This window comes from Peromyscus leucopus, chromosome 2 (genome assembly GCF_004664715.2).
Source record: "Peromyscus leucopus breed LL Stock chromosome 2, UCI_PerLeu_2.1, whole genome shotgun sequence".
NCBI classification, from domain to species: Eukaryota; Metazoa; Chordata; class Mammalia; order Rodentia; family Cricetidae; genus Peromyscus; species Peromyscus leucopus.
Window position 1 is genome coordinate 9,967,303 of NC_051064.1, and position 135,698 is coordinate 10,103,000.

Genomic DNA, 135,698 nt, shown 5'->3' on the forward strand with positions numbered 1-135,698 from the left:
AGACATTGAAAAATTATGGACAGAAAGTGAACCTTGGCAAAGAGCTTGCAGTAATTTTTTGGGAGAAATTAACAGCAAATATCCCAAAAGCAATAGAATTGATCTTATAAAGAGAGCTGATTGGATCTTGCCTCGAATTGTACAGCAAAAACCCATATCTGGAGTTCGTACATTTTATACAGATGCCAACAAAGAAGGAAAGGCAAGTTACAAATCAGAAAATTTAACTAGAGTGGTTCAAAGTCCATATAATTCAGTTCAAAAATCAGAATTGTATGCTATTCTGTTGGTATTAATGGATTTTTCAGAACTTCTCAACATAGTAACTGACTCTCAGTATGCTGAAAGAGTGGTGTTACATATTGAGACTGCAGAATTTATCCCTGATCCTTCAGAATTAACTTCACTATTTATTCAATTACAAGATACAATCAGGAAAAGGAATCATCCTTTATATATAACTCACATTCGATCCCATACTGGTCTGCCAGGCCCTCTAGCATAAGGCAATGATGAGATTGATAAATTATTGATAGGAAATGTGCTGGAGGCCTCAGAATTTCATAAAAAACATTATGTCAATAGTAAAAGTTTAAAAAAGGATTTTTCCATAACCTGGCAACAAGCCAAAGAAATAGTAAAGAAATGTCCTACTTCTTCCTTCTACAATCAAACGCCATTACCAGCAGGATGTAACCCAAAGGGTACTCAGAGAAATGAAATCTGGCAGATGGATGTGTTTCACTTTGCAGAATTTGGAAAATTGAAATATGTACACCACACTATCGATACTTATTCAGGATTTCAATGGGCAACTGCTTTGAGTTCTGAAAAAGCTGATTCTGTAATCACTCATTTGCTAGAAGTTATGGCCATCATGGGTATACCTGCACAAATCAAAACTGACAATGCTCCATCATATGTCTCTGTTAAAATGAAACACTTATTTGCTTATTACAATATAAAGCATATTACAGGCATACCACATAATCCTACAGGTCAAGCAGTTATAGAAAGATCAAACAGAACTCTAAAGGAAATGCTAAATAAACAGAAATGGGTAACAAAAACCCCCAGAAATAGACTGCATAATGCTCTTCTAACTTTGAATTTTCTGAATGCCAATGAGAAAGGAACAACAGCTGCAGAGAGACATTGGATAATAGAAAAAACTACAGAATTAAATCAGCCTATATACTTTAAGGATGTGCTGACCTCAGAATGGAAACTAGGGTATGTATTACATTGGGGACGAGGTTTTGCTTTTGTTTCTACAGGAGAAGATAAGCTGTGGGTACCATCAAAATTGATAAAGATTCGATTTGAACCTGAGAGACCTCTTAATTAGAGGAGGTGATAGTTCATCAACCAGCATGAACATCCAATTTAAACTAACTGGTATCAATAACACATGCCTTTTCATTTAATCAGATAATAACTTGTCAAAAGGAAACATCCCCAAAATTATTCTTGGGGAAAGGTTTTTGTTTTTGTCTTTTAGGAGAATGAAGGTTAAGGAATTTGAAGAACACTGGACAAATGAGACAACTGAAGAAAAGGGACAAATAATCTATCCCAAGAAACAGAATGAAACGATGTATGGTATATATTATCTAAAAAATTTTATGTCTTCCTAAATGTTTGTTTCTGCTTTTCTCTAAAGATTTAACACTATTGGTCTTCTAATAGTCCCAGTTCAATTAAAATTTAAAGCTGACTTTGGAGTTGGAGAATGGCTCTCTCCTTCTTTAAACTCAAGCATGTTGTTAAAAGGAAAATGCAAACTCCCTGTATCATGCCAGAATAAAAGAGCCATCTTCTGCTATGGTACAGGACAAAGGCAAAATTAATTAAGGGACTATTCTATTACTAATCTCAACTCTTTTGATTCTATTCTTATTCTTTAAACTTTTCTTAAAGTATAAATTTTATATCAAAATTTACAAGATTAATATATATATATACATTTTAAACTTTGTTAAGATATGAATAGTCATATAGAGTACTAACTAATTCTAGAAAAAAGGCTAGCTGCATATATATGTCTTTGTGTTCGAGTCTCTTATCAGTTTTCTGCAGGAAATCAAGGCCAGGCCTAACATCAACTGAAGTCTCCAGAAAGAAGATGGGGCCCCATAACAACAACAATTCCATGTGGACAATAATAATATCATTAAGCTGACAAACATCATCTACAGATCAGCTTTGAACTACAATGTGCTCAGAGCAATTTTGAGATGACTAGCTGAGATGATCCAGTCTCAAAGACTACTTGAATAAGGACTTGAGATAAACCCTGAACTTGGGCATTATACACAGGCTGGATAATGAAGGATATAGTTACCTCTCCTAGAATTTGACAATTAACCTAAAATTTTTCTTTCAGGATAAAAAAAACTTTGCCCATACCCAGCAGGAATCAAGTTTAAGAATATGACGCCCACATTCCCAAAGAGGTGGTGTGGGGTGGGTGGTTTTTTGGTCCTTTTAATGGGTTTTGGTTCTGGGATAATTTTCAGTATTTAGGGGGGTTGGTTACAAGTTGTTGTCAAGGGTTAGGAAAAAGGCTAAGCAAAGGAGATTAGATTTAAGGTTCTTATTTAAAAAAAAAGGAAGGAAAAGAAAGAAAGAAAAGAAAAAGACAATTACTAGTTTTAAATACTTTACATTGGATTGGATTGTTTTATATTGTATACAAATTTGAAACTGATATTATTAGAAAATGCTATATGTATATTTCTAATTGTATTTATACCATTCATTTAACAATGTAATGCAAATTTCTGATCCTTGAATGTTATTATTACCAACTATTAGGATATAAAGAAATGAAAGTTAGTAGTTAGACATTACAATAGAACTTGTAGTCATATTAGATATGTTTTAAAAATTGAGCAGAGTTGTTTTAGACAGGTCATCTTCAAACCCTTCAGAGATCTACAGAATATGGCATTTAAAATGTTTTAATACCTTAGAAAATTTTTCTTTTTTGAGACATGTCGGCTCCTGGCAGTACCATTCTACTTCAGAGAAAATATGGGCATTGAAGAAACTGCATATGGAGTCAACTTTCATTGTGGCAAAAGTTAGCCACTGGACAACAAAGTATCCTCGAATCAACAGGACAAAATGGACAGACAGAACATGAAACAAGGGACTACCGATTCTTGCCAAAACAAGTGTGGTCATGGCTTTATCAAAAGGCATCTTCTGAGGTCAGGACAATATGGCCCCATCCCTGAAGTGGCCTTCGCATCCAGAAAAGGTATGGTGCCCTTTTCTTCGAAGGCAGCTTAACAGGCAGAGGGCCGATGGCTTCTGTTGTGCAATGGAACAGCAGCTGAAAGCTCACACCTCTCGATAGTAGACTGGCATTTAATAAAGGGATGTGGAGAAGAAGGGGATGCTGAGATGAAGCCATATATACACAGCCAAGAAGAATGGACAGCTGAATTAAAAAACTGTCAACAATTTCCAGAATTTAAAATCCTGAATCATGACAGGACACTAGTGGAATTCAGGTGTTTCTGGTACATGGACTGCTCTCACCCAATGTGAGGTTGAACTGTTGACCTTGTGTACATCCTACTTCACAAATGAGTCTGTCAGATACACTAAGCCTATAGGCTGAAGATGATGCCCCAACACTGCGGAGAAACCTCAGGTGACTGCCCAGCAGCTGGCTGTTTCTGTCAACTCACAAATTCTTTGGAAGTTGCTTGCATGCACTTCCTGTTTTTTATTTTTGTTAGCTAATATTATTCCCTTCTTGGGTCTCTGAGGGAGTTGAAGATTAGTTATTTATGGTTGAAGATTAGTTAGTTATAGTTGAAAATTAATTAGGATAGAAAGTGCATTAGATACATCTTGGATTTACCAAAATAGGATAGATAATGGAATTATTTTCTCTGATTTGTCAAATACCTGTTTAGGTATTTATTACTTGTATATATTGTATATAGTTATTGTACTTTTGTATATAGTTTTTCTTTTGTTAGTTATAACCTTTTGCTTTTTTTTCTTTTTATTAAAATAGAAAAGGGGAAATGTGGTGGTAATCTAATTGTACTGAAATGTGATTTTGATTGTATGTTAATAAATAAAATTGCCCGGGTGTCAGAGCTATTAGAGCCATAGCAAGAGTGTGGCTGTGGTGGCACATGCCTTTAATCCCATAGATCTCTGTGTGTTCAGGGATACAGCCAGCATTGGAGACATATGCCTTTAAGACCTAGGGGGCTGTACCTTCAGACAGTGACGAGGCAGTCACGTATTTGTGTTTACAACCAATGAGAAGGCAGAACAAAATACTATAAATAGACGAACAGACAGGAAATAGGTCTCTTTCGGAAAGCTGGGACACCGCAGGCGGAAGGGTGAGATTTTAGCTCTGAGCTCTGACCTCTCAGCTTTCTCTTTTACATTGTTTCTGTGTTTCTTATTTAATAAGACGGTTAGTTACATCAACAGTTGTTCCTTTCTCATTAGCACTGAGAAAATTCAAAGTTAATAGAGCATTATGTAATCTATTTCTGGAGATTTTTGTTATCCCTTTCTGGTTTTTTAGCATATTTTTAGAGTTTGACTTGATCTTTCTATGACTGATTGGCCTATAGGTTTGTGTGGTATACCTGTAATATGCTTTATATTGTAATAAGCAAAAAAAAACTCTTTCATTTTACTAGACACATATGTTGGTGTATTGTCAGTTTTAATTTGTACAAATATATCCATGATGACCATAACTTCTAGCAAATATGTGACTATAGAACCAGCTTTTTCAGAACACAATGGAGTTGCTCATTGAAATACTGAACAGGTATCAATGGTGCGGTGTACATATTTCAATTTTCCAAATTCTACAAAATTAAACATATCTATTGGCCAGATTTCATTCCTCCAAGTTCCCTTTCAGTTACATCCTGCTAGTAGTGGAGTTTGATTGTATGAAGAACAAGTGGAGTCTGACTTCAAAAAGAACAAGTAAGACATTTCCTTATAATTTTCTTGGCTTGTTACCAGGTTATGGAAAATTCCTTTTTTAAACCATTACTATTGACATGATGTGGTTGATATATTGTGCATGCCAATAAACTTATCTGAGGGTCAGAGAACAGATAAGTCACTATATTAAACAGAGAGGTTAGTCAGTGGTAGCACACACCTTTAATCCTAGCATTCCAGAGGCAGAGATCCATTTGGATCTCTGTGAGTTCAAGGACACACTGGAAACAGAGCCAAGCATGGTGGCACACACCTTTAATGCCAGGAAGTGACGGCAAGAAGAAAGAAAGTATATAAGCCACAAGGACCAGAAACTAGAGGTTTTTAGGCTTTTAAGTTTTTAGCACCGGATCAGCTGAGATCCATTCAGATGAGTACTCAGATGTTTCCAGTTTGAGGAAACAGTTTTGGCTGAGAAGTTGGCTAGGTGAAGTTAGTTGTGGCTTGTTCTGCTTCACTGACCTTTTAGAATTCACCCCAATATTTGACTCTCGATTTTTTTTTTATTAATAAGACCTTTTAAAATTCATCCTACAACATGATCTTTTTTATGAAACTCTAAGGCCTCTACCACATTTCCTGTCAATAGTTGATTGATCTCATCATTTCCTTATGCTAGAGGACTGGGTAGAACCATATGGAATTGGATGTGAGTTATATATAAGGTATGATTCCTATTCCTGATTATTTCTTGTAACTGAATAAATTACAAAATTAATTCTGGGATATATTCAGGAGTTTCAATATGAATACTACTCTTTTGGCCTACTGAGAGTAAGTAACTATGTTGAGAGGTTCCAAAAAAATCCATTAATTTAATCAGAATGGCATGTAATTCCAATTTTTGAACAGAATTATGAGGATGTTGAACCATTTTACTTAAATTTGATGATTTGTAACCGGCCTTAGCTTTTTTGTTTTCATCTGTATAAAATATAGGGGCTCCAGATATTGGTGTTTCCTGTGTAATGCAAGATCAGATCCAATTAGCTTTCTTTATAAGCTTACTCCTATCAATTTTGGGGTACTTTTTAATATCTCCTAATAAATTACTGCAAGATCTTTGTCAAGGTTCATTTTCTGCTCATAATTTGTCAATTTCATCATTAGCTAGAGGTACTACAATTTCTGCTGGGTCTATTGCTGCTAATTGTCAAAGTCTAAACTTTCCTTTTAAAATCAAGTCAGAGATCTTTTCCACATAAGTTTTAAATTTTTTACTCTGTTTAGTTGGTAGAAATATCCATTCTAATATAATATCTTCCTTCTGCATTAAAATTACTTAGAGGGTAATATAACCAGAGTGCAATCAAGCTTTGGATCTACATGTGCATCCTGTATTTTCTTTTCCACCAAAGCCAATTCTTTCTCAGCTCCAACTGATAATCCCCTTGGCCTATTTATGTCCTTGTCACCCTCTAAGGTTTTGAATAAATAACTCAGCTCATCACTTTTTTTTACCCCAATAGCGATCTGTAGAATGAAAATGCCTCCAATTAATCTTTGAAAGTCATTAAGAGTCTGTAATTGATGTCTCCTAATTTGTACCTTTTGGGGTCTACTTTTTGTAGACCTATTTTATATCCTAAGTAATTAATAGAATCTCCTCTTTGTATCTTTTCAGGGGCAATTATAATCCCCAACAAAGCAATGTTTTCTTTACTTCTTCAAACATTTTTTTTTCTAAAGAATCCAAATTTGAATCAGCTAGTAAAATTTCATCCATGTAATGACAAATTATAGACTTAGGAAATTATTTATGTATTACTTCCAATGGCTGTCATACAAAATATTGGCACAGGGTTTGGCTATTTAACATTCCCTGTGGGAGAACCTTTCATTGATACCTCTTGACTGGCTGGGGATTATTGTAAGTACGTACCATGAAGGCAATTTTTTCTGTTAAGGATTTCGAGAAGAAACTGTCTTTTAAATTGATAACTAGCTGGGCAGTGGTGGCACACGCCTTTAATCCCAGCACTCGGGAGGCAGAGGCAGGTGGATCTCTGTGAGTTTGAGGCCAGCCTAGTCTACAGAGTGAGATCCAGGAAAGGCTCAAAGCTACACAGAGAGACCCTGTCTCGAAAAACCAATAAATAAATATAAATAAATTGATAACTATAAGAGGCCATCCTTTAGGTAAAAGAGTACAAAGGAATTCCAGATTGTAGAGAGCCCAGCCCATTGGCTGCATTACCTTGTTACTAGCTTTTAGATCTGTTACCATTCTTCACTTACCAGGTTTCTTTTTAATAACAAAAATAGGAGAATGCTACAGACTGGTTGATTCTTCAATATGCTGAGCATTTAACTGCTCTTGTACAGGCTCTTCTAAAGCCTGAAGTTTTTTTTGTTAAAGGCCATTGCTGAACCCATACAGGTTTGTTTGTTAACCATTTTAAAGGTAGGGCTGATTGTGTGTTTGAAAGATCAGCAGCTGTTGTGCCCTGTTCTTGTACAATCTGGATGGTTGGTGACTGTTCTTTATAATACCTTCTAACATTTTTCTCAGAAACATATGTTAATTTATGATTTGTTTCTGAGATTGGAAGAATGTTAATCTGGGTATTCCATTGTTATAATAAATCACATCCCCTTAGATTCACAGCAACATTAGCCACATATGGCTTTAATTTTGCTCTCTGTCTTTCTGGCCCTATATATTCAATCCATCTTGCACTCTCTTTCACTTGAGATAAGTAAGGTTCCAATCCCTAACAGCTGAACATTTACCTCCTAAAGAGGCCAATTTGGATGCCAAGATTCTGGTGCAATTATTGTTATGTCCACACCTATGTCTACAAGACCTTCAATGAGAATGTCATTTATTGATATTTTTAATTTTGGTCTTTGTTCATTTATAGAAGTTTGCCCCAAAAATTGCTTTATGGCTTTTCCAAATTCTTTTTTCTTTCCTCTATAGCTGTTCTATCATCCTGAGCAGTATGACATGATATATATATATGCTCTGGGAAAAAAGTTTCTTCTATGATGACAGGAAAAGAATGAACTGAATTTGTTATGGGGGCCTGCAGGAAGCCCCTCAGTGAGTTTCCTGATGCCAAAGGCAAAGGATTTCCTTGTCTATTCCTTGTTGGTTTACATTCATTAGTCCAATGTTTGCCTTTACCACACTTTCTGCATAATCCAGAAGCAAGGGGCATTCTGTTGCCATTATTTCTAAGAATGCCCTGTTTACAGTCCCTTTTTAGGTGACTTGTTTACCACAATTGAAATACTATTTTTCTTCAAACCTCTGAAAATCACCTCTATCCAAGTATCATCATGGTCATGAGATTCAGTATTAATTGTATCTTGGATCCATTCCTCCAACGGTGCTGATCTTGTCTTTAAAAGCCTAATTATCCTTTCATCTGCATTAACATTTTCAAAAGCCAGAGATTCAATTATTATCTGTCTAGCTTCTGAATTTAGCATCATTCTATTTACTGGCTGAAGACAGCCTTTGTAAGAAATCCATGAAGGTTTCTTTTGAGCACTGTCTAACTTTTGTAAATGACTCAGTTTTCTTTTCTACTTCTTCATTTCTGCTCCAAGCATTCAAGGCTGCCATTCAGCATAAAATTAGAATGATGTTATCATGTAAAGATTGTCTTTGCATATCAGCGTTATTGCCTTCTCCAAGTTGATCTTGGGAAATTTTCATACCCCTACCCTGAGTTCATTTTTCAATGGATTTAGTCTCATCTTACCACCAGATCGTCCATTGTAACTGGGGACCAGCCTCTAAGATCAATGCAATCAAATCTTTCCAGTCTTGAGGGATAATTCTATTTTGTAATAGAATTACATCATAAAGTTCACCATAACTTTAATATTTGTTTCACAAGTGGAGAATTCATACCATATGACACTATAGCTTCTTTGAATCTCCTCAGATCTAACATTTTCACAGAAATCCAATCAGCTCATACACAGCCTTGAGCATTTGGAAGTTTCTGTATGGTTACTGGATAGGATAAGTTTGTTTTTTTTTTTAACCATTAGCCTGTTTCTCTGTAACTGCATAATGCAATGCTGAGATTGGTTCACCTTTAAATTCCCCCATCTGTCTGAATTTCTCTATGATCTCTTTTAACAATTTTTTTCTAAAATTTTCATCTGGGCACTCATATTAACCAACTTTTTAAATGATAAAACAGAAATGACCAAACAAATAATATTTATAATTGACATTATATCTATCCCATAAACATTAATTATCCTCTCATTTAGTTGTTCCATTTTCAGACTGCCTAATGTGTTATCAAACAAAGACCAATTACCTTCTGTTGTAAAAATGTTTCCCACTTTTTAATGTGGGAAAGACAATTCTCTTTTTAACTAATTTCTCCCTTCAAGAAAATCTTAATTGACTCACCAATACTGCCAACTGTATAGAACAGTAGAAGCCCAAGCATGTTTCAAGTCAGCTACCTAGTGTGGTAGCAGCCAGAGATTAGGATTCAGGGAACCCACAACACACCAGGAGAGAAGAAATGAAAGATCCGACTATCTGGATCCAGCTAGTTAGGGACTCAAGCCCATGTAGGGTAGAAACTCTGACCACATGCAGCTCAGGACTGAGCTGGGTCTGGCAAGTCCATAGACGAGTGGCTTTTTAGCGAACTTGTGCCATAGACATTGGGTGCCAGATGTGACACAAATCTTAAAAGGTCTTACAATAAAAAACCCAGAGCCAGATAATGGGGTGAAAGCTGAAAGATCAGAGAAGAACAATCAGCCACTAGCTTACCTGTATGAAATCCTCAGCCTCAAGAGAGTGAGTTCCTGTTCCCTCATGCTTTATATTCCTTTATGTGTCCTGCCATATTACTTCTTGGGATTAAAGGTATGTGTCACCACTGCCTGGTTCTGTTTCTATCATGTAGGCCAATGTGGTCTTGAATTCAAAGAGATCTAAATGGACATCTGCCTTCTGAGTGATAAGATTAAGTGTGTGTTGCCACCACTGCCTGACCATTATGTCTAATTTAGTGGCAGGCTCTCTCCTCTGATCCCCAGGTAAGCTTAATTGGGGTACACAATATAACACCACAAAGAGAGAAGAACTTGAGGGAAGAATCTGAGAGATTTGGAATTCAACAGCCAGATTCAGAGGAAGTCAGATATATGGTACTGAGAAGTAACAAGCCATATGGCAGAACATAGATTAATACAAGTGATTTAATTTAAGTTTTAATAGCTAGTTGGGAACAAGCCTAAGCTAAGGCCAATCTTTTATAAATAATAAAAGGTCTCCATGTCATTACTCAGGAGCTGGCTGTTCAAAAAAAAAAAATTGGCTATTATGCAGTTCCCGTTAGGTAGCAGGATCTGTCTGTTCCCTGGCTCAGGCACTTTACCTTTCAGTTGCTGTGAATATCAGCTTCCTGCTCCTGAATTCAGAGTTCTACTACTGGTCTTTCCTTACTCATAAATTGCTTTGCATTGCTACCTTTCACTTAGTGGGGATTTTACCAGGCTAACTGATTTGTTATCATTCTTCATTTTGGGCTTCCACTATATCTTAACCTTGAAAAAGAGGCACCATCTTTTTTTTTTGTTTTGTTTTTGTTTTTGTTTTTGTTTTTGTTTTTTGAGACAGGGTTTCTCTGTGTAGCTTTGCGCCTTTCCTGGGACTCACTTGGTAGCCCAGACTGGCCTCGAACTCACAGAGATCCGCCTGCCTCTGCCTCCCGAGTGCTGGGATTAAAGGCGTGCGCCACCACCGCCTGGCAGGAGGCACCATCTTAAGATGGCTCCCAAACAAAGCCATCTGAGAAATGGAGAGTGACAAGATAAACTTCTTGAACATAAGCTCACTGTGTATTAGGGTCATTATTTAATTAAACATACTACTTATAATTGAGACTTGCAAGAACTATAATATTGTTCTGTGAGCAAGATAACCATTCTCTTTTTACTATGGCTAGTTGGCTTAACTTTTGTATGAAATTCCGATTCTGTGATGATATATTGTTTCTAATCTAAGAAATGAAACTTGTCTGAAGATCAGAGGAGAGAGCTAGCCACAGAGTTAGCCATAGAGGTCAGGCAGTGGTGACACACATCTTTAATCCTAGCACTCAGGAGGCAGAGACAGAGATCCATCTGGCTTTCTGTGAGGTCAAGGCCACACTGGGCTACATGAGATCAATCCAGTCTAAAAGAACAACATAGCCAGGCAGTGGTGGCACACACCTTTAATTCCGGCTCTTGGGATCACACACCTTTAATCCCATCACTAGGAAGTTTGAGATAGGAAGTGTTATGGCTTGGCAGAGAAAGGAATACAAGGTGGGAGGAGACAGGAATTTATGCTTTCAGACTGAGGAGTTGGTGAGGTAATGAGAGGTGGTGGCCTTGCTTCCTCTGCTTCTCTCATCTTTCAGCTTTCACCTGATATCTGGCTCTGGATTTTTATTGTAAGACCATTTCGGATTTGTGCAACATGCTTCCCTGTCCTCTATTGGGTACCTGGAAATAAACCTATGTTCTGCCTAATTTTTATCTATATCTTCAGGTTTTTCATGTTTTTCTCCTCTTCCATCACCACTTTTGTGACTTCCAATACTTGTCTAATCTTTCTGTTTTTGGAACAGTTTATTTGTTATATTGACTCTTCTGATTCATAGACATTTCTTGTCTGACATTGTACTATGAAAGCCAAAGTTCATAAATTTTCACTGCATATTTTATTTAATTGTCATTATGTGTGTAATATAAATATTTGCATAGAAACTTCTAAAAAACCTCTGAGGGACTGGAGAGATGGCTTGGTGGATTAGAAAAATTCCTGAGCTTCCGGATGACCAGGGTTTGATTCCTAGAACCCACATGAATGTTCATAACAGTCTGTAACTCCAGTTACAGAGGTCAACACTCTCTGCTGGTTTCTGTGGTAACAGGCACGTATATAATGCATGCACACACATACAGGCAAAACATCCATAAACATAAATAAAAAATATTCAAAAAAATAAAAGTTTCTCTTTGAAACAAAAATGATATATCATTTTTCTCATTAAGTTGAATTCTATTAGTGTTTTGCTTTTTTTTTTCCATTCAGTATTTTCCCATCCAGTGATCCAGAAGCTGGTGTATAAGATATATTCATGAGGAAACTCCATAGTGTGTGTGTGTGTGTGTGTGTGTGTGTGTGTGTGTGTGTGTGTTTTGTGGTTATAGATTTGGTCTGCTTTTTTATTTTGCTTTGTTTTTCATAAGAAAAAGAATATGAATATCAGTAAAAGGAGAGGTACCTGGGAGGAGTTGAGGAAGATTAAGAAATATTATATATACATATATATGAATAAATTAATATACGTGAAAATTTTAAAATAAAAATTGTATTTAAATACAAGTTGAGATATGGTATAATTATATTTTAATCAAAACTTAAACCATAAATAATTAAAATAAAAATAAGTTTAGACAAATACCCTGGAAGAAATGTTATATATATATATATATATATATATATATATATATTCAATTCTGAAAACTAAAACCTGGTTCACTTTATTCAAGAGTAAGAGTAAGACTAATATATTAACACTTTTACTTTTTTTAATTAGTTTTTTTTATATTTTTCAAAATGTTTCAAATGATATATTTTGATCATATTCTTTTTCCTCCCCAAGCTCTCCCAGATCTTCCTCAACTCCCCACCCACCCTTTCCCCTTTTTCAAAACATCCTAAAAAGAAAAAAAGGTAAACAAGACAAAAATCATTAAAACAATACCAAACAAAAGGACAAAATTACCAAAATATAAGCAATAAAACAACAAAAATGTGTGTATTCTTGCTGGTCAACTACTCCTGAATGATAGATCTGCCCTGAAATGTGGTTCATAGCTAGTGTCAACCCCACTGGAGAAAACTGATTATCAGTTGCAAATTGCTTCTGGGTTCAATGTTTAGCTTTGTTTCTACTTCCCTTTCTCCATAGTGCATTTTTTGAATTTGTGCAGGTTTTGCACATACTCCTAAAGTCTCTGTGAATTTATGTTTCTCAACTCTTATATGTCAATAAGAAACTATTTGGAGTCATTTACCACCTCCAACTCTGACCATCTCCCTGTCTCCTTTTGCTCATAGATCCCTGATCATTAAAGGAAGAGTTTTGATATAGACAGTTCATTTATGACTGAGTGCTCCAAGTTCTCTCACTGTCTGCACATTGACCAATTAAGGGTATCTGGGTTATTTACTCTATAGTGCAAGAAACTTTTCTATTAGAAGTAATTTATTGCTATTTTTGCTCAGTAGAATAACAGTAGTAGGCTTCCCCCTAAGACCATGACCTATATTGCCTCAGGTTCTTTGGCCTCATTAACAGTGTCAGGTGGGTTCCATCTCATGGGCCTTAAGTCTAATATAAAAAGTGGTTGCTCCCATAGCCTTTATGCCACTATTGCATCAGAATATCTAGGAGACAGATCACTATTATAGGTCAGAGTTCATAGCTGGGCAAAAATTGATGGTTATTTTTTAGTAAAATGCATCAAAACATTAAAAAGAAAAATAAAACAAATTACAGGTGATGGATTTGTTTTTAAGATCTCTGATAAGCTGACCAGCTATCATTGTAAGGGTACCTTTTCTTCTTTTTGGAATATTTTTGCTCTAAACATATGAAAAAGTTGGCAAAACTAGTTCCTCTAGGGCAAATGTGTATATACTGTGAACACTCCATTTTCCTTACCACTTCCAGTCCCTCTGTGACCCTACCCTGAACACTACCCCAATGCATAATATCCTGGCTGTCTCTACCCTCTAGTAAAACCAGAAATTAAAGAGTAAAAATGGGGGTTAGTCCCTGACTTTGTTGGCAAGAGCAAGAAGACTTTTTTGATGTGTCAGATGGGAAGTTTTCTCTATTTCCTCATTTGGCAAAATGTCTTAGCTGTGTATTTACTTGCTCCTTCATGAAATGACTCTGTCAGGGATGTCTCTCAGAGCATCTTCGTGGACAGAGTCTTTATACTACTTTCCCTTTTCAAGGAGATGACAAAAATGGGAACACTCCTCTCCTCTCTTTAGTCACCTTTCATCTTTTAAGGCTAACACTTCTCATGGTACCAGAGATGCTATACCATTTTGTCTTTTACTGATCTTTTCTCTCTTTGAAATAATGTTTATATTTCTCTTGTGTGTTGACATTGGTGATTTCTTTTTTTTTTTTTTTTTTTTTTTTTTGGTTTTTTTTTTTTTTTTTGGTTTTTCGAGACAGGGTTTCTCTGTGTAGCTTTGCACCTTTCCTGGGACTCGCTTGGTAGCCCAGGCTGGCCTCGAACTCACAGAGATCCGCCTGCCTCTGCCTCCCGAGTGCTGGGATTAAAGGCGTGCGCCACCACCGCCCGGCGACATTGGTGATTTCTATCAAAACCTTCTAACAACCTTTGGGATGCCTCCTAAGGCTTATTTGATATTTGATCTATATGCCTGTTTTGTTTTTGTTTTTTTGTATTGCAATATGCCATGGCCTTTATACAATCTGGGCAAATAGGAAGTTTCCTTCAGTGAGAATATCCTACTACATTTTTATGGATATATCCTTCATTGTTTAGAGCATATCTTAAGGCTTCTTGAATAATAATTAATAGCAAAATAACCAATTCCTGGCACCAAGCTTTTCATTTAATGACACACAGCTTCTGGTGCAGCATTGTTCATCCATGTGGGATACAACCATCCTAATATCTTTTTTTTTTTTTTATTATTTTTATCTTCCATACTTTGGGTGTTCTTAAGGCTTCCTCATACATGCTTATTTTAGGTGAACCACTTCCAACCCCGTACTTCCCCACCCCCTTGTACAATCACTTCTTAGACCTTTAGCCCTTATTATTCTGTCACTTAATATTTTATATCATGTATTCTACAATCACTTCTTAATATGTTTTTATTGTAGTTAAAAGATCATACATTTCCATTTTTATACACAATTTATTTTGCTTAACTGTTCCCCTACTATCTTTTTCCATCATTCCAATCATTCAACTACCTGCTTGAACCTTTCTGCCCCTGTGTCCTCCAGATCTACTTCCATTTACCTCTAGTTTACTATCATGTAGCTCTTAATACATCTTCCTCCCAGTGGCCCAGTTCTAGTTTACTGGCTTCCACATGTGATCATAAAATAATTTCTCAGGAAATGTAGAGAATAGAATGAGCTCCCATCACGGTTGCTCTATATGGGATAACAAGGATAGGAGGGATTACTTTTTTGGTGGATGGGCACATTAATATTTAAGACCTTTGAAAACTACTTCATAAATATATATATACCAAAAGTATTTGGGGTGATTTTGTTATGTAAAAATCATTTTAGCCAAGTATTTGATCTTTTGGCTTTGTTTTGATGCTTTCAAAATGTCAACCATAATGGTTTTAGTCTCTAGTTACTATACTTCAATTTAATATATACAATTTAATTAATATAATTTTCAGTTAGTTATAAACAAATGACTTAGAAAAAAAAGATGATTCACTCAAAGCCATGCTAGCTCAGAAACAGGAATGAAATTCAAGCAGGGTTTATTGCCCCAATTTCCTTGATAGTTACCACCACTACTGCTGTCTCAATCTATTCAGACTACAGGATATTGTGAATCAAGTGTCTCAAAATGTATTTATGACCCTGGGAACTCAAGAAGTTTTAATGTAAAAAAATGAAGCATAAGCTGAATTCTATATTTGAAGTAATACAGTTGTTAGGAGGTGAGATTCAAGGGTTAAAGATAAGAGCTCATTTGAAGTGCCATGATAAATATAACTGGGTATATGTAACCTCTTCTACTCACAATGAAAGTGTTACCGGATGAGAAAAGATTAGAACTCATCTGAAAAGAATTTGGCATAATGCTAATGAATCCTTAAATTTAATGTGATTGCATCAGGAGAGTACTGATTTTAAAAAGGCAAAGTTGGATTTTGATGCAGCTAAAACTGCTGTAGACATCCCGAACCAATCTTAAAAGGCCATTCCTCTCTTGGTCATTCTTCACTCTTTTTATTAGGAGCTATTGTAGACATGGGGATATGTGTATTAGGAGACATTATTTGCTTGCCTAGGATTATCAAGCTACTAGTGAACTCTCAGTGGAAAGTTGACTTCAGAGCTGCATAGAATTAACCTCTGCACTTTCCCTTGAAATTCTCCCAAGGTTGGAAGTCAAAAATGAGTATGTCCTTTTCACCACCTTGCAAACTAAGACATGGCATAAATGATGGTATTCATGTGCCAAGGACAGGTAAGACTGGATGGTTGTAAAAGGCAACATACGACAGACACAGTCATCTGAGGTGTCCAGAGGACATTTAATAAATAAATATAAAAAGGGGGAATTGTAAGAGCCCACAGTGACCCCAGTTTGTGCCTTGATTACATCTTGACTCAAAGTCAGAGAGTTCAAGCTTGTCCTTGCTCTTTTAGGCTGGATAACAGGATGTTTGGCCAAAGGCATGGTTATCAGATGTCTTACTTATCAAGGTTAGATAACAGGATGTTTTGCCAAAGGCATACTTACCAGATGTCTTGCGAATTAAGGAGATATTTTATGCATGTCTGTTCTAGAGGTCGGGTGGTTACCAGATGTCTTGCGAATTAAGGAGATATTTTATGCATGTCTGTTCTAGAGGTCGGGTGGGGCCTGGCACCTACTTGAACATGGTAGGTGATTTTTTGATGTATTCTTGTTTTCAGTTTGCCAGTATTTTAGTAAGTAATTTTTCATTAATATTAATGGGAAGATTGGAGTATAATTCTCTTTCCTAGTTGTGTCTTTGTGTGGTTTTGGGTATCAAGGTAACTGTAGCCTCATAAAAAAGAGTTTGGCAATGTTCCTTCTGTTTGTATTATTTGGAACAATTTGAAGAATATTGGTATTAACTCTTCTTTGAATGTCTGGTAGAATTCTGCACTGAAACCATCTGGCCCTGGGCTTTTTTTGGTTGGGATATTGTTGATGACTGCTTCTATTTCCTTAGGAGTTAAAGGTCAGTTTAAATTGTTTACTGATTGATCTTGGTTTAATTTTGGCATGTGGTACCTATTCAGAAAATTGTCCATTTATTTTACATTTTCCAATTTTGTTGAGTATAGATTTTCACAGTATGACACAATGATTCTCTGGATTTCCTTAGAGTCTGTTATTTTGTTTCCTGTTTCATTTCTGATTTTGCTAATTTGGATATTCTCTTTCTGAATTTTGGTTAGTTTGGAATTGGGTTTGTCTATCTTGTTGATTTTTTTTTTTGATGAACCAACTCTTTCCTTCATTGATTCTTTGTATTGTTCTCTTTGTTTCTATTTCATTAATTTCAGCCCTCAATTTGATTATTTCCTGCCATCGACTCCTTTTGAGTGAGTTTGCTTTTTTGTTGTTGTTGTTTTAGAGCTTTTCAAGTGTACTGTTAAGTCACTAGAGTGAGATTTCTCCAAATTCTTTATGCAGACACCTAGTGCTATGAGCTTTCCTCTTAGCACTGCGATCATTGTGTCCCATAAGTTTGGGTATGGTGTGCTTCATTTTCATTGAATTCTAGAAATTAGTTAATTTCTTTCTTATTTCTTCCCTGACCCAGTGATGATTCAGTTGAGCATTGTTCAGTTTCCATGAGTCTGTAGATTTTCTACAACTTAAGTTGTTGCTGGATTTTGACTTTAAACCATGGTGGTCCAATAAGACACAGGGGGTTATTTTAATTTCTTTTGTATCTGTTGATATTTGCTATGCTAACAAGTATGTGGTGAGTTTTAGAGAAGGTCCTATGAGGTCCTGAGAAGAAGGTGTATTCTATTGTTTTTGGTTGAAATGTTCTATAAATGTCTGTTAGGTCCATTTGAGTCATAGCATCTGTTAATTCCCTTATTTCTCTTTTAAGTTTCTGTCTGACAGACCTGTCCTTTGATGGAAGTGGGGTGTTGAAATCTCCCACTATTAAAATGTGGGATTTGATGTGCGATTTAAGTTTTAGTAATGTTTCTTTTACATATGTGGGTGTCCTTATATTTGGGGTAAAAATGTTCAGAATTGAGATTCATCTTGGTGGATTTTTCCTGTAATGAATATATGAAACGTCCTTTTCCATCTCTTTTGATTAATTTTAGTTTGAAGTCTATTTTGTTAGCTATTAGGATAGCTACATCAGTTTGTTTCTTAGGTCCATTTGATTGGAAAATCTTTTCCCAACCTTTTACTTTGTGGTAATGTCTGCCTTTGAGGTTGGGGTGTGTTTCTTGTATGCAACAGAAGGATGGATCTTGTTTTTATACCCATTATATTCGCCTATATCTTTATATAGGTAAATTGATATTAAGAGATATTAAGGATTAGTGATCATTAATTCTTGTTATTTTTGGTTTTGTTGGTGGTGATGGTAGTGTGTGTGTGTGTGTGTGTGTGTGTGTGTGTGTGTGTGTGTTTCACTTCTTTTGGATTTGCTAATGTGAGCTTATTTATTGCCTGTGTTTTGGTGGGGGCAGCTAACTTGCTTGAGTTGGAGTTTTCCTTCTAGTATTTTCCGTAGGGCTGTATTTGTGGATGTGTATTGTTTAAATCTGTTTTTGTCATGGAATACCTTTTTTTCTCTGTTCATGGTGATTGAGAGCTTTGCTGGTTATAGTAGTCTGGGCTAGCATATGTATTCTGTATGTGTCTTTAGAACATCTGCCCAAGACCTTCTGGCTTTCAGAATTTCCATTGAGAAATCAGGTGTAATTCTTGTAGGTTTGTTTTTATATATTACTTGACCTTTTTCCTTTGCAGCTATCTTAATTTTCTTTTTTATTCTGTATGTTTGGTGTTTTGATTATTATGCAGTGAAGGTTTTTTCCAGGGGGAGGTCCAGTCTATTTGATGTTCTGTAAACTTTTTGCACCCTCATAGGCATATCTTTCTTTAGGTTGACAAAGTTTTCTTCTTGGTTTTGTTAAATATATTTTTGTGCTTTTGAGCTGGAATTCTTGTCCTTCTTCTATCCCTATTATTATTAGGTTTGTTCTTTTCATGATGTGCTGTGAGATGTTCTGTATGTCAAATGTGTTGCTCTGATTGGTTAATAAATAAAACACTGATTGGCCAGTAGCCAGGCAGGAAGTATAGGCAGGACAAGGAGAAGAGAATTCTGGGAAGTGGAAGGCTGAGTCAGAGAGACACTGCCAGCTGCCGACATGACAAGGGAGATGTGAGGTACCGGAAGGCCACAAGTCATGTGGCAACTTATAGACTAATAGACATGGGTTAATTTAAGATAAAAAACTAGATAGCAAAAAACCTGCCATGGCCATACAGTTTGTAAGCAATATAAGTCTCTGTGTGTTTACTTGGTTGGGTCTGAGTGGCTGTGGGACTGATGGGTACGAGAGATTTGTCCTGACTGTGGGTCAGGCAGTAAAAGTCTAACTACAAAGAGAAAACTCTAGCTACAATGATGTCCCATATATCCTGGATATTTTGTGTTAAAAATTTGCTGGATTTAACATTTTCTTTGGTTAATGAATCTGTTTCCTGTATTGTATCTTCAATGCCTGAGATTCTATCTCCCATCTCTTTTATTCTGGTGGTTATGCTTGCCCCTGTAGTTCCTGTTCATTTGCTCAGATTTTCTTTTTCCAGAATTCCCTCAGTTTGTTTTTTCTTTATTGCATTTATTTCAATTTTCAAATCTTAAACTATTTCCTTCATCTGTTTGATTGTTTTCCTTGCATTTTTGGCTTTCTTTAAGGGATTTATTGATTTCTTCCAATGTTTTTGTCCTTTCCTTCATTTCTTTATGAATTTTTTAATTTCGTCTTTTAAGGGCCTCTGTCATCTCCCTAAAGTTATTTTAAGGTCATTTTCCCCTGGTTCATCTGCTTTGGAATGTTCAGGTTTTGCTGTTCTAGAACCACTAGTTTTTCAATGGTACCATATTGCTCCTTATGTTGTTGACTGTATTCTTATACTGCCATCTACTCATTTCATCCTCCAATCCATAAATGTAGAGCTTGTGCCTCCATGAGTCTCTCTTACTCCAACCAGTACAGGTGGTACCTGTGGCTCCGGTACTTGTTCTTCTTCCCAAATGATACAGGAGGTGCCTGTGGGTTTGGTGGCTGGTGCCTCACAGATTGGTTAGCAAGAGGGTGGGGAGAAGGAAGCTGCTGCCTAGATTCTGGGGCTATGATGGGTGGTGAGAGGAGCAGGTTATGTGCCTCTGGGTCCTAGGGGCTAGAGATCTGGCCTGTCCAGCTGGGAGATCAGTGTCTCACCTCCTCTGTCCAATTGGTGCAGTTGGGGAGTGTATCTCCAGTGGTTCCTGGTGCCTTAGGGACTATTTACAAAACTTTTGGCTTTATCATTGCAAAAAAAGTTTCTTTGTGCCCTATTAAGGTTCCAACTAATTAGTCACCAGAAGCCTGTTGGAACTTTGCTCACTTTTCCAGCAACAATTTATGATTTTTTTGTTTACCTTTTTCTCACCTTAGAAGGCAATTGTCTGTTTAAATTCCATATACATGACTGTATGTGTTTAATGCATAAAATCTTATGTACATATACAGTACATTTTTCTGTTTCTAAAAATTCACTCATCCAATTACCTGTTAGTTGCCTTTCTTTTCCCATAACAGGTAACAGTAAATTATCCTTCATGTTAGACTCACTTCAGCTATTAACCCTTAGCAACATCTTAACAATAACTGTCCATAATAACAAAACTATTTCCTTAGAAATAATCCCAACTTAAAAACTCTGTAATATCAATCAATAGAAGTTACAGTCTCAAACTGATCAATTTTACATAAAAATGGAGGCAGTGAGATATATTTTAAAAACTATGTATACACTTGGTGAAACAGACAAAATCTAACACCAAAAACTAGGTCTTTTAATCATGGTGTTATTTTTGAAATATGGTCATATCTTCTTAAAATTACAGAAGTGTTTAACAAAATGTAGATTATTTTAACAGTATTTTATAGTAACTTGAAAAAAGTAGCTCACTGATTCATCAACTATGCTTAGGTGAAACCAAAAATGATCAGCTGGACTCAGTATTCATAGTGGTCAGTACATTCTGGGGGAAAGATGCATGATTTATGAATTGGCCATAACAGTACATCCTTCATGTTCTGTTCCAAGAGTATTTTTTAGTGACTCAAAACTCCAACTGTCAATTCACATATCTCTGTATAGAGAAAAACTATTTTATAATAAAGATATTTACACAGCAAAGTCATGAAACAATTGAACAAAAATGTGAGACAATGTTGAACAGGTACATTATGTTCCTCATGATAGTTTTATACTCTTCATGACAAACTTGTTAGAAAAACAGGTAAGAATAATAGTTGAGACATCTATTGGATTCTTTCTTCTTCTTCATTATTCTTTTCTCATAATACATCTCAACCACAGATTTCCTTTATTCTGCCTCTGTTTCCTTTTGGAAAAGAGCAGGCCCTCCAGGGATTTCCAACCATCAACCAAACATGAAATAACAAGATTTAATAATACAAGGAAAAACCCTTATTTTAAGGCTAGACAAGGCAACACAGTAGAAAAAAGGGGGTCTTATGAGCAGGCAAGTGTCAGAGAATCCCCACTCCCATAGTAGAAATCCCACAAAAATCTCAAGTCAACAAACACAGCCTCTTTGCACAGGGCCTAGCACAGCCCCTTGCTGGCTACATGATTATTGCTTTAGCCTCTGAGCTCCTATGAGCCCTGATTAGTTGATTCTGTGAGCCTTGTTACCCTGGTATCCTCAGTTTTTCTGGCTCCTACAATCATTTGTCCTCCTCTTTCATGGTGTTTCCTGAGCTCCTAATGTTTGGCTGTGGTACTCTGTATTACTCCCATTAGCTGCTGAAAGTATCCTCTTTTATGACTGTTGAGGTAGGCATCAATCTATGAGTATAGCAGAATATCATTGGGAATCATTTCATTGACTTTTTTTGCAAATCATGTTTTGTTCTACCCAAAATCTTTGAGCTATCCTGCTTCCAGATCCTTGCTGTAGAATAATGCTTTTATACATTGCTTTAATAAAATGCTGATTGGCCAGTAGCAAGGGAGGAAGTGTAGGTGGGATAAGCAGACAAGGAGAATTCTGGGAAGAGAAAGGATGAGTCAGGAGATGCTAGACAGACATCCAGGGAACAGCATGTAATGGCACACAGGTAAAGCCATGGACCACATGGCAACATATAGATTAACAAAAATGGGCTGAGTTTAAGTGTAAGAGTTAGTCAGTGGTAGGCCTGAGCTAATGGCCAAGCAGTTTTAATTAATATAAGTCTCTGTGTGTTTACTTGGGTCTGAGTAGCTGTGGACTGGGTGGGACATAGAAAAACTTCAGCTACAAAAATGGCGCCAAAATGTGGGGAAGGAGTTTCCACCTAAAACCCAAGGAAGCTTTAAAAAAGATTCTAAAACAGAGCTAAAAACAGCTTCCTAGATGTGTCTTTCAGGCAAGCCATGAGCTACAGTATGGCGGGAGGACAGTGGCATATGGGCTTGATCTGCAACATGGCAGATTCTTGCCATGGTACACAGTGGAGTCTCCAAGCTACATGGTGCACTGTGTGGCAGTTTCAACTTTTGCTAATACAAAAAAAAAAAAAAAAAGGTTTTTTGGCTATATCCTGCTGGATGGAGGCATAGACCCACTGCCTCCCAGAGTCAGTGGAGAACATGGTTTCCCTAGAGCTCGTGGTAAATGTAGTTACACCACTTTGGAAAGCTGAGATGGGTCATGCTGCAGTTTAAAGCAGTGGATTCACAAATTCAGATGAAATAAACCTCTAAATCATTTACATTGTGTTTAAAAATTTACATAGGCTTGGAGGAGAGTGGAAAAGGAGGATAGACAGTTATATAAAGAAATAGAAAGTTTTAAAAAACAAACTCTTTTAATAGAAAGTAAAAGTAATATAAAAATTAAGCTATGTAAAGATGGAAATCACACAGGGAGTCTGGATTATATTGTCTTTGGGATTTCTAATTGCAGAGAGACATTTGATTGTAAAAGTAAAAGCTGCTAAGTTAAATCAATATATATCTTTTAAAGATATGTTGATATCAAGATTTATGTCTAAAGACACATTGCTTTGGAAAAGAGGTTCTGCTTTTATTTCCACAGAAAATAAGAATCTGTGGGTTGCTTCCAGGCTAATATGGTTTGACCAGCCAAGACTCCCTGTAAGTTCTCCAATGACACCATGGGCCAGATGATCCAACATCCAAAATGGATTCAGGGCAACTGGCTAGACAATTCAGCCTCAGAGACTATTTCAGTCAGGACTTGATCATAATTCTTAATTTTCTTAGGATCCCAAAAAGATTACAGCACCCTCTATTAGCAGGAAGTAGCCTAGAAAACTATGCCCATATTCCCACAAAATGGATTATGGATGTTTGACTTTATTTAGGTTATTGGCTACAAATTGTTGTTGGTCATAGTCAATATCTTTCTAAAAGAAAAAAGGGGGATACAATATGGAAATATAGGATATATATATGATAGGATAAAAAGGTAGATTGTTGAACCTACTTTTAAAAAGCAACTTGCTTAAAATGTTTTACATTGGTATAGATTTTATTTTATTACAAATTTAAAGTTAATTTTGTTATACTGTATATGTATTCCTACTTTTATTTAAGATATTATATTTATGGAACTCTTAAATTTTAATAGATAATTAAGAAATACAGATTGATAATTAGTCTTCTCTGATAGTCAAACTTATAGTCATGTTAGTTAAGTTTTGTTGGTATACATAGATATATTTCAGTTAGGTAGGTAATCTTCAAATACTTCAAAGACCTACAGAATATGGCATTTAAAAACTTAGACTTTCTGGACAATAAGACACATGTGCTCCTGAAAGCACCAATTTACTTCAAAGAAGAATATGGGCATCATCTTCGTGGAAAAATTTTATCATCTTCTTGGCAAAAATAGCCATTTGGGCAAGAAACTCTTCTTACCTGGACTGCTTGAAAAAATGTTATATGGACTGGACATGCAGGACCCATAGTAAGGTGACCATTGAAATATGTAAGGCAAGATTGTCCTTCAGGTTCCTGCTTCACAGAGGGAACTGCCAGACATTCTACAGTACACAGAGAAAAGTGACTGAGAGACTCAAGCTCTATTGGCTGAAGATGGATGCCCTAACACTACAGATGAACTTTGGATGGCTGTCCAAGCAGTTTGCTATCTCTGTCACATCCAGAATTTTGGAAGTTTCTTACAATGCATTTCCTGTTTATTTAGGTAATATTATATCCTTTTGGGGTCTTTGATGTAGTTGAAGACTAGATAATAATAATTTTCCTTGGTTATGATAAAAGATAAGTTAGATTTGAAACAGACTCACAAATAATAGAGTATTTATTTTCTTTGAATTTGCCAAATATAAACAGACTAGATATTGTAACTGTAATTCTTGCTTGATAACTCTTTTTGTTATATATAATTTTACTATGTTAAGGTTAAAATTTTTCCTTTTTAATTAAACAGAAAAGAGGAAATACTATGGAATAATGATTCTGTATACTGGTTTAATAGAACATTGATTAGCCAGTAGCAAGGCAGGAAGAATAAGCAGACAAGGAGAATTCTGGGAAGAGGAAGGATGAGTCAGGAGACACCAGCTCACTGTGCAAGGGAGCACCATGTAATGGCACACGGGTAAAGCCAGGGAAAACATGGCAACATATAGATTGACAGAAATGGGCTGAGTTTAAGTATAAGAGCTAGTCAGCAGTTAGCTAAGTCAATGGCTGAGCAGTTTTAATTAATATAAGCCTCTGTGTGTTTACTTGGGTCTGAGCAGCTCTGGACAGGGAGGACACAGGAAAACTTCAACTACAGACAGATCCTGGTCATCCTGGCAGTGTCAGGTATGGGCTCCCTCTTGTAATGTGGGCCTGAAGTTAGACCAGTCATTGGTTGGCCACTCCCACAGGCTCTGAGCCAACATTGCCTCAGCTTATCTTGCAGGCAGGACAAGTGGGGGTCAAAACTTTTGTGGCTTGGTTGGCGTCCCAGTCCTCAGTGAGCCTAGTCTTCTTACAGAAGATGACCAGTTCAGGCTCCTTCATTACTAGGAGTCTTTGCTAGGGTCACTCTCATAAGTTCCAGGAAGTTTCCATTGCACTGGGTTTCCATATTTCCCCCTAAATGCCCACCTATTCCAGTCATCTCTTGGATCCAAACAAAGAAGTTGTGAAAGATATAAGATTAGTATTATCGAATATGGACTATACAGGTATAGAGATGGCTTGAAGGGAAAGATATTTGCCATTAAGCTTTCTGACTGTAGTTGAATCTCCAGGACTTACATGGTAGAAAGAAAAACTGACTCCCACAAAAAGAGTATCTTCCCTAACTCTAAATATATACACACATATAGTATAAATATATTCTTAATTAAACCTCTCAGCTTCAACTACTTCATCTTTAAAATCCAAAAATTCAGTTACATATTATACATGGCTTTTCAAAGCTAATAGCTGCATTTCTGTGATTTTCAACAGAAAAGTACACACACACACACACACACACACACACACACACACACCTGTTCAAGTATATTAACTCTTTTCACATTGCCAAAAATTCTGTGGCACTGCCACCTGGTGGCAGGTGTCTGGCATCAATTTTGCTTTTAGTCAAGAAATTGGAAGAAGTGCAATTTCATAAACTTCTGAAGTAATGTTTCAAGTATCAAATATATAAAATTAAAATGAATAGATTTTGGAAACAAGAAGGACCAAGTTATAGAGTAGTACCCATTTATGCTTGTCCTGTGATACTGGAGTCTTAGTTATAAAATTCTTCCATAAAACTAATTTTAAAAGCATACTCCCTACTTCTTTTAGTATTATCAGGATACCAATTCCTATGGTGAACTCCTTGATCTGTTTGCAGTCGAATTTTTTATAAGCAAAGAAATAATTGCTAACGTTTTTTTTTTTCTCTGCTTGTTGTTACCAGGTTTCCCCATACCATATATTGAAACTGCTATTTTTGTTTCAGGTAGCTATACTTGCACAGGTAGGTATTCTATTCATTGATCTATTTTTCTGTTCCTGTATCAGCATCATACATTATTTCAGAATTTTATGGCATTGCACAGAAATTATACTATTGGAAGTGAGCTATATCATTAGGCCAATTTGCTCTTTGTCTTGGGACATTTTCTCAGGATGATTTGTCCTTCTTCTTCAGATGCCTTATTTGTCCCATGGTCTTCAGATTCCTTAGCTGGAAGCTTTTATTCTCCTGGAAAGACAAAAACAAAACCCTGCTGCAACTTTAACTTTGGGGAATCCCCCTTTTTGATAGGTTGAATGGTCGCACTGTTTGATCCTAATCAAGATTTCTCTCCTTTTAGAATTTAATATATATCAACTTCAATAGTATCCATAGCTTTTCTTCTCCTGTGGGGGAAAAAAAGCAAAATCTTTTCCCTAATGTGACACATATCCTGCTTTTCATTCTGAGGTCAACACATCTTTGAGTATATGGATGGATTGCATTCAATTCAGCAGTTTTTATCCATTATTCAATATCTCTTCATAGCTGGTATTCCTTTCTCATTAGCATTTAAAATTTTAAAGTTAGGCTGGGTGGTGGTGGCGCACACCTGTAGTCCCAGCACTCAGGAGGCAGAGGCAGGTGGATCTCTGTGACTTTAAGGTCAGCCTGGGCTACGGAGCTAGTGCAGGAAAGGCACCAAAGCTACACAAAAACCCTGTCTCGAAAAACCAAAAAAAAAAAAAAAAAATTAAAGTTAATAAAGCATTGTGTAGTTGATCTCTGGGGGCCTTAATTATGCTTTTCAGTTTGTTAAGCTTCTCTTTTAAAGTGTGATTAGATCTTTCTATAACTGCTTGTCCTGTAGGATTGTGTGGTATACCTGTAATATGCCCTTATATTGTAATATGTAAAAAAAAAAAAGCTGTGTCATTTTACTAGTGACACATGTTGGACTGGACATTGTAAATGTAATTTTTACTTTATAATTTTTATTTTATATAGTTTTGCTGTATTATAGTTAAAACATTTCCTTTTTCTTTAGACAAAAAAAGAGAAGTGTTGTGGGATATCTGTACACTGTGTGAAGATGTATCAGTGTGATTGGTGTAAAAAAAGCTGAACAGTCAATAACTAGGCAGGAGGTATAGGTGGACTTCTGGCCAAAGAGAAAACTCTGGGAAGGAGAAAGGTGGGGTTGCCATCCAGATACAGAGAAAGCAGGATGTGCAAGAAGAGAGGTAACAGCCATGAGCCACATGGCAGGATGTAGATTAAATGAAATGGATTAATTTCAGTTATAAGAATTAAATAGGTCCACATCCTCTCCAGCATAAGCTGTCTTCAGTGTTTTTGACCTTAGCCATTCTGACAGGCGTAAGGTGGTATCTCAGAGTTGTTTTGATTTGCATTTCCCTGATGATTAGGGATGTTGAGCAATTCCTTAAATGTCTTTCAGCCATTTGAGTTTTCTCTGCTGAGAATTCTCTGTTTAGTTCTGTAGTCCATTTCTTAATTGGACTGTTGGTCGTTTTGATGTCTAATTTCTTGAGTTCCATATATATTCTGGATATCAGTCCTCTGTCAGCTGTAGGGTTGGTGAAGATGACTGCTGGCAATGGTTGAGAGACAGCCGGTACTGACCTACTCTGGTGATGGGATGGTCAAACACCCTAATAGTTGTGCCAGAAACTCCATCCAAGGACTGAGGAATCTGGATGCAGACATCCATGGCTCTCCCCGGAGTGTAGCGCCAGGAGTCTAATTAGCAAGAAAGAGGAGGGTTTATATGAGCTAGAATTGTTGAAACCAAGGTTGGATAAAGCACAGGAACAAAAAGCCAAATGAATGGAAACACATGAACTATGAACCAAAGGCTGAGGGGCCCCCAACTGGACCAGGCCCTCTGAATAGGTGAGACAGTTGATTGGCTTGATCGGTTTGGGAGGCATCTAGGCAGTGGTACCAGATCCTGGGCTCATTGCATGAGTTAGCTGTTTGAAACCTGGGACTTATGCAGGGACGCTTGCCTCAGCCTGGGAGGAGGGGACTGGACCTGCCTGGACTGAGTCTACCAGGTCGATCTCAGTTCTCGGGGGAGACCTTGATCTGGAGGAGGTGGGAATGGGGGTGGCCTGGGGGGAAGGGGAGGAGGCAGGAAGGGGGAGAACAAGGGAATCCGTGGCTGTTATGTAGAACTGAATGGTATTGTAAAATTAAATTAAAAAAGAATTAAATAGGAACAAGCCTAAGCTATATTTCAAGCTTCCATAATTAATAATAAGTCTCCATGCCACTATTTTGGAGGTAAATAGTAGGAGAGAAAAAGACTCATTACAAATTCCAATATATTTTTGAGGCTATTGTGGATGGGATTGTTTCTATTATTTTTCTCACCATATTTGTTCTTTGTGTATAAGAAGGCTGCTAATTTTTACACATCACTTTTGTATCTTGCTTTGCTAAATGTGTTTTTCAGCTGATTGGGTTTCTTGTGAAATGGTTTTGGGGGGGGAATCTTTTATCTACAGAACAAAATCCTCTGCAAATTAGGATACATAGACTTTTTGCTTTTCTATGTATACCCCTCCAATTTCTATCACTTCACTTACAGTTCTAGATAAGACATCAAGCATTATATAGAATAGTTATAAAGAGTTTTGCATTGTTTCTTACTTTAGTGAAAATGCTATGAAAAAAATTCCTTTTAGCAAGATTAGTGATATGCTTGCTGTATATTACCTATATTATGTTGATATATGCCCACTGTATCTCTAGATTCCCAAGGATTTTCATCAGGATGGGAAGTTGGATTTTGTCAGAGGTCTTTCTGCATCTAATGAGATGATCATGATAATTTATGTTATTCTGCAGATGCACAATGTACATAATAGACAAAATTTATTGTTTGAGCATGATGAACCATTCTTATATCTCTGGAATAAAGCTGACTTGGTTATGGTGGATAATCTCTTTGGTGTGCTCTTGAATTCGGTTTGCAATTATTATTTATAAATATTTTATAATTAATTTAATTTTACATATCAGCCACGGATTCCCCTGTCCTCCCTCCTCCCACCCCCTAGCCTACCCCCCATTCCTACCTCCTCCAAGGCAAGGTCTCCCCTGGAGAGTCAGCCCAGACTGGTAGATTCAGTTGAAGCAGGTCCAGTCCCCTCCTCCCTGCACCAAGGCTGAGCAAAGTGTCTCAGCATAGGCCCTAGGTTCCAAAAAGCCAGCTCATGCACCAAGGACAGGTCCCAGTCCCACTGACTGGGGGCCTCCTAAACAGTTCAAGTTCATCAACTGTCTCACTTATCCAGAGGGCCTGGTCCACATCTGACAGAGGGCTTATATCCAGAATATATAAAGAATTCAAAAAATTAGAAATCAAAATACCCACCTGTCTAATTAAAAAATGGGTTATAGGGATAAACAGAGAATTCTCAACAGAAGATGCTCAAATGGCTGAAAGGCATTTAAGGAATTGCTCAACATCCTTAATCATCAGGGAAATGCAAATCAAAATGACTTTGAAATACTATCTTACACCTGTCAGAATGGCTAAGATCAAAAACACTGAAGACAGCTTATGTAGGAGAGGATGTGGAGTAAGGGGACCACTCCTACACAGTTGGTGGGAATTCAAGAATGTTGAGCAATTCCTTAAATGTCTTTCAGTCTTTTGAGCTTCTTCTGTTGAGAATTCCCTTTAAGAAATCCCAATTGATTCACTATATCTGCTGACAAAGATGATTCAAATGATGGTGTGGCAGCAGTTTGAGGACAGGGGCAAGGGAAAGTCACAACCCACTGGAAGAGGGTAGAAGCCAAAAAGCCAGCCGTCTGCAGCTAACTCCTATGTCTTTGGACCCCAAAAGCCTGTTGAATCTGCTGCAAAGAGGATGCAATAAAAACTTGGCCAGCCCAGGCAGATTGGACACTCTGGCTGGTCAGTGGCTGAAAAGCCACAAGCAAGTGGCTTTTTCATGAATTCATACCCCCAAAATTGGATGCCAGGTACTTCATGAATCCTGATTAGTCTTATAAGAAAAATCCAGAGCCAAATATTGGGATAAATGCTGAAAGATCAGAGGAAATAAGGCACAGCTACTTCTCACCTCACCAACTCCTCAGCCAAAAGGGGAAAATCCTGTCTCCATGAATACTCAGACTGAATGCCCCTGAGTCCTCAGCTGAACAGTCTGGGTGGTAACTGAGCTTGTCAGTCTGGGCCACTGGGACAACCACTCCCAGGTGAGAGACAGAGCCAGATCTCCTGGGGGACAGCTCTTTTATACCCATGGTGAGGGATAAGGCCATCTCTCCTGAATTTGAAGACCAGCTCTTCCATGAGGGACAAGGCCAGCTCTCCTGCTTCAAAGTCCAGCAATGGTGAGGGCCAGCTATGCCAGTGCCAGTGAAGTATGGGAATGGCTTAGCACAGATTTCAACACATAGGGTTCCTATGGCCTCCTGTGGTAACGTGTCATGAACATCAGCACAGACCCCAGATCCAGCAGGACCATGGACCCAGACATGACAGGAGCTTGGGCCAGGAAGTCACCACAGCCCCAGTGGCAGTGAAGATCATCCAGATCAGTATGGTCCAGTAGCAGCACTACCCTTAGACACCAAGATGTACGCAAATGCCTAATTAGACCTCAACCATCCACGTAGCCATTGATGGTAACAGGAGCCATGGACATCAACTCAGATCCTGGCTACTGCAGGTCCATGGACCCAGACGTGGTCTTAGAAAGTAGTTCAGGCCATGGCAGCAAAGGCCACCTAGGTCAATATGGTCCCAGCAGTAGCACATGTGCTCCTTTCTAAACAATAATAAATAAATAAATAGCCTGCATGATACATAAAGATACAGTGAAGAGGGGAAGAAACCACAGCTGTGTTTAGAACTTAGGGAAAAGAAAGGGTGACTACTGTTGCAACCACTACAGAAATCTGGAACATCAGAAAGATGGAGGAGGAAGTCATCAAAATGAACTCTGCTTCGTGCTGTCCAGCTTTATAGTTCCTCCAGTCTCATCTGCAGCCCTGCTGCAGACTACTTACAGGGACTTGTCCTCCCACCCAAGCCCTATTCCCTGAGGACTCCACTCAACCTTGAGGAAGATTTAACTTTCCTCTCTCCCCCCATCTTTTTGTGTCAGCTGCCTATACCTAGCAATGCTTTCTCCCCAGGAGTCCAGTGGCCACACCAGACTGAAAATATTAGGTAGGTGATATTTACTCTCCTTCCTCTACACCATTACAACCACTCAGGTCTAATTCGTAGCTTTACAGGAGCCTATTTAAAGGGACCTGTGCTCCCACCCTACTTCCATTTCCTGGAGACTCTAACAGACCTTGGAAAAGATCTGGCTTTCCACTCTCCTATGGACCCTCTCAGTTCCCTCCTTCAAACTCATAACAACTCTTTTCTGTCAGCCTCACATACCTAGAAACATTTTCTATCCAGTTCCTCCAGTGGCCACGCCTGGTAAGGACTCTGGGAAATCAATCACAATATCTTCATCCCCTTCATTACATTCTTTCCATTCCATCCTTCTACCCAGTAACAACTTGCTTACAAATGCCTCTCCTTTTGTCATTACTAGATTTACTGGGCACTGCAACTCTTGGTTCAGACTCATGGTCCACCAGATCTTTAATCCATGTCTCTCAAGATAATTATTGACTTCCCTTCTGGTCCAGAGGTGAGTACCCGGGTCCAACCCGGACCCCATCCCTGGGCACCAGCCACTCCGGGAAGACCTGCCCAACTTGGCACCAGGTTCTGGCCACCGGACAGCTCCCCTTCTAGCCCCCACCGGGAGGGATCCCCTTTTCCAAGCCCCCCGGCAGCCCCTGCATCTCCGCGCCCTGCCCCCACGCCCATCTGCCCGAGACTCCAGCCACTTCCTGAGACTTAGAGACTGGCCCCTAGCTCCCAGCCTGCCCCCCGATTGCCATTCTGGACCAGAGCCTGCCCCCGACTTCCCTTCTGGACCAGAGAGTTGGACAAGAGAACTCCCTTTTGGACAAGAGAGAGAGTCTTCCTGAATCTGTCAGCTCTTTCTGAAACAAGTACACTGATAAGACGAAGAAGGAACCACAAGGAGATGGGCAGACGTCAAGGCAGAAGTACATACAGCAAAATGAAGAGCAATACAGCATCACCAGAACCTAGCCTGCCTCCAACATCTAGACCTGAACACCAAAAATTGGAAGAAGCAGAAGAAAGTAGCCTTATGAGTAACTTCATGAAGAAGGTAGAGGCTTGTGTAGAGGAAAAGACAAGAAAATTGGAAGAACGCTGTAAACAACTAGAGGAAAGGGCAAACAAATTCGAAGAAAACAATAAAGCCCTCCAAGAAAACAATAAAGTCCTGGAAGAAAACATTAAAGTCCTGGAAGAAAACAATAAAGCACTGAAAGAAAATCATGAAAAAGCAATGAAACAAACAAAGGAAACAGTCCAAGAACTGAAAAGGGAAATTGAAAAAATAAAGAAGACACAGAGGGAATGCTGGAAATAGAAAACCTGAGTAAAAGATCAGGAACTTCGGAGGCAAGTATGACCAACAGAATGCAAGAGGTGGAAGAGAGGATTTCTGGCATTGAAGATACAGTAGAAGAAATAGTTTCATCAGTCGAAGGAAACACTAAAGCCAACAAAGTCATGAACCAAAATGTCCAAGAAATCTGGGACACCATGAAAAGACCAAACCTACGAATTATAGGGATAGAAGAAGGTGAAGAATACCAACTCAAAGGCACAGAAAATATATTCAACAAAATTATAGAAGAAAACTTTCCCAACTTAAAGAAGGAAATGCCTATGAAGATACAAGAAGCCTATAGAACACCAAACAGACTAGACCCCCAAAAAAAGTCCCCTCGACACATAATAATTAAACAACTAAATGTACAGAATAAAGAAAGAATATTAAGAGCAGCCAAGGAAAAAGGCCAAGTGACCTATAAAGGTAAACCCATCAGAATAACACCCGATTTCTCAATGGAGACTTTGAAAGCCAGAAGGACCTGGACAGATGTAATGCAGACACTAAGAAACCATGGATGTCAGCCCAGACTAATATACCCAGCAAAACTTTCAATCATCATAGACGGAAGGAACAAGACATTCGAAGACAAAGCCAGATTTAAACAATACCTATCCACAAACCCAGCCCTACAGAAAGCACTAGAAGGAAAATTCCAACCGAAAGAAGTCAGATACACACTCGAAAACACAGGCAATAGATAAAGCCACAACAGTAAACCCCAAAGAAGGGAAGCACACACACACACTACCACCAAAAATAACAGGGATGAACAATCACTGGTCATTAATATCCCTTAATATCAACGGACTTAATTCACCTATAAAAAGACATAGACTTACAGAATGGATACGAAAGCAGAACCCAACTTTCTGCTGCATACAAGAAACACATCTCAAATTCAAAGACAGACACTACCTAAGAATAAAAGGCTGGGAAAAGACTTTCCAATCAAATGGTCTTAAGAAACAAGCAGGGGTAGCCATCCTGATATCCAACAAAATAGACTTCAAACTAAAATCAATCAAAAGAGATAAAGAAGGACATTACATATTCATCACAGGAAAGATCCACCAAGATGAAGTTTCAATTCTAAACATTTATGCCCCAAACACAAGGGCACCCACATATGTAAAAGAAACATTACTAAAGCTTAAACCACATATAAAACCCCACACATTAATAGTGGGAGATCTCAACACCCCACTTTCACCACTGGACAGATCTCCCAAATCGAAACTTAACAGAGAAATAAAGGACTTAACTGATGTCATGACCCAATTGGACCTAATAGATATCTACAGAACATTCCATCCTAACAAGAAAGAATATACATTCTTCTCAGCACCCCATGGAACTTTCTCTAAAATCGACCACATACTTGGCCACAAAGCAAATCTCAACAGATACAAAACAATTAGAATAACCTCCTGTGTTCTATCAGACCACCATCGGTTAAAGTTAGATCTCAACAACAACAAAAACTACAGAAAACCTACAATCTCATGGAAACTGAATAATGCTCAACTGAATCACCAATGGGTTAAGGAAGAAATAAAGAAAGAAATTAAAGACTTCCTAGAGATCAACGAAAATGAAGACACCACATACCCAAACTTACGGGACACTATGAAAGCAGTGTTAAGAGGGAAATTCATAGCACTAAATGCCCACATAAAGAAGTTGGAGAAATCTCACACTAGTGACTTAACAGCACATATGAAAGCTCTAGAACAAGAAGAAGCAAAGTCTCCCAGGAAGAATAGACACCAGGAAATTATCAAAGTGAGAGGTGAAATTAATAAATTAGAAACTAAGAGAATAATACAAAAAATTAATGAAACAAAGAGTTGGTTCTTTGAGAAAATCAACAAGATAGAGAAGCCCTTATCCAAACTAACCAAAAGACAGAGAGAGAGTATCCAAATCAACAAAATCAGAAATGAAAAGGGGGACATAACAACAGACATTGAGGAAATCCAGAGAATTATCAGGTCATATTTCAAAAACCTCTACTCCACAAAACTGGAAAACCTAAAAGAAATGGACATTTTTCTGGATAAGTACCACATACCTAAGTTAAATCAAGAGCAGATAAACTATTTAAATAGCCCAATAACCCCTAAGGAAATAGAAACAGTCATTAAAAGTCTCCCAACCAAAAAAAGCCCAGGACCAGATGGTTTCAGCGCAGAATTCTACCAGATCTTCAAAGAAGAGTTAATACCAATACTCTCTAAATTGTTCCACATAATAGAAACAGAAGGAACATTACCAAACTCCTTCTATGAGGCTACAATTACCCTGATTCCTAAACCAAACAAGGATACAACAAAGAAAGAGAACTACAGACCGATCTCCCTCATGAACATTGATGCAAAAATACTCAATAAAATATTGGCAAACAGACTCCAAGAACACATCAGAACAATTATCCACCATGATCAAGTAGGCTTCATCCCAGGGATGCAAGGGTGGTTCAACATACGAAAGTCCATCAACGTAATACACCATATAAACAAACTCAAAGAAAAAAACCACATGATCATCTCACTAGATGCAGAAAAGGCATTTGACAAAATCCAGCACCCCTTCATGATAAAAGTCTTGGAGCGATCAGGAATACGGGGAACATACCTAAACATAATAAAGGCAATATATAGCAAACCAACAGCCAACATCAAATTAAATGGAGAGAAACTCAAAGCAATTCCACTAAAGTCAGGAACGAGGCAAGGCTGTCCACTCTTCCCATACTTATTCAATATAGTACTTGAAGTTCTAGCCAGAGCAATAAGACAACATAAGGAGATTAAGGGGATACAAATTGGAAAGGAAGAAGTCAAGCTTTCCCTATTTGCAGATGACATGATAGTATACTTGAGTGACCCCAAAGATTCCACCCAGGAATTGATAAAGCTTATAAACACCTTCAGCAACATAGCAGGATACAAGATCAACTCAAAAAAATCAGTAGCCTTCCTATATACAATGGACAAAGAAGATGAGAAGGCAATTAGAGATACATCACCCTTTACAATAGCCATAAATGACATTAAATACCTTGGGATAACACTAACCAATCAAGTGAAGGACCTATATGACAAGAACTTTAAGTCCCTGAAAAAAGAAATTGAAGAAGATGTCAGAAAATGGAAAGATCTCCCATGCTCATGGATAGGCAGGGTTAACATAGTAAAAATGGCAATCTTACCAAAAGCAATCTACAGATTCAATGCAATCCCCATCAAAATACCAACACAATTCTTCACAGACCTGGAAAGAATAATACTCAACTGCATATGGAAAAACAAAAAACCCAGAATAGCTAAAAGAAACCTGTACAATAAAACAACTTCTGGAGGCATCACAATCCCTAACTTCAAGCTCTACTATAGAACTACAGTAATAAAAACAGCTTGGTATTGGCATAAAAACCGACATGTGGACCAATGGAATCGAATTGAAGACCCTGACATTAACCCACACACCTATGGACATATAATTTTTGACAAAGAAGCCAAAAGTGTACAATGGAAAAAAGAAAGCATCTTCAACAAATGGTGCTGGCATAACTGGATATCAACGTGTAGAAGGCTGCAAATAGATCCATATCTGTCACCGTGCACAAAACTTAAGTCCAAGTGGATCAAAGACCTCAACATAAATCCAGCTACTCTAAACCTGCTAGAAGAGAAAGTAGGAAGTAATCTTGAACACATTGGCATAGGAGATCACTTCCTAAATATAACACCAGTAGCGCAGACACTGAGACAAACAATCAATCAATGGGACCTCCTGAAACTGAGAAGCTTTTGTAGAGCAAAGGATACGGTCAACAAGGCAAAGCAACAGCCTACAGAATGGGAAAAGATCTTCACCAACCCCACAGGTGACAGAGGACTGATATCCAGAATATATAAGGAACTCAAGAAATTAGACATCAAAACGACCAACAGTCCAATTGAGAAATGGGCTTTAGAATTAAACAGAGAATTCTCAACAGAGGAAACCCAAATGGCTGAAAGACATTTAAGGAATTGCTCAACATCCCTAATCATCAGGGAAATGCAAATCAAAACAACTCTGAGATACCACCTTACGCCTGTCAGAATGGCTAAGATCAAAAACACTGAAGACACTTTATGCTGGAGAGTTTGTGGAACTAGAGGAACTCTCCTCCACTGCTGGTGGGAATGCAAGCTTGTACAACCACTTTGGAAATCAATATGGCACTTTCTTAGAAAATTGGGAATCAATCTCCCCCAAGATCCAGCTATACCACTTTTGGGCATATACCCAAGAAATGCTCAATCATACCACAAGAGCACTTGCTCAGCTATGTTCATATCAGCATTGTTTGTAATAGCCAAATCCTGGAAACAACCTAGATGCCCTTCAACTGAAGAATGGATAAATAAATTGTGGCACATATACACAATGGAATACTACTCAGCAGAGAAAAACAATGACATCATACGGTTTGCAGACAAATGGATTGAACTAGAAAAAATCATCCTGAGTGAGGTGACCCAGACTCAGAAAGACAAATATGGTATGTACTCACTCATAGGAAGATGCTAGATGTGGAACAAGGATGACTGGACTGCTACTCACATCACCAGTGAGGCTACCTGGAAAACAGGACCCCAAAAAAGACACGGAGAAATGGATGAGATCTACATGAACAGCCTGGTCATGAGTGGGAACAATGAAGAGCGACGGTCGAGGGAAAGAGAGTGGGAGATCCTAGCTGGATCAAGAAAAGAGAGGGAGAACAACGAATAGGAGACCATGGTAAATGAAGACCACATGAGAAGGGGAGGAAGCAGAGAGCTAGGGAGGCCCACGGAGATCCACAAAGATACCCCCACAAAAGACTGCTGGCAATGGTCGAGAGACGGCAGGAACTGACCTACTCCGGTGATGGGATGGCCAGACACCCTTTTAATTGTGCCATAAACCCCATCCAAGGAAGGTCTGAGGAATCTGGATGCAGACATCCACGGCTGGGCCCCTGGTGGAGCACTGGGAGTCTAATTAGTGAGAAAGAAGAGGGTTTATATGAACGAGAATTGTTGAAGCCAGGGTTGGATAAAGCACAGGGACAAATAACCAAATGAATGGAAGCACAGGATCTATGAACCAAAGGTTGAGGGGCTCCCAACTGGATCAGGCCCACTGAACGGGTGAGACAGTCATTTGGCTTGATCTGTTTGGGAGGCAGCCGTGTGTTGGTGCCGGGTCCTGGGCTTGTTGCATGAGTTGGCTGTTTGAATCCTGGGACCTATGCAGGGACACTTTGCTCGGTCTGGGAGGGGGGACTGGACCTGGCTGGACTGAGACTACCAGGTCGATCCCGGTCCTCGGGGGAGACCTTGATCTGGAGGAGATGGGAATGGGGGGTGGGGTGGGGGAGTGGGAGGGGGGGCGAGAGTGGGAGAACAGGGGAATCTGTGGCTATTATGTTGAACTGAATGATGTTGTAAAATACATTTACTTAAAAAAAAAAAGAATAAAAAATCTTTAATAAAAAAAAAAAAGATAATTATTTACCTTACCGGAACACATATTCAGGATTCTTTTTTCCCACCACAACTCCAATCACCTGTTCCCATCAAATCAAGATGGGAACATGATCCCTTTATCTCTTTTCTGAAGCCCTTCTCTGCCTTTTTCCCTAGCCTACCCAAAACAAAAATTTCAGAGGTAAGCCTCATCAACCGGATACAAAACATGGAAGAGAAAAATCTCAATGTTGGAGACAAGGTAAAAGAAATGGATACTTCAATCAAAAAAAAAAAAAGTTAGGTATAAACCTGCAAGGAATACAACATACTGGAAATGTGTGAAATTGTGAAAAGATCTCATCTAAAGCAATTGTTATACCCAGTTCATGGGGACCCCCAAAATCCCCCCACAGAGACAGAATCCCATATGTAAAAGCAAAGAGCCCTTATTTCAAGCTCCAGGACTTGGTTTCTCTGTCTGTATGATACAGCAGTGAGAGCAAAGAGCCCTAAGCTTGGGTAGGGAAGAGTTTATTTTTTTTTCTATCATAACAGAGGTTGGAGTGAGAGGATTTCCAAGGTTTAGGACCCTGTTAGGTTGACATTTGTCTAGGGGAATCTGTAAAACAAAAATTTGTGTGTGCTAGACTCAGGGACATCTGGACACTTTATCTACTGTTTGGGATGTTAGGTACTTTCCCAATCTTGGGTGGTGTCATCTTATAGCTTTTCCTGGATCTGGATGTTGCCTGCCAGTAAGCCTGTTACAGAAGCTGTGCCTGAGACTCTAGGCCTATCATGGCAGCTGTGTGATCAAGCTGTTTTGGCGCCCCTCCACATTACTCTCTTCACAAGTACCAATGAAAGGACTCAATCATGAGTCTTACCTGCCCAGTGGAACAAGAGTACTGGGACCTAAGAACCATTAGCTATCAGATTTTTCTAGAGCAGTGACAGTTGAATCTACTGCCATTCTTAAGGCCCTGTAGTTCTGGTCTTTGAGTACAACAAGATTATGATCAATGGGCATTATAATTGATCAATTTGCCTCTGTGCCAAGGAGTTTCCATTTGACTCAGCATTTCAGGCTTTTATGGACAGGGAACATGGGATGATGTATTCTCTTCTGGAACTGCTTTGAACAGGCATTCGAGCACCATTGTCAGAGACCCAAAAAGGCTGAAAGGCTAGTCAAAGGCTGGGCAATGGGGCATCTGTCAGGAGCATGTGTGGCTATCTGACCCTGTAGAGACAGGAAAGGATTACATTGGCTGGGTTGGTCCACGTCAGATTTATGCAAGTCAGGAGCTCATAGTTGCCTGGAACACTGTAGTCAGCAACTGAAGCTTGGAGGTGTCTGCCAACCAAGTGGAGACCTGTTGAGACAAATTTAAACTAGAAACAGAAGTTAAAATTTATGAACTTATTTGGAACCCATAGGCACACATTCTTAGTAGCTGGGAAAAGCAGGAGTCCCAAGACAAGGAGAGATTTAAAAAAAATACCATCCTTAGGAATAGACAAGTGGAGGAAATTTAAGCTGTACCTATCTGGAGTCCTTGCAACCTCTGTGAAGTGGATCCAAGTTTTATGACTCTTTTAATCCTCTGAGGCCTATAGGAACTATCTTATAACATGACATAAAAGTTTTAGAGAAATTAATATTACCAATCTGTACTGAAATTCATATCATAGACAAAGCACAGGATGGGTAACTGTAAAACAGCAGAAGTGGATTCATATCTTTGAGTCCCAACAAGAACTATAGATTTTGATTAAAAACATGTGCATTTTTCTTCTACCCAGAGAGCCAGGTATATATTAGACAGAGATTTTTAGCCTGATGAGAAGCACTTTTAAGTTTATATTTAGATTTAGATGACAACTAAAATAAATTTAAAATGTTGAGCTTGTGACTGAACACTAAGTAGTCATTGTCCTACCAGCCTATCAGAATTCTATTAAATATTAAGCTCTGAACTGTTATATCATATAACAAGAGAGAAATCTGAAACATTTCTCATAATCTAAATGATTTTCTGAGATCCTCAGAGCTTATAAGATTTCCTATCTTTAGCCTTGTGGAAGGATCTGGTTGTCTGAGTCTACCAAGCTGACAAAGTTATAGCTAGCCTAACCATCAGTACTATCAGAGATCTGAGGAGGATAAATTAAAGCAGCTTCCAATTCTATAAGTGACAGGTGCCAGTTCATACCCAGGTCTCCATAGTGTTGGGGGCACCAGAAGAACAGCATCAATCTTCTTTGGCCATCAGGACCATAAGGCAGAGTTTTTCCTATGGAAGAGGGACACAGAAGACTGATCTTACATTGTCCAGGTAAAAGGTGTGCAATCAATCCCAGTGTCTTGCTGCTTGTCCACCGTCTGAGCCAGCTACTTGTCACCATCTGAATAGCCAAACTTTGTTTCTAGTTATTTGTTTCAAGCTCAACCCTGAAAACATATGTAAGTGACTGAGTAAATCTTATCCCTAGAATAAATTACATCAATACTTAACATGATTACAATTAAAAAACTTGATTATTTCTGATTGACTACTTATGTTCTCCTAAAAACAATGATTTTAAATTGAAGTTCTTCTAGCATCAGTAAAGAAACCAAAACAAAATATCACTATAAAAACATTTATATGACTCAGTTTATCCAGATACTTTAAGCTTAACAAATTTGGCAAATGCAAAGTGGCTAGGCATACATTCTTAAGCTTCACTGGTTCTCAACTTTCTCAATGCTATTTCATAACTGCAGTTTTGCCATTGTTATGAATCTCAATGCAAACATCTGACATACAGATGGTCTTAGACTATCCCTGTAAAAAGGTTTTGTTTTTTTTTTTCAACCTGGAGAGTGTCAATACTCATGGATTCAGGAGCTGTTCCAAAGCCCTTCACTTGGCCATTGTCTTGCTGCATCACAAGAAATGAACATCCAAGTTTCTGGTTAGTATTTGGTGCTTATGGTTGTGACCCTAATTTTCAGCCTTTTATTTTAAGTCCAAATATTAACACTATAGAACATTTTATAAACTTAGAATGTCCCATAGCCTTATAAATTTAAACATTTAAAAGACTGTTCTTAAAAAGATCTCTCAAATGTCTTTCTGCAATATCAAAAATAAAATATCTCTTTTATTTTAAGAGGGAGAAAACATGGCATCACCACAATCCGTATAAAACAAAACCAAGCACCAAAGTGCAAACAATCCCAAAGTTTAGTATCTGGGATTCATTCATAATCCTTTTGGTTCTTTTACTTAGAAGATTGCACCATTTCTTTGACCCTACTCTTGGCAGGGCATATATATATATATATATATATATATATATATATATATGTATATATATATATATATACATGCCTTCTAGGCCTCAGCCTGCTCTGTTTCATTATGGCTGGCAATTCTGGCTATCATCACCTGGCACTGCACTGGCATTTTTAAAACTGCCAAGGTCCACCATTGCAACTTGACGCTCTTTGGAACTCTAGTTCTGCCATACATTTGCAAACCTAGGCTATTCCCTATGATGACTTCGTGTCTTTAAAACTATCATCATCTTATTAAGTGGGTAACTCTTAAATTACAAAGTTTAGCTGCCAGAGGAAGGTATATTCTTGTGTATAAAGCATTGAGGTGCAGCTTTAATATCTTTATTGAATACCTTATTTATCAAATATATGTTGCCATCTATTTAAATTTTCTGAAGGCTTGTTGTTAAATACTTAGCAAAGATATAAGTACTTAGGTGTAAATCTCCAAGTTAGCTTTTGTTAACCTGAATAGATCTTTATAACCTTAATAAAAGATTGCTGCCAGCAACATGCTGCCCATGAGGTCACCAGTGAAGATTGAGGAAAGCCACATGATTGCTATCTAAAACATATTTTTTTAAACAATAATTACTTGCACACATACTCACAGTTGGATCCAAGCTACATATGCATACATACAGTTAAAGCTTTCCTATGTTTATACCTATAGTTAAATCCAAGTCACATATGTGTCTGCATACACATACACATATATGTCTCCATTTTTAACATAAAAACTTTGCAAAATCATCAGCTAATTTTAAAATGGAAACCAATCAAAATTAACTTTTAAATTCAATATTTGCAGGTATAAGAAACTACAATAAACATACATTCCCTCTGACCTTCTACCATGTCCCATGTACCCTCAGTTCATTCAGACATTTCTCAGATATTTACTTCAGACAAATTCTGTTTTTCCTTTTCTTTTTTAAACAAAGAAACTCTTACCAAAGTCTTTTTTGTGATTTCCCTCAGTAGTCTAGAATATATTGTGAAGATACAATATTTTAAACAAGAACAGAAAGACATGTATATACCATAACAAGAATAACTCTAAATTTTCATCATCATTGTAAAAAAAATGAAGCACCTGAATCTAGCAGTAGTTTTTTAACAAATAATGGTTTATAACCAAGCTTTTTAAAAGAAGACAAATATTTATTATCTGTTGAATCCGAATGCTACAGTATTATAACAAAGTCTATCTTAGCTTAACAACCATAGGCAGTGATATTCCACCCTGTCCTAGGAGCCAATGCTCCCTCAGGTTTGGTGGGCAGCCACCAGGGCAAGTTATGGGTGTGCCACACATTAGAATGGGTGGGGAAGGCACACAACATAAACAGAATATTGTTATTAACCCCAGATTCTCAAGAACATGAGAGTCGCAGACTGAAAGTGACTCCATGCTCCAGCTGGGCCCCCAGACTTGTAGGCCACTCATCAGCTGTGACCCTGGAGGGGCAGTTCTCCACCAGCCCCAGCCCAGCTCAGGCATGCTCTGAGCTCCTTAAAGCCCCCTCTGGCTCTTGCCAACTCTGGATCACAAAGTCTCCATCCTGAGGCTTCCTGAGCAGGGGCTGGCCACAAACATATCAGCCAGCTTCAGGCTCTATGAGGTTGGTGGTGCCGGTGGGCTTGAGTGATCCCAGATAAACACCCAAATGTTATGCCCAGATTACAGGAACCCCTCAGAGACCACCACAGAGTCCAAATCCTGTATGTAAAAGCAAAGAGCCTTTATTTTAAGCTCTAGGGCTTGGTCTCTCTGTCTGACACAGTGGTGAGGGCAGAGAGTCCCAAACTCAGGTGGGGGTAGAGTTTTTATCATACCAGAGGTTGGGGTGAGGGAATTTCCAAGGTTCAGAACCCTGATTGGCTGATATTAGTCTAGAAGTATCTGTAAAACAAAAAAGGTGTGTGCTAGACTCAGGGACATCTGGCCACCTTATGTAATGGTTGGATTGTTTGAAATGTTAGGTACTTCCCCATCCCTGGGTAAATCTCTGGGTGGTGTCATCTTATGGCTTTTCCTGGATCTGGGTGTTGCCTGCCAGTAAGCCTGTCACAGAAATTGTGCCTGGGCCTTTAGGCCTATCATGGCAGCTGTGTGGGCAAGCTTTTTTGGGTTTCCTCTAGATAATAGGGATAGAGAAATGAGAAGAAACCTAGATCAAAGGCACAGAAACTATTTTGAATAAAATTATAGAAAAAAAAAACATTTCCCTAACTTGAAGGTATAAGGTATAAGAAAGATAGAGAACACTAAATAGACAGGAAGAACCAGAAAAGAGCATTTCTCCTTTCTCTCCGACACATGAGGATCTCCGAATGGCTGGCTGTGGATGGGTTGGTCAGTGCCTCAGACACCGGCAAGGAGGATGCTTTCTCCCAGAAAGATTGGATGTTGGAGAAAATGGATCTTAAAGAGTTTGACTTTGATGCTCTGTTTCCTTTGGATGACCTGGAAACCAGACCAGATGAGCTTTTGGCCATGTTGGATGGCACATGTGATATTTTTGCCCCTCTAGTCCAAGAGACTAATAAGGAGCTCATGACAGCGAACCCAATTGGCCATCTCCCAGAAAGTGTAACACAAATCGACCAGGTTGCCCCCTTTGCATTCTTGCCTCCTTTCCCCTGTTCCCCAGGGGTTCTGTCTTCCACTCCAGATCATTCCTTCAGTCTAGAGCTAGGCAGTGAAGTTGATATCTCTGAAGGAGATCTGAAGCCTGACTCAGCTTCTTACATTACTCTAATCCCTCAGTGTGTAAAGGATGAAGACACCCCCTCAGATAATGACAGTGGCATCTGTATGAGCCCTGAGTCCTACCTGGGTTCTCCCCAGCACAGCCCCTCCATCTCCAGGGGATCACCAAGCAGTCTGCCTTCTCCAGGTGTTCCCCGTGGGTCTCCTCGACCCAAACCTTATGACCCCCTGGAGTTATTTTGACAGCTAAGGTAAAAATTGAAAAGTTGGATAAGAAGCTGAAAAAAATGGAGCAAAACAAGACAGCAGCCACTAGATACCGTCAGAAGAAGCGGGCTGATCAGGAAGCCCTCACTGTTGAGTGTAAGGAGCTAGAAAAGAAGAACGAAGCCCTGAAAGAGAAGGCAGATTCCCTTGCCAAAGAGATTCAGTATCTAAAAGATTTGATACAAGAGGTCCGTAAGGCAAGGGGGAAGAAGAGTTCCCTAGTAGGGTAGTCGGGGGCTTTGTGCTTGTACATAGTCTTGTGATGAAGCTGTGTTTGCTGTAATAAATTATTTTGTAGTAAAGTTAAAAACAAAAAAAAGAACCAGAAAAGAAATTCACTTTTTTTTTTTGGTTTTTCGAGACAAAGTTTCTCTGTGTAGCTTTGCGCCTCTCCTGGAGCTCACTTGGTAGCTCAGGCTGGCCTGGAACTCACCAAGATCCGCCTGCCTCTGCCTCCTGAGTGCTGGGATTAAAGGCATGCACCACCAACGCCCGGCCAGAAAAGAAATTCACTATGGCACATAATAACTAAATCAGTGAACATACAGTATAAAGGAATATCAAATCCTACAAGAGAAAGAGAACAAATAAACTACATATACACACCCAATAAAATAACACCTGATTCCTCTAAAAGACAGAAAGACCTAGACAGGTGTTTTACAAATGTTAAAGATGGCAAATGCCAACTCAGACTATTATAAAGCTAACAATCACAAAAGTGGAAAAATATATTCCAAGATAAAACTAAATTTAAGCAGTATCACAAATACAACTCTAAAGAAGGCACTAGAGTAAAAATTTCCATCTATAGAGGTTAAAAAAGAAAACATAAGGGATAAATAACCCCTGACTAGAAAATCCAATGAGGGAGGAAAAAACCCACATCTTTACAACAAAATAAAAAGAATCAATAAACACTGATCATTGTAATGGTAGTTGCTGCTCCCGTGGCCTTGGGCTATAAGGCCCAAAGAAGACAGTGCTTCTTGCTGTTGTACATGACCTCTTAAAAAGAAAGGGAAAGGGGTCACATGGTCCCTTTTTTCTTTTTATTTATTTAGCTTATTTTTTATCCTTGTGTGATCAGACTCCAACAGACCTGGAAATTGAACCTGGTTCCTGTGGAACATCAGTCACTTCCACTCAGTTCCACTGAGCCACCTCTTTTTCCTTTTTTTTTTTTTGAAAGCATAGTTTTATTATTTTCTTACATAACATCTTAATGAATACACCATTTGCATTTTCTCAGCTGGCAAATAAGAAATAAAGCAAAACTTTCTTGATGCTTGGAAAATCAAGAGCAGTCAACTGTCTTTGGCAGGATTTAGTTTCTTACAACTTCTGTGATACTGCCCATGTAGGTGCCAGAGACGCTTTGTGATGAAGAACACCTTGCTCATGGGTCCTTGCTCAAGTTGTTCACTTTGCTCTTCTAATTTGGTTTTCAGCACTTGTTCATATGTTTCTTCAATGTTATGCAAAATATCTGGTTGAGGGATAGGTTTGATATGTTCATAGGAAATGTCCACAGAAGGGTGGAAGCACACTCTTGTTTTGTCATTGGATGCCACATCAACCTCTACCTTCCAGTTGTAGTCCTCTGGAAGAGAAGAATATGTAGATTTATGACAAATACTACAGAAAGCTCCATTTTGGATTGGAAACAAATTGAGTGCCATATAATTCAATAAATCCATGGGAGTTTGTTTAAGGAGTATGAGGGAAATTTATTACAGTAAATTGAGGAAATATACTCACAAATACAGAACTGAGTAAACAACTGAAGTCATTCTCTATTCTGACAGAGAACGAATCCAACTGTCAGGCAGCAGGAAGAAGTGTCACATGCCCCCCTTTTTTAAAATCTCCCTTTTAAGAGGTCATATACAACATCCAGAAGCACCACCTCCTTTGGGAGGTCATGGGTGGAACAAATACTGTAATTTCTCACTGATATTTCTCAGCATTAATGGTCTCAATTACCCAATTAAAAAGACACAGATTAGCATACTGGATTAGACAACAGGTTCCATTTTTCTGCTGCATACAAGAAACACACCTTACCATTAAGTATAGACATCACTACAGGGCAAATGGATGGAAAAAGATATTCCAAGAAAATGGGTCAAAGAAGTAAGCAGGTAGAGATATTTTAATATTTGACAAAATAGACTTTAAATAAAAATTAAACAGAGTAAAATTACACCAAGACAATATTGTAAGTATTTATGCATCAAACATAAGGGAACCCAAGTTAATTTAGCAAACAAACAAACAAAAGAACTACTACTGTTAAAATTATATATTGGCCTTCACACACTCTCACCCATGAATATATCATCCAGACAAAAACTAAAAAGATAAATGCTGGAGATAAATGATGTCATAAACCAAATTGACCCAAAAAGTGTTTACAGAGCATTTCATACTAACACAAACACATGCACTTTTCCTCAGCAACTCAAAACTTTCCTGAAAATTGACTATGTACCTTGACAGAAAGTAAAGCTCAGCAGAGAAATACTAATTGAAATTGCACTCTATATCCTATCTGACAACCACAGATGAAAGCTGGATATCAACAACAGAAAGTATACCAACTCATGAAAATTGAACAACCCATTAGTTAATAGAAGTAAGATCAAGACAAGTATGAAGAAAGAGATGAACAACTATTTAATAATTTAATGTATATTAAAAATACATCATACCCAAACCTATGAGGCACAATTAAGTCAGTTCTAAGTATCAACTTTACAGCACTATGTGCCTACAAAGAGAAATGGAGAGAGAGAGAGAGAGAGAGAGGGAGAGAGAGAGAGAGAGAGAGAGAGAGAGAGAGAGAGAGAGAGAGAGAGAGAGAAGTTATGGATGTCCACTAGATAGCAAGAAGCCTGAGCCTTTAGCCAAATAGTTTAAATAATATAAGTGTTTGTGTACTTATTTGCGTCTGAGTGCCTGTAGGCACAGGCGGAACTGGAGATAACTCCAGCTACAAATGGCGCCCAATGTGGGGCACAAATTTCCACCTAAAACCTGAGAAAGAAGATTCTAAAATGGAGCTAAAAACAGTTTCCTAGTTATCTCTCTCAAGTTAGCAGTAGCCTGTGGGCTTGAGCTACTTTATTGTGGGTTCATGGCGTGCATGCTTAACCTACACCATGATAAGCAGAGGTGTCTCTGAGCAGTACGTTATGCTACATGGTGGATATAGTTCTTGCTAGATTAAAAAAAAGAGGTTTCTGGTCTGCTAGATTTAAGAAAAATAGAGGTTTCTGGGCTGCACACTGCTTTGATAGAAGCATAGACCCACTGCTTCTGAGAGTTGATGGTACACATGGCTCCGAGTTCCAAAGCTGGCAGTAAACATACCACCGCCATGTTGGGAAGCTGAAGTGGGCAGAGCCAGCAGACACAGCTGCCATTTCTGTCTTAGAAATGCTGCAGTTTAAAGCAATAGATCACAATAAGACAGATTCATATGAAATAAGACTTTAAATGGTTTACGATGTGTATAAAATTTATGTAGGCTTGGAAGATTAAAAAAGTAATATATGCAGTTAAATAAAGAAATAAATAGTTTTAAAAAAATAAAATCTTTAAAGAAAAATTAAAAGTAATATAAAAATAAGCCATGTAAAGATGAATATCACACAGAGAATCTGCATTGTGTTGTCTTTGGGATTTTTAACTGCAGAAAGACATTGAATTGTAAAAGCTGCTGTGTTAAATCAATATGTTTATTTCAAAGTTATTTTGACTTGAAAATTTGGATCTAAGGATATGTTGCTTTGGAAAGGAGGCTCTGCTTTTGTTTCCACAGAAAGCAAGAGGCTATGGATTTGTGCCAAATTAAGATACATCAGGGTTGACTAGACAAGATCCCTTGAAAGGTTTCTGATGACACCATGGCCCAGATGATCCAACATTTCAAGGCAACTGGTTCAGACAATACAGCCTCATGGACTTCCCCATAATTCTAAATTTTTCTTTGTGTCCCCATAAGATACAGCACCCTCATCCAGCAGGATGTAGTATGAGAAGCTATGCATGAATTCCCAAATATGCCACGGGGCTTTGGAGATGGAATTGGCTCACTCCTTCTCTAAACCCAAGCATATTGCTAAAAGAAAAGGTTGAGAGATTTTTCTGTCCCATATCAGAAGAGCCCTCTGGTGTGGGACATAGAAAAACCAACATTTTTTAAAGTAGGTTGATTATAAATGCAATCTCTTTCTAAAGAAGAAAAGTAAATAGTTTAGATATGATAGGATGAAAGGGTAGATTTATTAACCTATTTTTAAAAAGCAACAACTTGTTTGAAATGTTTTACATTGCAATGGATTTTAGTTTATTGATACAAATTTAAAGTTAATTTTGTTATACTGTGTGTATATTTCTACTGTTATTTAAGGTATTATGTTTGTGCAGCTCATTTGAAATTGTAATGGATAATTAAGAAATAGATTAATAATTAGTCATCTATGATATTAACACTTACAGTCATGTTAGTTAAGTTTTCTAGGTATACATAGATATAATTCAATTAGGTAGATAATCTTCAAACACTTCAAAGACCTACAGAGTCCGACATTTAAAATGTTTAAAAATTTAGGCTTTCTGGACAGTGAGATATGTCTGCTCCTGGCAGCACTAGATTTACTTCAGAGAGGAGGATGGGCATCAAAGACACTCTGTATGGAGTTTGTCTTCTTCTTGTCAAAAATAGCCATTTGGGCAAGAAAATGTTCTTGCCTGGCCTGCTTGATTGACTACACATGCAGAACCCATAGGAAGGTGACCATTGAACTTTGCTTGGTAAAATGAATCTTTAGGTCCCTGATTCACAGAAGAAACTACCAGACATTCTACAGGACACAGAAGAAAGTGACTGAGAGACTCTAGGCCTGTGGGCTGAAGACAGATGCCCCAACTTTACAGAGGAACTTTGGATGACTGTCCAGGCTGCCAGATCTCTCTGTCTACCATGCAAGACTCCTGAAAGTTGCTTGCATTCTTCTCTCATTTCTCAAGTAATATTATATCCTTCTGATGTCTTTGATGTAAGTGAAGACTAGATAGTTATAATTTACTTAGTTATGATAAAAGGTAAGTTAGATATGAAACCTTAGACTCACAAATATAGGATGGATAGGATATCTTCTTTAAATTTTGCCAAATACATATAGACTAGATATTATAACTACAATTCTTGCTTGATAATTGTTTTGTTATATGTAATTTTACTATGTTAAAGTGAAAACATTCCTTTTGAAAAAAAGAAAAGGAGGAGTGCTGTGGATGTCTTTCTGTATACAGTGAAAAATGTGTTGCTATGATTGATTGATAAATGAAACACTGCTTGGCCAGTAGCCAGACAGGAAGTATAGCACAGGTGGGATAAGCAGAGAAGAGAATTCCAGAATGTGGAAGGCTGAGTCAGAGATGCTGCCAGCTGCCACCATGAGAAGCAACATGTAAGGTACTAGTAAGCCACGAGCCACATGGCACCTTATAGATTAATAGAAATGGGTTAATTTAAGATATAAGAACAAGATAGCAAGAAGCCTGAGCCATTAGGCCAAACAGTTTAAATAATATAAGTGTCTGTGTGTTTATTTGGGTCTGAGTGGCTGTGGACCTGAGATAACTCCAGCTACAGAGAGAGAGATTAACAACACAATGGCACATCTTAAAGCTCTAGAACAAAAAGAACTGTTGGGCTGTGGTGGCACACACTTTAATCCCAGTACTCCAGAGGCAGAGCCAGGTGGATCTCCATGAGTTGAAGGCCAGCCTGGTCTACGGAGTGAGTTCCAGGACAGGCAACAAAACTACAAACCCTGTCTCAAAAAAACAAAACAAAACAAAACAAAAAAAAAAACAAAACAAAAAAAAAACCAACACCCCAAAGGAGTAAACATCAGGAACACCCACAAAAATAAAATGAATAAATAACCTCACACTAGCATAACCCAAAGAATACACACACACACACACACACACACACACACACCACCACCACCACCACCATCATCAACTACAAAAAAGTAATAGAAATTAATAATCATTACTCATCGATATCTTTCACGATATCAGTGCACTTAATTCCCCAACAAAAAACACAGACTAATAGAGTCAACATGAAAACAAGATTCATCCTTATGCTGCATACAAGAAATGTAATTCAAAATCAAAAATAGGTGTAGTATTTTTTTAACTCTTTGGGGGCCTGCTATCCAGCTCCCAAATAACTACACTGAGACTTATTCTTACTTTTGAATGCCTGGTCTTAGCTTGGCTTCTTTCTAGCCAGCTTTTCTAACTTAACTTAAATCATCCTCTTTCACTTTAAATACATTTTGCCTCTGGGTTTCTGACCTTTCTCTATTCTAATCTTTCTTTCCTTTTTATTCCTTGGCTAACTGTGTGGTTGGGTGGCAGGCTCTGGGCATCTTCTTCTCATTCTCCTTTCCTCACTCCTCGCTCCTTGCTCTTCTTTTACTATTTATTCTCTTGGCATACAAGTCCCACTCATTTCTCTCTCCTGTTTAGATATTGGCCATTCAGTTCAGCTATCTATTAGACCAGTCAGGTGTTTTACACATGCAGAGTAGCACAACTTAACAGAGCTAAACAAATGCAACATAAAAGAATGCAACACATCTTTGCATCATTAAACAAATATTCCACAGCATAAATGAATATAACACATCTTAAGCTAATATTCCACAACAGATAGACATTACCTCAGAGAAAAGAGTTAGAAAAATATTTTGTAAGCAAATGACTCTAAAAAACAAACTGGTGTAGTTATTCTAATATGTAACAAAATAGACTTCAATAAAAAAAAATAATCAAAAGACATGGAGAAGGACACTTCATACTCAACAAAGGAAAAGTTAATAAAGATGACTTCTAAAATTTCATCATCTATGCCCCAAACACAAAGCACCCATGCTTGTAAAGGAAGCACTACTGAATTTCAAATCACACATTGACCCTCATGCATTGATAGTGGGAGAGTTCAATACCCTACTCTCATCAATGGACAGATCATCCAGGCAAATTTAAATAGAGCAATAATTGAACTAACAGACATTATGTCTCAAAAGACATTTCAACCAAACACAAAATAATGCACTTCCTTCTCAGCACCATCTGGAATATTCTCCAAAACTGACCATATGCCAGATCACAAAACAAGTCTCAACAGATACAAAAAAATTGAAATAACCCCTTGCATTCTGTCAGACCACCATGGACTAAAGCAGTATTTCAATAAAAGCAGAAACAACAGGAAGCCTACAAACTCATGGTAACTGAAAATTTGTCTACTGAATTACTACTGAATAAAGGAAGAGATAAAGGAAGAAATTAAGCTGTAAAGTAAAGAATAACCCAGCTACAATCCACAGACCAGGATGGCTAAGTAACTTGGATGGCTCAAGGTGGGGACACTTGGATCCCCTTGCAAAGGGGAAATAAAAGAGATTTCAGGATGGTCTATGGGTGAGTGGGGAAAGGTACATGAAGAATTGGGTTGGTGGGGACAGGGAGTTGGTGGAGATGGAGAAGAAGAGCATTGAAAGAGATGAGTGGAAATGGGGGGTATTCAAGGTCAGGTAGAAACATGGGGAAAGGGAAATTCTCAGAAATCTTCAAGGATGACCACAACTAAGACACATAGCAATAGCAGATATGTAGCCTGAATGTGCTACATGTGACCAGGCAAGACTTTCAGTGCACAAATTTTGGACACAAGCCACATAATCTTTGTTCTACAGTCTGTCCTGCCTATGGGAAGTTTTGGTGTAAGTGAAGCACAGAGAGAGTTGGAGGGGCCAACCTGTGACTGGTCCAGCCTGGATAGTGCCATGATAGTTACCTTATACCTGACAGTGCCTATGGTTCCAGGATCTAGAGATTGAATGTCCCAGAGACCTAGGATAGAACCAAACATGACTGGAGAAAAAAATGCCAATATAATGATGCCCAATTATATTCTTTTATACTCATAGATTGGTGCCTACCCTAATAGTCCTCAGAGAAACTTCATCCGGTAAATGATGGAAACAGATATGCAGACCCACAATTAAACATTAGGCTGAGCTTGGACAATCCTGCTGTAGAATAAGGAAGCTTTTAGGAGCCAGAGATGTTAAGGAGATCATAAGAAAACCCATAGAATCAACAAACTGGGCCTCATAGCATCTCACAAAGTCTGAACTGCCAACCAATGAGTTTGCATGGGACTTATCTAGGCCCTCTGCATATTTGTGAATGTTGTATAGATAGCTTAGACTGATTGTGACACTCTTAGCAATGTGAGTATGACCTATCTTTGACTCTTTTGCTGGATTTTGAAACCCTATTCCTCATACTGACTTGCCTTACACAGGTTTTATATAAGAGGAGGTGGTTAGTGCTACTTCAACTTGATGTTCCATGTTTTGTTGACATCCATGGGAGTGCAAGTGTTACAGACTTGTCAGGAATTAAGGCTATACCTACACCTGGGAAGGGAAATATCCTGGATATCTCCAACTATGAAGAGAAAGGTATCCTAACTTGTCACAAAGCCAGGCTATACCTGAAGCTGGGGTGCAGTGGGTGATGGTCTTCTTGCAGGATGTACCAATTCTGCTCCTCTATGAGAGACAGCCACTACACTTGAGTTCTCCTCCACCACTACCCCTTAAGGGAGTTGCCCAGCAGAGGAATCCTTTTCTTTTCTTCTGCCCAGCCTGCCTTAGGGAATGTCGCAGCTGACATATCAGTTTCTTCTCAGAACTGACCCAAAATGCTACTTCTTCTGTTTCACTATGCTGAAATGAAAACCCCTGTGGAAATGTAGCAATCCCCTCTAGTTCAGAGAACAAGCTGTTAATTTTTTTGCTCAGTCTCCCTAAGGCAACATCCCAGCAAAGATTCTGCTCTGTGTCACCAAAAGAAGATCTTCACCTGAAACTCTTAAGAAAGAGATTTATTTGGGAAGGAGGAATCCAGGAGAGTGGCTGCCTATGCCAGAGTGTAGAAAGACAGCCCATAACTGAACAGGCAGAGGGTCTTATATATGGCTTCCTAGGGTTGGAGTTTTTCCAGGGAGAAGATTTTCTGTGCAAGGACTGGTTGCTTTTCCTACTCAATGATTAGTTGTTTTCATATTCAGTTGGTCAGAGGCAGGTTTGGCTCTGGTTTCAGGGTCAAACTGTGTTGCTTTCACTGACCCTTTTAAATATTTTGGCTTTAGTTTCAGGGCCAGGGTGTATTTGTTTCATTGGCTCCAGTTCTAGTGCCAAAGTGTGTTTCTTTGGCTCTGGTTTTAGGGTCAGGGTGTGTTTCTTTGGTTCTGGTTTTATTATATCTGCATCATGAGTCCCCCAGAGACCACCACAAGCCATAGTTCATCAAGGCAAAAGCAAAGAGCCTTAATTACAAGCTCGAGTCTGGTCTCTCCATCTGTTCTGACACAGCAATTGAATAGGGAGAGCCTGGAGCTCAATTGAGGCAGGAATTTTATGGAGTAGAGAATGGAGATGTAGGAGAATGCCAGGTTCAGATGGGCATTGCACTCCTTATTTGGCAGGAGATGGGCAACAGAATATTGTCAATCAGGGATTGGTATTGGCATTGCTGCAAGGAAATTGGTAACCTATATACAAGTGATGTAAGCTATTCTTTATGTCTTAGGGCATCTAGTACTTGTTTGTCTCAATTCTGATTGGTCTCCCGCAGGGTACAGTCTGTGGTTTTCCCTAATTATTGTAAGGATGTGGCCTAGTCTCAATATTTTTAGTCTGTAGCCTGTCATGGCTGTATTAATGTTAAGTTAGGCCTCTTCAGTTTCAGGGCTAAAGTGTTTCTTGAACTGGCTTGAGTTTCAGGGCTGGGATGTGTTTCTTTTATTATCTCTGGTTTCAGGGCCAAGGTGTGTTTCTTTCACTTGCTCTGGTTTCAGGGACAGGGTGGGTTTCTTTCACTGGACCCTTTACTTTACATGGAGGCCTGTCCTTTTCTTAATAGAAATAGAGAGAGGATTTTGGGCAGGGAGAGAGGGGAGGTGGGAGAATGGGGTGGGTGGTGGGAGTGGGAGGAGAGGAATGAGGAGAAACTGCAATTGGCATGTAAAATTTTAAAACTAAAACAATTAAATATAACAGTTAATTAACTGATCTTTTTTAGTTCCATACAGTGTAGTTTCAATAGTTCATTGACAGAATCCATTGAGCTTTTAAATGTAAGAGCTAGTCATCCACAAGTTACAACAATCTGTGTTTTGTTCTAATGTGAATCAGCTTTGTTTCTTTCTCTTGCCTGATTGCTCTAGTTGGGACTTCAAATATTCTGTTGAATAAAAATGGTGAGAGCAGGTCCAGTCCTCTCTTCCCTTCAACCAGGCTGAGCAAAGTGTCCCTGCATAGACTCCAGGCTCCAAATAGCCAGCTCATGCAATAAGGACAGGTCCCAGTCCCACTGCCTGGGGAACTTCCAAACAGTTCAAGCTAATCGACTGTCTCACTTATCCAGGGGGCCTGATCCAGTTGGGGCTCCTCAGCTATTGGTTCATAGTTCATGTGTTCCTACTAGTTTGGCTATTTATCCCTGTGCTTTTTCTAATCATGGTCCATGCTGAGCTGAATCCCCAGGGGAGTCCTTGCCCTGGAGGAGACGGGAATTAGGGGTGGGCTGGGTAAGGGGGGAAGCTTGGCAGGAGGAGGGAGGACAGGGGAATCCATGGCTGATATGTAAATTTAAATCGAACTATAAAATAAAAAAGTGGTGAGAGCAATCTTGCTCCAAATCTTAAAGAGAATCCACTCAGTATAATGTTAGTGATGAGTTAGTTATATATGGCCCTGTTCTTTCTTCAGTGTGTTCCTTCTATACCTAATTGGGCCAGCACTTAACTATAAAACATTTTTAAAATTTATCAGTTGTCTTTTCTTCTTCAACATGATTTATGTTCTTCATTCTGTTTATGCAATGATCACCTTAATTGATTTGCATTTGATAAATTATTCTTGCTCTGACATATTTGAATTGTTGACTTTCCTATGACATCTTTCTTTGAAATATGTTTATTTGATTCTTTGTATGTATCTATGTAAGCATGTATTTCCTAATACATATCAAAACTTCATGATATAAAGGTGCAATGTTAAAACAATAAACAATTAAATAATTGTGAAGCTGACTAGAGTAACACCTACTTGAATTTCTAAATATTTAAGAGTTAGCTATTAATAAACTTGAGCTAATGGCTGAATACTTACAAATAATATTAAGCCCCTGATTCAATTGATGGGGAAGTAGCTACTGGGTATTTGAGAGTTGTTGGTGGTACAGAAACTTCTGCCTGTACACTCCCTATGAGCTTAAGGGAGCCAAACACATTGAAACTACCACAGGTAGTTACCTTTGAGAAGCAACTAGAAGTAAGGGAAGAAACCAATAGGTCTCTACAGATCTGAGATTACCAGAACCCATTCATGTGGGTTCTGGGACAAAAATCAACTTCACATTAATAGTGTATTCTTATTTACTTTTGTTGGACAAGCTAATATTTTCTTTTTACAGTGGCTCAAGATCAGAACAAATTAAGACAGTAATGTAGGACTGTGTGAGTACTGAATGTACTTTCTACTATAGGCACTTAAAGGGGAAAAAGCTAGTCTCGCTTAAAAATGTCCTTGATAGGTCAGACCAAATACCAATAGGAAGAGAGGAGCTGGGTACATAATCCCATCCCTACCTGTTGTTTTATTGTCAACCATTGGGAAACAAAGTGTGTTTTTTCTAAGAGTTTAACCTCTGCTAAGTTCACAATGCTCCAAAGGAAAACCACAAATCCAAGACTGTCCGGGAAGCATAATCTGGCATGGAAAGTTTTTTTTTGTTGTTGTTGTTGTTACTATTTTTTTTTTCAAAGACACAAAGTTGAGTGGATAAGAAAGGGGGTGTTGTGCTATGTGGGCTTCTTCTGCAGTATTATTGATTAACTACTGAGAGTAAATGTAACAGTGCATAACAGGGATTGATGTTAAAACTGAAAAAATGTGTCTTTTGTGGGACTTTACACTGAGTTGGCTAGAACATCTTGGTTAAACTTTCTGTGAACTAACTTCACTGTTAGGTTCATCTCAGGATCACAGCTTAGCTTTCTCTGAAGTCAGATTCTTGACTTAAACCTTTCCTACCTCAATTCTGTTGTTAATGCAATGTTTTTCTGAGTTTATTAAGTTTCAAGGCCTCCCTTCCCAGAAATTTCAGAAACGACCTTCTACTTTTCATATTGCTCATCTCATGGTCTTTGTGACAAAGTTTGTCTACTCTCTGCTCACTTCAGACACAGATATACCACAGATTAAGCACATCCTCCTTTCAATATTTCCCTTCCACTGTGCACTCATTCCTTAATACAGCCTATGTTTATTAAATGCCAAAATTATTTATTGTCCATTGACCATTTGAAATTACAGAACTTTTTGTCTGGTGTTTGGATACTGTGTTTCACCATGTAGCTCAGGTTGTCCAGAAACTCTGTTAGCCCAACCTTGCCTCAAACTCACAATTCTCCAGTCTTCATTTCCTGAATGCTGAGATTATAAACACTTACTATGATGTTCAACTCAAATCTAGTTTTTCATAACTTTTTTCTGCAAGATAGAAGGTTCTTTTGTAACTCTAAGCAAACAAGTCCACCTATTTATGCAATTCAGATTGATGGTTAGCATGAAGATCTGTGGTTCTGGATGTCTTTGATTGAACCAAATAGCTCCCTGAGTCCAAAGTAGCAGCTGTTTCTTAAAGAAATAAAAGGACATTACATCCAAAGGAACCATATACCAATGTTTTTCTTGTATCTGCATGCTGTATGACTTTGCTTAGAGACTTGTAAACATATGTCTAATCAATTCTCATAGGACATTTTTGACAGACTAAGGAAACAAATCCACCCAATTCATAGCTGAAAGATATTCCCTATGAAATGGAATTAAATCTAATTGAAGAACAGTTGGTTGAATGCATAATGATCATAACACTATTATAATAGTGGGCCTGGTCTATTGCGAATATAACACACAGAGTTCCAAACTCTTCAGGGTTGTTAATGACAATTCTCCCACAGTAGCACAGATAGTACCTTCCATCATTATTAAAACAACCAGGAGGACCTGCCTGGACTGAGTCTATCAGGTCGATCTCAGTCCTCGGGGGAGACCTTGATCTGGAGGAGGTGGGAATGGGGGGTGGGCTGGAGGGAAGGGGAGGGGGCAGGAAGGGAGAGAACAAGGGCATCTGTGGCTGTTATGTAGAACTGAATAGTATTGTAAAATAAAATAAAATTAAAAAAAAAACGAGGAGGAAAGGAAAATTCAGTTCAGTTACAACTTAATTTCTCATGTTTTGTATTCATAGAATATAGTGTTAATAACAATGAAGTATTACAGTCTCTCTGAATGCCACAAACAGCAGTGGCAATAGCCTATATAGTTTGCATCACATCAAGAGATTCCTTGGCCAACAACTCATAGGGAAACACTCACCCCTAGGACTGACAGTCACTTAATTTTATGGCTTTATGAGAGTTCCACTTTCTACCCCTTAAGGATGTAGTCTGCATTAAGATTTTAGCACTGTGATGACACTTTGGGATTTCACTAGACTGGTCACCAGAGCAGACATTTCCAGGCACCCTCTAAACCACTGCCAGCACTCCAAGGTGGGGTCTTCCTTATAGATTCCTGAGAGCCTCCCCAGCACCCTGCCTCTTCCCATTCCCATGATGTCCTCATTTATCATGGTATCGCCCTCCCTGCCCTCCCACTCTGTCCCTGTTCCAACTTGACCCTCCCATTTCCCTATGTTCTCATTCCCCACTCCTCATCCTCCTCCACCACCACCCCATTTCCAGTCCTTTCATGTAGATCTCATTCACTTCTCCTTCACTGGACCATCCATGTGTCCCTTCTAGAGTCCCTGTTAGCTAGCCTCTCTGGAGCTGTGGGTTGGAGTCTGGTCATCCCTTCCTTCACATCCAGTATCTACTTATGAGTGAGTACATATTATATTTGTCCTTCTGAATCTGGGTTACCTCACTCAGGATATTTTATAGCTCTGGGAATCCAATAGATGAGGGAGAGGAAGGATTCTGCAGGCAGGGGATATCGAGTTCATGATGGGAAGACATGCAGAGATGACTGGCCACACTAGTGGAAGCCCATGAACTGTAGACTATGGTCTATGGAGCCTCCATGGTACTGGACTAGGCCCTATGGGTATGAAAGATGGTTGTTTGGCTCGAACTGCTTGGGAGGCACATAGGCAGGGGGATCAGGATCTGTCCCTGGTACATGGGCAGGCCTTTGGGAGCCTGTTGCCTGGTGTGAAAGTTATGGAGAAATGCCATTGATGCTGGTTGTCTTCAGTCCAGTAAGACATCAATGTTTATTAAATGAGTCTGTCACTGTCAGTTCTCATTGAGTACCAATGTAAAATGCTTCGGGTAAGTGTTGGGAATATATCACAAAAGTCCTCCTGCCCACAGATTTACAGAGAAACCAGTAATGTTAAGCACACAGGATTGTCTTTCCACTAGTAAAGATGAAAAACCTGTTCTTCCATCTAGAAAGCTGAGAATTGGAAGTAATTAATAGCCTGGTGGTCAGAGTTATCTATTAGGACAAGCTATATCAAGCTCCTACACCCAGGATTGAAAGTGGCTAGTAATCTAAATGACTTTTACAGCCAGGGACTCCTCAGTACAGGAGATTCCTAACAGTTTAGATGTATATGTATAGCCAGAGATGCACCCAGGCTGACAGAAACAAGACCAGAGGTGGCTAATAGTCCAAATGATCTCCATGTCATCTGCATTACTGAGGCCAGGCCAGATCATTCCTTATACCCTTAAGCTAGTACATGTGGTCTACATCTAGACCCCATCTTCTGGGAAGAAATGACATGTACCCTAAGTTGAGTTTCAATGTAATTATGCTTCCTTCTGCACCAGAGACAGTATTACACCAATGTGGTGGTTGGAATAAAAATTGCCCAGATAGGCCCATGCAGCGTGGATCTATTAGGAGGCTTTGTTGCAGTAGGTATGGCTTTGTTGGAGAAGAGATTTCACTAGGGGTGGTCTCTGAGGTGTCAGAAACTTGAACTTCACCACTATATCATAGTCAAGTCCTACTTCCTGTGGATCCAGATGTAGTAAACTTTCAGCTACCTTTCCAACACCATGTCTGCCTGCATGCTGTCATGCTTCCTGCCATGAAGATAATAGATGAAACCTCTGAACTGTAAGCCAGCAACAATTAAATGTTTTCCTTTATAAGAATTGCTGTGGTCATGATCTACCTTCACAGCAATAAACCCCTAAGACAAACAGAAACTTTTCCAAATTATACTGTATTTGAATTTGTTGGGAATAAACCATCTGACATTAGACTCTCTAGCAAGTTTGATCCAGGTTGACAAAGTCAATCTGCACCACATTTTCATTCTCACCTGTTCATGCTTTGTTTCCATGCCTGGCACTTGCAGAAATCTAGTTAGGTAATGAGGATGATGGCTTCACCTATTAGTTACTTGCATGAAAATCTTTGGAAGAGGCCTTTGACACTGTTCATATAGATAAGGGTATATTTTCATTCTCTATGGGCAGTATAGGTTGGCTCTAAGAAATCCACCTGACAATCCCTCATTGTATGGCTTGGTTGATTTATCAGTGTGGTTTATGTTTTTCATCAGAATATCCAGCCATCAAGGTATGATGAACATACCTTATATGTTAGAACAACATTCAAAATATAGGATAATTTAACAAGATTATTAGTGCACTTAGCTATTTTCTGATTTATGTTGGTTCATCTGTGACAGGATATGATAAGAATACAATGGGTAATCTCCGGACATACTCAAAGGCATGTGGTCCACATTTTAATAAAGGGACCTATTTTTTTTTTTATTTCCAGGAAGACTTAATAAGCTATGGGTCGCTACATGGAAAACCATCATAGGTTCTGATTTCTATCAAATCTTGTTATATACATCTATCTGTAGCCCTCATAGGGAAAATCCATCACTTGTTAGTTCTTCCTTTTCTCACTAACCATCCAGAAATAGAAGCCACTGAACAGAGTCCAGATATCAGGGCAGATAATTAAAGGTCAGATTTCTTTGCCTTTTTTTTCTTTCTCCAGACACATAGATCGTGTTCTAACTATTGTTATACATTGCTGTTTGGAATGCCTACTTTTGCTATCTGTGTACCAGGTATCTAGGGATGGAAGTATTATACTTTAACTGAGTGACTGTTTAATTATAGGATGGTGATATTAGTGACTTGAAAGACATGGGTCTTAGGTTGTTCTGCATTATATTGGTAGCATGTCTTACAGAACCCACAAAATGTTGATGTATAAATATTAAAATATTGATGTAAATATTCATTTTACTATCACAGACTGGGGAAGGCCAGCTCCCATGATCTGCTCCAGGGTTGTGAGTAGAAGACCCCAGAGTAGTGAGTGCTTAGGAAAAATTATTATCAGAAGGCTAGACATTTTCTCTCCGAGGAGTAAATAATAAAGAAACACAATGCTTTTTGAGAATAACTTTCTCTTTTACCTCATCTTAAGAATGGACCCTTGCCGGGCGGTGGTGGCGCACGCCTTTAATCCCAGCACTTGGGAGGCAGAGGCAGGCGGATCTCTGTGAGTTCGAGGCCAGCCTGGGCTACCAAGTGAGTTCCAGGAAAGGCGCAAAGCTACACAGAGAAACCCTGCCTCGGAAACCCAAAAAAAAAAAAAAAAAAAAAAAAAAAAAAAAAAAGAAAGAATGGACCCTTACTCTGTCTCCACACAGCTGCATATCTCTATACTGCTGCAAACAGCTACATATCTTTACATACATGCATATTTCACATGGCTATACATCATATATATATATCCTCTACATCTCTTTTCTGTACAGCTTCTTCTTGCCTACACACAGTTACAAATCTCCACACAGCCATAGCTAAATATCTCATTTATGTAGCTCGCTCACCATATAGCACTTCACACAGTTCCTTGGCACAGATCCTCTACATAGCAACATCTCTTACGCACAGCTCACCCTCTCACACTCACTCACACACACACACACTTCTAGACTATTCACTCACTCTTTACTCACTCAATTTTTCACCCACTTACTCTTCCACACTTCTCTCATGGTCCTTCTTCATTTCTCACTCAGCACACACACACGCACGCACGCACGCACGCACGCACGCACGCACCCACGCGCTTCACTCACATTCTACAGCAGCTCTCACATAGCTCTACACAGCCATCTCTCTCCACACTGCCACTGCTCTCTCACAGCCAAACTCTGGACTATTAGAAATTACATTTTCAGGAACCTACTCATTCTCATAATGCAAGATAAGAAACGTAGTTTCTCTTAGGCTGGCAATGTCACATTGACCCACACACATAGCTCTGAGTTGGTGAGGGATCCTAGACAGTAAACAATTGGCTGAACCTTGAGTGGTCAGGGTACATGCAGAAAGAGAGTTACTACTGCAAGGAGATAAATGGCCTTGATTTAGCAATAAAAAACACTTGGGGATTTGTCTTTGTGTGTTTTCTGCAAAGCATGTTTAGTCTGTTTAGAATTTATTCTAAGGTCTTCCCAAAATGTATAAAAGCCTTTTAGACTAAGAATACTGTTACTTTCCTGTGTTAGTAAAGAATATTCTGATATTATTCCTATATGTCAGAGTTATACAGATTAAACAGAAATTCACAGTTAAGTGTGTGGCCAAAGGTATAATATTTTCTAGAGTTAAACACACAAGCAGTGGGAAAACACTCATAGCTGGTTTTAGGAATGAAATGAAGTAGGACATGAGAAAAATTACAGACAGTAGCCATAGGTCAATAACAGTCAGTAACTCCACAGTTTTGTCAAGTGGGGCTTCCCAACAGGGAGTTATACCACTGGTGGGTCAACTTGTCAAACACTAGTTGTCACCTGCTGTATTCTCCCTCGGCCCTTGGCATTTGAGGATTGTAGAGTTTGAATCTATGCCATCCAGGAGAGGTTGACAAAAATATCTTCAGTCCAACCTTTTACTGGATGAACTGTTTTTGGAAGGCCTTCCTGATCAGAAGTTGCAGGCTATCATGGCCCATAAGCTTTTTCCAAAGCTCATTGACAAGGGGACTACCTTTCCCTCAGCAAGACATCCTGCTCTCTACCTGCCCTTATCTGAAGAATGTCTGTGGGCCTGAAAGACTGACCTAATCTGAAAGCTGTCTCTAAGCCTGGATGCCTGATTTATCTTTACGATGATCCTTGGCACAGTCCCTGTTAGAAGCTTCCTCTGTTGCACATATGGTAAATAAGACTTCTACTAGGAACTTTGCTCCAGGATCCTGCTGCCACATAGGAAACCTTATGATAGGAGTGTATCACTTAATGCAAGTTAGGGTTTGTCCCAGACTTCCTAGCCCTATATATTTCCTATACTCTGTGTTTCACTGGAGGCATTTCTGGGAGAGCTTTCTCTGTCATACACACAGCTTTCCGAACCCTGTTCAGCATTCTGCTCCCTCCACCCTCATGGACCTATGCAGCAATGATCCCTGAGAGAGAAACAGAACCACAGTTGGCATCCACAGACAGGGACTCTCCAGAATGGATGGGGTTGGTGGACACTTCCCCTTAGCCAGGGAGTAAATGGCATGATTTGTCTGGCTATCCTTCAGAGGGACAGCAGTATTTCTTTTCTCTCCCGTTCTCTTTTCTTAATGGAAAATTCTGCTTCTTACCAAGTACTATTAATGTTTACATTATTAATGTTTACATCCTATTAATGTTTAATTCATGATGGGCACAGCCTGTCCTTCCACCATGTATGCATGCAGGCACTCAGGGCTCGGCTGGGTCTTTGCCTTCAGCTGCAGTCACCAAACCAGAGCCCAAGTGCGAACCGGGTCTCCACCTTCAGAAGCCATGCAACTGGCAGCTGGCCATCACATGGAGCCTATGTATGAGCCACCTCTTGCAGACAGCCTGCCTATTGAGCAGAGCCCTATATCTCTGCAGTGGGGAGACTTATACATGTCATGACCACCACTTTCACTGTCAGGGGCCTGTGTCTGCCTTGTGAGCATGTCGGGTGGGGTCCTATGTCTCCACCATGCAGTGTGTGAGGCAGCAGAGGAGTTCCGTAGCCACTGTTGCGGCCACTGCCATACTGCGGGTGAGGTTACAGGTGCCTACAGCTGTGCGCATATTGGAACATCTGTCTCTCTGCCACTGCACATGGAGCAAAGCCTGTGTCTCTGATGTGCACTGCATGGTGGGGATCTGTGTCCCTGCTGCCAAATGGATCTTTCCAATTCCCTGTTCCTCCCCAACCTCCACCCAAACACAGAATATTTCCCTTCCCCTCCCCACACCCCAACTCTGCAGTGCCTCTCTAGGGGTGGTAGGCACTCTGGCAGCTGGTATAGGGTGGTGGTGGGGGAATGTGGGTAAGGTGTGGGAGGGAGCAAGTAAAATACCCTTACACATAAATTAGAAATAAATCTAATTGTAAAACTACAGGTACAAGCAGATACATCCAGATAGGGAGAAAAACCAGCAATGCACTCCTACATTTACCCATCTAGGAATCAATAAGCATTCAGATGATTCTTCAACTTCAGGGATCTCTCTGTATAAGGACAACCAAAATTCAAGTAAAGTTCTAAGTGCTCTTCATGACAAGTTGGGAAACTGCATCTTAGAAATTGAACCTTCAAAATAAATGTCAGTTATATAACAACCCAGCAAGAAGTCTGTAACCAGCCTATGTAATACTCAGGGAAGTTGGTATTAAACAAATTAAGCATAGAAATAAAAACTCAAAATATGGCATAAGAAGGCCTATATTCTGTGTGACCATTTTTCACTGGAAGAACGATCCTGACTCTGAAACCACAGAGATTTAAAGAATACTCAACTATGAAGATTTACCTGAATGGATATTATAAGATACCAAATAAACTTGATACATTGGTAAAACAAAACGAAGGTTGCAACATAAGACATCTCATAGGCCACATTTTAACCTTTCACTAGAGTTACACTATCACAACTTTATATACATGGGCAAAGGTATTTGGTGACTCACACATATAATCACAATCAAAGCCAAATTTTGTCTTGAAACTTAGAAAATTTTTATTGAAGGACCATTTCCTACCTATGCTTCTTAATCAAACAAGTGGAAATACACCTGCTCATTTACTTAACCCCTAATGTTGACATAGCACCTAAACACCAGTCTTATCTGTTCATTTTGAAGAATTTGTCAGGTCTAAATGAGGTCTACAACTCATTCTCCTTCTTGTGGGAATGGGAATCAAATCACCACTAGAATAGGTAGGACTGTGAAGGACTTGCATCCTCCTCATGTTACCAGAGCATTCTCTACAGTCCTCTCAGATAGTGACTTATTGCTCAGAGTATTACTACCCTACAACACCAAATATATTCACTAGTGGCAAGGGCTTTAAATATTGAAGAGATTTATATCACTGAACTGCTGAAAGGGGTATTGTGTCTCTTCTTTAAAGAAGAAGGCTTTTTCCTGTTAGTCAGTCAGGATTAGTTAGAAATGCTGGGCAAAAATTGATAGGCCATACAAGTAAAATTTATCAGCTATCTGAATCATAGGATGCAGGGTCTAAAGTTTGACTTCATATGTCTTGATTACTTCCTTTAGTAAGATCATACTTTGTTTCTCCTAGTTTTGTTGTTCAGACATTGTCAATAAAATTCTAAATTAATCTGTTTCTTCTTGCCTAGATGCCGTTAAACTCCAACTATTGCTTCAGGGTTTCAATTCAGTTTTAGAACAAGATTCAAGTCTTCCTGTCTTAGCTAGATCATCTAGAGTGAGAGTTCATGATCCTTTTAGATAGAGACAACACATCTTTGTAATGAGTAGCAGTTACTGAAGATGAGGTCTCCTATGCCTTGGCTTCTCATAAAGATTTGCAAAGATCATGTCTCTCAAAGACATGTTAGGAATTATCCAATTTAGAAAAATTAAGCCATACACATACATGAGCCATAAAAAAGTTAATCTGAATACTCATTAATAAAGAAAAGCTCTAACAGAATTGCTCTGGACCATCCCAAGGATTATACAAACCTGCTAGAGCCATGAAGAAAACAAGTCAGTCATCTGCAAGAACATAATAGGATAATCCCTCATAAAACTACTCCCTATCATTTTGATTAATTAAAGTCCCTAGACCAGGAGAGGTTGGTTTTGGAGTGGCATGCTTACTCAAGCCTGACCCATCCTGTGCAATTATTTTATTCTTTTACTCTCACCTTTCATGTAAATTAAATTTTCTCTGTTAGGACTCCATATCTTTCTCACTTTGTTCAAGTTACAAAGAGCCCACTATCCTCAATGGGATACTACTGAGACTCTCTCTGGTAACAAAATCGTGTACTTTCTTGTGCCAAACTGTCACAGTTGAAATGCATTTATGAGTAGAAGTAATGTACACTAATAACTACAAGAAAACGGTGATTGATTTGTTGAAAGTGAAATGACAGCATTTTGCTACAGTTACTAAATGGCAAGGTGAAGTACAAATCTTTGCCCACCTGAGTTCAAAGTAAATAGTATCTACTCCATCTATAAGACACTGTCTTGGTGTAAATATGTGAAGCAGTATGTCAGGGTTGTATAATAACATTACAGCAGTAGCTATTTTCTTCAGAGTTGTCTCTAGAGATTAAACTGTGTTTCTCTACTGCATTCTAACTGTGAAAGAAAAGCAAGCCTCAGTTGACTAGAAGTTCCAATGCTGAATAATCCTGTTTTGCTTGGCAGGAACCAGAATATCTGTGATGAATTCACATTAGGATGGTGAGGGTTCTTCACTCCTTAGTCATGTGTATCAACTGAGAGGAAGCAGGTAAACTGTTATAATGTTTAACTTGTAGAATAATAATGTGCTTGACTGAAGAATTCCAGGAACTAATTCCAGGAGGTCAAGATGGATGGTATTGTTCCTGAAAAGGAGAGAAGGAAAAAAGAAAGTAGGAGCACAGCTCCATGAGACTTTCCCAGCATGTTCATCTTGCCAACGTTGTACTGCCTTATAAAAGCTGATTTTCATGTTTTACTTACATAAATTTTGTTGTTGTTTGTTTTTATCTTTTGGTTTGTTTTGCTTAGTGTGTTTGTTTGCTTTTGTGGAGTAACAGATTTAGATGTCCCCTGATCCTGCTAGTGTCTTTTACTTGAAAATTCCTCCTTTTTTTTTAAACCCTATCAATTGCTTCCCATATATTGGTTTTAGCCCAGCAAGCAAATAGATTGTAGGGTACATAGTGTTTTACCTCCAAAAGTATATTTAAGAATGACTGGAAATACTTCTGATTAGCATATAGAGGCTTGTCATTGGCATATTGATATTTTAAATATTATTGACAAGAAATATGTTAGCTGTGATCTTAGAAAGAGTTAAAACTAAGATTTTTGCTGTTGTTTTTGTTTTTTGAGATAGGATTTCTCTGTATAACAGATCTGTCTGTTCTAGAACTTGCATTGCAGACCAGGCTGACACTGACCTCAGAGATTTGTCTGTTTCTGCTTCCAGCGTTCTGGCATTAAAGGCATGTGCCACCATAACCCAGCTAAAAGTTAATTATTTTATAACCCAAGTTAAGTTCAGGCTTAAAAATCTCTTATAAGGAATAGATGTTTTAGTCAAGGCAACATCCTTTTTGATAGGGTTTTGCAGAAAACTACAGAAAAGCATAAAACAGAATAGCCCTATTTTTGAAGATTTAAAAGATAGAAAAAGGCAAAACTATGCAGCTCTTGAGAGTGGTAGGATTCTTCCATGGAAACATGCTTTTGTTAAGTTCCACCATAGGGACAGGGATTTTGTTTGTGTCTCCTAAAGGAGTATTAAAATACTCCTCACTGAACATCCCTGTCTCCCTAAGTATTTGGGCAGGTTGTGGCTTGCTGAACATGATGAATGCTCTCTGTCTTGCAGAGTTGGCAACCACCTTCCCTGTGAGTGGAGCATCCTACTATTTCCTCAACAGATCTTTTGGATCCTCTGTTGCTTTCCTATGTCTTTGGATACAGCTTTTTAGTCATTTCCTAGGCATTGGTGCTCAAAGCTTATTAATAGCTAGTAATCTTGTTCAACTTTTCTATTCTGGATGTCCAGTTCCAGAGTTCCCAAAGAAATGTCTGGCTTTGGCTGTTTTGTGGTCATTTGGAATTCTCGATGGTCGAGGGATAAAAACAGTCGCTGAGTTTCAGACTATCAGCAGTCTGATGAAAATGGCTGTTCTTTGTCTCATTTCTGTAACTGGAATTGTGCTGTTAGTGACTGGGGAAAAGGAGAATATGTCCAGGTTTGAAAATGCATTGGATGCTGAACTTCCTGATGCCTCACAGATTGCCGATGCCATTCTCCAAGTAAACTATTCATATTTAGGAGCATCACTCCTGGTCAACATAGCAGGTAAATCCATTCATACAAATATCTAGCAGTATGCCATAAGAGTTGGCCTCAAATTGAGAGGGAAATTTTAATAATTGCTTTATGCTATATAATGAAGTGCAATCTTCTCTATAATGTGGGATTATATTTAAAGGATGTATGTATATTCGATAATGTAGACTGTAAATAATTTAGATTTCTTCCAGCCATGTCTTCTATATAAACTGGGGAATGTTAAGAATCTTCAAAAATTAGAGATTTTTAAACACTCTTGGCTTAATTTCATGTGATCCCACCATCTTGAAATAAGTAATAATTATATAAAGAATGTATGCGTAAAATCACATTTATAAAGCTACAATAGGTCTCAGATTTTATTATACTTCACCTCAACTTTAAAGCTTTGTTTTCTTCCCAGAAGTACCCACGATCAAGCTTGTCATGTGTAGTCGTCACTCTTGGTGTATCTTGGTGTATTTGCATTGAAAATTATATTGTACTCTCATATATATATATATATATATATATATATACATATTACATATATATCAATTGGAATAGTAAAATGCCAGTTATATTTTATTCTATCACGCAGCATTCAGGACTTTGTGATAGACTACAGTTACCTAATCATTCTGAACTCATACTTCTCACTATCATGAGCATTTCAAGTGTCTCTGATATTTTCATCCTGGAGACAGTGCTATAATGAACATTTTTGAGAATGCAATATTATTTTCTGTTGTACAATAATTATCATGAAGATTTTACAGTACCATAAGAGTTTGATAATAATTGCACACAATTCTACCTGTAATATCTAAAAGATTTAATGAAAAGAATTCATTACATATCATGTAAAGTTTTATTTATTTTTCAGTAATTGCTTAACATACAGAGTGATGAGTTTCACTGTGGCATTTCAATACTTGTTTGTCTTAGGGTTTCTGTTGTTGTGACAGAACAACCACAACCAAATATCCAACTTGAGGAGGAAAGGGTTTATTTCATCTTACAGTTTGTAATCCTTCGTCCTGGAAGCCAGGGCAGGAACCTGGAAACACAAACTAATGCAGAAACCATGGAGGAATTCTATTTAGTAGATTTCTCCTCATGCCTGCTCATCCTGGTTTCTTACACAACCCAGGACCACCAGCCCAAGGGTGGCAATACCCACAGTGACCCATGACCTCCTACATCAATCATCAATCAAGACAATGCACCACAAACTTGCTACAGGTCAATCAGGTGAGGGCATTTTCTCAATTAAGGTTCTCTTTTTCTAAAATGACTCTAGCTTGGGTTGAGTTGACATTAAATTAGTTAGCACTATATATACTATTATATTTCATCATCAATATGATGACACTACCTTTCTTCCACTCTCTTTGCCACCTTTTGGATGTTTCCTTTTCTTCTTCCTGATAGTTGTCCTTCTGTTTCTTATCACATAATTCTGTTATCTTTTCTCAATCCCCTCTTCATCATACTTCCACTTACAAATGCATACATTACAAATGGCCTACATAAATGCATAAATATATATGTACACATATAATTTTATTTTTGTTTTAATTGAAATCAAGTTATCTAAGTTTTTCCCACCCTTTCCTTCTCTATCCCCTCATAGATACCTTTTCTCCAAACTCCTGGATTGTGTTCTCAATCTCTCATGTTGATAGCCTCTTTTCCTATATTTATTATTTTATATACTGTATATATATACATATATATATATATTTATATATAAATACAACCTGGTGATCTGTTTCTGTTGCTAATGTGTATATGGATGCAAGGCTGGCCATATGCATTTGACAACCAATAAGGTACCTACCCCTGGGGCATGACCTCAGGGCTACCCTTAAAACCTGAGATGCATGTAAGCAGCCCTCTTCTCTCTGTGTGGACTGACTCAGGCAGCAGAATAGCATGGGACTGTACCTCAGACTTCCAGGATCCTGCAATGACTCTCCTTTTCTGTTTCTTGTGTTTTGTTTCTTAATAAATCCCTTTTACCCATTAAGCAGATTCCAGTGGATATCTCACTTTATTAGTGCTGTGGCATGTCTTTCTGTATGCTGTGAATATGTGTTGCTTTCATTGGCTGATAAATAAACAAAGTTATTTGGTCAGTGGTGAGGCAGAATACGGCTAGGCAGTGCATTCAAACTGAAGACAGAGATGAAGGGTGGATTTAGGCAGAATTTTCAAGGTGCCATCAGGAGAAGCAAGATGTGTGAGAACAGGTAATGCCACTAAGCTAGGTGGCAAAATATAGATTAATAGGATTGGGTTGAGATAAGTTGTAAGCTAGCCAACCAAAAGTCTGAGCCATAGGCCATACAGTTTGTAATTAATATAAGCCTCTGTGTGTTCACTTGGGACCAAGCAGCTGCAGAAGTGAGCAGGACACGGGAAAACTTCTGCTACAATATAGAGCACAGGAAAGAAGTCTAATTATTCTATTTTCAGACAATTTACACTCTATGTAAAACACACAAAGTCTACAAAGGAAGCACCTAATTCAAATGTAAAGATCATCATACAAAATTGCATACATTTTTCTATATACCATATTTAATTTTATGAGTAAAAAACCATGGAAAAGTACTGTTCACTGTACCTTTCTTACTTCTTTCTCTATGTCTTGCTATGTAGCTAGGTGCCTAGACCATTAGAGTCATTGAGAAGGCAGAACAGCAAGCCAATAAAGGTGCATGTTAGACAGTAAGGAGCTGGTTTGGTTCTTTTGGGAAGCGACGGCGGTGTGTTGAGCTAAGGTTAGTTTGGTAGCTATGTCTATTGCTCTGATCTCTATGGCTTGCACCCCTGTATTTGGCTTTGTGTTTCTTATTTAATAACACAGTTCAGAAATTCATCTACAATTAGACATCTTACTTTCCTCCTCTTTCTTGCTACTTAATCTCTCCTCCCAGATTTCTCCCATTTTTCCCTCTGCCTGTCTGCCCTGCCTGTCTGCCAAAATATTGGTTTTATGGTATTGTTTCAAAATTAAGATCCATCTATCAAAACTGTTAGATCATTCAGTGCAGAATTGTTCTTACATATCATAAGGTACTGGATTGTTTTATTGTCCTGAGGAGGTATTCCCTACATAAGGACTGGAAATGGCTTGATCACATTTAGTTTGGAGGCCTGTAAGAGGTCCCATGAGACATTTCCCAGTGGTAAAGGGTTGCCTCGTATGTCTCTTGTTGATCTGTATTCATTCATCCAATATTGGCCTTTGCCACATCTACATAATCCAGAAGTTTTGGTCTCCTGTTTGGGTCATTTCTAGAAGAAGCATTGATTCTAAAAGTGCCTTGTGTATTTATATATTTGATTATAACTCTTTTTTTGTACTTATTTATTTATTTTTACAATTCTTACTCATTTTATCATGCAATTCATTGCTTATTTGGTCAAATAATTTCAAATTAAAAATATAAATTATACTAGAGTATTGTTCACATTTGTAAATTTGTTCAAGGGATTTTGAAGTTCATAGTCAAAGAAGCTACTTTAATATCTTCTTAGCAAAAGCCTGGAGAATAACTCATAATCACTAGTTTAAGTATTATATAAGCATGAAGAAAAAAATGGAAGAATACATAATGTTTTGTTACATTGGTTCTGGAGTAAGGAACAAAGTTGGGAACAGTAGGAATATGAAATGAACCATGTTGTTATCTCATTTAAAAAGAAAAAGATTACACAAAAAAAGTTCCTTGTGTACAAACTCTTCTTATACGGCCTAGCTTACCATAGTTAAAACATTTGGCACTTTGATGCCTCTTTATACCTCTGGAAATCACCTCTCCTATCTAAGCCTCATCATCATAGTTAAGAGACTTAGCACTGATTTTGTGCTGGATCCATTCTTCTATGTGTGCTGATCTCATCTTTAAAGGTATAGTTATCCTTTTGCATTCTATATTAGAATTTTCAAAAGTCAAAGATTGAATTAATTACTTGTCTTAATTCTTGGTCTGATGTTGTATTATTTATAGCCTTGATCAATCTTTGTTTAAAAAAATCAGTAAATGGTTCTTTTGACCCCTGGAAAAATTTGTATATAGCTCAGTTGGTTTCTCCCACTCTAGAATCTTTTCCTAAGCATTTAAGTCTGCTATATGGCATATGGATAATGTATGCTCATCAAAGGTAGATTGTCATCTATATCAGCAAAGCAGGCCTCAATAAGAATTTGATCTTGGGACATCTCAAAGCCTCTAATCTTACCTTGCTGCTCAAAGGCCTTAGCTTCTCTCAGCCAGCTATTCCATTGTAATTACTGGCTATATTCTATTACAGCTAATACTAACTATTCCAGTTATTTGGCATGATTCTATTTCTAGAATACCATATATTTAACATCTGTTTTACTTATATTGGATGTATATCATAGGTAACTACAGCTTCCATGATATTCTTTAAATTTCTTATATGTATAGGCTTCCATATATATTCTACATATTCTTCAGGATATTTATCAGTTGCTGGCGTTTAACAAACTGTTACAGGGTATATGTCATGATATGTAGTGACTTTTGGTAAGAAATCCTAACTCTGTAAGGCACTGGCAATGTTATGACCTCTCTAGCCTTTCCCTTCTTCTTGTTAGCACTCTGATTATCAGTTCTAACAGACTCCTCCACAGCTTGAAATTGATTAACCACAACCTTTTCTAAATTCTCTATCTCCTGTACTGTAAATTATTCCAGTGACTTCATGAAATGGAAAACGATTTTCTGTTCATAATAAACATATGATTACAAAAATTTCCTTTTATTGACTAATGATGATCATTTCTTCTTAGAAATTATCTGTATGACATTAAGATTGCTTTGCAGACTTATTGAGTTATCCATTAGTTTACCACATTTATTTTCAATAGAATTAAATCTTGATGTCCATTTATTATTAGAAGACTGAAGTTCATGTGGTCAATTAGCAGATTCCAAAGAATGAATTCTTTTGTTTAAGTTCTCATTACCACTTTGCAAAGACTGTATCAGTATCATTAATGTCTCCTATTTGGTGATATTATTAAACTAGTTTTTTAATGATATAATATGAATTACTATGCTAATCACCATTACAGTAAAAATTGTATTTGTACCCGGAAGATCATACATGTCTTGTAAAATTTCAGCCATAGTATAAACAAAGAAGTCTTTAAATTCTTGAATGGTTACATTATCCACCACAATGTAAAAAATAAATATTTAAAATTTGTAAAGAAAAAATATTTATTTAGTATCAGTTTGAGGTGTGAAATTATCAAGTAATTTACCTTAGATAAGATCCTCAAAAGATTGTCCTAAGTGTCCAGATGTTACAGGTGTAACTAACCAGGTTGGGTGAATACCTGGTTCATTTGATGTTTTTTTGATGTAGTATCAATGTTTTGCCAGTAGGTGTCAAAGGTGGAGCACCAAGACAGGTCAATTGTGAGCTGACTCAGCTCCCTAAATGGGCTCCAATGAATCAAACACTCACCCAGGCAACCCCTACCCATAAGTACTGGCCAGAGATGCTGAGATTACAACAAATGAGTCAATACATTGAACAATGGTGCTGGTTGCATACAAAATGGTGATGGTGGCAGTGGCAGTGGGAATTTCAAAAGATGGAATTGACAGCAGCTACACTAAGCAGTTTTAAAAGTAAAGGAACAGTCTGCTGGCCATCTCTTACAAGGCTGGTGGCTGTGACCTGGTCCAGCCTCTACAAGCACAGAACTAGAAAGGCACCTAGCATGGGCACCTTTCTCTCTGACATGGTGCTCTATCTGCTACGAAACGAATGTGCTTCTGGCAGTGGTTACAATAACTGGTGCTGCATCATGATCTGGCTGGCTCACATGCCTTGTGAGCTGCCTGGACTACAGGCTCTCTGCACAGCTGTTGTATGCAGGTGGTCACCTGAGCAGGGGTCAGGCAGCTCCTGGGGAGTTGGGCTGCAGGGTGAAGAACCTCACCAGCACCCGCCTGTGGGCTTTAAGGTTTAGTCATGCAAGTAGCAACAGTAGGGGCACATAGTGCTCAGATACACATGGTTGGGTGCCTGATGAAGGAAGATATCCATGGGAGTCTGCTTAGTGGGTAAAAGGAATTTATTAAGAGAGAGAACTCTAGAAAGAGAATAAGAGAATCATTGCAGAATCCTAGAAGGCTGAGGTACAGTCTCCCATTGTTCTGCCACCTGAGTCAGTCCATACAATCCAGGCCCATGAGTGAGAGAAGAGAGTGGCATATGTGCATCTCAGTCTTAAGGGTAGCCTTGAGGTCATGCCCTGGAGGCAGGTACTTCAAGGTTATAGGGAGAATAGTTATCTGCTACATCTTGAGGTGCTGTACCTCAAAGTCATAGGTAGAACAGATATCATTACACTATTACACTCTTATCTCTCATTTTCTTCTCTAGTCTTTCTTTACATTTATTCTTCTCTCATACAATAAATACTGACCAAAAAATCCTCTCCCTTCACTCTTTCCAGTTCCTCCTCACCCCCTTCTCCTCCAGATCTACTATCCCGCCATTTCCCTACAGAAAAGAGCAGGTCCCTCAAGGATATCAACCAAATATAATATAACAAGTTATAGTAAGACTGGGCACAAACTCTCATATTAAGGCTGACTGAGGAAACACAGTAGGTGGAAAAGAGTCCAATGAGTAGGCGAAAGATCAGAGAAACTCTACTCTCTCTGTTAGGAGTTCCACAAAATTACCAAGCTAAGGAACCACAACATATATGCAAAGAATCTAGTGCAGATCCATGCAAGCTCCATGATTGTCACTTGAGACTCTGTGAGCCTCTATGGGACCTACTTAGTTGATTCTGTGGGTCATGCAGCTTGTGTTCTTCTGATAACCTCAAGCCCTCTCCAGCTTCTATGCTTCTTTCTCCCTCTCTTATGGATGTTTCCCTGATATTAGCCTAAGGTTTGACTGCGACTCTGAGCATCTACTCCCATCAGCTTCTGTAGAAAACCTCTCTAATAATGTTTGGGCTAGGCAATGACTTATGAATATACCAGAATATCACTGGAAAGTATTTTATTGACTTTTTTGGCCATCTATCCATAGTAGGCACTCATAAGTGGATATTAGCTATTAGATAAAAGATAGTCTCACTACAATCCACAGACTCAGAGACACTAAATAAGAAGGAAGGCTCTCAGTCTGATTCATGGATGTCCATGGGAAGTGAAAATAGAATACATTATGCATGTGGACCATGGGAAGCTGGGCATGGAAAGAAGGGCAAGCAGTTTGGGGAGGGAAGGAGAGAGTTGACCAGAATTGGGGGACATTTGGGAGATGATGTGGAAACCTAGTGAAGTGAAAACTTCCTGGAATCTCTGAGAGTGACCCTAGCAGAGATTCTCAGTAATGGAGGATAAGAACCCTGATCTGGTTATCTTCAGACACAGGCAAGGCTTCCATTGAGGTTGGGACACGAACCCAGCCACAAAACCTTCTATTCACCTGTCCTGACTGCAATATGTGCTGGGAATTGGTGGCTCAGAGCTTATGGGAATAGCCAAAAAATCACTAATTTTGATAAACGGTTATTCCAATGTTACACAGTCTATACAATGAAAAACAAAATAAAACTCTAAAATCATGTTCTCTTAAGCCAGCATTATTTAGATACAAAAGTTATATAAGGACACATTACACAAAGTCTGGACAATATTCCGAACTAACATGAATAAAATTCTGGGCCATTAAATTCAAGAACTATTAGCAAATTTATATATCACGACCAAGTTGGTTTTACTCTGGTGGTACAAGGATTTTATGACCATGTGCACATCATTAGATATAAACAGAATTCACATGATCATATTGTTTAATGTAGAAAAGGCTTTCAACAAATTCAATATACCATTCAAGGAAAAACTCTGATGAAATCTGAATGGGAAGAATATTATTCATTATAATTATTGATATAGACCACCAACCTAGAGTCAATATTAAGCTAACTGAAGGACAAATTGAGGCACAAGCCAGGAGGGGGAGCCCATGACTGATACTGCCTAACTGGACAGGAACCAGAATCTGAATGGCCCAAAGATGTGGGGTACAATTAAACACAACTGATTTTTCTCCTGTCTGTAGATCAGTAAGCAAGTACTATGGTAAAGACAGAATTCACACTTATTCCATTCTAAAATCTACAGAAAATACTCTCAGTTTCCCATCAGTTAGTTTAACATTGGCTCTCAGTTGCTGGTATGTATCTATAATTATTTCTAGTATTATTCTTTTAGTCCTAATTTTGCCAGAGTTTTTATCTTGAATGAATATACATCTAATGATATACTAGCATTAATATAAGTATGCAGAGTATAGCATTTACAGATGATACTATAGTTATTACGGTGCCATTGTATAGGCTCTTTCAATTATATATGATGTCACAAATGCTACAAAAAGTAATGACTTTTATCTAATGTAAAGGACAAAATATACATTATCGTCATTGTGATGATATTTTATTTGTGTGCCCCAATAAAGCTTATCTGGAGATCAGAGAAAAAAGCCAGCTACTATATTAGACATAGATGTCAGGCAATGGTAGCACATGCCTTTAATCCTAATATTCTGGAGGCAGTGATTCATCTGGATCTCTGTGATTTCAAGGCCACACTGGGAACAGAGCCAGGTGTGGTGGCACATGCCTTTAATTCCTAGACTAGTTAACCATAGAGGTCTGAAGGACTTTACAGACAGACATGAAGTGATGTAGCTGGGCAGAAAGAGGTAATGATGTAGCTGGTAGATAAAGAAGTGAAATGGCAGGGCACAGAAAGGATATAGATAGGCGTGAGTATACACGAAGTAGCTCTCTCTTGGGCTGAGGATTTCCTAGGGTAAGAACTTGTGGCTGTGGCTTGTTTGTTACTCTGATTTCTTGGCTTTCACCCCAATATCTGGATCTGGGTTTTTGATTAATAAGACCATTTAGCAATTCATCTTACACATCATTAATATTTAACCTTTTTTCCATGCTTTAAGAGAATGTAAGATACTTGCTAATTTCCACAAATTACTCTGTACTAAATTGCCAAATTTCAGCATATAATCTGACATCACAACTCGTTGACACTGGAAAGAGTCATCAATGGTGGAACTAATTTCCCTAGTTCCATTGAAACCTTTGTGTCTCTATTATGAGTGAGAATATTTTCCTCAAAGGAAGACGTGACATAAGGACACCAAACAATAGCTTCTACTTGGGAGATGCTAAAAAAGTACCCAAGACTACTCACTTTTATTTTGTTGTCAATGTATCCAGTCAGATTCCTTGTTGATAACCCACATATCACAAAACTGCAGGTTTTTGGAACTAGTAGCATCCATCTCTTATCCTTTAAAACAATATGCATGGAGTATATGTAATTTGTTATGAAAATACTGGGTAGTATTAAGTATAGATAACCAAATTTAAAAGGTTATATTTAAACAGTGAGTTCCTTTACCCATGCAAATAACAATTCCTTGTACTCTCACAATATAATTTGTAATTTACTTACCATCTGCCTGGAGCCTAGCAGGGTCTGTGACCATAACAACCAGGTAGCAAAGAAGATTCACTGACTACAACAGAAGTACCCATATCTCCAAAATTTACCCCTTTATTAATTGGAGGATTGGGAGTATAAGTCCAGTAAGTATTAGTCCCTGTTATCTGTACAGTTACCACAGACAGCAGAGCAATGAACAAAGCTATAGCATTCAAAAGTTCATTAGCCAGCTAAACTATCGCTTCCCATTCCAATAATTTCTTAAGCTGTCACCAAGTAGAAGGATCAGCTGTCTGCTTCAAGGCTTTCTATATCTCTTTCTTCCCAGAGTTCTGTTATTCATGTCAACAGCCAAGGCATCCAAGAGACTTTGCTCATGTTGAAGTTTTATTAATTTTAATGGTATCCACAACTTTTAGTCTCCTGCAGAAGCAGAAGCATGACCTCAAGCCCATCATAACACCTTTTTTGGTTCAGATTGTAATGTCAAAACACCCTTATACACAGGCTGACCCAATTCTTCAGTTTTTCCGCAGTCCAATGCCTTTCAGTAGCTGTTGTCCATGTTTCATTGCCATTTAAAAATTTAAAGTTGGTAAAGTATTATGTAATCTATATGAGAGTATTCATATTTCCTTATTGTTTTATTAAGAATACCTTTTAGAATACAATTAGATCTTTCATCAATTGCTTGTCCTGTAGTATTATTTGGTATCACTGTAATAATGTGTTTTACAATATAATGTACAAAAATATTTCATCTTACTGGAAACATAATCAGGAGTATTGTCAGTTTTAATTTATATTGGTATTCCTAATGCAAATAATAGGTAATTAATAATAAATAGGTAATTACAGCAAAAATCTCTTCAGAATTTAGAGATGATACCCATTAACATCAAGAGTATGTGTCAATAATATGATGTATATATTTTAATTTTCCAAATTTTTACAAGTTAAATACATTTATTTACCAAATTTCCTTCCTTCAGAGGCCCTGAGGATTAATTCCTGTGGGTAAATTACATGAAGATTACACAAAGCAAGTAGGACAATATTTTTATAATTTCTTCAACTTGTCATCAGCTAATAAAATTTTTTGTTAAGCATACAGATTTGCAAGAGAGATCTCTTTTCTCACTCCAGCTCAGGAATTACCATCAACTCTAAATCCTTTTTTTTCTTTTTTTGAGGGCACCAGATCTCATTACAGATGGTTGTGAGCCACCATGTAGTTGCTGGGAATTGAACTCAGGACCTTTGGAAGAGCAAGCAGTGCTCTTAACCTCTGAGCCATCTCTCCTTCTCTGATAATTTTAACATTTTTGCTAGCTCTACTATTGGAGAAATTATTTTGGCCACTCCACGTAGTTAAAAGGATATTTATTTAATGGCATAACTCACAAATTAAGTGAAAGGTAGGTCTCAGGGTCTGGGGAAGGTGTATTGCAGTACAGCGGTGTTCTCCGGAGCTCTGCATAGTCCACCTTCACCGTTCAGCGTCCCAGCACAGAGAGAGCGCACAGAGAGAGTGCTGGCCCATCCAGCTCTGGGGTCTCCAGCCGCCTCTCCTTGCCCTGCCTCGTAGGCGTGACAGTTGCCAGAGTCTCAATGGGGGTTGGAACTTCCAGATCCAAGCTGGAATGGCTACCCACTACATCTCCCCCTTTTTGTCTAAATAAGAAGGTTCTAAACTAATACAAGACTATATGCAAAGGAATGGTTATCAAATATTGTCCAGAAATAATGAGGGATAATGACCTAGATAAGATGTAACTACAACCAATGCAAACAATATCAAGCAAGAAACACATACTAAAATCCAGAGAAGTATAGAGCATAGGTAAATGGCATGTTATAAAGATCATTCAAAGGTGTCTATCCTAAAGAACCTGAATCTAATACTTAATATGTTCTATCTAAGATATTATATATACTAAGTTGTAACTATAACTGCTAGTCTTCAATCCCATCAAAGACCTGAGAAGGAACATAATGGTACCTGAGAAATGGTAGATGGATGCAAGCAACTTTCGGGAATCTTGCAAGAGTAGACCAAGACAGCTGGCAGCCTGGACAGTCACCTGATGTTTCTCAGCATTGTTGGTGCATTCAACTTGGCTACAGGCCTAGAGTATCTGACAGACCATTTTCAGAAGCAGGATTTCTGAAAGACCATCTTACCCTGTCTTGGCAGAGTACAGTGGTCGCTTTCCTTGTGTCCTGCTTGTCCAGAAAGGACAGTATTGTATTTGTACTGTCAGCCATCAAGGCAAGGGTAGTTCTTTGCCCAGTAGGCCATTTTGTGCCAAAAAGACAAGCTTCCAAATGGAAATGTCTTAGAAGCCCAACATTTTCTCGGGATCAATTGGTGCAACCAAGAGCAATTGTGTCTCACATCAACAGAATTCTAAGTTATTTAAATGCCATATTCTCTAGGTCTATGAACTGTTTGAAGATTACCTGTCCATCTGACCTATGTATCTGTAAATCTGGATAACCTAACTAACGTAACTATAGAGATGACAGGCATAGGTGACTATAAATCTATAAGTCTTATCTACCGAAATAACCTAAGGACTAAGGCTTCACGTAAACAAGGTAAACAGTCTATAAGCAAATGTATGGTGAAGAATGATGACCGAGCCAAGTGTCCCTGCATAAGTCCCAGGTTTCAAACAGCCAACTCATGCACTGAGCACAGGACCGGTACCACTGCCTGGATGCCTCCCAAACAGATAAAGCCAATCGACTGTCTCACCCATTCAGAGGGCCTGATCCAGTTGGGGGACCCTCAGCCATTAGTTCATAGTTCATGTGTTTCCATTCATTTGGCTTATTGTCCTTGTGCTTTATCCAACCTTAGTCTCAACAATTCTTGCTCATATAAACCCTCCTCTTTCTCGCTAATTGGACTCCCAGAGCTCCTCCTGGGGCCTAGCCATGGATCTCTGCATTCAGTTCCCTCAGTCATTGGATGGGGTTTCTACCATGACAATTAGGGTGTTTGGCCAGCCCATCACCAGAGTAGGTCAGTTCAGGCTGTCTCTCAACCATTGCCAGCAGTCTATTGTGGGGGTATCTTTGTGGATTTCTGTGGGCCTTTCTAGTAATTTGCTTCTTCCTATTCTCATGTGGTCTTCATTTATCATGGTCTCCTATTCCTTGTTCTCCCTCTCTGTTCTTGATCCAGCTGGGAACTCCCGCTACCCCAAGCTCTCTTTCCCTCGACACTTGCCCTTTATTACCCTCACTCATGTCCAGGCTATTCATGTAGATATCATTCATTTCTCTGTCAATGGGTGATCACCGTGTCTTTCTTGGGGTCCTGTTTTCCCGGTAGCCTCCCTGGTGATGTGAGTAGCAGTCCAGTCATCCTTGTCCCACATCTAGTATCCTCCTATGTGTGAGTACATACCAAGTTTGTCTTTCTGAGTGTGGGTTACCTCACTCAGGATGATTTTTTCTAGATCCATCCATTTGCCTGCAAACCTCATGATGTCATTGTTTTTCTCTACTGAGTAGTATTCCATTGTGTATATGTACCACATTTTATTTATCCATTCATCAGTTGAAGGGCATCTAGGTTGTTTCCAATACCAATTTCCAGGTTCTGGCTATTACACATAATGCTGATATGAACATAGCTGAGCAAGTGCTCTTGTGGTATGATTGAGCATTCCTTGGGTATAAGCCCAAGGGTGGTATAGCTTGATCTTGGGGGAGATTGATTGCCAATTTTCTAAGAAAGCACCATATTGATTTCCAAAGTGGTTGTACAAGCTTGCATTCACACCATCAGTGGAGGAGAGTTCCCCTACCTCCACATCTTCTCCAGCATAAGGTGTCTTCAGTGTTTTTGATCTTAGCCATTCTGACAGGCGTAAGGTGGTATCTCAGAGTTGTTTTGATTTACACATCCCTGATAATTAGGGATGTTGAGCAATTACTTAAATATCTTTCATCATTTGAATTTCCTCTATTGAGAATCCTCTGTTTAATTCTAAAGCCCATTTCTTAATTGGACTGTTGGGCATTTTGATGCCTAATTTCTTGAGTTCCTTATATATTCTGGATATCGGTCCTCTGTCAGATGTGGGGTTGGTGAAGACCTTTTCCCATTCTATAGGCGGTCACTTTGCTTTGTTGACCGTATCCTTTGCTCTACAAAAGCTTCTCAGTTTCAGGAGGTCCCATTGATTGATTGTTTGTCTCAGTGTCTGTGCTACTGGTGTTATACTTAGGAAGTAATCTCCTAGGCCAGTGTGTTCAAGATTACTTCCTACTTTCTCTTCTACCAGGTTCAGAATAGCTAGATTTATGTTGAGGTCCTTGATGCACTTCGACTTAAGTTTTGTGCACAGTGATAGATATGGATCTATTTGTAGCCTTCTACATGTTGATATCAGGTTATGCCAGCACCATTTGTTGAAGATGCTTTCTTTTTTCCATTGAACACTTTTGGCTTCTTTGTCAAAACTTATATGTTCATAGGTGTGTGGGTTAATGTGAGGGTCTTCAATTCAATTCCATTGGTCCACATGTCGATTTTTATGCCAGTACCAAGCTGTTTTTATTACTGTAGCTCTATAGTAGAGCTTGAAGTCAGGGATCGTGATGCCTCCAGAAGCTGTTTTATTGTACAGGATTCTTTTGGCTATCCTGGGTTTTTGTTTTTCCATATGAAGTTGAGTATTATTCTTTCGAGGTCGGTGAAGAATTGTGTTGGTATTTTGATGGTGATTGCATTGAATCTATAGATTGCTTATGGTAAAATTACCATTTTTACTATGTTAGTCCTGCCTATCCATGAGCATGGGATATCTTTCCATTTTCTGACATCTTCTTCAATTTATTTTTTCAGGAACTTAAAGTTCTTGTCATATAGGTCCTTCATTTGCTTGGTTAGTGTTACCCCAAGGTATTTTATGTCATTTGTGACTATTCTAAAGGGTGATGTATCTCTGATTTCCTTCTCAGCCTCTTTGTCCATTGTATATAGGAGGGCTACTGATGTTTTTGAGTTGATCTTGTATCCTGCTATGTTGCTGAAGGTGTTTATAAGCTTTATCAGTTCCTTGGTGGAATCTTTGGGGTCACTCAAGTGTACTATCATGTCATCTGCAAATAGGGAAAGCTTGACTTCTTCCTTTCCAATTTGTATCCTCTTAATCTCCTATGTTGTCTTATTGCTCTGGCTAGAACTTCAAGTACTATATTGAATAAGTATGGGGAGAGTGGACAGCCTTGTCTCATTCCTGATTTTAGTGGAATTGCTTTGAGTTTCTCTCCATTTAATTTGATGTTGGCTGTTGGCTTGCTGTAAATTGCCTTTGTTATGTTTAGGCATGTTCCCTGTATTCCTGATCACTCCAAGACATTTATTATGAAGGGTTGTTGCATTTTGTCAAAAGCCTTTTCTGCATCTAATGAGATGATCATGTGGTTTTTTTCTTTGAGTTTGTTTATATGGTGTATTACATTGATGGACTTTTGTATGTTGAACCACCCTTGCATCCCTAGGATGAAGCCTACTTGATCATGGTGGATAATTGTTTGGATGTGTTCTTGGAGTCTGTTTGCCAGTATTTTATTGAATATTTTTGCATCAGTGTTCATGAGGGAGATTGGTTTGTAGTTCTCTTTCTTTGTTGTATCCTTGTTTGGTTTAGGAATCAAGGTAATTGTAGCCTCATAGAAGGAGTTTGGTAATGTTCCTTCTGTTTCTATTATGTGGAACAATTTAGAGAGTATTGGTATTAACTCTTCTTTGAAGATCTGGTAGAATTCTGCACTGAAATCATCTGGTCCTGGGCTTTTTTTGTTTGGGAGAATTTTAATGACTGTTTCTAATTCCTTAGGGGTCATTGGACTATTTAAATAGTTTATCTGGTCTTGATTTAACTTAGTGGTACCTATCCAGAAAATTATCCATTTCTTTTACGTTTTCCAGTTTTGTGGAGTAAAGATTTTTGAAGTATGACCTGATGATTCTCTGGATTTCCTCAATGTCTGTTGTTATGTCCCCCTTTTCATTTCTGATTTTGTTGATTTGAATTCTCTCTCTCTGTCTTTTGGTTAGTTTGATAAGAGCTTGTCTATCTTGTTGATTTTCTCAAAGAACCAACTCTTGGTTTCATTATTTTTTAGTATTGTTCTCTTTGTTTCTATTTTATTGATTTCAGCTCTCACTTTGATAATTTCCTGGCTTCTATTCTTCCTGGGAGACTTTGCTTCTTTTTGTTCTAGAGCTTTCAGGTGTGCTGTTAAGTCACTAGTGTGGGATTTCTCCAACTTCTTTATGTGGGCATTTAGTACTATGAATTTCCCTCTTAGCACTGCTTTCATTGTGTCCTATAAGTTTGGGTATGTGGTGTCTTCATTTTCATTGATCTCTAGGAAGTCTTTAATTTCTTTCTTTATTTCTTCCTTAACCCATTGGTGATTCAGTTGAGCATTATTCAGTTTCCATGAGATTGTAGGTTTTCTGTAGTTTTTGTTGTTGTTGAAATATAACTTTAAACTATGGTGGTCTGATAGTACACAGGAGGTTATTCCAATTGTTTTGTATCTGTTGAGATTTGCTTTGTGGCCAAGTATGTGGTCGATTTTAGAGAAGGTTCCATGGGGTGCTGAGAAGAAGGTATATTCTTTTTTGTTAGGATGGAATGTTCTGTAGATATCGATTAAGTCAATTTGAGTGATGACATCAATTAAATCCTTTATTTCTCTGTTAAGTTTTGTTTTGGGAGATCTGTCCAGTGGTGAGAGTGGGGTGTTGAGATCTCCCACTATTAATGTGGGGGGATTGATGTGTGGTTTAAGCTTTAGTAATGTTTCTTTTACATATGTGGGTGCCCTTGTGTTTGGGGCATAAATGTTTAGAATTGAAACTTCATCTTGGTGGATCATTCCTGTGATGAAGATGTAATGCTCTTTTTGATCTCTTTTGATTGATTTTAGTTTGAAGTCTATTTTGCTGGATATTAGGATGGATACACCTGCTTGCTTCTTAAGACCATTTGATTGGAAAGTTTTTTCCCAGCCTTTTATTCTTAGGTAGTGTCTATCTTCGAATCTGAGATGTGTTTCTTCTATGCAGCAGAAAGATGGGTCCTGCATTCATATCCATTCTGTAAGCCTGTGTCTTTTTATAGGTGAATTAAGTCCATTGATGTTAAGGGATATTAATGACCAGTGATTGTTCTTTCCTGTTATTTTCTTTTGGTGGTAGTGTATGTGTGTACTTCTCTTCTTTGGGGTTTACTGCTGTAGCTTTATCTATTGCCTGTGTTTTTCCAGGGTGTATCTGACTTCCTCAGGTTGCAATTTTCCTTCTAGTGCTTTCTGTAGGTCTGGGTTTGTGGATAAGTATTGTGTAAATCTGGCTTTGTCTTGGAATATATTGTTCACTCCAACTATGATGACTGAACATTTTGCTAGGTATATTAGTCTGGGCTGGCATCCATGGTCTCTTAGTGTCTGCATTACATCTGTCCAGGTCCTTCTGGATTTCAAAGTCTCCATTGAGAAATCGGGTGTTATTCTGATTGGTTTGCCTTTATAAGTCACTTGGCCTTTTTACTTTCCTGCTCTTAATATTCTTTCTTTATTCTGTACATTTAGTTGTTTAATTATTATGTGGCAAGGGCACTTTTGGGGCAGTCTAGTCTGTTTGGTGTTCAATAGGCTTCTTGTATCTTCATAGGCATTTCCTTCTTTAAGTTGGGAAAGTTTTCTTCTATGATCTTGTTGAATATATTTTCTGTGTCTTTGAGTTGGTATTCTTCTCCTTCTTCTATCCCCATAATTCGTAGGTTTGGTCTTTTCATGGTGTCGCAAATTTCTTGGACATTTTGGTTCATGACTCTATTGGCTTTAGTGTTTTCTTTGACTGATGAATCTATTTCTTCTACCATATCTTCAAAGCCAGAGATCCTCTATTCCATCTCTCGCATTCTGTTGGTTATACTTGTATCTGAAGTTCCCATTCATTTACTCAGATTTTCTATTTTCAGCATTCCCTCTGTTTGTGTCTTCTTCATTTTTTTCTATTTCCCTTTTCAGGTTTTGGACTATTTCCTTCATTTGTTTCATTGCTTTTTCATTATTTTCTTTCAGTGCTTTATTGTTTTCTTCTGTGACTTTATTGTTTTCTTCTACTTTATTTGTCCTTTCCTCTAGATTTTTTATAGCGTTCTTCCAATTTTTTTTTTGTCTTTTCCTCTATGTAAGCCTCTACCTTCTTCATGATGTTATTCATAAGGCTCTTTTCTTCTGCTTCTTCCAATTTTTGATGTTTAGGTCTAGATGTTGGAGGAGGGCTAAGTTCTGGTGATGCTGTATTGCTCTTCATTTTGTTGTATGTACTCCGCCTTGATGTCTGCCCATCTCCTTGTGGTTCATTCTTAGTCTTATCAGCGCACTTTGTTCAGACAGAGCTGACAGATTCAGGAAGTTTCTCTGTCTTGTGCAGATGGGAGTTCTCTTGTCCAAATGGGACTCCAGGGCAGGATGGGAACTCTTGTCCAGATGGGAAATCAGGGGGAAGGATGGGAGGTCTTGTCCAGGAGGGAAGTCTGGGGCAGGATGGGAGCCCTCTCTGGTCCAGAAGGGAAGTCGATGGCAGGATGGGAGCTGGGGGACGGTCTCTAAGTCTCAGGAAGTGACTGGGGTCTGGGCAGATGGGCGTGGGGGCAGGGCGTGGAGATTGCAGGGGCTGCCGGGGGCTTGGAGAAGGGGATCCTTCCCAGTGGGCCTAGAAGGGGACCTGCCCGGTGGCCAGAACCTGGGGCCAAGTTGGGCAGGTGTTCCCAGGAGTGGCTGGAGCTCAGGGATCTCAATATAGTATTTAAAGGTTTAGCTAGAGCAATAATACACTAAGGGAAATCAAGGGGATACAAATTGGGAAAAAAAGTCCAAAAATTGCTATTTGTACAAGATATGATAATGTATGTAAGTGATCAAAAAATCTATCAGGGAACTTCTACAGCTGATTTTTAAAAGCCTACAACATTTTATTTTAGTATATCTTTGTGTTTTTTTCTATTTAACTCTTTTAGCTATGAGATGATTATTTCCTGCTATCTAATCCTTTTGAATATGAATTCTTCTTTTTGTTCTAAACCTTTCAGGTGTGCCTTTAAATTACTAGCATGAGATCATTCTAATTTTTTTTGATGAGCATTTAATGAATGATATGAACTTCTCTCAGAACTGCCTTCATTGTTTCACAAAACTTTGGGTATGTTATATTTTCATTGTCATTCAGTTCTATGAAGTTATTATTTTATTTCCAAATTTTTTTCTAGCCCAATTCTCATTAAGTAGATAGTTGTTCATTTTCCATGATTTTTGAAGATTTATCTTGTTTTTGTTGTCTCTTCTTTGTGTCTGTATGTTCCTTGTACTTTTAATAGGCACATCCTTTTTTAGGTTAGGGATAATTTCTCCTGTGATTTTATTAAAAATATTTTCAATATTTTTGAACAAAGCTTTTTCTTTTCCTGTTGTTCATATTTTTTGTCTTTCCATATTGTTCCAGATTTCCTGGATGTTTTGTCTCTGAATGTTTTTTACTGAGGTATCTATGTCTCTTATGTTATCTTCAATGACTGAGATTCTGTATTACTTTTCATGAACCTTGTTGTGAGGTTTACCTCTAAGTCTTACATTTGATTTTCAAAACATATCATTTCTGTTGTACCTCTGTTTGGATTTTATTTAGTTACTCTATTTTTATTTTAATTTCTTTAACTGTTTTCATTATTTCATTCCACTGATTGCTTGTGTTTTCATAGACTTATGAAGAGATTCATTTATCAAGTTTTTGTGGTCTTTGAGCATACTCATAATAGCTAATTTGAAGTTTGTGTCTTGTGCTTAAAACCTATTGGGCTACTCTATTAGTTTCTGGGTTCTGTTGCAGGAATTTTTTTTTTTTTTGCTGTCAATTTCTGTGTTTTTGTGCTGGCATCTTGGCCTCTGGGTTTTGAAATGATGATGATGGTATTTGTTGATATCTGGTATTGTCTTCCTTAAGCATGTGTTTTTATGCTTGAGTTTTCTTGGACTCTCAGGATCTTAGCAACTGTTGGTGACTGTGTATTGACTGAGAAGGAGTGCCTCTGACTCCCTTCCTGGTTTGCTCACTGTTGTTCTTGGCTTGGTTATGTTTCTAGGTGTTTGTTGCAGGCCCAAAGAATGGGGATTGGCTAGAATTTTGGGGCTGAAAATGTTCACAGTAAGAAGAAAAGATGGTTCCACCATGAGGCTTAGTGGTATGCCCAGGTATTAGAGTCAGAATGGGAGGAGAGGTTCATTTAAGCAGTTTGCCACATGCCTGTAGATGAGACAGAAGATTGGCAATGGGGGAAATGAATAGTGAAGATTGTGTACCTGATTCCCAGGCCACGGTGGACAGCAACTTCCCAGGTAGAGAGTCTTAAATTAATTTTCAAGATATATAAATTTAATAAAATTTAATCCTTCCTTTTCACAGTGTAAACATCTTTTCTCATTATTTGTCTCATAATTTTATACATGTATTTGATGAAAGGAAGATAAACAGATTATGATTAACATCTATTAATCAACCATGTCTGTACTAATGTTCCTAGTATTTTTAGGGTTCCACTTATTTGCATTATGTAATAATATGACTTTTTACTATCTGGGTTAATTTTGTTACAATCATCTAAAATTTATCTATTTGATAAGAAGAGTTAAGATTCTTCCCTTAAAGATGAACTTATTTTATTTCAGGGGAAACTGACTTTACTGCTAAAAATATCCTCATAGATAAGTCTATTTCATAAATTTAAACACCAGACTCCAGCAAATATAGCAAACGAGTTGGTCAACTTGTGTGTGAAAACTGACCAACTGCTCTACTGGAATATCTATCAAGTCATAGACGTGATTATTCTCTTCCAGCACCACAAGCTTCTCCATACTGATTCAGAAAGCTCTCATTTCTTATCAGCACTGCCAGGAATAGACCATTCATTTTAGTTCAAAGTTTGCCTCACTTGATAACAAATCAGTGCATCAAGTAAGAGGAGGAAAAGAAGTAATGGTAATGCTCCATCCAACAGAGGGCTTCTTATACTTATTCTTTCATGAGTACTTTACTCTCATTAATTTTACTTGACCCTCATCATATATATAAATTAAATAAGTACATAAATAAAACCATTAATGATAATAAGTCACAAAGAAATTTGTTTAGCCATGCTATGGTGGCACAAGCCTTTAATCCCAGCACTCCGGAGGCAGAGACAGGTGGATCTCTGTGAGTTCGAGGCTAGCCTGGTCTACAGAGCGAGATCCAGGACAGGCACCAAAACTACAGAGAGAAACCCTGTCTTGAAAAAAAATTGTTTAAAATTTTTGCAATGCAAAATATTTATGATTGAACAAATAGAAAAGAAAAATTGCATCCTAATGGGACAGATGTGTGCTTATGATTTTCACCAAAGAATATAATCTCTGCTAGATAGGTGATAATAATGTATGTAGACTATTATATACAGTTTATAGTTTATAGATATTTAATATATTGTTTTTATACGTGTTAATACTGAAAACACCATTTCATATAAATATCTAATAAAATTGGCAGAAGTATCTTTAAGGACTCTTGTGGTTTGAATGAAAAATGTTCTTCTAATGTTGAAAATACGTGAACACTTGGTCCTCAGTTGATGGTGCTTCTTGAAGATATAGTGGAACCTTAAATTAGAGTCTTGCTGGAGGAAACATACCACTAGAGTGAGTTTTTAACGTCCATGTTCACACTCTAATTTTTGTGTGCTATCGATGATTCCCCCTTGCTTTTTAAAAATGTGACTTCTCAACTTTTTATTGCTACCACCATGCCTTCTAGACCTCCTCAACATATTGAACTCTTGTCCATCAAGAACTGTAAGCCCAAATACATTCTTCCTTCCATTAAGTTTCCTTGGTCATGGTGCTTTCTCACAGCAGTAAAAGTAACTCAAGCAGTGCCAGTTCAGATATTTTAGAAACTAGTATTAATATCAAACCAACTTGATCTAAAGTTAATTTTAATTTAATTTAGATATAAATATATAGTTTCCTCTCCATCTCTTCTCACCACCTTCCTATATCTGCACCTTATCCCCCAAATTCACAGCCTCATCTTCTTTAACAACTGTTGTCACATATCACATATACACCCAAAAAATATATGAATTCAACCTGCTGTGCTCATTCAGTGTTGCAGCATATATAGGTTTCTGTAGCTGACCACTCCAATTAGGATGTTCATCCATTAGGAAGACTAACTAATTCTACATCTCTCACCAATTGCTAATTGTTTGTAGGTCTTCATGAATGTATGGGTCTCAATATTACCCCCTGCTGTGTTGGGATATAAAGTGTGGTTGGAGTTGTCCCATACTTTATGAAACTCCAGTCAGAAAAAAATCAGCAGTATTAAAAATCAAACATTCTAGCACAATGCATTTCAATGACTTTGTCACTTATATGCCTAGGAATTATGGTAAGAAGATACTAGAAATATTTGCTTGGCATACTTAAAATATATTTCTTTAGTAGCAGAAACTATGTACAGAGAGATTGATAGCATCTAAATTTCTGAAGTCTGAGCTGATGTATTATGGGTAATATTTGGTGATACTCTGCAGTGTTACAACCATGCACTGCAATATGCATGTTATGACTTCTGATACATAGCTGTAGTGAACTATGACCTGAAATAAACACTTCATGTGTGTTGCAAGTTTAATTTTTAATTAATATTTTGAATTGCAGAAACAAAAAGCTATTATTGTTGCCAATTTCTCATGATACTCACTTTCAGGTAAATGGCCAAAATGTAGAAATAACCTAAATTTGAGAACTTGTGCTTTGGGGCCACTACATTGACTTAAATGGATATTGTAGATGACAGTTCATTAACATCACTATAAATCTATAATAAAATGTTTGCAGAGTTAGTTCATATGTTTGATGTGTCATTTTCTTATATTTTTTTTATTTTTTTCCTTAGGAGAAATAAAACGTCCTACTGATACAATTACAAAATCTTCTATATCTGGCCTGTCCATTGTGACTCTGTTGTACTTACTGACTAATATATCATACTTGGCAGTTTTGACACCCCAGGAAATCATCTCTTCAGGTATGTTGAAGTAAAATTAAATAGGGTAGATGCCTCTCTTTGATTGGAAATAAAGATTGTAAGTTTTAGATACTATAGATTTGTTTAGTATATGTATAATGCTATTAAAATAATGTTTATGTTTTAGGCTTTTCAATGAGGCTAAGAAAAACACAATAACCTAAATCATCTTTTATAAGATAAACAATCACATTAAAAACTTAATCATATATCCTGAAGGCCATGTACCAAAAAACCTAAAATAAAAAACAAAGAAAGAAGAGTAGGAAAAGAGTTAAAAAGAATGTCAAGATACCTGAACAATCAGGTCAAGAACACTCAGAATAAACACCATGCTTAAATGCTTCATCCTTCGAAATACACATTTATCTTTACAATGAAAGAGGCTATTTAAATTAGGTAACATCTCTTTACTTTCTTAGACGTAAAACCCACTGCCAAGATTTTCATTAAGGCTGTCATTTATATCCATCAGAATTTCATCAAAAATTGAGTCAAAATCAGGTCTCAGCCATACTTCGCATATTGTAACTCTCAGTTTTTCTAGAATAATGCTAGTTATTTGTAAATGTGAGCAATAATTTTCATGATTGGCTCTTCTATATATAGAAATCCAAATGTCACTAGGAATAAGTGTGGCCCTATCATCACTCATTCATTACTTTCTGGGATTTCTCTATGTAGTCTGTCAAATTGTTAAAAACATGAAAACTTTTCTTCAGAGACAAGTGCTTATTCTGGTTGGAACCAGAGCTTCAACTTTCCCTTGCTCCAGATGAGATTACTGGGGAAATTACAATTCCAGGCATGAGCAGCACTGATTTTAAATACTATGATAAAAAAGAAAGGGGGCACAAATAGTCTTTCCTTAGGATATTTTCAGTCTTATAAAATGACATAGTAGTATAATCAAGGTTTGCCAATGTCAAAAAGGATATTGGACAGGAGCACTTCTAAGTACATCTGCAACACAGGGCCATTAAAGGGAAGATGTGAGGGAGGTGTCACATCACACATATTCCACATCTTATGCAACACCATAGTGGCTAAATTTTAGGCCATTATTACTTGGAGAAATATATAATGCAGTGCCAGGTCTCCACAGCTACTATGGCTTTTTTCTGTCTTATTAGCTGACAAAAAGGTTGGGGGTGTTAAACTCATGAGATAGACAGTTTAACAATCAAGAAAGCAAGAACTGTTATTCCTGGCACTGAGCAGCCTTGCAGCTCTCAAACATCCACTTCTAATGTGCTTTAATGGACAAATCAATCACAAGGCACAACAGATTAGAAGAGTAAGAGAATCCCTCTCTTAGAAAAAAAAATGGCCAAGTCCTATTACAATATGCATAGATACAGAAACATTTGCAGAGTGCTGTTCTATTTGCTTTCAAGCAAAAATGACTTTGGCATTTTGGATTTTCATAGATTCTATTGCTGTCACATGGATGGACAGAGTCTTCCCTTCTGTACAATGGGTTATTTCTTTGGGGATCTCAACTTCACTGGTGACCAGCATTTCTCCTGGAATACTTTCAGCATCAAGAATATTTTACTGTGCAAGTCAAAATGGACAATTACCTGCCATCTACTCAATGCTTAATGATCATCACTCTCCAGTTGTAGCAGTCACCCTGATTATCATTTTATCTTCTATTGCAATAATAGCTTCAGATTTAATCTACCTAGTGAAATATGTGTCACTAGGAGCATCGTGTTTAAATTTGCTGAAAATGATAGGGTTGCTTAAACTAAGGTACCAGAAGCCTGATCTACCAAGACCTTATAAGGTAAGTCAATATGTAAATACTAATATTGAATATACAGCCTGTTTGTGGATAAACCTTTCTTGGTAGCTGTGAGATTCTTCTAAACAGTTTTAAACCCATTGTATGAAGCAGTGGCTCTATGTCTTCCAATCAAGCTTTGGTGATATTTGCTATTTGAGGCTTCATTTTTATTGTGTAAAAGCAGAAAACTGGCCGGGCAGTAGTGGCACATGCCTTTAATCCCAGTACTCGGGAGGCAGAGTCAGGCAGATCTTGGTGAGTTCAAGGCTAGCCTGGTCTCCAAACTGAGTTCCAGGAAAGGCATAAAGCTACACAGTGAAACCCTGTCTCGAAAAACCAAAAAAAAAAAAAAAAAAAAAAAAAAAAAAAAAAAAAAGCAGATGTCATCATTATCTTCCAGGAAGCAAACAATAATACTCAGGAGAAAACTGTCATTCCCATGCTCAAATGAACAAGCTCATATAATAATTTCACAAAGTAGAAGTAGCTTCAACTTTTTGTTTAATTCCTTATTTGATATTTTATTTAATTCACGATTTTTAGCAAAGACTTATCATGGACAATTTTCATTCATATTATCTCTTTAATATGTAAGTCACACATTTATATAACATAAATCCAGGGATGTCACATCATCTTTGTTTTCTTTCCCAATATTCCTATGAATTTCATCAAGATTTAAACTGTATCATGGTTGTAGAGATTATACAATATTATAAAAACTTTTGTATTTTATGACTGTGACCATAATAAATATATGAGTATTATTAATACAGTTCATATTCACAAGTTTTCTCCTATGTATTCTGATTGATTCAGTCTCTATTGGACCACAGGAATGTATACTGACATTATTCATCTTTGGGTTCTTATAAATAGCTGAATACTAACTGCTGTGGATATCATTCTATATAAATAAAACACTGATGGCCAGTGATCAGGCAGGAAGTAGGTTGCCAGGCAGGAAGTAGGTGGGACAAGGAGAGAGGAGAATTCTGGGAAGTGGAAGGCTGAGGGGGGAGACGCTGCAGCCACCGCCAGGAGAAGCAGCATGTGAAGACTCTGGTAAGCCACCAGCCACGTGGCAAGGTATAGATTTATAGAAATGGGTTAATTTAAGATATAAGAACAGTTAGCAAGAAGCCTGCCACGGCTATACAGTTTATAAGTGATATAAGCGTCTGAGTGATTATTTTATAAGTGGATTGTGGGACTGCGGGGCTTGGGGAACCTGGAGAGAAGCCCTCCAGCAACAACGAACCATATTTTGAGAAGTGTTATACTGTAGCATATTTCATAATCTTCTTTCTTGTAATTGCTTCCTCTTCAAGTACATCCCACATGGACAAAAGTGAGTGATACCTTGGATACATTGTGGTATCCCTGCTATATTTCAGATAATCATGTGGGTAAGTCAAAGAAATAGGGATAAATATATTTTGAAACCTTGCTTTATTCAGAGCGGGTAAAAAGAAATCATCATCAGTCAGAGATAATGAATAAATTTCATTTGTTGAGCACATTCTAGTGGACATGAGTCTCATATAGACTTTATTAGAATCATATCGGGTATCATTTTGACAACAAAAAAATCAGATGAACAAATCAATTAAGTTATCATTTATGCACTTGCACAATGCCTGTCAGATTCCTGTTTATTAACTTTTATTATCTTTCCTGAGCATTGATTGCAGTACGTGGCAAATAGGAGTTGTAGGTGGAGTCTTGCTCTTTCTACCACCTGCTCCCAAATACCCAAATCTGATACTTAATATGAATGAAAAATACTCAGCCAATACATCAGGCTTGTTACTAGATAACCCATACTTAAATTAATCCATATTTCTTATTTATGCTTTGCCACATGGCTTGGTACCTTTTCTTAGTATGGCATGTCCACCTTGCTTCTCTGAATCTCTTTGTGACACTCCTGACTCCACCCCTCTTCATCCCACCATCTTTAGTTTGGTCACCCCACCTATATTTCCTGGCTGGCAACTGGCCAATCAGTGTTTATTAAGCCAATTCAATTGACAAATCTTTAAAGTGTACAAGAGGATTATCCCACAAAAATTTCCTTTTTGTCTAATTAAAAAGTTTTAATTTTAACTTAGTAAAATTATATACAACAAAACAGTTATTAATAATAATTACACTTACACTACCCAGTCTATTTGTATTTGGAAAAAATAAAGAAAATACTTCATTATCTACCCTATCTTGGGAAGTCCAGATTTTTGTATCTAAATCACTTTGTATCCTAACTTACATTACCAACTCAAAATTATACTTTTATGACTTTAAAGCTTATACATTTTATTACTCTTTTTTAAATTTCTTTTTTTAATTTGGTAACAAGAAAATTATAACTATAACTATCTATCTTCAACTCAATCAGAGACCTGAGAAGGATATAATATTACCTGAGTAAACAAGAAGTGCAGAACAAAAACTTCCAAAACTAAAAAATGACAGAAACATCCAACTGAATGGACAGTCATCCAAGGTTCCTCTGCAATGTTGGGGCATCCATATTTGGCCTGCCGGCCTAGGATATCTCACAGAGTGTGAAACAGGATATTTGAAAAACTGCCATGCTTTGTCTTGGTAAATATTGGCAGTCACTTTCCTTCTTGATCAGTGGCTAACTTTCACCACAAAGAAACTAAACTCTATATGAAGTTTCTTTAATGCCCATCATCTACTCTGAAGTAGGTTGGTACTTCCAGGAGCATACATTTCTCATTTTCATAAAAAACTTTAGGTTATTAAGACATCTTAAATGTCATATTTGTGGACCTCTGAAGTGTTTGAAGACCTCCTGTCTATCTAAAATATGTCTACATATGATTTTGAAAACATACCCAATGTGACTATAAGTTTGACTATTATATAGATGACTATTAATCTCTATTTTGTTATAATTATATTTTTAAATGAGCTGCATAAACATAATACTCCAAACAAAAGTAGAAATATACATAAAGAATAACAGAAATAACTTTTATTTCTATCAATAAACCAAATCTATACTAATGTAAACATTTAAGATTGACAGTTGTTCTTTTACATTAAAGTAGATTCAATAATCCACTTTTTATCTCACCATTTCTATATTATAACCCCTTTTATTCATGCAGGAAGAGATCTTTGAATTTAATTCTTATTCTAGCTTTTATGCCGACTATGACTAATAACAACTTGTAACCAATCCCCCTTAAATGCAAAATAAAAAAATTTAGAGCCAATCTTTTAGGAATGTGGGCATTGTGTATTTTAGATTGCTTTGTGTTGTTTGGTGGTACTGGCATCTTTGGGGAATCGTGAGAAAATGGGTTAATAATGAAGTCCTGCCTGGAGTAGTCCATGAGAGTGGACCATCTCAACCAACAACCATAAAGCTGTTTTGGATGTAGACTTTTGAGGAGACTATAACAAAGGCATTTTGAAATGCTAGATAACCTAGGCCATCCATTTACATTGTTGTCTCATCCTCTTACTCTTTATTTATTAAATAAAAATTTAAAGGTAACATACATATCTACATTATTACAAGTATATACTGTGTATTTTATACAAGTCAGCCAAAGATGGTTTTTTTTATGTTTGATCAGGTAAAATATACATTATATATCTTGTAGTTCATTTAAGTGTATATGTTTGTAGCCAGAATTTCAAGGGGTCTTCCTCTATCAAATCTGATTTTCTTTAACCCAGAAAAAATCCACATCCTCTCATTTCCTGTGGAAATAAAAGCATAGCATCTCTCCCAAAGCAATATAGCTTTTGATTTAATTTTGAAGTCATGATATTTTAAAAATATTTATAATGGTTTAATCTAGCAGTTTTTATAATCCAGTATCTCTTACCAGACAAAAACTTCAAAAATCATACAATAACATAAAGAATCCAGACTCTCTGTGAAATTTAACTCTTAATGTGACATAGTTTACTTTTTATTATTATATTCCTTCTTAAAAACCTTCTGAACCATTTTTCTTTTTCTTCAAAGCTTACATATATTGTTAAACACACTCTAACCTGTTTAAAGGATTTTTTTGGTCTGCATCTATCTTTACTGCATATCTGTATTTTTTTCTCACATGAGACAAATCTTAAATTGCTCTTAGTTCCCAGGATTTTCCAGTTTAGCACAAGGTAGTAGCACATGGTGTTTGGGGGCGAGTCTTAGGAGAGAATTTTCTATACTGCAGCTAGTGTGAGAGACTGACTGAAGTAACCTGCCCCAGAGCTTAGCTCATGGCCAGGGTGAGAGACTGCAGGATCCCACCTTGCAGTGTAGTTCATGGTGAGCTGGCAGCTTTAAGGCGATGCATCTCTGTGCTGTGGCTGGCATGAGAGACATGAGACTCCATTTCTGTGTCTAGAACCCCCTGTTAAGGGTTTTAGTTCTTATGTAGATCTATGCCCCATTTTGGGTGCTATTTGTAGATGTAATTTTTCTGTCCTGACTGTCTGGTCCCAAATAACCAACTCTGAGACTTAATATAAATAATACATATTCAGTCAATAGCTCAGGCTTATTAGTAGCTAACAATTTAACAAAATTAACTCATATTTCTTATCTATGTTTTGCCATGTGGCTTGGTATTTTTCTGAGTATGGCATTATGGCCATTTTAACTTCTCTCCATCTTTTGATGACTCTCCTGAATCCATCCTTCTTCCTCCCATCATCCTTAGTTTGACTGCTCTGCCTATAATTCATGCCTGGAGATAGCTAATCAGAATTTAATTAATCTAATTCTAGTGAAAAATCTTTATAGTGTACAGAGGATTACTCAATAGCAAGGAGTATTTCAGTGTGATGTGTGTCCAAACTAGAAACATTATTAATCTGAAAACGTGAAATCACTGAAAGACTGGGTATTTGGGTAGCATAGTGCAAAGAATCAGCACAGCAGATGTTAAATAGGGCAATGTTCAGACATATTTAAGGACCTACTTGTGATCAGATATTATAAAATGGACACATAGCAAACACTCCTAGTGAAGAAAACACTGAGACTTCTGTATGATGGCATGTTGTATAAAACTGATTAACAATCTGAAAAGACACAGAATCTAACTATGTCCATTTGATGTTAGAATACATTTAGGCAGAACCATTTCCAAAATGAGAAAGAACTAGATTTAGAAACATGGTTGTGGAAAATTAAATAGAACAAGGAACTGAGATGGTACCTACTTAAGAGACAGGCAAGGGAAGTTACCCTTGACACAGAGAATTGAAGATAAAAAGACTCGAGTTCCCTAGTACATTCTAGGACCAATCCCTGGTGAAAGACCTGCAAAATGAAAATTAGGTATTTGGTAATGGAAGGCTTGCTCTATTACCACTAAGAGAACCCATTTCAAATCTCATGTACAAATACTGTTCTTTTATATATGAGTAAGAAAAGTGAGAAGAAAACAAGAATTGTAGGGAAAATCATCAGATCCATCTTCACAAAATCTTGGTATGTCATAAGTCTATTATGATTTTTTAAAAATATAGAAAGCTACAAAACAATTTTTCTGGGAAATATATACACAATAATTCTTAACAAAATGTTTCTAATGGGAATTTGAAACCACATAAGGAGAATCAGATATAATAGAAAATTTTGGCTTAGTTAAAGAAATGAAAGGATAATTGAACATATTTAAAACAATAAGTGTAATATTACACCTAACAGCACCTAAGGTCAGAAATCACATTTATGTTGTTAAAATATATATTGGTACATATGCACATAAAGAAAATAAACATAGAAATAGGATTGAAAGAAATGATGATGCCTAAAAGACAGAGGTTTTTTTTTTCAAAATAGCATACGTCATTTTATTTCTGTGAATAATTAACACATATTTCATTAATAATGAGACAATAATTGAAACATGTTATCAAGTTTGATTGGAATAATGCAGCAACATACATCAAGGCAAGTGCAAGATCAAAACTGATTATTATTCTTTCTTAATGAAACAACACATTCTACAGTTTAAGTAGGTCTCATTTCCATTTACTGTTTTTCTTTCAAATGCTAGCATTTGAGACAATTCCTATGTCAGGCTATCTGTAGCCCTCACTCCCGAATTATGACACATTGACAGATATTTATATTCAGGTACCACTAATCTAAGGGTCTCCGTGAATTTCTTTTATTTGTTTATTTTCAATTTCTTTATTCAGAAATTTTCTACTCACTCTACATTCCACCCACAGATACCCCCTCCTTCCACCTTCCACTCCCCAGCCCTCCCTCCCAAGCCACCCCACATCCCCACATCCCCCAAATCAAGGTCTCCCATGGGGAGTCAGCAGAGTCTGGCACACTGAGCCAAGGCAAGTCCAAGTCCCTCCCCAATGCACCAAGGCTGCACAAGGCATCACATCACAGGCAACGAGCTCCCAAAAGCCTGCCCATGCACCAGGGACAGATCAGAAGCCCTTTGCCTGGGTGCCCTCCAAACAGTTCGAGCCAAACAACTGTCTTCCTTATCCAGAGGGCCTAGTCCAGTCCCATGGGGGCTCCAAGACCACTAGTCGACAGTTCAAGGGCTTCCACTGGTGTGGGCAGTCATCATTGCACGTCTCCCCATCATAATCTCAAAGTCCCCCACCTGCAGAATCCCTCCTCTCACTCATTGATTGAATTCAGCTGGCGTCTGGCCATGGATCTCTGCATCTGCCACCATCAATCACTGGACAAAGGCTCTATGATGACGGTTAGGGTATTCACTAGAGCGGTCACCAGAGTAGAACAGTCCAGGTACCATCTTGACCACTGCCAGCACTCCAAAGTGGGGGCATCCTTGTGGATACCTGAGAGCATCCCCGGCACCCAGCCTTTTCCTATTCCCATGATGTCCTCATCTATCATGGTATCTCCTTCCCTCCCCTCCTACTCTGTCCCTGTTCCAGCTCGACCCTCCAATTTTCCTATGTTCTCATGTCCCACTCCTTGCCCTCTATCACCCCACCACTCCCAGTCCACTCATGTAGATCTCCTCCACTTCTCATTCAATGGGCCATCCATATGTCCTTCCTATAGAATTTCCCTGCTAGTTAGCCTCTCTGGAGCTGTGAGTTGCAGTCCAGACATCCCTTACCTCACATCTAGTATCCACTTATCTAGAATACATACCATGTTTGTCCTTCTGAGTCTGGGTTACCTCACTCAGGATGATATTTTCTAGTTCCATCCATTTGCATGAAAACCTCATGATGTCATTGTTTTTCACTGCTGAGTAGTACTCCATTGTGTATATATATATATATATATATATATATATATATATATCACAATTTCTTTATCAATTTTGCAGTTGAGGGGCATCTAGGTTGTTTCCAGTTTCTGACTATTGCAAATAATGCTGATGTAAAGATAGATGAGCATGTGTCCTTATGGTAAGATTGAAGATACCTAGGGTATAAGCCCAAGAGTGGTATTGCTGGGTCTTGAGGAAGACTTATTCTCAATTTTCTGAGAAACTGTCATACTTATTTTCAGAGTGGCTGTACAAGTTTGCATTCCCACCAACAGTGTAGAAGTATTCACCTTGCTCCACATCCTCTCCAACATAAACTGTCTTCAGTGTTTTTGATCTTAGCCATTTTGACAGGTGTAACATGGTATCTCAGAATTGTTTTGATTTGAATTTCCTGATGACTAAGGATGTTGAGCAATTTCTTAAATGTCTTTCAGGCATTTGAGATTCTTCTGTTGAGAATTCTCTGTTAAACTCTGTAGCCCATTTTTTAATTGGATTTTTCAATATTTTGAAGTCTAGCTTTTTGTGTTCTTTATATATTTTGGAGATCAGCCCTTGTCAGATGTGGGGTTAGTGAAGATATTTTGCCATTCTGTAGGCTGTCTTTTTGTCTTATTGATGGCATCCTTTGCTCTACAAAAGCTTTTAAGATTCAGGAGGTCTCATTTATTAATTGCTGCTCTCTGATTTCTTTCTCAGCCAATTCATCATTTGTATATAGGAGGGCTACTGATTTTTTGAGTTAATCTTGTATCCTGCCACCTTACTGAAGCAGTTTATCAGCTGTAGGAGTTCTCTGGTAGAATTTTTGGGGTCACTTATGTATACTATCATATAGTCTGCAAATAGCTCGTTTGACTTGTTCCTTTCCAATTTGTATTTCCTTGACCTTCTTTTGTTGAAAAGACAGAGATTAATGGGAGCAAGAAGAGACAATCAGGCATTTATTTTGAAGAGTAAGTGGAAATAATTTTGTGGAAGAAAAGAGATAAGCAAGAAGGAAAAAGGAATGAAAGGAAGAAAAAGAACATAACTGATTTATTTGTATGTATAAAAATTTTAGGAATAAACTCATTACAAATATAAATACATCACTATAGTATGTCAATGAAAAAATTAATTAAAAAGTAAGATAATAAGGAAGGGGGAAATTTGGCTATGAGTAAATATGTAGTAGTTTTCCTAATTCAGATAAGATCATTGGAATTATTACTAGTAGTGTGATGCTGGTATTTTAATTTATGGCAATCTACAAGGGAACCCTTTCCTTATTGTTTGAAAATAAAGAGCTGGCTTTAGTGAAGAATGACTCAGTGGGATGAATAAAGTAGTAATTCAAGTACACTGTATGTAAATATGTAAGTTCACAATAACATTTTTATTGCATGATTTCTAATTGGTCTTTTGATTAAAAACCCAAAGCCAGATATTGCGGTAATGAGAGAAAAAGGAACAAGCCATTGCCATATCTCACCTGCCAAATCCAGAAATCCTCTGTTTGAAAGCCTCTGAGTCCTCAGCCAAAATACGTCTCTAGCCAAAAGGCCTCTAGCCAAAAAAATTTAGTTCCTGCCTCCTCACCCTGTATATACCATTCTCTGCTCAGCCATGTCACTTCCTGTCTCAACCTCCCTAGTACTGGTATTAAAAGCTTCTGTGCCTCCCAAGTAACTGATAGCAAAGGCATGAGATCTCAAGTGCTGGGATTAAAGGCATGTGAATCTTACATACTGGGATTAAAGGTGTGTGTCACCACTGCCTGGCTCTGTTTCTCTTCTAAACTGAACCAATCTCATGTAAGCCAGGGTGGTTTTGAACTCACAGAGATCCAGGTATATCTCTACCTCCTGAGCACTAGGATTAAAGGTATATGCATCCTTTGTCTGGCCTCTTATGTTTAATCTAGTGGCTTGTCCTGTTCTCTGATCTTAAGGCAAATTTTGTTAGGGTATAACAAAATTCACCACACATTTTTATGCTATATTATCTGCAATAAATTAATTTTTGACCAACTAACACCAGGACTACCTACTCTAAAACTTTTGAAGATATGTATGCACTCACTTCCTATTGGTTATGTAACAAATATAACGTTCTTTTGTCATAGGAACTTAGCATGCCATCAATAAGCTTAATTTTTTTTCTCCTTTCAGGTGTGGCTGCCACTTATATTTGGATCTATAGCTTCATCAGTTTTTCTCATTTTCATGCCAGTGATTCAGTCTCCTAATGTCGAGCATGTCTTTCAGGTTGTCTTTCTTTTCTGTGGATTTCTGTGTTACTGGCTTCAAGCTCACCTTCATAGACATGCTGTATGGTTTGACACAATCACTTGTTACTGTCAGTTGCTTTTCAATGTCTCACCATCTGAGGACCAAGATAAATTAATTCCTTCATAAAATCCAGGCTGAAGGAGAAGTATATTTGAAACTAAGCATAACCTAATTTTATTACAATTTCACTTTTAGATGTATATGTTGTTAAACACAATCCTTGCTTATATCATGTCCAGCCCAAACATTGTTAAATAATTTCAATTTCACCTCCTAAACACCTTTATTCTGTGAATAATGAGTAGAAATTATATTAAAGTTTCTAAATACACAATAACTAAAAGAATATGGAAATTTCTTTTATCACTAAGAGATATATAAGTGTTCACAGCATTTTAGCATGTTGGCAAGTTGCATACACACAACAAATCATAGCATTTATAAGTAGATTTGTCTTTAGTCATATTCAACATATTTTTCCATAAGAGGGAAAGATTGTGTAAAGTCTTGTCTAAGGAAAGGAATCAGTGTATTATAACCAAAGAGCCACATTCAGTGATACCTCTCTGCTGCTCTCTCTGTACATTGACATACTTCAAAAATTGTGACGGAGACCATACAACCTTACAGCCAAAAATATGTCATTATTGACTCTTCAGAAAGTATTACCTTATCCAATCTATATAGCTAAATTTAAAAGGTTGAAGATCACCAGAATTTTGAATGACTAAGGTTTTACTGCGTATTTTAGAAAGTAATAATTTATGCTCTATTATAATTTGCTGGGTATTAGCAGAGGCAGATGGAAGGAATATGGCAACATACAACATTGAATGAGATGACATAGCATCTTCTAATTACATTACAAGGAAAGTAAACTGGGTTTCTGTTCTATGCAAATATATTTAATGTGTAAAATAAACTATCTGTAAGTTAACATATTAGACATATGAGAAAGAAATGTGATTTTCTCTACTTTGATCAGTACACACACACACACACACACACACACACACACACACACACACACACACTTGACATAAATCTGTACCCCATAATTATTGTCATTGATTCCTTAATCAAGAAATTGAAAAAATGTTTCAGATAGAAATGTTACTGCCCTGAATCATCAACTAATTTTAAAGTGGAAACCAAGCATAATTATATTTTTAAATTTAATATTTCCAGCAATAAGGAAGCATAAAAAATTACACCCCCTCTGACCTTCTACCACGTCCCATGTACACTCAGTCTGTTCAGATATTTCTCAGATATTTACTTCAGACATACTCTGCTTTTCCTTTCCTTTTTAAACATAGAAACTCTTACCAAAGTCTTTCTTGTGATTTCCCTCAGTAGTCTAGAATATATTGTAAAGTTACACCATTTTAAACAAGAACAGAAATTCATGCATAGACCATAACAAAATCACTCTAAATTTTCATCAACATTGTAACAAAATGAAGCATCTGAATCTGGCAGTTTTTTAACCAATAATAATTTATAACCTTTTAGGGGATGACAAATATTTATAATCTATTGAATCTGAATGCTACAGCATTATAACACAGTCGATCCCTGCTTAACAACCATAGGCAGTGACACTCCACTCTGTCCTAGGAGCTAATCCTCCCTCAGATTTGGTGGGCAGCCACCAGGGCAGGTCACTGGTGCACCACACATTAGAATGGGTGGGGAAGGCACACAACATAGACAGAATATTGTTATTAACCCCAGATTCTCAAGAACATGAGAGTGACAGACTGAAATTGACTCCATGCTCCAGCTGGACCCCAGACCTGTAGGCCACTCCTGGGCTGTGACCCTGGAGGGGCAGTTCTCCACCAGCCCCCACCTGGTGCAGACATGCTCTGAACTCCTCAAGGCCCACACTGGCTCCTACCAGTTCTGAACCATAAAGTCTTTCTGAGGCTCCCAGAACAGGGGCTGGCCTTGAACATACCAACCAGCTTCAGGCTCTATGAGGGTTATCATAGTGGGATTGAGGGAACCCTGATGAGCCCCCAATTGTTATGTCCAGATTGCAGGGACCCCCAAAAGACCACCATCCTATATGTAAAAGCAAAGAGCCTTTATTACGTGCTCTAGGGCTTGGTCTTTCTGTCTGTCTGACACAGTGGTGAGAGCAGAGAGCCCCAAGCACAGGTGGGGTAGAGTTTTTATCATAACAGAGGTTGGGGTGACAGGATTTCTGGGTTCGGGATCCTGATTGGCTGACATTTGTCTAGGGGTATCTGTAAAACAAAAATAGATGTGTGCTAGACTCAGGGACATGTGGCCACCTTAGTATCTAATGGTTGGATTGTTTGGGATGTTAGGTAATTCCCCATCCCTGGGTAAATCTCTGGGTGATGTCAGCTTATTATGGCTTTTCCTGGATCTGGATGTTGTCTGCCAGTCAGTAAGCCTGTCACAGAAGCTGTGCCTGGGCCTTTAGACCTGTCATGCAGCCGTGTGCTCAGGCTGTTTTGGAGCCCTTCCACATAATAGCAATAGAAGTAGGAGAAGAAACTTATATCAAAGGCACAGAAAATATTTTGAATAAATATTAGAAAAACATTTCCCTAACATAAAGATATAAGGTATAAGAAAAATAAAGAACACCAAACATACAGGGAGGATCAGAAAAGAAATTCCCTATGACACATAATAATCAAAACAGTAAACATACAGGATAAAGGGATATCAAACACTACAAAGGAAAGAAAACAAAAAAACCTATATATACAGACCCATTAAAATTACACCTGACTCCTCTAAAAGACATAAAGACCTAGATAGGTGTTTTACAAATGCTAAAGATGACAAATGCCAACTGAGACTATTAAAAAGCTAACAATCACAAAAAAGGAAAAATATATTCCAAGATAAAGCTAAATTTAAGCAGTATCACAAATACAGCTCTAAAGAGGGCACTAGAGTAAAATTTTCTATCTATAGAGGTTAAACAAGAAAACATAAGGGATAAATAACCCCTGACCAGAAAATCCAATGAGGGAGAAATAAACCCACACCTTTCCAACAAAATAAAAATAATCAATAAACACTGCTCATTGTAGTGGTATTTGCTCCTCCCATGACCTTGGGGTACAAGGCCCAAAAGAGACAGGGCTTCTTACTGTTGTACAGGATCTCTTAAAAGAAAAGGGAGAGGGGTCACATGGTCCTGCTGCGGGATGTTAATGTATGTCCTGTGGGAGCCCTTCTTGGGTTCTTTGTGGCGTTACCCAGCAGGTCCGTATAGAGGATGATTAGGACCATGGGCCTGAGTGCAAGTGTTTGAGATGGTCTGCACTTGGCTGTGCTGGGGGATGGTCTGTATGTCAAGTTGTTCTGATTGATCAATAAATAAAACCTGATCGGCTGTGGCTAGGCAGGAAGGATAGGCGGGACTAACAGAGAGGAGAAATAAAAGGACAGAAAGGCAGAAGGACTGACTACAGCCGCCGCCATGACCAGCAGCATGTGAAGACGCCGATAAGCCACCAGCCACGTGGCGAGGTATAGATTTGTAGAAATGCGTTACTTTAAGATATAAGAATAGTTAACAAGAAGCCTGCCACGGCCATACAGTTTGTAAGCAATATAAGTCTCTGTGTTTACTTGGTTGGGTCTGAGCGGCTGTGGGACTGGCGGGTGACAGAGATTTGTCCTGACTGTGGGCAAGGCAGAAAAACTCAAGCTACATGGTCCCTTCTTTCTTTTTATTTATTTATTTATATATCCTGGTGTGATCAGACTTAAACAACTTGCAAATTGAGCCTGGTTCCTCTGCAACATCAGTCAGCACTTATAACTGCTGTGCCACCTCTCCTTCCTTTTTTTTTCATATGAAAGGGTATTTTTATTATTTTCCTATGTAACACATTAATGAATACACCATTTGCATTTTCTCAACTGGAAAATAAGACACAAAGCAAAAGTTTTATGATGCTTGGAAAATCAAGAGCAGTCACCTGTCTTTGGGAGGATTCAGTTTTTTACAAAATCTGTGACACTGCCAATGCGGGTACCAGAGATGCTTTGTGATGAAGAACACCTTGCTCCTGGGTCCTTGCTCAAGTTGTTCAATTTTCTCTTCTTATTTGGTTTTCAGCACTTGCTCATATATTTCTTCATTGTTCTGCAAAATATCTGGTTGAGAAATAGGATTGATATGTTCATAGGGGATGTCCACAGAAGGGTGGTAGCACATTATTGCCTTGCCATAGGATGCCACATCAATCTCTAACTTGCAGTTGTAGTCCTCTGGAAGAGAAGAATATGTAGAATTATGACAAATACTAGAGAAAGCTCCATTTTGGATTGGAAACAAATTGGGTGCCAGATAATTCAATAAATCAATGGGAGTCTGTTTAAGGAGTATTAGGGAAATTTATTACAGTAAATTGAGGGAATACACTCACAAATACAAAACAGAGTAAATGGCTAAAGTTGTCCTCCATTCTGAAAAAGAGCAAATCCACCTGTCAGGCAGCAGGGAGAAGGGGCATGTGACCCTTCTCCCTGTCCTTTTAAGAGGTCAGGTACAACAGGAAGAAGCACCACCTTCTTTGGTCCTTATAGCCCAAGGTCATGGGTGGAGCAAATACTACTACAGCTCATTGATATCTCCCAGCATTAATGATATCAATTACCCAATAAAAAGACAGATTAGCATACTGGATTAGACAACATGTCTGTGGTGATAGTTTATTTGTGCTGAAATGTGATAATTTATTTGTATGTTAATAAATAAAGTTACCTTGAGATCAAAGGTCAAATAGCATGAAACGGAAGTCAGGCAGTGGTAGCACACGCCTTTAATCCAATCATATAGCAGGCAGAGACTCTGTGTGTTCAAGAACAAAGCCAAGTGTGGTGACATGAGCCTTTAATCCTAATACCAACCATAGAGACCTGGAGGTTTGTATAGACAGGCAGTGATGAGAAAGTCATGTGGCTGGGCTTAGAGCCAATGAGAAGGCAGAAGAGGAAAGCAATAAAAATATGGGTTAGATAGGAAGAATCTCTTTCTGTGGAAGCTACAATGTGGTAGTAAGCTAAGGCTAGTCATGGCTATTGCTCTGATCTCTTTGGTTATTACCTCTGTATTTGGCTCTCTGTTTCTTATTTAATAGGACTGTTTAGAAATTCAACTACAAGTGCCCTTTTTTCTGCTGCACTCAAGAAACACACCTCACCAACAAGTATAGACATCTCTACAGGGCAAATGGATGGAAAAAAAAGATATTCCTAGAAAATGGGTCAAAGATGTAAGCACGTAGAGATATTTTAATATTTGACGAAATGGATTTTAAACAAAAATTAATCAGAGTAAAAATCCACCAAGACAATATTGCAAGCATTTATGCAGCAAACACAAGGGCATCCAAGTTAATTTAGCAAACAAACAAACAAAGAAAAGACTACTGCTAAAATCATATATTGACTTTCACATACTCTCACCAATAAACATATCATCCAGACCAAACAAAAAAGAAAAATGCTGGAGATAAATTATGTCAGAAGAAATTGACCCAAAAGGTATTTATAGAGCATTTCATCTGTAACACAGAAGCATACACTTTTCCCTCAGCGACTCAAAACTTTCTTGAAAATTGACTATGTATCTTGACACAAAGTAAAGCTCAACCAAGACACACTAATTGCAATTACACCCTGTATCCTATCTGACAACTGCAGATTAAATCTGGACATCAACAACAGAAAGTGTACCAACTCGTGGAAATTGAACATCCCATTATTTAATAAAAGATCAAGACAGGAATGAAGAAGGAAATTAACAACTATTTAATAATTTAATGTAAATTAAAATACAACATACCAAAACCTATGAGGCACAATTAAGTCAGTAATAACAATCAACTTTATCATACTATGTGCATACAAAGAGAAAAAGAGAGAGAGAGAGAGAGAGAGAGAGAGAGAGAGAGAGAGAGAGAGAGAGAGAGATGAACAACACAATGGCACATCTTAAAGCTCTAGAACAAAAAGAAGAACCAACACCCCTAAGGAGTAAACATCAGGAACTCCCCCAAAAACAAAAAACAAAAGCAATAAAGAACCCCAGACCAACTTAACCCAAATAATACACAAACACACACACACACACACACACCACCACCACCACCACCACCATCACCATCACCATCATCAACTACTACAAAATAACAGAAATTAATAATCATTACTTATTGATATCTCTCATATCAATGCACTTAATTCCACAACAAAAAGACACAAACTAACAGAGTCAACATGAAAACAAGATCTATCCTTATGCTGCATACAAGAAACACAATTCAAAATGAAAAGTAGGTATGATGTGTTTGTTTATTTGTATGTTTTTAACTTTGGAGGCCTGCTATCCAGCTCCCAAATAACTAGACTGAGACTTATTCTTACTTTAGAATGCCTGGTCTTAGCTTGGCTTCTTTCTAGCCAGGTTTTCTAACTTAACTTAAATCATCCTGTTTTTCTTTCAGTGCATTTTGCCTCTGGGCTTCTTACTTTTCTTTACTCTAATCTTTCTTTCCTTCTTACTCCTTGGCTAGCTGTGTGGTTGGGTGGCTGGCTCCTGGTATCTTCCTCTCATTGTTCTTTTCTCACTCACATAGATCTGCCTGTAATGTGATCAGGATTAAAGGTGTGAGCCACCACCACCCAGCTTCTGCTATGGCTTGCTATTAGCTCTGACCCCCAGGCAACTTTATATATTAACATACAAATAAAACGACATTTCAGCACAAATAAAATAGCATCATATTAGACCAATCAGGTGTTATATGCATGCAAAGTAATACAGCTTTACAGAGTTAAACAAATGCAACACATGTTTGCATCATTAAACAAATATTCCACAGCACAAATGAATATAACACATCTTAAGCTAATATTCCACAATAGATAGACATTACCTCAGAGTAAAGGGTTTTAAAAATATTTTGTAACCAAATGGTCTAAGAAGTAAACTTGTGTAGCTATTCTAATATGTAACAAAATAGACTTTAATAAAAATTAATCAAAAAACATGGAGAAAGACACTTCATACTCATCAAAGAAAAAGTTCATCAAGATGACTTCTAAATTTTCATCATCTATGCCCTAAAGACAAAGACACCCATGCTTGTAAAGGAAGCACTACTGAACCTTAAATCACACATTGACCCTCATGCATTGATAGTGGAAGAGTTCAATACCCCACTTTCATCAATGGACAGATCAACCAGGCAAATTTAAATGGAGAAACAATGGAACTAACAGACATTATGACTCAAAGGATATTTCAGCCAAAACCAAAACAGTACACTTTCTTATCAGCACCATAGGTAATATTCTCCAAAACTAACCATATACCTCATCACAAATCATGTCTCAACAGATACAAGAAAAGTGAAATAACCCCGTGCTTTCTATTAGCCCACCATGGACCAAAGCAGTATTTCAACAAAAGCAGAAACACCAGAAAGCCCACAAACTCATGATAACTGATAAATTATCCACTGAATTACCACTGGGTAAAGGAAGAAATAAAAGAAAATTAATCTTTGCTTTAATTCAATGAAAATGAATGCACAACATACCCAAACTTATGGGAAATAAGAAAAGCTGTGTAAAGAAGAAAGTTCATAGTATTTAGTGCTTTCATAAATAATTTGGAGAGCTCTCAAACTAACAACTTAACAAAACAACTGACAGCCTGAGAACAAATAGAAGCAAACTCACCCAAAAGGGGTAGAGGGCAGGAAAATCAATAAAATAGGGCAGAAATCAATAAAAAATAAACATAGAGAACAACACAGAGAATCAATAAAATAAGACTTAGTTCTTTGAGAGAGTCAGCAAGACAAACAACCCCTTATCCAAACTAACTACAAACCAGAAAGAGAATATCCAAATTAACAATATCACATTTGAAAAGGGGACAGAACAATGTACTTAGGAAATCCAGAGAATCATTAGGTCATGCTTCAAAAACCTATACTCCACAATACTGTAAAATCTAAAAGTCGTCAAATTTTTTGATAGATATTACTTCCAAAATTAAATCAGGTTCAGATAAAACAATTTTTTAATTTATTTTACAACACCATTCAGTTCAACATAATAGCCACAGATTCCCCTGTTTTCCCCCTCTCGCCACCCTGTCCCTCCCCCAGCCCACCCCCCATCCCCACCTCCTCCAGATCAAGGTCTCCCCCGAGGACCGGGATCGACCTGATAGACTCAGTCCATTCCCATTCTGTAGGGTGTCGTTTTGCCTTGTTGACCTTATCCTTTGGCTCTACAAAAGCTTCTCAGTTTCAAGAGGTCCCATTGATTGATTGTTTGTCTCAGTGTCTGGGCTACTGGTGTTATATTTAGGAAGTGATCTCCTATGCCAATGCATTCAAGACTACTTCCTACTTTCTCTTCTAGCAGGTTCAGAGTAGCTGGATTTATGTTGAGGTCTTTGATCCACTTGGACTTAAGTTTTGTGCATGGTGACAGATATGGATCTATTTGCAGCCTTCTACACGTTGATATCCAGTTATGCCAGCACCATTTGTTGAAGATGCTTTCTTTTTTCCATTGTACACTTTTGGCTTCTTTGTCAAAAATTATATGTCCATAGGTGTGTAGGTTAATGTCAGGGTCTTCAATTTGATTCCATTGGTCCACATGTTGGTTTTTATGCCAATACCAAGCTGTTTTTATTACTGTAGCTCTTTAGTAGAGCTTGAAGTCAGGGATTGTGATGCCTCCAGAAGTTGTTTTATTGTACAGGTTTCTTTTAGCTATCCTGGGTTTTTTGTTTTTCCATATGAAGTTGAGTATTATTCTTTCCAGGTCTGTGAAGAATTGTGTTAGTATTTTGATGGGGATTGCATTGAATCTGTAAATTGCTTTTGGTAAGATTGCCATTTTTACTATGTTAACCCTGCCTATCCATCAGCATGGGAGATCTTTCCATTTTCTGGCATCTTCTTCAATTCCTTTTTTCAGGGACTTAAAGTTTTTGTCATATAGGTCCTTCACTTGCTTGGTTAGTGTTACCCCAAGGTATTTTATGTCATTTTTGGCTATTGTAAAGAGTGATGTATCTCTAATTGCCTTCTCAGCTCCTTTGTCCAATGTATATAGGAGGGCTACTGATTTTTTTGAGTTGATCTTGTATCCTGCTATGTTGCTGAAGGTGTTTATAAGCTTTATCAATTCCTGGGTGGAATCTTTGGGGTCACTCAAGTGTACTATCATGTCATCTACAAATAGGGAAAGCTTGACTTCTTCCTTTCCAATTTGAATCCCCTTAATCTCCTAATGTTGTCTTATTGCTCTGCCTAGAACTTCAAGTACTATATTGAATAAGTATGGGGAGAGTGGACAGCCTTGTCTCATTCCTGACTTTAGTGGAATTGCTTTGAGTTTCTCTCCATTTAATTTGATGTTGGCTGTTGGTTTGCTATATATTGCCTTTATTATGTTTAGGTATGTTCCCTGTATTCCTGATCACTCCAAGACTTTTATCATGAAGGGTTGTTGCATTTTGTCAAATGCCTTTTCTGCATCTAGTGAGATGATCATGTGTTTTTTTTCTTTGAGTTTGTTTATATGGTGTATTACATTGATGGACTTTCGTATGTTGAACCACCCTTGCATCCCGGGGATAAAGCCTACTTGATCATAGTGGATAATTGTTCTGATGTGTTCTTGGAGTCTGTTTGCCAGTATTTTATTGAGTAATTTTACATCAATGTTCATGAGGGAGATCGGTCTGTAGTTCTCTTTCTTTGTTGCATCCTTGTTTGGTTTAGGAATCAGGGTAATTGTAGCCTCATAGAAGGAGTTTGGTAATGTTCCTTCTGTTTCTATTATGTGGAACAATTTAGAGAGTATTGGTATTAACTCTTCTTTGAAGATCTGGTAGAATTCTGCGCTGAAACCATCTGGTCCTGGGCTTTTTTTTTCGTTGGGAGACTTTTAATGACTGTTTCTATTTCCTTAGGGGTTATTGGACTGTTTAAATTGTTTATCTGGTCTTGATTTAACTTAGGTATGTGGTACCTATCCAGAAAAATGTCCATTTCTTTTAGGTTTTCCAGTTTTGTGGAGTAGAGGTTTTTGAAATATGACCTGATAATTCTCTGGATTTCCTCAATGTCTGTTGTTATGTCCCCCTTTTCATTTCTGATTTTTTTGATTTGGATTCTCTCTCTCTGTCTTTTGGTTAGTTTGGATAAGGGCTTGTCTATCTTGTTGATTTTCTCAAAGAACCAACTATTTGTTTCATTAATTTTTTTGTATTATTCTCTTAGTTTCTAATTTATTAATTTCACCTCTCACTTTGATAATTTCCTGGTGTCTATTCTTCCTGGGAGACTTTACTTCTTCTTGTTCTAGAGCTTTCAGATGTGCTGTTAAGTCACTAGTGTGGGATTTCTCCAACTTCTTTATGTGGGCATTTAGTGCTATGAATTTCCCTCAGCACTGCTTTCATAGTGTCCCATAAGTTTGGGTATGTGGTGTCTTCATTTTCATTGATCTCTAGGAAGTCTTTAATTTCTTTCTTTATTTCTTCCTTAACCCATTGGTGATTCAGTTGAGCATTATTCAGTTTCCATGAGATTGTAGGTTTTCTGTAGTTTTTGTTGTTATTGAAATCTAGCTTTAAACCATGGTGGTCTGATAGAACACAGGAGGTTATTCTGATTGTTTTGTATCTGTTGAGATTTGCTTTGTGGCCAAGTATGTGGTCAATTTTAGAGAAAGTTCCATGGGGTGCTGAGAAGAAGGTATATTCTTTCTTGTTAGGATGGAATGTTCTGTAGATATCTATTAGGTCAAATTGGGTCATGACATCAGTTAAGTTCTTTATTTCTCTGTTAAGTTTTGTTTTGGGAGATCTGTCCAGTGGTGAAAGTGGGGTGTTGAGATCTCCCACTATTAATGTGCGGGGTTTTATATGTGGTTTAAGCTTTAGTAATGTTTCTTTTACATATGTGGGTGCCCTTGTGTTTGGGGCATATATGTTCAGAATTGAAACTTCATCTTGGTCGATCTTTCCTGTGATGAGGATGTAATGTCCTTCTTGGTCTCTTTTGATTGATTTTAGTTTGAAGTCTATTTTGTTGGATATCAGGATGGCTACCCCTGCTTGTTTCTTAAGACCATTTGATTGAAAAGTCTTTTCCCAGCCTTTTATTCTTAGGTAGTGTCTGTCTTTGAATTTGAGATGTGTTTCTTGTATGCAGCAGAAAGATGGGTCCTGCTTTCGTATCCATTCTGTAAGTCTATGTCTTTTTATAGGTGAATTAAGTCCGTTGATATTAAGGGATATTAATGACCAGTAATTCTTCATCCCTGTTATTTTTGGTGGTAGTGTGTGTGTACTTCTCTTCTTTGGGGTTTACTGTTGTGGCTTTATCTATTGCCTGTGTTTTCGAGTGTGTATCTGACTTCCTTCGGTTGGAATTTTCCTTCTAGTGCTTTCTGTAGGGCTGGGTTTGTGGATAGGTATTGTTTAAATCTGGCTTTGTCTTTGAATGTCTTGTTCCTTCCATCTATGATGATTGAAAGTTTTGCTGGGTATATTAGACTGGGCTGACATCCATGGTCTCTTCATTTCTGCATTACATCTGTCCAGGTCCTTCTGGCTTTCAAAGTCTCCATTGAGAAATCGGGTGTTATTCTGATGGGTTTACCTTTATAGGTCACTTGGCCTTTTTCCTTGGCTGCTCTTAATATTCTTTCTTTATTCTGTACATTTAGTTGTTTAATTATTATGTGTCGAGGGGACTTTTTTTGGGGGTCTAGTCTGTTTGGTGTTCTATAGGCTTCTTGTTTCTTCATAGGCATTTCCTTCTTTAAGTTGGGAAAGTTTTCTTCTATAATTTTGTTGAATATATTTTCTGTGCCTTTGAGTTGGTATTCTTCACCTTCTTCTATCCCTATAATTCGTAAGTTTGGTCTTTTAATGGTGTCTCAAATTTCTTGGACATTTTGGTTCATGACTTTGTTGGCTTTAGTGTTTCCTTCGACTGATGAAACTATTTCTTCTACTGTGTCTTCAATGCCAGAATTCCTCTCTTCCATCTCTTGCATTCTGTTGGTTATACTTGCATCTGAAGTTCCCGATCTTTTACTCAGGTTTTCTATTTCCAGCATTCCCTCTGTTTGTGTCTTCTTTATTTTTTCAATTTCCCTTTTTAGTTCTTGGACTGTTTCCTTTGTTTGTTTCATTACTTTTTCATGATTTTCTTTCAGTGCTTTATTGTTTTCTTGCAGGACTTTATTGTTTTCTTCTAGGAGTTTATTGTTTTCTTGGAGGGCTTTATTGTTTTCTTCTAATTTGTTTGCCCTTTCCTCTAGTTGTTTACAGTGTTCTTCTAATTTTCTTGTCTTTTCCTCTACACAAGCCTCTATCTTCTTCATGAAGTTACTCATAAGGCTACTTTCTTCTGCTTCTTCCAATTTTTGGTGTTCAGGTCTAGATGTTGGAGGGGGGCTAGGTTCTGGTGATGCTGTATTGCTCTTCATTTTGTTGTATGTACTTCTGCCTTGACATCTACCCATCTCCTCGTGGTTCCTTCTTGGTCTTATCAGTGTACTTGTTTCAGAAAGAGCTGACAGATTCAGGAAGTCTCTCTCTCTTGTCCAAAAGGGAGTTCTCTTGTCCAACTCTCTCTCTGGTCCAGAAGGGAAGTCTGGGGCAGGATGGGAGCTGGGGGTGATCATGACACCTTTTATAAAGGAAAACATTTAATTGAGGTGGTGGCTTACAGTTTCACAGGTTCTATCCATTATCATCATGGCAAAGGGCATGGTGCATACAGGCAGACATGGTGATAGCTACCTCATGATCAGAAGGCAACAAGAAGTGGACTGTGATGCTGAGCAAAAGTTAAGCAAAAAAGACCTCAAACCCTACACCCACAGTAACACTCTTCCTCCAACAAGGCTACGCTTAGTTCAGCAAAGAAACACCTCCTAATAATTCCACTCCCGCTGTGGGATAATGCTCAGGTACACTAGGAAGATTTGTCATTCCAATTGGTTTAGTAAAATGCTAATTGGCCAGTAGTCAGGCAGGAAGTATAGTTGGGGCATCCAGACTAGGAGAATTCTGAGATGAGGAATTACAGTGTCAGGAGTCACCAGCCAGACACGGAGGAAGCAAGATGAGAATGCTACACTGAGAAAAAGTACCAAGTCACTTGGGTAACATAAATAGAAATATGGTTTGACATAATATGTAAGGGTTATCTATTAATAAACCTGAGCTAATAGCTGAGTATTTTAGAATAATATTAAGCCCATGATTTAATTGATGGGGAAGTAACTGCTGGGTATTTGAGAGTTGTTGATGGTACATAAATTTCTGCCTGTATACTCCCTATAAGCTTAAGGGGGCCAAACACATTAAAACTACCATAGGTAGGTACCTTTGAGAAGCAACTAGAAGTAAGGGAAGAAACCAATAGGTCTCTACAGATCTGAGGTAACCAGAACCCATTCATGTGGGTTCTGGGACAAAAATCAACTTCACATTAATAGTGTATTCTTATTTACTTTTGCTGGACAAGCTAATATTTTCTTTTTACAGTGGCTCAAGATCAGAACAAATTAAGACAGTAATGTAGGACTGTTTGAGTACTGAATGTACTTTCTACTATATGTACCTAAAGGGGAAAAAGCTAGTCTCGCTTAAAAATGTCCTTGATAGGCCAGACCAAATGCCAATACGAAGAGAGGAGCTGGATACATCGTCCCATCCCTACCTGTGGTTTAATTGTCAACTGTTGGGAAACAAAGTGTGTTTTTTCTAAGAGTTTAACCTCTGCTAATTTTACAATGCTCCAAAAGAAAACCACACATCCACACATCCAAGACTGTGAGGAAAGTATAATCTGGTATGGAAAGATTTTTTTTTGTTACTATTTTTTTCAAAGACACAAAGTTGAGTGGATAAGAAAGGGGGTGTTGTGCTATGTGGGCTTCTTCTGCAGTATTATAGGTTAAATACTAAGAGTAAATGTAACAGTGAATAACAGGGATTGATGTTAAAACTGAAAAAAAATGTGTCTTTGATGGGACTTTATACTGAGTTAGCTAGAATATCTTGATTAAACTTTCTGTGAACTAACGTCACTGTTAGGTTCACCTCAGGATCACAGCTTAGCTTTCTCTGAAGTCAGATTCTTGACTTAAACCTTTCCTACCTCAATTCTGTTGTTAATGCAATGTTTTTCTGAGTTTATTAAGTTTCAAGGCCTCCCTTCCCAGAAATTTCAGAAATGCCTTCTACTTTTCATATCACTCATCTCATGGTCTTTGTGACAAAGATTGTCTTCTCTATGCTTCCTTGAGGCAGGGATATACCAGAGATCAAGCATCTCTTCCTTTCAATATTGCCCTTCCATTATGAACTCATTCCTTAATACAACCTATCGTTATTAAATGACAAAATTATTTATTGTTCATTGACCATTTGAAATTGCAGAACTTTTTGTCTGGTGTTTGGATACTGTGCTTCATCATGTAGCTCAGGTTGTCCAGAAACTCTGTTAGCCCAACCTTACCTCAAACTCACAGTTCTTCAGTCTCCAGTTCCTGAATGCTGAGATTATAAACACTTGGTGTTTTTGCTATGATATTCGGCTCTATTCTAGTTTTTCATAACTTTTTTCTCCAAGATAGAATGTTCTTTTGTAACTCTAAGCAGACAAGTCCACCTATTTATGCAATTCAGATTGGTGGTTAACATAAAGATCTGTGCTTCTGGATGTCTTTGATTGAACCAAAAAGCTCCCTGAGTCCAGAGTAGCAGCTGTTTCTTAAAGAAATAAAAGTGCATCACACCCAAAGGAACCAGATACCAATGTTTTTCTTGTATCTGCATGTTGTATGACTATTCTTAGTGACTTGTGAGCATATGTCTAATCAATTCTCATAGGATATTTTTGACAGACTAAGGAAACAATTTCACCCAATTCATAGCTGAAAGATATTCCCTGTGGTGGTAATCTAATTGTACTGAAATGTGATTTTGATTATATGTTAATAAATAAAGTTGCCTGGGGGTCAGAGCTATTAGAGCCATAGCAAGAGTGTGGCGGTGGTGGTACACGCCTTTAATCCCATAGATATCTGTGTGTTCAGGGATATAGTCAGCATTGGAGACATATGCCTTTAAGTCCTAGGGGGCTGTACATTCAGACAGTGACGAGGCAGTCACGTGTTTGGGTTTACAACCAATGAGAAGGCAGAACAAAATACTTTAAATAGACGAACAGACAGGAAATAGGGCTCTCCTTCGGAAAGCTGGGACACCGCAGGCGGAAGGGTGAGATTTTAGCTCTGAGCTCTGACCTCTCGGCTTTCTCTTTTGCATTATTTCTGTGTTTCTTATTTAATAAGATGGTTGGTTACATCTATATCTGGCACCCAACGTGACAAGAATCCATTAAAAACCGCTAGGCTTGACGGCAGGTCCGCTTTCCCGCAAGGGCAGCAAGCGACGGCAGGCGGGGCTTCCTAGTTCAAGCTGCTGGCTTCCTAGTCCGAGCTGCCGGTTACCTAGTCCGAGCTGCCGGCTTCCTAGTCCAAGCGGCAGCTTCTAGCTCAGGCCTAGGTCTGTGAGCAGCTTGCTTAAAGCCGGTGCTACAAACAACTCAGACCTGCCCTGCCGAACAGGGCCCTGCCTGTAAAGCCAACGCACGTGGTCAGAGTTTAAGGAAGCCAGACCCAAGCCTTGACTCGGCACAAGAGGGAACACATGGCTGCATTTAAACTTTAGCCAGCTACGCTTTCTTGTTCTCTCTCTCTCTCTCTCTCTCTCTCTCTCTCTCTCTCTCTTTCTCTTTGGATTTACACCTGGGACACTAGGTGGCTCTTTTGAAAATCCCCTCGGATTTCTACTGTTCTATGCAGATTTGGTAAGTCATAAAGGAAACTATTTAAAAGACAATTTTTTTCCACATTAAAAAAAAATGGGTTTCCTGTGTACATTGGAAGAATGGGTTTTGTTTGATGAAAAGATTAGTATTATGGGAATTATGCAGTTTATCACCATGCTTATTCTCATTTTACTATTTAAAAAGATAGTCGATTTAAGTGCCAGGATAACAGCTTTAGAAAAACCTGTTAAACCTGTAAAAATTCAGACAGAAAGAAATTAAGAGTGAAGTTGGTTCAAGTTTGGATCATAAGGTTACAGAAAGAAAGCCTGTTTTCACACACTCACCCTTAATTTATCCTGTAACTGTACAGCAGATGCCTGATCAAATGATGGCTACACAAAATAATTGGGCTCCAATTGAAATGTTGGATTTAAAAAGGTTTAAGGAGGCAATAGTATCTTATGGCATGCATTCCCCATATGTAAAGCAAATGTTAAACTTCTGGTCAACATATAATAGGATAATACCACAGGACTGGCGGGACCTACCACAAGGTGTTCTGGAACCCAGCCAGAGATTTCAAATTCTGACTTGGTTTAAGGAGGAGGCTAAAAATATAGAAAAACAATGGAGGGATAAAGGAATACAAGTTTGCCAGGATAAGCTTATTGGAGAAGGTCAATATGCTTCAGCACAAACACAATGTTTAAATGATGTCCAAACCCTAATTTTATGTCGAACGGCAGCCTTGAATGCATGGGACAGAGTTGAGGAACCAGGAAAAAAATCTGAGTCATTTACAAAGGTGAGGCAAGGCCCAAAAGAGACTTTTACAGATTTTTTACAAAGACTGGCTTTAGCAGTAAAGACAATGGTCTCAGATTCAGAAGCTGGTAAGGCAATAATTGAATCTTTGGCCTTTGAGAATGTGAATGCAGCATGCAAAAGAATAATCAGGCCATTAAGGGCAAGATCTGCACCTATGGAAGATTGGATTAGAGAAACAATTAATGTTGAAGTTGATGAGCATGATGATACGTGGGTAGGAGAAGTAATTTCAAAAGGTTTGAGGAATGTTAGATGTTTTGGGTGTGGAAAGCAAGGACATTTTAAAAGGGACTGTAAACAGGTCATTCCTAGAAGCAATGTTTCTTCAAGGAACAATGGCAACAGAATGCCCCTTCCTTCTGGAGTATGCAGAAGGTGTGGTAAGGGAAAACACTGGACCAACGAATGTAGATCAACAAAGGACAGACAGGGTAATCCTTTGCCTCAGTCTTCGGGAAACTCCCAGAGGGGCCTCACGCAGGCCCCCATAGCAAATCCAGTTCAAACCTTTCCTGCAGCCATAGAGGAAATCCCTGCTCTGGAGAGCGATTAAATAACCAAATGCCTATTGGAATAAATCATGCTGGTCAGGTTGATGAAACAGAGAGAATAGAAAATTCAGGAGAAAACATAAAGAAAATTTTTTGGCAAACTTCTATTAATGAACAAAGACCAAAATTAATGATAAAAATAAATGGTGTTTTGTTGTCTGGTCTGGTAGACACAGGTGCGGACATTACCATAATTGCACCAGAATTTTGGCATCCAACTTGGCCTCTTCAGGAGGTAAACGTTCAACTGTTAGGAATTGGGACATTATCTCAGGTGAAACAGAGTGCAAGATGGCTCGAATGTATAGGTCCAGAAGGACAGAGAGGAAAATTAAAACCATATGTGGCTAACATAACTATGAACCTGTGGGGTCGAGACTTGTTGCAACAATGGGATACTCAGATTAACATTCCTCCAATCTCACAAATAAATCATAACTTAACACATGTTACTGAGAGAAATATTAGAAGATATTATTCTAATGAGTGGTCACCAGCCATCCATATTATACAAGAACAGGGCACAATAACTGATGATCTTCCAAAGACACCAATAGCTCTACCTTTAAACTGGTTAACAGACAAGCCTGTACGGGTCCAACAATGGCCTTTAACAACAGAGAAACTCCAGGCTTTAGAAGAGCTGGTAGAAGAACAGCTAAATGCTCAGCATATTGAAGAATCAAGTAGCCCCTGGAATTCTCCTGTCTTTGTTGTTAAAAAGAAATCTGGTAAATGGAGAATGGTGACAGACCTTAGAGCAATTAACAAAGTAATTCAGCCAATGGGCTCTCTACAATCTGGGATGCCTTTGCCTACTCTGTTACCAAAAGGATGGCCTCTCATAGTTATTGATTTAAAAGACTGTTTCTTTTCAATACCCTTACAAGAAAAAGACAAAGAAAGATTTGCTTTTACAGTGCCTACTTATAATAATTCTCAACCGGTTAAAAGATTTCAATGGAGGGTCCTCCCACAGGGAATGTTGAATAGCCCAACTCTGTGCCAATATTTTGTACAACAGCCATTGGAAGTGATACGTAAAAAATTTCCTAAATCTATAATTTATCATTATATGGACGATATTTTACTAGCTGACACAAATGCAGATACTTTAGAAATAATGTTTGAAGAAGTAAAGAAAATTTTGCCTTGCTGGGGATTACAAATTGCTCCTGAAAAGATACAAAGAGGAGATTCTATTAATTATTTAGGATATAAAATAGAGCTACAAAAAAATTAGACCCCAAAAGGTGCAAATTCGGAGAGATAGACTACAGACTCTTAATGACTTTCAAAGATTATTTGGAGACATTTCTCATCTATGAACTATTGTTGAGGTAAAAAATGATGAACTGACTAATTTGTTCAAAACCTTAGAAGGTGACAAGGACTTAAATAGTCCAAGAGAATTATCACCTGAAGCTGAGAAAGAATTAGCCTTGGTAGAAAAGAAAGTGCATGAAGGGCACGTGGATCGTATTGATCCAAAGCTGGATTGCATTTTGGTTATTTTACCTTCTAGGCATTCTCCTACTGGAATAATAATGCAGAGGGAAGATATTATATTGGAATGGATATTTTTACCAAATAAACCAAATAAAAAATTAAAAACTTATGTGGAAAAAATCTCTGACTTGATTTACAAAGGAAAATTGAGACTTCGTCAATTAGCAGGCATAGACCCAGCAGAAATTGTCGTACCATTAACTAAGGAGGACATTGAAAAATTATGGACAGAAAGTGAACCTTGGCAAAGAGCTTGCAGTAATTTTTTGGGAGAAATTAACAGCAAATATCCCAAAAGCAATAGAATTGATCTTATAAAGAGAGCTGATTGGATCTTGCCTCGAATTGTACGGCAAAAACCCATATCTGGAGTTCGTACATTTTATACAGATGCCAACAAAGAAGGAAAGGCAGGTTACAAATCAGAAAATTTAAGTAAAGTGGTTCAAAGTCCATATAATTCAGTTCAAAAATCAGAATTGTATGCTATTCTGTTGGTATTAATGGATTTTTCAGAACCTCTCAACATAGTAACTGACTCTCAGTATGCTGAAAGAGTGGTGTTACATATTGAGACTGCAGAATTTATCCCTGATGCTTCAGAATTAACTTCACTATTTATTCAATTACAAGATACAATCAGGAAAAGGAATCATCCTTTATATATAACTCACATTCGATCCCATACTGGTCTGCCAGGCCCTTTAGCACAAGGCAATGATGAGATTGATAAATTATTGATAGGAAATGTGCTGGAGGCCTCAGAATTTCATAAAAAACATCACGTCAATAGTAAAGGTTTAAAAAAGGATTTTTCCATAACCTGGCAACAAGCCAAAGAAATAGTAAAGAAATGTCCTACTTGTTCCTTCTACAATCAAACGCCATTACCAGCAGGATGTAACCCAAAGGGTACTCAGAGAAATGAAATCTGGCAGATGGACGTGTTTCACTTTGCAGAATTTGGAAAATTGAAATATGTACACCACACTATCGATACTTATTCAGGATTTCAATGGGCAACTGCTTTGAGTTCTGAAAAAGCTGATTCTGTAATCACTCATTTGCTAGAAGTTATGGCCATCATGGGTATACCTGCACAAATCAAAACTGACAATGCTCCATCATATGTCTCTGTTAAAATGAAACAGTTTTTTGCTTATTACAATATAAAGCATATTACAGGCATACCACATAATCCTACATGTCAAGCAGTTATAGAAAGTTCAAACAGAACTCTAAAGGATATGCTAAATAAACAGAAATGGGTAACAAAAACCCCCAGAAATAGACTGCATAATGCTCTTCTAACTTTGAATTTTCTGAATGCCAATGAGAAAGGAACAACAGCTGCAGAGAGACATTGGATAATAGAAAAAACTACAGAATTAAATCAGCCTATATACTTTAAGGATGTGCTGACCTCAGAATGGAAACCAGGGTATGTATTACATTGGGACGAGGTTTTGCTTTTGTTTCTACAGGAGAAGATAAGCTGTGGGTACCATCAAAATTGATAAAGGTTCGATTTGAACAAGAGAAACCTCTTAATTAGAGGAGGTGATAGTTCATCAACCAGCATGAACATCCAATTTAAACTAACTGTATCAATAATACATGCCTTTTCATTTAATCAGATAATAACTTGTCCAAAGGAAACATCCCCAAAATTAGTCTTGGGGAAAGGTTTTTGTTTTTGTCTTTTAGGAGAATGAAGGTTAAGGAATCTGAAGAACACTGGACAAATGAGACAACTGAAGAAAAGGGACAAATCATCTATCCAAGAAACAGAGTGAAACGGTGTATGGGTATATATTATCTAAAAATTTTATGTCTTCCTAAATGTTTGTTTCTGCTTTTCTCTAAAGATTTAACACTATTGGTCTTCTAATAGTCCCAGTTCAATTAAAATTTAAAGCTGACTTTGGAGTTGGAGAATGGCTCTCTCCTTCTTTAAACTCAAGCATGTTGTTAAAAGGAAAATGCAAACTCCCTGTATCATGCAGAATAAAGAGCCATCTTCTGCTATGGTACAGGACAAAAGCAAAATTAATTAAGGGACTATTCTATTACTAATCTCAACTCTTTGATTCTATTCTGATTCTTTAAACTTTTCTTAAAGTATGAATTTTATATCAAAATTTACAAGATTGACATATAAAGATATATAATATATATACATTTTAAACTTTGTTAAGATATGAATGGTCATATAGAGTACTAATTAATTCTAGAAAAAAGGCTAGCTGCATATACATGTTTTTGTGTTCGAGTCTCTTATCAGTTTTCTGCAGGAAATCATGGCCAGGCCTAAAATCAACTGAAGTTCCAGAAAGAAGATGGGGCCCCACAACAACAACAATTCCACGTGGACAATAATAATATCATTAAGCTGACAAACATCATCCATAGATCAGCTTTGAACTACAAGGTGCTCAGAGCAAATTTGAGATGACTAGCTGAGATGATCCAGTCTCAAAGACTACTTGAATAAGGACTTGAGATAAACCCTGAACTTTGGCATTATACACAGACTGGATAATGAAGGATATAGTTACCTCTCCTAGAATTTGACAATTAACCTAAAATTTTTCTTTCAGGATAAAAGATAACTTCGCCCATACCCAGCAGGAAGCAATTTTAAGAATACGACGCCCACATTCCCAAAGAGGTGGTGTGGGGCGGGTGGTTTTTTGGTCTTTTTAATGGGTTTTGGGTCTGGATAATTTTCAGTATTTAGGGGGTTGGTTACAAGTTATTGTCAAGGGTTAGGAAAAAGGCTAAGCAAAGGAGATTAGATTTAAGGTTCTTGTTTTTAAAAAAAAAAGAAAGAAAAGAAAAGACAATTACTAGTTTTAAATACTTTACATTGGATTGGATTGTTTTATATTGTATACAAATTTGAAACTGATATTGTTAGAAAATGCTATATGTATATTTCTAATTGTATTTATACCATTCATTTAACAATGTAATGCAAATTTCTGATCCTTGAATGTTATTATTACCAACTATTAGGATATAAAGAAATGAAAGTTAGTAGTTAGACATTACAATAGAACTTGTAGTCATATTAGATATGTTTTAAAAATTGAGCAGAGATGTTTTAGACAGGTCATCTTCAAACTCTTCAGAGATCTACAGAATATGGCATTTAAAATGTTTTAATAACTTAGAAAATTTTCTTTTTTGAGACATGTCGGCTCCTGGCAGTACCAATCTACTTCAGAGAAAATATGGGCATTGAAGAAACTGCATATGGAGTCAACTTTCATTGTGGCAAAAGTTAGCCACTGGACAACAAAGTATCCTCGAATCAACAGGACAAAATGGACAGACAGAACACGAAACAAGGAATACTGATTCTTGCCAAAACAAGTGTGGTTATGGCTTTATCAAAAGGCATCTTCTGAGGCCAGGACAATATGGCACCATCCCTGAAGTGGCCTTCACATCCGGAAAAGGTACGGTGCCCTTTTCTTCGAAGGCAGCTTAACAGGCAGAGGGCCGATGGCTTCTGTTGTGCAATGGAACAGCAGCTGAAAGCTCATGCCTCTCGAAAGTAGACTGGCATTTAATAGAGGGATGTGGAGAAGAAGGGGATGCTGAGATGAAGCCATATATACACAGCCAAGAAGAATGGACAGCTGAATTAAAAAACTGTCAACAATTTCCAGAATTTAAAATCCTGAATCATGACAGGACACTAGTGGAATTCAGGTGTTTCTGGTACATGGACTGCTCTCACCCAATGTGAGATTGAACTGTTGACCTTGTGTACATCCTACTTCACAAATGAGTCTGTCAGATACACTAAGCCTATAGGCTGAAGATGATGCCCCAACACTGCGGAGAAACCTCAGGTGACTGCCAGGCAGCTGGCTGTTTCTGTCAACTCACAAATTTTTTGGAAGTTGCTTGCATGCACTTCCTGTTTTTATTTTTGTTAGCTAATATTATTTCCTTCTTGGGTCTCTGAGGGAGTTGAAGATTAGTTAGTTATGGTTGAAGATTAGTTACTTATAGTTGAAAATTAATTAGGATAGAAAGTGCATTAGATACATCTTGGATTTACCAAAATAGGATAGATAATGGAATTATTTTCTCTGATTTGTCAAATACCTGTTTAGGTATTTATTACTTGTATATATTGTATATAGTTATTGTACTTTTGTATATAGTTTTTCTTTTGTTAGTTATAACCTTTTGCTTTTTTTTTTTATTAAAATAGAAAAGGGGAAATGTGGTGGTAATCTAATTGTACTGAAATGTGATTTTGATTGTATGTTAATAAATAAAGTTGCCCGGGGTCAGAGCTATTAGAGCCATAGCAAGAGTGTGGCGGTGGTGGTACATGCCTTTAATCCCATAGATATCTGTGTGTTCAGGGATATAGCCAGCATTGGAGACATATGCCTTTAAGACCTAGGGGGCTGTACATTCAGACAGTGACGAGGCAGTCACGTGTTTGGGTTTACAACCAATGAGAAGGCAGAACAAAATACTTTAAATAGACGAACAGACAGGAAATAGGGCTCTCCTTCGGAAAGCTGGGACACCGCAGGCGGAAGGGTGAGATTTTAGCTCTGAGCTCTGACCTCTCGGCTTTCTCTTTTGCATTATTTCTGTTTCTTATTTAATAAGACGGTTGGTTACATCTATAATTCCCTATGAAATGGAATTAAATCCAATTGAAGAACAGTTGGTTGAATGCATAGTGATCATAACACTATTGCAATGGTGGGCCTGGTATTTTGTGAATATAACACACAGAGTTCCAAACTCTTCAGGGTTGTTAATGACAATTCTCCCACAAAGCACAGATAGTACCTTCCATCATTATTAAAACAACCAGGAGGGAAAGAAAACTCAGTTCAATCACAACTTAATTTCTCATGTTCTATATTCATAGCATATAGTGTTTTCAACAATGTAGTTTTACAATCTCTTTCATGAATGCCATCATCAGTGGCAATAGCCTATATGGTTTGCATCATATCAAAGATTTCCTTAGCCAACAACTCATAGGGGAAAACTCACCCCTAGTACTGACATTCACTTAATAATTTTATGGTTTTATGAGTGTTCTACTTTCTACATCTAAAGATCATATTCTGGTGGTATTTTATTTGTACTGAAATGTGATTTTCATTGTATGTTAATAAATAAAGTTCCCTGGAGGTCAGAGCTATTAGAGCCATAGCAAGAGCATGGTGGTGGTGGCGGCGGCGGCAGCACATGCCTTTAATCCCAGCACTTGGTAGAAGAGCTAGGTAGATCTCTGTGTGTTCAGGGATACAGCCAGCATTGGGGACATATGCCTTTAAGACCTGGAGGGCAGTACTTACAGGCAGTGATGAGGCAGTCATGTGTTTGGGTTTACAACCAATGAGAAGGCAGAACAGAAAGACTATTTAAAGACAGACACACATGAAGTAGCTCTCTTTTGGGGAGGCTAGAAGCACTGCAGGAGGTAAGATTTTAGCTTTGAGCTATGACCTCTCGGCTTTCTCTTTTACATTGGTTCTGTGTTTCTTATTTTAATAAGACAGTTGGTTATATCTACATCTGGTGCCCAACATGACAAGAATCCATTAAAAACTACTTGGGGCAGGCTCCCTAGTCCAAGTGGCCAGCTCCCTAGCCGCGTCCCAGGTCTGATTGGCCTCAGGCCAGACTAACCTTGAGCTGCTTGCTTAAAGCCAGTGCTCCAAACAACTCAGGCCTGCCCTGCCAAACAGGGCCCCTGCCTGTAAAGCCAACACACATTGTAAGAGCTTAATAAAGCCAGAGCCAAGCCTTGACTCGGCTCAAGAGGGAACATGTGGCTAGATTTAAGCTTTAGTGGGCTATGCTTTCTCTCTCTCTCTCTCTCTCTCTCTCTCTCTCTCTCTCTCTCTCTCTCTCTGGATTTACACCTCAGACACTAGGTGGCTGTTTTAAAATTTCCTCCAATTTCTACTGTTCTACTCAGATTTGGTAAGTCACAACATATCAGATATTTTAAAGGAAACTATTTAAAAGACAAATTTTTTCCACATTAAAAAAAATGGGTTTTATGTGTACATTGAAAAAATGGGTTTTGTTTAAAATTTTAGGCAGTCTGACAATGGAACAACTATATGAGAAGATTAGTATTATTGGAATTATGCAGTTTATCACTATGCTTATCCTCATTTTAAAATTTAAAAAGATAGTCAATTTAAGTGCCAAGATGACAGCTTTACAAAAACTTGTTAAACCTGTAAAAATTCAGACAGAAGAAATTAACAGTGAAGTTGTTTCAAGTTTGGATCATAAGTTGCAGAAAGAAAGCCTGTTTTCACACAGTCACCCTTAATTTATCCTGTAACTGTACAGCAGTTGCCTGATCAAATGACTACACAAAATATTTGGGCTCCAATTGAAATGTTGGATTTAAAAAGGTTTAAGGAGGCAATAGTATCTTATGGCATGTATTCCCTATATGTAAAGCAAATGTTAAACTCTTGGTCAACATATAATAGGATTGCACCACAGGACTGGCGGGAGCTGGCACAAGCTGTTCTGGAACCCAGCCAGAGGCTTCAATTTCTAACTTGGTTTAAGGATGAAGCTAAAAACATAGAAAAACAATGGAGAGATAAAGAAATACAAGTTTGCCAGGATCAGCTTATTGGAGAAGGCCAATATGCTTCAGTACAAACACAATGTTTATATGATGTCCAAACCCTAATTTTATGTCGAACAGCAGCCTTGAATGCATGGGACAGAGTTGAGGAACCAGGAAAAAAAAAACCTGAGTCATTTACAAAGGTTATGCAAGGCCCAAAAGAATCTTTCACAGATTTTTTTTTACAAAGACTGGCTTCAGCAGTAAAGAGAATGGTCTCGGATTCAGAAGCTAGTAAGTTAATAATTGAATCTTTGGCCTTTGAGAATGTGAATGCAGCATGCAAAAGAATAATCAGGCCATTAAAGGCAAGATCTGCACCTTTGGAAGATTGGATTAGAGACACAATTAATGTTGAGGCTCATGAGCATGATGATATGTGGGTAGGAGAAGCAATTTCAAAAGGTTTGAGGAGTGTTAGATGTTTTGGATGTGGAAAGCAAGGACATTTGAAAAGGGACTGTAAACAGGTCATTCCTAGAAACAATGTTTCTTCAAGGAACAATGGCAACAGAATGTCCCTTCCTTCTGGAGTATGCAGAAGGTGTGGTAAGGGAAAACACTGGACCAAGGAATGTAGATCAACAAAGGACAGACAAGGCAATCCTTTGCCTCAGTTTTCGGGAAACTTCCGGAGGGGCCTCATGCAGGCCCCCATAGCAAATCCAGTTCAAACATTTTCTGCAGCATAGAGGAAACCCCTGCTCAGAGTGATTAAATAACCAAATGCCTATTGGAATAAATCATGCTGGTCAGGATGATGAAACAGAGAGAATAGAAAATTCAGGAGAAAACATAAAGAAAAATTTTTGGCAAACTTCTATTAATGAACAAAGACCAAAATTAACAATAAAAATAAGTGGTGTTTTGTTGTCTGGTCTGGTAGACATAGGTGTGGACATTACCATAATTGCACCAGTATTTTGGCATCCAACTTGGCCTCTTCAGGAGGTAAACGTTAAACTGTTAGGAATTGGGACATTATCTCAGGTGAAACAGAGTGCAAGATGGCTTGAATGTATAGGTCCAGAAGGACAGAGAGGAAAATTAAAACAATATGTGTCTAACATAGCTATGAACCTGTGGGGTTGAGACTTGTTGCAACAATGAAATACTCAGATTAACATCCCTCCAATCTCAGAAATAAATCATAAACTATCACATGTTTCTGAGAGAAATATTAGAAGGCATTATTTTGAGTGGTCACCAGCCATCCATATTATACAGGGCACAACAACTGATGATCTTCCAAAGACACCAACAGCTCTACATTTAAAATGGTTAACAGAAAAGACTGTATGGGTTAAGAAATAGCCTTTAACAACAGAGAAACTGCAGGCTTTAGAAGAGCTGGTAGAAGAACAGTTAAATGCTCAGCATATTGAAAAATCAACCAGCCCTTGGAATTCTCCTGTATTTGTTATTAAAAAGAAATCTGGTAAATGGAGAATGGTAACAGACCTTAGAGCAATTAACAAAGTAATTCAGCCAATGGGCTCTCTACAATCTGGAATTCCTTTGCCTACTCTGCTACCAAAAGGATGGCCTCTCATAGTTATTGATTTAAAGGACTGTTTCTTTTCAATACCCTTACAAGAAAAAGACAGAGAAAGATTTGCTTTCACAGTGCTTACTTATAATACTTCTCAACCGGTTAAAAGATTTCAATGGAGGGTCCTCCCACAAGGAATGTTGAATAGCCCAACTCTGTGCCAATATTTTGTACAACAGCCATTGGAAGTGATACGTAAAAAATTCCTAAATCTATAATTTATCATTACATGGATGATATTTTACTAGCTGACTCAAATGCAGATACTTTAGAAAGAATGTTTGAAGAAGTAAAGAAAATTTTGCCTTGCTGGGGATTACAAATTGCTCCTAAAAGACACAAAGAGGAGATTCTATTAATTATTTAGGATATAAAATAGAGCTACAAAAAATTAGACCCCAAAAGGTGCAAATTAGGAGAGATAGACTACAGACTCTTAATGACTTTCAAAGATTATTTGGAGATATTTCTCATCTATGAACTATTGTTGTGGTAAAAAATGATGAAATGACTAATTTGTTCAAAACCTTAGAAGGTGACAAGGACTTAAATAGTCCAAGAGAATTATCACCTGAAGCTGAGAGAGAATTGGCCTTGGTAGAAAAGAAAGTACATGAAGGGCACGTGGATCATATTGATCCAAAGCTGGATTGCATTTTGGTTATTTTACCTTCTAGGCATTCTCCTACTGGAATATTAATGCAGAGGGAAGATATTATATTGGAATGGATATTTTTACCAAATAAACCAAATAAAAAATTAAAAACTTATGGGGAAAAAATCTCTGACTTGATTTGGAAAGGAAAATTGAGACTTCGTCAATTAGCAGGAATAGACCCAGCAGAAATTGTCATACCTTTAACTAAGGAGGACATTGAAAAATTATGGACAGAAAGTGAACCTTGGCAAAGAGCTTGTAGAAATTTTTTGGGAGAAATTAACAGCAAATATCCCAAAAGCAATAGAATTGATCTGATTAAGAGAGCTGATTGGATCTTGCCTCGAATTGTATGGCAAAGACCCATATCTGGAGTTCATACATTTTATACAGATGCCAACAAACAAGGAAAGGCAGGTTACAAATCAGAAAATTTAAGTAAAGTGGTTCAAAGTCCTTATAATTCAGTTCAAAAATCAGAATTGTATGCTATTCTGTTGGTATTAATGGATTTTTCAGAACCTCTCAACATAGTAACTGACTCTCAGTATGCTAAAAGAGTGGTATTACATATTGAGACTGCAGAATTTATCCATGATGAGTAAGAATTAACTTCACTATTTATTCAATTACAAGATACAATCAGAAAAAGAAGTCATCCTTTAAATATAACTCACATTCTATCCCATACTGGTCTGCAGGCCCTCTAGCACAAGGCAATGATGAGATTGATAAATTATTGATAGGAAATGTGCTGGAGGCCTCAGAATTTCACAAAAAAACATCATGTCAATAGTAAAGGTTTAAAAAAGGATTTTTCCATAACCTGGCAACAAGCCAAAGAAATAGTAAAGAAATGTCCTACTTGTTCCTTCTACAATCAAACACCATTACCAGCAGGATGTAACCCAAAGGGTACTCAGAGGAATGAAATCTGGCAGATGGACGTGTTTCACTTTGCAGAATTTGGAAAAATGAAATATGTACACCACACCATCGATACTTATTTCAGGATTTCAATGGGCAACTGCTTTGAGTTCTGAAAAAGCTGATTCTGTAATCACTCATTTGCTAGAAGTTATGGCCATCATGGGTATACCTGCACAAATCAAAACTGACAATGCTCCATCATATGTCTCTGTTAAAATGAAACAGTTTTTTGCTTATTATAATATAAAGCATATTACAGGTATACCACATAATCCTACAGGTCAAGCAGTTAGAGAAAGATCAAACAAAACTCTAAAGGATATGCTAAATAAACAAAAAGGGGTAACAAAAACCCCCAGAATTAGACTGCATAATGCTATATTAACTTTGAATTTTCTGAATGCCAATGAGAAAGGAACAACAGCTGCAGAGAGACATTGGATAATAGAAAAAACTACAGAATTAAATCAGCCTATATACTTTAAGGATGTGCTGACCTCAGAATGGAAACCAGGGTATGTATTACATTGGGGATGAGGTTTTGCTTTTGTTTCTACAGGAGAAGATAAGCTGTGGGTACCATCAAAATTGATAAAGATTCGATTTGAACAAGAGAAACCTCTTAATTAGAGGAGGTGATAGTTCATCAACCAGCAAGAACATCCAATTTAAACTAACTTGTACCAGTAACACATGCTTTTCATTTAATCAGATAATAATTTGCCAAAAAGGATCATCCCCAAAATTAGTCTTGGGGAAAGGTTTTTGTTTTTGTCTTTTAGGAGAATGAAGGTTAAGGAATCTGAAGAACACAAGACAAATGAGACAACTGAAAAAAAGGACAAATCATCTATGCCAGGAAATAAAGTAAAATGGCATATGGGTATATATAATCTAAAAAATTTTATGTCTTCCTAAATGTTTGTTTCTGCTTTTCTCTAAAGATTTAACACTATTGTCTTCTAATGGTCCCAGTTCAATTAAAATTTAAAGCTGACTTTGGAGTTGGAGAATGGCTCTCTCCTTCTTTAAACTCAAGCATGTTGTTAAAAGGAAAATGCAAACTCCCTGTATCATGCCAGAATAAAAGAGCCATCCTCTGCTGTGGGACAGGACAAAAGCCAAATTAATTAAGGGACTATTCTATTACTAATCTCAACTCTTTGATTCTATTCTGATTCTTTAAACTTTTCTTAAAGTATAAATTTTATATCAAAATTTACATGATTAATATATATATATATATATATATTTTAAACTTTGTTAAGATATGAATGGTCATATAGAGTACTAATTCTAGAAAAAAAAGGCTTCAGTTAGCTACATATATATGTCTTTGTGTTCGAGTCTCTTATCAGTTTTCTGCAGGAAATCAAGGCCAGGCCTAACATCAACTGAAGTCTCCAGAAAGAAGATGGGGCCCCACAACAACAACAATTCCACGTGGACAATGATAATATCACTAAGCTGACAAACATCATCTACAGATCAGGTTGAAATACAAGGTGCTCAGAGCAATTTTGAGATGACTAGTTGAGATGATCCGGTCTGAAAGACTACTTGAATAAGGACTTGAGAAAAACCCTAAACTTTGGCATTATACACAGACTAGATAATGAAGAATATAGTTACCTTTCCTAAAATTTAATAATTAACCTAAAAATTTTCTTTCAGGATAAAGATAACTTCGCCCATACCCAACAGGAAGCAATTTTAAGAATTCGACGCCCACATTCCCAAAGAGGTGGTGTGGGGTGGGTGGTTTTTTGATCCTTTTAATGGGTTTTGGGTCTGAGATAATTTTCATTATTTAGGGAGGTTGGTTACAAGTTGTTGTCAAGGGTTAGGAAAAAGGCTAAGCAAAGGAGATTAGATTTAATGTTCTTGTTTAAAAAAAAAAGACAGTTACTAGTTTTAAATACTTTACATTATTACCAACTATTAGGATATAAAGAAATAAAAGTTAGTAGTTAGACATTACAATAGAAATTGTAGTCATATTAGATATGTTTTAAAAATTGAGCAGATATATTTCAGATAGGTCATCTTCAAACCCTTCAGAGATCTACAGAATATGGCATTTAAAATGTTTTAATAACTTAGAAATTTTTCTTTTTTGAGATATGTCAGCTCCTGGCAGTACCAATCTATTTCAGAGAAAATATGGGCATTGAAGAAACTGCATATGGAGTTAACTTTCATATTGGCAAAAGTTAGCCACTGGACAACAAAATATCCTTGAATCAACAGGACAAAATGGACAGACAACACACGAAACAAAGGACTACTGATTCTTGCCAAACCAAGTGTGGTTATGGCTTTATCAAAAGGCATCTTCTGAGGCCAGGACAATATGGCACCATCCCTGAAGTGGCCTTTGCACTCCGGAAAAGGTACAGTGCCCTTTTCTTCGAAGGCAGCTGAACAGGCAGGCAGTGGGCCAATGGCTTCTGTTGTGCAATGGAACAGCAGCTGAAAGTTCATGCCTCTCAAAAGTAGACTGGCATTTAATAGAGGGATGTGGAGAAAAAGGGGATGCTAAAATGAAGCCATATATATACACAGTCAAGAAGATTGGACAGCTGAATTCAAAAACTGTCAACAATTTCCAGAATTTAAAATCCTGAATCATGACATGACACTGGTGGAATTCAGGTGTTTCTGGTACATGGACTGCTCTCACCCAATGTGAGGTTGAACTGTTGACCTTGTGTACATCCCACTTCACAAATGAGTCTGTCAGATACGCTAAGGCTGAAGATGATGCCCCAACACTGTGGAGAAACCTCGGGTGACTGTCCAGGCAGCTGGCTATTTCTGTCAACTTACAAATTTTTTGGAAGTTGCTTGCATGCCCTTCCTGTTTTTACTTTTGTTAACTATTATTTCCTTCTTGGGTCTCTGAGGGAGTTGAAGATTAGTTAGTTATAGTTGAAGGTTAGTTAGTTATAGTTGAAGATCAATTAGGATAGAAAGTGAATTAGATACATTTTGGACTTACCAAAATAGGATAGATAAGGGAATTATTTTCTCTGATTTGTCAAATACAAATGGACTAGACATCGTTTAGGTATTTGTTACTTGTATATATTGTATATAGTTATTGTACTTTTGTATATAGTTTTTCTTTTGTTAGTTATAACCTTTTGCCTGTTTTCTTTTTACTAAAATAGAAAAGGGGAAATATGGTGGTATTTTATTTGTACTGAAATGTGACTTTCATTATATGTTAATAAATAAAGTTCCCCTGAGGTCAGAGCTATTAGAGCCATAGCAAGAGCATGTGGTGGTGGCACATGCTTTTAATCCCAGCACTTGGTAGAAGAGCTAGGTAGATATCTGTGTGTTCAGGGATACAGCCAGCATTGGAGACATATGCCTGTAAGACCTGGAGGGCAGTACTTACAGGCAGTGATGAGGCAGTCATGTGTTTGGGTTTACAACCAATGAGAAGGCAGAACAGAAAGACTATTTAAAGACAGACACACAGGAAGTAGCCCTCTTTCAGGGAAGCTAGGAGCACTGCAGGAGGTAAGATTTTAGCTGTAAGCCATGACCTCTCGGCTTTCTCTTTTACACTGATTCTGTGTTTCTTATTTTATTAAGATGGTTGGTTACATCTACAATGAATGCCATCATCAGTGGCAATAGCCTATATGGTTTGCATCATATCAAAGATTTCCTTGGCCAACAACTCATAGGGGAAAACTCCTCCCTAGCACTGACATTCACTTAATAATTTTATGGCTTTATGAGTGTTCTACTTTCTACCCCTAAAGGTCATAATCTGCTTTTGATTTTAGACCCTATTGTAATCAGCCATTTTTTCTTTCCATTATCCTCCATGCAATTGAATTGAAATGAATGGAGAAAAGCCATTGAAGCTGGTTGTCTTCAGTCCAGTAAGATATCAGTGTTTAATAAATGAGTCTATCACTGTCAGTTCTCATTGGGTACCAATGTAAAATGCTTTGGGCAAGTGTTGAGAATATATCACAAAAGTCCTCATGTCCACAGATTTACAGATAAACCAGTAATGTTAAGCACACAAGATTGCCTTTCCACTCTTAAAGATATAAAACCTGGTCTTCCATCTAGAAAACTGAGAATTGGAAGTAATTAATAGCCTGGTGATATGAGTTATCTGTTTGGACAGGCTATATCAAGCTCCTACACTCAGGACTGGAAGTGGCTAATAATCCAAATGGCTTTGACAGCCAGGGACTCCTCAAGCTGCCACAATCAGTACAGGAGATTCCTAACAGTCCCTCATTGTATGGGTTGGTTGATGTTTCAGTTTTGTTTATATTTTTCATCAGAATATCCAACCATCAAGGCATGGTGAACGTACCTCATATGTTAGAACAGCATGCAAAATGTAGGATAATTTAACAAGATTGTTAGTGCACTTAGTTATTTTCTGATTTATGCTGGTTCATCTGTGACAGGATATGATAAGAACACAATGGGTAATCTCCAGACATACTCAAAGGCATATGGTCAACATTTTAATAAAGGGACCTATTTTTTTTTATTTCCAGGAGAATTCAATAGGTTATGGGTTGCTTCATGGAGAACTCTCATAGGTTCTAATTTCTATCAAATCTTGTTATACTTATCTATCTGTAGTCCTCTTAGTGGCAAATATGGCACTTCTTAATTCTTCCTTTTCTCACTAATATCCAGAAATGGAAGCCACTAAACAAAGTCCAGTTGTTAGTGCAGATAAAGTTCATGTTTCTTTGTCTTTTTTTTCTTTTTTTGCCTTTCTTTTCTTTCTCCAGACACATAGATCTGTGTTCTCAATATTTGTGAATATTGCTGTTCAGAACTCCTACTTTTGCTGTGTGCCAGGTATCTAGTGATGGATAGTATAATACTTTAACTGAGTGGCTGTTTACTTACAGGACAGTGGGGTTGAAAGACATTAGTCTTAGGTTGTTCTGCTTTATATTGGTAACATGTCTTACAGAACCCACAACATACTGATGTATAAATATTAAAATATTAATGTAAATATTCATTTTATTATCACAGACTGGGGAGGGCCAGCTCCCATGATCTGCTTGAGAATTGTGAATAGAAGACCT

At 37.8% G+C, this 135,698-nt stretch overlaps 2 protein-coding genes across 3 annotated transcripts; both read left to right on the plus strand.

Moving 5' to 3' along the window:
• The first annotated feature begins 43,771 nt into the window (after positions 1-43,771).
• Positions 43,772-44,735, plus strand: LOC114687991 (cyclic AMP-dependent transcription factor ATF-4-like). The gene is given in 2 exon segments (XM_037202330.1): positions 43,772-44,390; positions 44,393-44,735. Coding segments are annotated over 2 exon segments (888 nt in total). The 3' UTR covers positions 44,662-44,735.
• A 22,472-nt stretch (positions 44,736-67,207) lies between these two features.
• LOC114687990 (solute carrier family 7 member 13-like) lies at positions 67,208-102,363 on the plus strand. Of its 2 annotated transcripts, XR_005090787.1 has the most exons (5): positions 67,208-67,992; positions 90,553-90,684; positions 92,115-92,476; positions 93,808-93,885; positions 101,907-101,993. XR_005090787.1 is itself a non-coding variant. In XM_028862616.2 (4 exons), exons 1-4 carry the CDS (start codon positions 67,323-67,325, stop codon positions 102,150-102,152), a joined length of 1,410 nt encoding a protein of 469 aa, XP_028718449.2. In that variant the 5' UTR covers positions 67,208-67,322; the 3' UTR covers positions 102,153-102,363. The 2 variants fall into 2 exon arrangements, 1 of the variants encoding a protein (XP_028718449.2); XM_028862616.2 differs by lacking the exon at positions 93,808-93,885 and having other exon boundaries at positions 101,907-102,363.
• The last annotated feature ends 33,335 nt before the right edge of the window (positions 102,364-135,698 follow it).

Coding starts and splice junctions, on each gene's coding strand:
- LOC114687990 (XM_028862616.2), top strand. CDS start 67,323: ATGCAGCTCTTGAGAGTGGTAGGATTCTTCCATGGAAACATGCTTTTG. Junction 67,993..90,552: donor ACTCCTGGTCAACATAGCAG/GTAAATCCATTC, acceptor TTTTTTCCTTAG/GAGAAATAAAACGTCCTACT. Junction 92,477..101,906: donor ATCTACCAAGACCTTATAAG/GTAAGTCAATAT, acceptor TTCTCCTTTCAG/GTGTGGCTGCCACTTATATT.